The sequence below is a fragment of the Haemaphysalis longicornis genome, unplaced genomic scaffold (assembly GCF_048455015.1).
Source record: "Haemaphysalis longicornis isolate Haplotype H1 unplaced genomic scaffold, Haemaphysalis longicornis Haplotype H1 scaffold_5, whole genome shotgun sequence".
In the NCBI taxonomy this organism is placed as follows: Eukaryota; Metazoa; Arthropoda; class Arachnida; order Ixodida; family Ixodidae; genus Haemaphysalis; species Haemaphysalis longicornis.
Window position 1 is genome coordinate 246192 of NW_027526385.1, and position 144179 is coordinate 390370.

Genomic DNA, 144179 nt, shown 5'->3' on the forward strand with positions numbered 1-144179 from the left:
GTCACCTGTTTTTTGTTATTATTTCTTGGATTTGGTCGTTCTTGTTGATCGCCGAAACTAGTACCAAATACCACGCCGGCCGTGCAAAGTGGCCGTGCCGGCACTCATGTTTAGGTCGGCTGTGCTTTTCATTGTTTACGCGCCGTAAGTGCAGGCTGATAACTCTCCTCCTTGGTACATCGGCTGTCGTTCGGTGTTGTGTTATCTACGGCGCACCTGCGGGCAAGGCAAAACCACTCCGAGTGGATGATTCGGAGGATTGCGTTGCGCGTTTAAGTTCGCCGGCTTTTGTCCGCACTTCTTTCTTTATATTTATTTTGAAAGGTGTGTGCGCGCGCCATTTCACGCCATTAGGCTTGATCTGCTGTGGCTCAATAGGGAAGAATGGGTCTGTGTCCTCAAACGTGGGCACTGGCTGAAGAGGCTGCCGGCAAAGGTCTAAATAGTGTTGCACGAAGGCTGCTTGCGCTCCCATTTAGATCATAGAATCTGTGGCTTTTGTGGGGAGAAGAATAGGCGGAAGGAATACACCTTTAAAGGCCCTCATTTGACAAGAGTTCTCTTGGGCCTAGATTACTGGTGCTCACTGGATCTTCCACTAAATAAGCTTATTTAGTGGCTCTTGTGCACTCTAGTACGCGCCGATGAACACCAGCGTTTTTGTCCTGGCGCAGCAGCCTGAAATGTTTTGCAACCTCACCATATCTTTCTGTGCATAGAAAGACCAGCAGGTGCCTTATTTTGGGGGGTGAAATCAGCACAGCTGGTACAAAAGAGGCCTGAATTAAAGTTTATTGGATGTGACAAAAAGATGTCTGGAGTAAACACTGTTAATGCCTCTTTTCGTCATGCCTACAACTCTGTATATTTGGTCGTGTTGTACCAACTTTTACGAGCTTCCAAAGTTGCAAGGGATACACTGCAGTGCTACAAGTACTGATCATAAAGTGTCAAAAAATTTGGCTTTTGGCTTCCCATTGCCACCCTTGTTAGTGATGGCCTGGGAAGAACCACGCCAAAGCAGGAAGCACCGACCAATCCAGGAGATACACTGCACTTCATTTCACGGCCAACTTCACACACCGTTGTAAAAATTGTGCTCGTAATCAATAAACAGCGCTCTGTACTACACGCATGGTAAGGGCAGCAAATGTAGCGCCAACAATGGTCTTTCACATAAACTGTGCCCACAGCTCCTGTCAACACCAACGTCATGTAAGTGTGTAGCTTCGGGTCATATAGCAGCAGCTGTCCAACAGCCCACCACTGCAAGTGCTGAAGAACCGGCCAACCATGTGACGTTTGTTGCCCAAAAAGAAAGAAGCACTCAGGCCTTCGTTTTCTGACAAGTAGACTGGATGCTCATCACGCTGAAGTTCCCCCGCAGTAAAGCTATGTGTGCGCATCCGTTTACGCGTACGCGTGCTGCCACATGCACATGGCAGCAAGGTTCCATTCTGCCAAGGTGCCTGTTTAGCGCCGTGCATGGTGAGAGGATTTCGCTGCTGCTCTGGCGAAATGAGTTCAAGTCGTACATTATAGTCCATACAGCGGTGGCCCCGCCGACGGCCACGTATATATACGGTCACTTTTCGCGTTTGATGTTACACAAGCTAATTGGTGAAACTTGCACTAAGTGACACAAGGCGAAGCTGGAGGATTTCTTTTTATGTAAGCACTGAATGACACACTAGTTTATTTATGTGTTCCGTCGTCGCTTCTCACTGTGGCAGTAGTAGTCATCGTCATATCCATCTATCTTCCGCATGCATGACTGGCTGACCCGGATCGTTTTGTCCGCAGGCTTTCCCATTCCTCCAAGAGTGGAACGCGTCGGCACGCGCTAGAACCGGCTTCGCGAGCTGGGCGTCTGCGAGCTGTCTTGTGCTCTTCCTTGTGCCGCGGACGCACGTGACTGTTTCCTTGGTATTTTTGCGAGTGCCACGCGCAAGCCAGGACGATGCCGGACGCTCATCGCAAAACGCGTGCGCGGTAAACGGCGCGAGTAACTATGACACGATGTTTTCTGACGCCGCCGCACACATTACGGCGATCATTAAAGTCTCTTTCACTTCACTTCACTCATTACGGCCAGCAACAACAGCTCTGCTGTTGTTGCTGGCCGTCAATCTATGCGCACGGAAGGGCACTCGTAAAAACTTATGCGGAATTTAAGAGCATTAAATGTATTTAATGTCAACACAAACACCAATCCAAAGTAGCAGCCCATGGGCTGAGGTGTTGCACTACTGAACACGAGGCAGCAGGTTTCCCGGGCATACCAGTTTTTGTGAAGGAGGTGGAAAACACAGCTGTCCGTGAGCAAGTGATCTTGTTGTTGATTGAACACTTCCAGGTGGTATAAGTTTATTCATTGCCCTCCACCATGGCATGCCTCATATTCATGGTGCTGCTTCAGAACACTATACTACAAACTTATCTTTTGGGTCTTAACACCAGCAACATTTAAATGAAACACCTTTGACATTGTATAACTGTTCTTGAATAATTATTAATTTTATAATGAGCACAATAGCAGTATTGTCGTAAAAAAAACTGCAGCTAAATTATAAATTGTAATTGTTGTATGCTAGTAACATGTTGCAAGAAAATCGAAAATGTAATAGTTATATCCGTTCGCTCAACAGCTGTACCTGTCCCATGAACCTTCAAATGCTGATTAGTCTCATGGCCAACACATGAGCCATACATGCAATTATGTTCCCAACAGGACTAAGCAAACACACAACATAAAAGAAAACACATCAGGCATTGGGAAGAAACATTTAAAATTGACTCACTTTATTTGATCGACAACCGGTACATTTTGCTTTTATAGCCCACAAAAGACCATTGCCAGCACTGCATTAGGGCTTAAGAACTCTTCTGCAGTTGGCTTTGGCAACAAGCAGAATGCACCATTATGTACTGGAAACACACATGACAAGCCACAGCTTTGACCAGCCCATTGGTTGCACTGGGTGTGAAGGGATAAAAAGGAAGAACCATGCCAAATGCTTTAATGTATGCACGTTGATCAAACATTAATTCAGAGTGTAGAAAAACATCCCTTCCAGCATGTTCAGCTGATCAACCAATTTGTGACAGCCTTATCGAAGTGAAGGCAAGTACGAGTGTGTGGCAAGATTTCAATGTGGGCTTTAAGAACTGTAGGTTGTCTATAGGCTGTCTGCAGTCATAATTACTATTCTGCGCCAAACACCCTAGTACACTGAGCGCAGTGAACTTCAGCAATGAAAGTAGTCATAAGTAATTTTTATCGTATGTTGATCGTTGCGAATCCTAGTAAACCGTTACAAGCACCTGGCATGCTGGCAAGAGAGAGGTAGAGAGAGTAAAAGACTTTTGAAAGGAGAAGAGGCCAGCCTGAGAAACTGAACTTGGGCCTGCTACTTAAATCCCGCTGGGGCAAGGAAGGTACTGAATACTGAGGGTATGAGAAATGACAGTGAAATCAACCAATGAACTTTGTACACTTAAAGCATGTATAACATGCAATGGGGCGCAGAAACAGACTAAATCACTGTATAATTCGCATAACATATTTACCGACCATAAAAAAAAAGTTTCGCAGTTCGTGAAATTTCACCACCTAGACCCAAAAGTCCAGACAGGACAAGCAGCGATTTGACAGCTCGATCTTGCTTCTTCGTGTCAGCCCACATGCCCAAAATCTTTCGTTCAGACAGAGGGTAAGCATTCAAGCGTAGTAAGGCTGCTTCAAGGTCTTTTCACCCACTAGTATACCTTGGTCAAACACTATGCAAATGATCAATTGTCTCTGTACAGCCTTACACAGAAGGCAGTCTGGGCTGTCCTCGCGTCCGATTGTGTGCTGATACTTTCAGGTCAATGCTACTTCAAGCCGCAGCCTGTGTAGCAAGGTTTCATTGACTTCTGTGCAGTTGAGGGGCATGAGCAAGCCAGAACCTTTGCTTGGGATCAGTCCTGGGGAGCTGTTCCTGTCAATTTTGTGGGTCAGACCAATGCAAGGCAGCAGCTTGTGCACGGGCTCTGTAGAGTACTGCGTTGCTATCTTGTCTTACGATGGGTGTAGCCAAAAGAGGGTATATCTTTTAGCAGGCACAAGGCAGCATTTCCTTCCCAGAAAATTAGTTCTATAATTGTAATTACACTAGCTAGTTTCGAATAATTCTTGCCAACAAAGAGCACGACTACCAAGTGTAACAAAGGGAAGAGACAGCAACGACTTCCAACTAGTGCCTTGTTTGAAACCTATGACCCATATAAATACCACATGCGCTTAATAACATCAACATAGCAAAAACAGCACAACACCATGCTGCAACTTTTCTGCTACGACCCACATCAGCACTGCCAGCTTTCAGGTCCGCAACCTCGTTAAACTCAGTTTCCCCTTGAGGACATGATTTTAGCGCTAAAGGCGACAGACACACTTTACTGGTGCTTGCATCTGTCAAACACCAGCAAACATCAGCTAATTTGAAATGATACGGGGAAACTTGGAAGCTGGCACAACTCAGTGAGATGGGAGTGGCAACAAAAAATCTGTGCACAGTACAGCCCCTGTTGCGGCATTTTTCAGCACGGCGACAGTTGTCACACCGCCCTTGTTAACCTATATTCGAATCTCCTGATACTATGGAGAGACTTGTTGCATCGGTGGCACACTGGAATTACCACTGTGTCGAATCATGGAGCCTGCCAGTCGCCATTCGAAGTATGTGAGTCTGCCGATAGAATTTTTTTCTGGCAACTGTTTCCTGCTGCTTCCTGCTGGCACAACCATTCCATACCACGCAGACAAACAAAATGCACGCAGGCCGCATGCAACAGGCATGTGTTTGCGTTGTTGTGTGGGAAGCAGGTTTGCCAACGGGTACCAGTCAGCTGGGCAGTAGCACCCAGTGTATGCTTAGATGCAGATACCTAGCGGGTCCGCCTTGGTTCATTCCACAGAGGCAAAAGCAACGGTTTCTCAGATGGTGCTTTTCAATGGCGTCAACTATGCATTGCACTAAACAAATAGACAGAGAAATATTTTATGGATTTGCGAGCAGAAGGATGCTAGGGCGTCTACCCCGTGAGAGCCGTTCTTAGTCCAACTGCACTGAAACCCACAAGCGCCGTCAAAGTCGCCCACCCCGGACTTCCACTACAGCCTTCACCATGGCTAGAGTTACATCTGGATTTTTGAAATTATTAGTAACGATTAATTATTAACAGTGACTTCACGGCTAGTCAGTGAGTGGAAGTGTTTTGGTTTGTTGGGTAAAAATCAGAACAGACTGCTTTCACCATGTGTTGTGAAGTGGGCGTGACAGTGACCCTGGCTCGTCAGTGAGCAGAAGTGGTTTTGCCGGTTGGGTAAAAATCAAGCATGACTGCGTTGAGGAGCAGATGAAGAGTGGAGCACGTCAGACATACTTTTAGCCTGTGCGATCCGAGTACGTGCTTTGTGCCATTGAGAAATTTAGCAGGTATATCCCCTGTATTACGTTTTTTGCAAGTTTGTCCAACATATCTTTAGACGCAGCGTTAAATCATCAATTCCTTTTAAAAGCAACACGAAGCCAGCAGGTGAGAAAGAAAGAGGTATGTTAGTAATACCAAAGGAAATTCAGGCTATTAGCAATGGTTCAGAACGACATGCAAACAATCTTTGCTAGCATGCACAGTAGTTGACGAAATACTGCAGGGTAACAGCAGCCCATGCACGCGTGATTGCAAAGAGGGTTATGGCATGTACAGGTAATAGTGTAAGGTTGATTTAGTGCTAATATGCTGCATGCACACGTAAATAAAAATACCCTGCAAAAAAGATGAACAAGACAACTGAGGTTAGAGCAAATAGAAACAACAACTACGCAGAGTCACCTAGATGGTATGCTTAGAATGTCGATATAACACTTCAACACAGCACGTAGCACCTGTTATTGCTGAAGCCACTGACGCATCACCTAGCCTGTCATAAATGGGCACGATCACGTACGTTTGGCGACATCGTAAATTTTGGAGCACACGAACACAACACACACGGAAAATGCCACAGTAACTCACGACAGGTATCCGGCGCATTTTTTGGCCACGCTTGTAACGACAGGGATCATGGCAAGTTGAAGCGCACGAACGAAAACTCGCTGTCACTGCGACGCACCATTGCTAACTGATGGGGCTCTAGATTATTCACGTATACACTCCTGCAGCGACACGAATCTGGACACCTGCAAGCCGAGTACGGAGCAGTATCAAAATATTTGCCTCGCGTTGTGATACCGACACAACACCGTGTATAACGATGACTGTGATGATAGCATCGATGACTGCGGCGCCAGCAGCTTCACAGAAACAATAAACATCTGGAAAACTACGACGCACCACACACATCGGTCACGTTTTGAAGGCAACACGGTGCTTCGTACCTTACTGCACATTTTGGGGCAACATTTGGTTCTGATACGTACATATTTGATATGAAAACATTGCGCTCTGAGCAAGCGCTGACCAGCACTTCGCGTTGCTGCCACGAATAGTCATCGGACTTTGAAGACTGTGAATTACTGCAGAAGATACAAGCGCGGAGACACAGGCTTGGAACTGAACACCTCATATGAAACGAAAACACAGCGCAGCACCGCACCACTCGTGAGCGACTCCACACAACGCCGACTCTCGTACATTCTTGCTTGCCTCGGCTGCCTCGGCACCGCGCGAAGCCAGAATATTTGAAACAGGCCAACGGAACAAACTCGGAACAGGCGTACCACGGAACAGACAAGCCCGTACTAGAGTGAACTCTACCCGTACGTACGCCAGTACGAGGCCGAAATTCGCTCTTCGATGGAATTCGGCCTCTTCTCCATGCCGCTCGTCCGTGGGTCATCCGTAAAACCCGTGGTAAATCTATAAAAAGTGCTTCGTTTACACAACTTCTTCTACGCGAGTGTCAAAAACAATAACAAACTCGAGTTTCCCAGAGAAAAATATAATGCAAACATCTACAAAGCATGTCTATAACGTCACGGTAACTAGGTGACGTCATATTAAACAACAATAAACTCAGGCTAAAAATAAATCTTGGTATTGTAATATTAGTGTGTCACTGCCGAAAATATATGCAATACTATTAAAGTAATTGCAGTGTAATGCAATTACGCAATTTTTTTGTTGACGTACGTCACTTCCGTGGGGCGCAGCAGCCAATTCGGGGGGAATCGGCCCGGAAGCCCCGGGTTGCAGCAGACGCAGCCTTCCGGCTTACCGGCACTAGAGTTCCTGTATATAGCTCCCGCAGGGAGCTAAGAGTTGCGCGACCGACCGCCATCTTTGTTATCCGGATTGCTGCGGGAAAGCCGCCCGTCGCGAGTGAAGGAGCCTCGCCGCCACGCTTCCGACGGCGGCCGACGCGCGGTGGGGGCGCTTCGGTCGGCGGCGCCTTACGGCGGCTACGCTGGATTCCTGGGCGGGGCGCGGTGCCGCCCGCGTCGGTGGCTGCGGCGCAGCCGTAGTTGGGGCTTCTCTGCGCGGCATGGATAACCGGAGTGTCGCAATCACGGCGGCGCGTGGAAAAGGGTCGCGCAACTCTTAGCTCCCTGCGGGAGCTATATACAGGAACTCTAACCGGCACTGCCGAGTAGCGACATCTGGCGAATTTGTCGCAAAGCAAATGACACAAACGTTTGTCGCCAAGAACTGTTCGCTTACGCTTGAAATGGCTTGAATCTTAGACGTCTTAGATTGAACTCTCACAATACAATAATTTTTTTTTTTAAAAAAGAGCCGTATACTTCTACTGTAGAGCTTAAAAAATCGAAAACATGACGTTGACGCCGCCATCTAGTGGGAAGAATTAGGACCAAATATTGCATTAACCAGAATTCACGCCACCGCTAAATATTTCGATATAAAATGAGTAAGATATATTGTAATGATTCCGCAGTTACCTATATTACCTTGCCCAAGACGATTTTGAAAGCATAAAATAGCTATGCTAGTTCATAAAGGCATCTGAACCATTGGAAGCGTGGGAAGCTGGAGTAGGGGCGGAAATTTTGCTCGCTCATTCTAAAAAAAATTGTCATTTATCGTGCTCCTGATCATCATTTAGCAAGAATGTATCAACTAAGATTGCTTGCATGAAGCGCAGAGCACAGCGCATTTGCTGTGCCGTAAAGTTTCGGAAGAACGCCCACCCAAATTTAAGCACAGTGATATCAAGTGAAAAATATTAGATGGGCGAAATTTCGGGTCAAGCGCGGAAAGGACAAATAAGTGACCGCATCTACACATGAAGAGATGATTCGGGTTTGTTTTGTTCACTCATCGGCGCTAAAGCAATGGATTTTACGGGGTGGGCGCGCGTCTTTCAGTAAATTGAATATTTCACCCGTAAAAGGGGGTGGGCGATGTTTCGGGGGAGGGCGTTCACTCGGAACTTTCCGGTAATCTAATCAAAACGCGAGCGTACATTTCGCCGGCGCAGGGGGCTCGCTACTACAGTCGGTAGAAATTCTAGCCTCTGTATCGCTATGTAGCGACGGTAAAAATAAGTTACCGTTCACGGAAACTCTCGCGCATGCAAGGTCGACTTCCGCAATCACCAGTATCTCCTGCTCAAAGTCCGTAAAGACTGAAAACGTAGCTTTAAAAAAAAAAAGGACGTCGTCGTCTCATGTGCGACCCACTCGCTGAAGTAACCATGGTAACGACGACGCTCTAAACCAAACCGCCGCCGTCAAAAATCGCGGACATTCCGGCGGCCAACCATGAAATGAGTGCTTCGCCTCGGACGAGGTCGGACTATGTCGTCATCGCAAGCCGCCGAGCCAACAAATAGTTCTGTCTCGTCGGGGTAATAACTTTTGTTAGCGTGAGCGAATATGCTTACTATTTTTGGACTTGTTTCTACAAGAACTATAGAGTAGATTTCTGACACAAACAAAAACACTTTGAAATCCATCTCAGGCCCCCTTTAAGTTGTCACCGAGTGTAGCTGTTCCCCGTCCAGCTCTAGGAGCGACTGGCCCGCTTGCGTGTAGAGAAGGCGGCGATCATGTCCTGCCTTGCGTTCTGCGATGATGTCTCTGAGCGGCGGGATGCGGTGCAACTCCTCGACCCGGGTATGGCGGGGCAGGCTCGTTATCACCCGAAGACATTCCCGGTGCAGTCTTTCCAGCTTGTCGTATTGCGATTTTGTGTGGTCAAAGCACACAGCTCCGTTGCAAGCTTCTTACGATAGTACTGCCATTGTGAGGGTACGAGCTTAGGGTTCCTATTAGGGTTCCTATTGTCACTCCTAGGGTTCCTATTATCTTAGGGTTCCTATTGTCACTCCAAATCTCAAAGGTGCGTCCCTCCAGGAATGATCTGACAATGTTGAGGATGCGGGCCCCTGGCTTCGTTTTCTTCCAATGCGGAGATTACTGCATCCTGCGCGTTACGGCATCGAATGCCTTCCACAGGTCGACGGCTACCAGTATGCCAGGAATCCTTTTAGATGCGAATCATCTCATGCGCAGGGCTGTGCCCCTCCCTCCCTCGTTTACCACCGTCCGCACTCTACTGCGCATGCGCATCTCTTCAGCCCCGTCAGCGTTTGGGCTGACGTCAGCGCAGTCGACTATAAAAAGATAGTTAGGCGGCACCCGATTTCGATCCCACGACTCTCTGGCCGCAACGGGAGGTACGCGGCGCTCTTCCCACTGCGCTACAAACCGAGACGCGAGCATGTGCTACGAACGAGCCTTATGTCCTTCACTCATTCAAACTACGTCAAGAAGCTACTGATACAACGAAGGCACGAGAAGCTGAACGTCAACGGAAACGACAAACTGAAAACTAATGGGAACTTCAGTCGACCCCATGGCTGCTTCGCATACTAGGTACTCAAGGTTCCCCTACGCGAAGATGGTGTAATTTTTTTTTCCTTTCTGCTTTTAAAGACAATGACGGAGCAAAAAAAGGCTGTCCTGTGTGCAGATGAATGTTCAGAATCCTGTATAACCCGGGTCGAAGTAGGGTGCGTTCTGTGCCTCTTCAAGGTAGTAGTTGAGCCGGGTGAGAACCATCCGCTCCAAGAGCTTGCCAAGTGTTGAGGTAAGCGAGATGGGCCTCAAGCTACTGATGCCGATGGCTGGCTTCCCTGGCTTGGGAATGGGGCTCACCACGGAGTGCTTCCATTCAGCAGGAATTTCGCCTGACAGCCACACCTTATTAATTCCTTCAAGTAGCTGCATTTTCCCGTGTTCATTAAGGCTGCGCAGCATCTCCCGGGTGATGCCATCCTTTCCTGGTGTGCTATTGGTGTTGACGGATTCGAGAGCCATCACTAATTCTTGCATTGTGAAAGGAGACTCAATATCTTTTTCAGAAGTGGGTGCTGTGCATTGATAAATTCTGGGATCTGGTGGCACTGCTGGCTGCAGGAAGAGCGTCTCTGCTGCCTTTTTTTCGAAGTCAGATGCCGAATCGCCAGTCGCTAGCCTGACATTTTTGACGGTTTTACCAGTCTTGCGGTTGCCTGACATAGCCTTGTAGGTCTGCCAGAGCTTCCGCCTGCCAGTCTGTTTATTGAACGAGGCACAGTGGTTGTGCCATCGTTCCCGAGAGAGCATTTTGGCGTAACAGCGTGCTTGTGCGGTCTTATTGCACACTTCGACAAGGTCGGCATGCCGTTTCCCCCTGTCAAAGTAAACTGGATGCAGCTGGCTACGGTGTCCCAAAGGTTGAGAAGGTACTTGTCGGGTGTAGGAATATGTTCATCCACCTCAATCTCTCTAGTGGCTTGCCGGGCAGCTCTGCAAAGCCTCTGAAGAAACAGGACGTTTTTGTCGCAAGCGTCAAAGCCAGATCGAAACGTGTCCCAGTTGACAACTGTGGTCATCCGTTTTTTCCGCCCTGTGGCTCGTACTTCAAGGTCAATCCAAATCGGATAATGGTCGCTACCCATTCCGTCGGGACCGCACCTCCAGTCCTTTACAAGCCTGACGTTGTCCAAGTCAGATCTGGTATGGTGTCGTGCTGCCTGGAGTGAAGTGCACGGTGAGTAGGATAGTCTGTGTCATTGGTAAGATACTCAAAAAAAAGCAAGTTTTTGATTACACAAGCATTTGTCAAATGTCAGCACGATGTTGTGCCGAGGCTGTTGGGCTCTGTGCTGAGCCAACCAGGTATGTGCTGCGATGTGGGCTGGCTATGTACAGGGAAGATGTACTGATGAGGGTGCTTTGAGGAGCTGGAAAAGGAAGCTGATGACGATGGTCAGACTCTGCTTGGCTTGCCCGAGCTTCTACACATTCTGTGCTGGGAGTTACCTTTGTAATCCTTGTAAATAGCTTTGCAAATAGAATAAGTTTCTCCATGACAATATACAAAATACTGATAGAAAACGAGCTCCTTCAGGTTCTTGGTACTTCATCCATCCTTTGCACATCCTTTGATGCACATTCGAACATACGTGCAGTGGACCTAACATGGTTTCCAACTTAGGCATTGGACGTACAGCTGTATTCAGACAGCTATGGTTTGTTGCGCAGCTGGTACCACTGCCACCCATATGAATCGGACACAGTTGCAGTAATCACACCTGTACAAAAATCGTGCCTTCCCTTTTCTTTTCATCATAAAGAGTTGATCCTCTCTCTTCTCACTGAGCCTCAAAAAATGACGACTTCCATTTAATGAGCAGTTCCTCTTCAAGCACTCAACTAGGTACAAAATATTCCACCAGCATTTGTGACAACTCGAATGCTTCAGAATTCACATCACCAACTTTTCTGCAAGCTGGATTACACAGCTAAACAAATTCCAAATTGTCAGAACAAGTCACTGGGCAAACGAAAAAACAAATTACTTGAAAAGGCATAAAATGCGATGCACCCAGACTTTCCAACAGCTTGCAGGCACCACCACCCAAAGATTCTCAAAAGTCAGCATAAGCACTCAAGCCTGCTTTCACAAGCTGACGATGATAATAACTTTACTTTGCCCAAAACTGGGTGAAAGGAGGAAAGCTCCCTCTGTTGATAAAATGCAAGCCAGCTACTTTACTGCAGCAATATTCTGCTCCAAGATAAGTATAAGCCCGGCACTTACGGTGAGATGCCGAATGCCGATTAAACGTGCCAATATGCACTCACTGCCTCTTAACCGATCTAAAAGATACCAAACCACTGTTATTTACAGAAAGAATGTGCACAATTGAGCTAAGAGAACATTTTACTGTAAAAAGATCACAGGTCTTGAACCCAGGCCGTTCACATCAAAACTTGCGATTCTGCCCTTAGGCTACCGAGGACAAACAGCAGAGTTTTGTAATTGTAGGTAAAAATAATAAGAGGCGGGTTCCAGCAGACCAACTCGATGGTGCTGGGTGCGTACAAGAAGTGTGGGGCCTGAATCCACAGGGGAACGGAATCTCACTCTACTGTGTAGTGTACAGGTCACAGCTTCATCAGATATTTCCAGTAATTTGACCAACAAGATGCGATTTATGACCTGTTTCTTGCCCTTGCAAAGGTCAGTGCTTCGAAACACGAGTAAAAAGTGGCTGGCATGAAGCCCGGCAACAATGCGTCACCTTGTGTAGTCTGACTCACACGTGTGCAGGATCTAGTTTTTTTTTTTTTTTTTGCACAATTTGTGTATCAGCTATGACTGCAGCAGTTGTTGATCAAAGGGAACAAACAACCAACTCCTGTGACAACTTGTATCAAGGCAAACCTTCTCAAATGCATGAAAACGAATCACCTGAACTCATTTATTTTTTCAAACAGCGGGTTGGCCTCCCATTGAAATTTTTGCAGAGTAATACGGCAGTAGCTCCAAGATGGTGATAGTGGGTCAATTAAAAGACCGGCTTCCTGTAGGGAATATCTAATAATAATAGTAGTAACATTATTCATACTAAAAAGCAACTACACCCACCTTTAATAGATCGGGAGATATGGTACAGTTAAACCTCGTTATAACAAGACGGGGTATGACAAACTATTGAATACATAACAATATCCAAGTGCCAAGAAAATCCCATCGTTATAACCGATAATTGTTATAAGCAGGCGGCGAAATAAAACTACGGAACAGAGCTCAAAAACATTTTATTCGCATGCCAGAAAGGTCGTACTACTACTAATTTGCGGAAAAGAAGCCACAGTCGGTCACCTATGTCTGCCGCGTGTGAAGCTAGCGCAAATCTTTTCCAAGAGCATCTGTAGGTGGGTGCTTGAACTAGCTGCGGTAAATGCCCTTGGCGGAAACAAAGTCCCCGAGGGACTGTGCCACGCATTGGGCTTCCTACGAAGAAACTACCCGAGTAGGCTGTGCAACCGCGTCGTTATAGTCATCACTGTTGCACTTTTGGTGCACAATATAACCGGATTCAATCGTTATATCCGATATCACGGCACTGGAGCATTGTAATAAGCGGTTTATTTTACCATAAAAAGAATACAAAAATTGATGGTGCCATAGCTGTTCATCAATATATCCGATATATTGTTATAAACGGTATCGTTATAAGTGGACTAGAGTGTATAACGAGCAAATCGTACTTCCTCTTGGAAGTCCCCATAAAAACCAAATTATCTAAAACCTCGTTTTAACGAGCTAAACTTTGCCCGTTATGGGATATAACAAACAAATTTCGTTACGAAATAAAATTGAGCCATTTTCACGACTGCCAACACAGATTTGAGGCAGTGCACAATGTGACAACTGCACTCAGAAGTTCGTCCATTGTGCATCCTCAAGCAACGCGCTCAAAGCTGAACTGCGTGCCATGTGCCCGCTGTGCTGCAAGAAACTCTATGGCTCCCATCTCCTCTCGCTGCACACGGCACGCAGCCAGTGCACGCGGCATGCACGGCTGCCAGCTACGTTGCGCCTCGTTGACTGTTGTTACTCGCTGACGTGTCGCAGGAGCCGCGTTGTTAAAGTTGGGTGCGCGTTTTTTTTAACCGCTTCAGTCTTATCTTTTATCGTGCTGCACACGATTTGAGCAACATGACTGTGCCAGGCGGGAGGTGAAAGCGATATAGAGGGGCTATAACACTAGACCAGAATGCAGCTATGATAAAAGCTGCCACGTCAGGCAAGAAGCTGAGTGAGCCATCGTTTACATCTGGAAGATGCATCGATGTCCAATTACGTACTTCTTTGCAGTTAAGACTGTTTGAAATACGAGTTATTTAGATCTGCAATAAAATAGGTGAGTGACTTTTCCTTTTTATCCCCGGAATGTGGCACTTTTGTTGTGTACCACCATGCAGCAACATGCAATTTCGCCCGCTCTTTGTTTAGGGTAAGTGCAGTGCACAGTATTTCCCATAAATGCTGCTATGGCTATAACGCAATATTGGTTACAATGAGCAAATCAAGGCGCTCCTTCAATTTCATTATAACGAGGTTTAACTGTATTTTCACCCCCACAAAGGCCACAAATATAAAGCGAACTTGTGCAAATATTTCAGACCTACATCATTGAAAAGCAAGTCCAAAGTTCCAGTTGGAATTATTCATTCATGAGCGTCACTTATAAGGAGGAGAAAAAGTGTACCATGCCACACTCAACACAATGTCTCTCTTTGGAAAAGGCCACGCACTGTGGGACAGAGCACCAGGCAAAGTTATGGGACACACTACATAAGCCAGAATGACTCACCCCACCAACAGAACAGCGCATTTTAATTTATTTATTTACTTATAATGGTCACCAGCCTTGGAGGCCAACAGACCGAGATGTTTTCCAGCCACAGAGTTGACAGTATGTTCCACAACATTTTATCTTAGCACTGGCCTGCATTGCAACAGAAACAAGCACATGCAAAATTCCTCAGCTTTTTTTAAACTCAAGAACAAAATGTAAAAATAAATTTTCTCTACAGCACTCACTAATGTACACACTATTATTATGCATACAGTAGTACATGGAAAAAAATCGAATGATTCAGTTTTATTCGGGACTTAATATGGGCAAAAAAAAATTACCTAAGCACTTCTGTATAAAATCTATATTAAAACTCTGTAAAAGAAAAAGCCATCATCTTGAAGAAAAAAAATCTTACAAGGATTTCTTAAGGCTGCTGGTGTTATAACAAAGTTCTTCATGCATGACACATAGCCATTCTATTGTAATGTTACAAAGCTGCTGTTTCATAAAGGAATTCTACAGTGCAGTGAAAAAGGATCCCGTGGTAAGACCCATGAGACGGCAATCATGACAGCCAAAAACATGTCTCCAAGCTTTGTTCAGTGACCCCTGCACCCCCAGGTCTTTTCGTTCCTCTCTGAGAAAGGAGGAGCTCTTAAGGGAGACCCAAGCCAGACATTTTCCACTGCACAGACCCTTCCATACACCCAGCAAATAACTCCTCCCATTCATCCCCTTCAAACCATTCTGCACGCACTCACGCACATTCACCATTCCACAGCTTTCTGCAGGCTTACAGCACCTTCCCAAGGGCCCATTCACCCCTCTAGACATTCACCCCTCTAACCACACTCCCTCGAAGCTAGCACACCACAAACATGGCCCCACGCATCTGCAAAGCCCACTGCCACTACTACACACCACTTCAGTTGTTAGTTCCAAGTTTCCGCGCACAAACATGCTAAAATGACGACAGACCTCATACGCACAGCAAGGAGTAACAAAGGGACTCTTCTTCTAGTCATACAACACTGCCTTGGCTCGAAACCTCATCAGATAGAAAGGCAGGTAGTGCATGGCCCAAGTAGTAAGTCTTTTTAAAACTAGGAACGGGTAGTCGCAGTATAGACAAGATTTATGCCGGCACATTCAAGCCAAAAGAAAACAAAAGTGGATCCACTTCACACACACAGCCAAAGCCCTCACAAAAGCAACATTGTATGGACAGAAACAGATAGTCAGTTCACCTCCCACACCTAACTTGGCTAGACTGTGCCATTACGGCCCCGAAAATTAAAACATCTCGTAGCTGGTGTTAGGGGTGGGGTCTGCCGTAACAGGATAAAAAATGCTGGACTCAGAAAGCATAACTAGTGAGAGCCGCAAGTTCACCTCACCCTCTTCCCCCCTCTCAAGGGAGCATCCTCTTAAATTTACCAAACGTTGTCATCAAGCAAACCTTTATGCGCGATGCAAATGCAAATGGTTCCATTTGGCCCAATTGTGTTTTCGCCAGATCCAAATGGCCCTCCAATTGTTTTTTTTGCCTGGGCTACTTGGTAAACTGCAGCACTTGAGAGACAAGAATGGCTGCATGTACATTCAAGGCTGGGCAAGAAACACTCGCACTGATGAATGCGCCCCTCGATGACTGCTTCCTGGCCATACGGGTGCCGTAAAAGCTGATTTAGTGCCAGGTAAGCTTTGCTGTGCACAAATGCTGGCTTCTCAGGGTCTTTCATAGCCTTTTATAGTCATCTGCTATGCTGGGCAAAGGCAAGGCCATCTGCATTACAAACAGTCTCTGCCGTCCAAAGGCTTCTGTGTTTCTCGCAAGCTGTAGTGGCAACTCGGTGACACAGACATCACCAGGCACCTTCACAATTTAGGCCACCAATATAGTTCACAGGTGGTGTAGTTCTTTTGCAACACCAGGTGCAGCCCCTTACACAGCAGGCCATTGAGAAAATGGTCACAAGCACGCCGTAACAAGCTCTCAACACCGTCTAGGGTGTGTGCAAAGCTAGGGTCACCCGCTCTTCCAGCGTAAACAAAAATTTATCTGCAGTAGTTGCAACTTCGACGAGAGGGAGAAACCTCCCCCAAACGCAATTTCTGCCTTCGCTTGCTAGTTCCCATGCCAGACAGGAGGGGACATAAGACCGCAATGCCGGCAGCGCCCGACACGGACCCTTTTCACTGCCGCTCTCTCGCCCTAGCGCGCAACACGAGCGTCCAGGAACAAAGGACCAAAACGGGGGAGAAAAAGAAAGATTGCACAAACAGGGCTAGTTGAAATGCACCACTCCCCCCCCCACCCCCCTGCTTCTCTTGTCTCTGCAGTCAACTCTCCAGTGTAACACTGAGATGGCAGCGCACAGCAGTGCACCCAACAGTTTGCAGGGGCAAATGTCATTAGGATGCGCACTTGTCCACTCTCCTGAAAAAAGTGTCACCCCAGAGGGGGCGAGAATCTGAACGATCTGCGACGCAAACGGACAAATGAACACACCGGACTTAAAAGCACTTTTTCCGATCTCACTTTTCCATGTGCTTGCCCTCCTACAGGAATCTTCCTCTCCCACTGCCTATTTCACGCCCGAAGACGGAGTTTAATTCAATTTCAGCCCCTACGGTTCCTTCGACCCCTATATGTACAATAAATCAGAGGTAACCTAATCCTCACAAGAGGGGGTCGAGAAGGCGCATCCCCGGCCTGCTCCTCGACTTGCCACGCAACTCGGGGAAGCGGGGAAGAAATGCACAAGAATGCTGCCAAGCACAGGGTTGAGGGGGAGGAGGGAGACGCCCGTGTCTTCGCGGAGGGTCTCCGTAGCAGAACGGAGGAGCCCCGCACTGTGGAGGGGGGGCCTCCTCTTCAGAGGAAGGGGTTCTGCTGGGCGACGGCCGCGGTGGGGATGAAGCCGCAGCGCGGAGGGGGAGGGCCCTGGGGCGTCAGGGTGGCCGCCGCCACGGGCGAGACGGGTGGGAAGGCGCTGTTCTGCAGCCGCAGCTCGTTGATGGTGGGCGGCTTGGTCGCCTGGAAGGGGTTGCTGGCGGCGGCACCAGCGGGGCTCGTCATCAGCCCGGGGGGCGAGGGCGCAGTCAGCGGCGACGCAAACGGGTTCGGGGCCGGAGACACGGTCGTGGCTCCTCCCGCCAGGGGGCCTGGGGGTTCCCGTGGGAAGAGCAAGAGGGGGAGAGAAAAAAAAAGAGTTAACAAGTACATCAGAAACTCTCCCTGGTCAAGAACCAGTTTTTGTGTGCAATAATATGACCAGACCTGTTCAACATAAGCGGTCGTGCCCTAAGAACTCAATTAGCAAGCTGAAAAATACGCTACCACCCCTGAAAACTAATTCTTAATAGACGCAATGCAATGTGTGGCTCAGGCTCCCCTGGAAATCAGTGCCAGTGGCCAGTATGAAGCAACCATGCTCTCTTTCCATTGCTGTGGCCTGGTACTGCGCCCAGGTGGCGAGGTTCGGTGACCTATCATTTTCTTAACTTCAAGGAACCTTACTAACGTAATAATTACAAATGAATTAACTATCAGCAGAGATTCAATCACACCACCCACCCTAAATGTACTTAAATCCTATTCAGGGCAGAAATTTGGGCTAGTTGGTGATGGGACTTCGACATGGTAAAAAAGCGCACTAAAACGAGGACACAAGAAAAAGGCGGTGACACGGAACAAGCGCTAGTTTTTTTTTTTTTTTTTTTTTTTTTTTTTTTTTTTTTTTAGCGCTAGACATCAACTAAGGCTTTATTCACAAGAAAGGCTATATATACACACATACAAATGCGCAGAAACGCATAAAGATACACAGGGCGCGGCTTTCACAGAACATGATATTGACGCTGTAGATAGGCTTTCTCTTTTGTGTGCAAGGCCAGCGACGGAGTGCTCACGCAGTCATCTTTTTTTTCCTTGAAAATACAAAACGCCTCAAAGATTTCCCTTTGTAGTTGCGTCCTAAAGCTGCGCAGGACGCGGGTATTATGAAAGTCAGGCGTGCAGGTGCACCGCCGGCAGTGATCTGCGAAATGTCCTCCCCCCACCAATGAGTTTACGGCTGCACGGTGCTCTCTCAGTCTATCATTAATGCAGCGTCCCGTCTGGCCGACGTAGCATCTTCCACAATCTAGTGGGATCCTGTATACCACACCTACTTTACATTCCATAAATAAAGCGTGTGGCGTGCTTAGTTGTGCAGGCAGCCTTCCCAGCTTCATTATTCACGGCTTTGCACATGCGTGCAAGCTTTCCTGGGGCCGAAAAGACAACCTGGGTGCCGCACCTTCCCGCCACTTTTTTGAGCCGGTGGGACAGGTTGTGCACGTACGGCACGATCACGGGCCGCACCTTCAAGCGTTCGTGTTGATTGGCTCTGGGCTGGTTCTCTGAATTTGCTTCTTTTATCAAGCTTCCAGCTATGGAAGCCAGCAATTCTGCTGGAAAACCAGCATTGCTCAAGCGTCGAGCTTGGTGCTGAAGGCGCTCGTCCCGTGTCACCGCCTTTTTCTTGTGTCCTCGTTTTAGTGCGCTTTTTTACCATGTACTTAAATCCCACAGACAGGTTACCGTGCCCAATGTTGTTGAAACAAGGTTAGCCACATCAACTAGAGAGTTCTGTGTGGAGGCAGGTGTAGAAATGATGCCTGGAGAGAGTGCTTTGCTTCAAGAGACTAATTTTGCTGTAACGGACACCTGCCTCCTCAAATGAAGCAAAGATTGCGCATTCATTCAGGGGATCTATTATTGTTACATGTGCACCTGAAACTAATGCCGACCCTCTGAGAACATGCGTCCAAAAATTGCTCAGCGTTAGAATTGGGTACCAACCAAAGCCAGGATAAAAACTGTGCGCACTGACACTGAAGGGAAACCATGGTCACACATTTGTGGGGGAAAAAAAAGTGAGTCCAGCCTAGCACAGGTCCCAAAATGCAAATGCAATTGAATAGAAGGCCATCATTTGTCAATGCAGGTGAAGGCAGCTACTCGACGTGTCAGTGAAGGTGCTTTCCTTTCGAACAGAGTGTGTGTGGTCATACTAGCCAGAGTTACTCAATATACACCAGTGGCAAAACTCCCCAGAGGCTCCCTGTATCAAAAAGCGGTCTGTGGTCAGCTCCCTGCCCCGGGGGCAAACAGGGGCAACCTGATTCGCCTGCCATGTGTCTACAGATAGTTGGAGTACTCAGCTACTTGCAACGCCTGCCATAAGCCATAAAAGATCGCCTGCCATGTGTCTACAGATAGTTGGAGTACTCAGCTACTTGCAACGCCTGCCATACGCCATAAAAGAAAAAGCCACAGAAACTTTAGTAGATCTTGCCAAATAAGGTGTTTCCTAATTTGAAAAGCAGGTTCCCTTACTAAGTTGTGTTACAGAGTAAATGTTTAGGAGAGTCGAGTCTTCATTCCCCCAATGCACCGCCAATAGACTTGGCCTTTATTTACTGCAAAGCAGAGGTGCTCCCATGACCTGTGTTCTGAACCAGTTTAGCAGCTGGCATGTATTGACCTGCACGGGCATGGAGGGGTTGGCCAGAGGGCATGGCCCCTCAGTAACACTGTTCAGTGTGCACCTTTTTCTCAGGTAACCGAACTCCCAGTTCCATGACATTTCCCTGATAAACTCCCTTTAGGAGGAAGGCGGCATACAGTACTCTGTGACAAGAGAATTCCAGCATCTACAAACAGTGAATCCTGGGCTGACCCTTGTACAAATCTGGTTTTCTTGTGTGTGGCTATGAAAACAAAAGTGCAAAAACTCCACCAGAATTGAATAAATACAGGGAAGAGCTTTCTCAGGAGCTATTTCCTATAAGAAAGAACAGCTGTGCTTGTTGTCATTGCCTTATGGACAGAGCAGTCCTTCCATCACCCTCAGTTAAAAACAATTACTTGCCACAGGTTGTTTGCACTCAAAATGCACTTAGACGTGAGCTGGTCTGACGCCTGGTTGTCAAGCCACACTCCTGTTGCACTGCTATTTTACTGCACAGAGCTGAAGTTGGCAACCAGTGCCTGCTTTTCCTTCTGCTTCCCCAGTCCCGTCACACTGTTGTTAGCCTAAACAATATTCCGCACAGCTGTTGTGGGCAGTCCAAAGTGGCCCAAAAAAAGGCATTCTGCATGAGATCTCCTCAACAGTAGCGACGGCAGCAAGCCAGCAAACTACTAGAACTGGCATACGTTGTTAGCCCAGCACAGGCACTACCTCAACAATACCCTACGCGCCTCATCCTCACCATCTCCGGCCATGGTGTGGTTCCCCTCCCTCGTGCCAAACCACATTTGGCCAGGACGCCTGCCTAGGCTGTCGCCCATCCAGCTCACAACTTCAGCACCATGCTTCCTCAATAACAGCAACTTCAAACTCGTCCCCACCGCAGCAAGGGATGGCCCTGGCTACCTCTGGTGATATTCCCTTCCAAGTAGGTACAAGCCCGGCACTTCCAGTGCAATGCAGAACGTTAATAAAGTGTACTGGTATGCCACCCTTCTTTATGAAAAGAATGTGCAGAATCAACCGATGAGAACATTTTACTCTAAAAAAAGAAAAAAGAAATCACACGTCTTGGAAAAAAATACTGGCATTGCTGGGGCCCGAACCCAGGACATGTGCTTCGAAACCCACAATTTCTACCCTAGACTGCCAGGACTGGACAGCTGTTTTAGCAGCTGCTCAAGCAGAACAGGAGGAGCGTTCCAAGCAAAGCAGTAGGTGGCGCTGGGTGCACACGGGGGCACGGAACCCCGCCTCTCGCCCCCTCAAACGGCCGCTACTCACCCGGGGGCGGCCGTGTCGTGACCAGGGCGTCCAAGTTCACCAGGTTCGAATTGGGGCCCAGGAAGCTCTCGGGGGTTTTCCTCTTGCTAAGCTCCTCCTCCTCCCCACCGGGCAACACGTGCCGCAGCCCACCCAGGGCCAACGCATCCCCCACCGCCCCACTTTGCTCTGAAGGCCACCCATTGCACAGGGACACACGACGGACGGGTTCAATCGGGACGCCGCATGTTTGCGCCAAGGAGGAAACGTTGCCCACAATTTCACGTCAACGAAGAAATGCAGAATATTAACCGCGATTTCGAAACAATTAGGAATGGATTGTTACCCGCGATTCAACACCAATGAAGAAATATTGCCCGCAATTTCGCACCAACCAAAAATATCCACAATTTCACATGAATTAATTTTGTAGCAAAAAAGAAATATTGTATCATGTTGACAAAGCAAAAAAATTTTTCGCATTGCACAGTGAGATTTGTTTGAAAATTTTCAGAATCAGATAACATTGCCAAGTATATAGCCAGTCAAAATCATCAATAAATGAAACACATTATCCCAAACACAGCAGTATGATTCATTGGCAGAAGTTCGAGAAAAGCATCATTCAGGACACGTTATTTTAGCAATGACAAATGAAAAATACGGCGCACACAATTGTTACCCCATGCACACAGATTACAATCGACGTGATTTTCAAAAAACGAAAGCACATCACCACATTGTTGCCAGCATTCACCCAAGAACGACACGAGTGAGCGCCGCAGATTGACGACGCGGTGCGATCGCAGTTGCCGCAGCAAAGGCAGGTGTGGCGGCCGTCACAGGTGACCGAAGCCATTCACCGATACGACGTGATCGCAGAGGATGAGGTGTGGTCGGTAGACACAAATGATGGGAGTGGGACATAGGGGGGGGGAGGGAGAGAAAAGAAACAAACACAAAACAAACAGATCAGACGCAGGACACCACACGAGGTGCAACGCTTAGAGTTATTCTTGCAATGAAGCTGCCCTGTTCGCAAGCTGTGGCCGTGCCATCAGTGCGTGCTCCACAAATCACCACGGCTGGTGACTGCAATGTCACTTTGCAAGTAATTTACAGCTCCTTTCATTCATGCTTCTAAACACATTTGACCACAAGAAGGCTGCCACAAAAGTGGTATTAATGTCAGGTATTCATCATTGCATTTAGTGCAGATGACCGTTACAGCAGGAACAATGAAAGGACGTCAAGCAAGACAGAAACAAGGACAAACATTTAGCACTCAGCGACACGTGTTTCAAGGTTATGCCTCACAACAAGCTTTTAGAGAGAACACAAAAGGGAGTTGCACAAACGGTGTAAACTCACATTTGCAACTTCCACTGCACAAAGTAACAAGGGCAGGAAAGGACAGATGAGCCAATCTGTATCGTCCCTTGTCGTTGCTACTTTGCGCAGTAAGCTTTCCAAATGCGACCCTGTCCTAACTCGCTCAGCTGTCCTTGATACCAACGTGTGCAGTGCCTATCGAGTCTGACCCATGCAGACAATGTGCGGTGGTGTTCATGACTACACTTGCTGCAGCTGAGATTTGCACATGGAGGAGGCATGAGTCTGCAGAGCCCACATAAGGGAGAACTTCCCTTTTTGACAAACTTGCAAAACATAAGCCAGGAAATGCCCCTACACTGTCCCGAATTCACCAGCTCAACAACAATAGCCTGGCACCCAAGTTTCAACAAGGAAGGGGGCGAGAGAAGAAAGCATAAGAAAAAAAAGATGTCGACCTAGAGCCTTGGCAAACGCAAACCCTTTCGACACCAGGGGGGGAGGAGAGTGTGGCTGGGGAAAAAATGTGCAACTAACCGGAGATTGGGCTGGTGGCGGCCGACCTCTTGCTGAGCACGTCAAACTCGTCCAGGTCGTTGCCGTTGGTGGTGGCCGAGGATCTCCAGGGGTCCTGGCTGCTGCTGCTGGCCCACGGGTCCCCCCCGTGGTTGGCTGCCAGACACACGGAAAGGAGGGCACCACGGTCACGCCCAGGAGACAAGACCCGTGGCATCCCCCCTCCCTCCACTCAAAGAACATTCTTGAAGAGTGACTTAAGTGCAGAGCACTTTAGGGGCTCGCGTTGTGGTCGTAGGGATCGGGCGGCAAGTGGAGCCCAGCGTACCGTCATAGCGGCGTCCCACAGAGGCTTTGAAAACCAAGCAATTTATACAGTCATAGCTGTTCAAAACTCACGAGCCACTGGCGCTTGTCATACATTTCTCCACTGTTTAGCGCAAAGAAAACTGCAGGTACATTTGAGGCAAAGTATACGTAACTAACCAGCAGGGCCCGTGTTCATTTAGCTAGGAATGCTCGTTGGGCTGGTTTTTACGGTGGTATGTGAAAAAAAAGCGGCAGTGCAAGAAAAAAATGGTGCGTTTGAAACCGCGGAGTAAGGGGCCGGGGCAGCAACAGCACATGCGGGATGAAAAGCAAGCACAAAAAAGAACAGAACTCCCGCTGGCGCAGTTTCAGGCGGAGGGCACGCAAGCACTGTGAAGGCGGGAAATTTGATTTGCATTGGACAAACCTCCATTTCATTCATCCAGTGAGGAGTGAGACAGGGCGGCCAACAAGAGCGTGATGGGTGGTAGCAGTGAGCGGATAACGGTGCTATACTCAGATACAAGTTAAGAACGGCAACGGAAGTTGCCACTGTGCCCTCATACTGTGCCTCATACTCCGCATGGTGCAAGTAGTGCGTTACTGGGAGTATCTTGTACATGATACGGGCAGTTTCAGTGATTTTTCGAATTTAATATGCTTATACATTACTGCAGCGATGACAAACAAACTACGTGAGAAAAGGCAGACAACATCACGCATTCATAGCAGTCTCCTTTCAAAACGCACGCACCCGCTGATATCCGGGTCTTTCACTTAGGCGGAGTGATACCGTACATGAGATATTGCCGTTCTTAAAGGGACACTGAAGTGATTTGTAAACAATGCGGGATTACGAGCGCAAACTGTAGTCCGGAGTCCCTAAGCCCTGTTTCGACCACTCTGTGCGCGTTTACGCGAATTTATTTAGTAGAAAAATCAATTTGAAAATGCTGTCCTCCTCTCTTTACGCTCGCCCATTTTCTGTGGCGTTTTCGTGTGACGTCAGCAGGAGAGGAGTGGACAATTGGCTGCGCTACTGCACGGCTCGCCGACCTTCCGCGACCGAGTCAGTCGGCCGACCGTTTAGTCCGCCGGCCGCCGACGGGTCGTCGCAATTCGCTCGATCAGTTGAAACTAAGCCACAACACATTTGGGAATGGAAGAATGCGCTTTTCTTTACTTCGTTAGTTTGTACTCTGTATCTAGCTCCAAGTCAAGGTCGCTTCACTCAAGCGCTGCACAAGCGCACATGCGACGCTTCGCTGACTGGTACGCCAGTAGGAAAATATAAGGCCTCTTGAAGGGGGAGAAGAGTGAGCGAAGTCAATATAGGTACTAAGGAAATAAAATCAGCTGATATTTTTACCGTACAGCGTAAAACTAGGGCGCGGGAAGCACTTTTTTGCGCTGGGCGAACAAGCAGAGCGGTCAGCAGCACGACTACGCATCTGCGAACGCTTTTCCGTCTACGAAATGCAATTGCTAGACGTGAGCTATTGTGGAAACTCGGGAGACGCTTACTGCACGAGCGCAATACAACAAATAGTCACCTAAGCTGCTTGAAATACTAAAAGGAAATAAAAGTGTAAACTGGTTATACATTATATACCTTATATTTTCCATCGCCGCCAGCGGCCTTCCGTGGCCTAGTCGTCTGGAGCGCTAGGTCTAGGTATGTCAACCCAAGTGTTTTGCCAGTCACAAGTTCGAATCGCCGCGGGTACATGCTTTTTTTTTTTTGTATGAGTTAACTTTTTCGTTTTTCGCCGATGTTTTCTATTCTGAGTTCACCTTTTTTGGGCCGCAACGTTCATTGCTCCACGAACTAGTCCACAGAACTCGCGCAGGCTGGCACTGGCGCGCTAGCGAGTTCTCGTTGGCGTGCTGTTGCCATAAGCACCGACTGCTTGCGGGCAGTGGGCACAGGCCAGAATCAACAGACCCTTGGACTGGTGCGAACACGCTTTTTACGATACAGGCATGAGCGAGGCAAGCTCCAAATATGGGGGAAAAGCGCATGCATTTGAGCGTCTGCGGGGACGCGGAGGGCGTTGATGCACTGCGTAGGCCTCAGATAGTGAATGCTACGATTCCAAGCCGTCCTGGGAGGCTTATCTTATGCATTTTACAGCCGACAACATGGCAGAAGCGCGGTACTACGATAACTGGGATATTAAGAATGCCCATCCAACGACGCCATCGAGTGTCAAACATGATGTTTTACAGACCGAAACCGAAACTTGTTTGATTTCTAACCTCGGGCATCGTCCAATCACGGCGCCCCCTCCTCCCAACGTCACAGCTTAGTTTGTGCGGACGCCGCAAACCGTGCATGGTAGTTTTTCTTCTTTCGCGCTTTGTAAAATAATTACCGATTTGTCAACCGGATAAACGATGAAAAGTGTGCTAATTTGAGCCAGTCTACACAGTGGAAGCAAAAACGGGAGCTTGACAAATTCACTTCAGTGTCCCTTTAACTTGTTCCCGAGTATACAGCCCATTATGGCAAATCACTCCTCTGCCCGTCTGACAGTTTCCACGTTGAGTGGAACGACTTTACTTTTATAGTCTGCGTGGCACCCTTGTGATGCGTGCACTACCATCACGCCATCCTTTGTGCATCCCAGTACTGTGCGGGGACCACCAGTGGGTGCTTCACTGGCACGTCGCAGGTCACAATAAGCAGGGGTGTCCATCTTCACTTATGGCGCAATAATGTGACAAGAGTGCGCTCCAACAGACCTGAACTCTTTCAAGTCACATGTGATTGCTCTGCCTCCCTGTCAGGACTGCCACAAAATTCTGAACCCAACCCTCTAAAGCCACTGCTAATTTCAAATTTCTGCGCCATTTCGCCATCCTGTGCCGTTCCAGGAAAATCTGTTGTTACTGAACAGTGGCATTATCGCGGTAATAATGCTTGAGATTGTGTGCCACATTGCAAGAAGTGCGCAGCTTGAAAGGTGCATCAGAAATGTGCCCGCAACAACACTGTGGTTTGTCCCTGAGTGCAGAACGGGGTGCACGCGTGTACAATCGGGGTTTGTGAAGTGAACTTTTAGACCCATTGCGATATTATAAAATGCTGAGTTTCCCATGCTTTGTTTCCCAGCGAGCTCATAAGCTTCGAGAATGGAACGATCTACTCGCTAGAAGTTGCGGCATGCACTGCATTGCCCCAATGTGTTCGGGGCAGCTGCTGATAGCGGGATCGGTTGCTGTTGCACACGATTAATAGTAAATGGTCTACGTGAGGTGAAAAAACTTTAATGGTAAACGTGAAATGGCTAAACATGGCAACGTTATTTAAATTACGATCGTGGTGAACAAGCATGTTGGGGATCGTAAAGGGGGTGAATGATTCGTCACCACCTACCTTGCTTATAGAAACTTTTGGCATGGATCTATTGATTGATTGTAGGGTTTAACGCGCCGACACAATGCAGGCGATGAGGCACGCCACAGTGGAGGGCTCCAGATTAATTTTGACCACCTGGGGATCTCTAACATGCATCGAAATCTCGCACACACGAGCGCTTTTGCTTTTTGCCTCCATCAGAAAAGTGGCCACCGTGGCCGTAAATTGAACCCGCATCCTCGTGCTCAGCAGCACAATGCCTTAGCCAATGAGCCACCGCGCCATGGATCTAAAACTCGTTCATACAATGGAGTCTGGGATTACAAGATATTTTCAGCCTTCACTGAATTAGCAAAGATGCCCTAAGGTTGCAGTGTTTTACAGTTTGATAATTTTAATGGCACATTATGTTGGCAATGCTGCAAGCATGATTGTTTTGCCTCAAGGAGAAGAGAATGGTATGCTAATGTTAATCAAGTTGTAATTGTGTAAAACAAGTATATATTCTGCTTTCAAATGGCATCTAATGCTTGCGATGTCCTGATATAACCTTTTGATACTGAACAGCCCCATGTACTAAGCTGTAGCTTCAGCAAGGTTGACACCCAGAAATCAGCTGAAAGTCTGTTGGTACACTGACATAAAAAAAAGACCATGCCTTACTCTTCATTTTTAAGGAAGCTATGTACTAGGAAAGCAATGCATTTGGGAGCAGTTTTGGAGCAGCGAAATCTCGAGTTTGGAGCAGAAGAACCTTGACTTGGAGCAGTTAACAACATTTATTATGTCACCTTATGTGCCCAAAAATCAAATTTTTGGCAAATCAGGGGGGGGGGGGGGGGGCACTTTTTAATCAGTTTTGAACGTACATAACACTGAAATAGCCTTTCAATATTGTTTGCTCTACCAAAGTATCACAAGGTACGAACTGCACTTCCTTTTTTACAAACCATTTTTAATCACTTAGGCTCTACGCATAGATAGCGTGGAGCACCGTTGAAAATATCCAATTGAAAAACTAGGCAATCGTAAGGCATTTTTTATTATCATGCCAATGCTTTAATTACCATTTTTGTAATCCCAGACTCGGCTTTAAGCACAAGTGTAGAGCTACGGCAAAAGTTGCGCAAAGCGAGGTGACAGTCGTCGCAACCCAACAGCTTTCCCATTTCAATCCCCAAGATGCACGTTCACTAGGATCGTAATTTGAGTAATGTTGGTATATTTAGCCGCCTCTCTTTTGGCATTAAATTTCACTGCAGATAGATGAACTACTATTACTAGCGTGCAATAATAGCCCGTCCCACTATCGGACACTGCTTGAACACTTTGCGGCGATGTGGCCTGCACCGCCCCTTCTGCTGTGTCGACCGTCCCATTCCCATCGCTCGCAAGCTCATTGTCGAAGGCAGCAATAACTCAGCGACCACAATGAGTCCGAAATTTCACTTCAAGTACGCACCACGCCTCACACTCAAGGCCAACACACGGCAAATTCGCGGGCACCCCGTTGTTTTTGGAAAACTCCTTTCGAGTGGCGCAACTTTCCGTAACAGATCAAACAACTACATGTACCCACCCCCATAGCCAAGAACACGGTAGAAATCTTCGAAGAGTGCTCTGCCTGACCTAGAGTGAACTAGCCTGAACCATGAGCAACTGCTTTGCCCGCCAGCCATGTTTTTCAATCTTCTCCACACCAAGATGGCGGCACCCAGTGATGCCGTTTTGGAGATAAGTCACTCCAAAAATTGCAGTTTTTTATTCAACTTAAACAAGTTTTGTCGCCTCAGTAAACATAAGTATTTTTATACAGGACTTTGCAATGGTTTTCAACGGGAAAACTTTAAAAAGTACAGAATATAACATGTGCAACCCGACATTGTGACTTTCGAAAAAACTGTTTTGGGAACAATTTTATGCGGGTTTTTTAATTGATTGATCAATAAATTAAACTTTTACAAACACCACCACCTCGGGGGTGCTGAAAAATTATGCCATCAGAAAGCATTTTTCCCCACTGAAACTGACGGGAGCGTTCAAATCCTTCACTCTCGGACTATTTTGGAGCAGTTTGGCGCAATTTTTACAATTTTCAAGCTTTGGGAGCAGCCTGGCACAGGAAAACAACTTTGTATCAAAACTGCGCAATATGCGCAGCTGTCTCACCCCTGCATACATCACGTACGTACCCTAGTAGCCCATAGTAGACTTTTTGGTACACTAGGCGTAAAACTCGGGCTTCTGCCAGCAAAAGGCCTTTTTAAACCCTCCAAAAGAGTCAGGAAGGCATCCGAGATGCACCAAATCAAAGGGCAAAGGTCTATGAGGCTGTCCCTAAACAAGGACAGCAAGGACCATGCTACCAGTGCAGTTTCAAAATCATGAAGACTTTGTCAACTTTAAAAGCCGTTTTCTCAAAACAGCATTTTAAGAGCTCTTCGTTGCTCATGGAAAGGGTAGTATGGCAACCACTAGGTGGACTTTCATTGTCTCTTTTATTTCAATCCTTGAAGAGTTCTGCAGGGCATGACATTCTCAGATTTTAATTTTACTTAGGGCCTACTTATTTCTTTATGTGATATTTACGCCTGAGTCAGTTGTGTTATACTGCGTACGGGAGAAAATAATATTCTCTACAAAAGAAATGAAGGGTGTAAAAAAATTCCAAGAATCATATCCTGTAATGTTCTTTTGACTACAACTGAAAAGTATTCAGAACTTCCTAGCATGTGTTATACCTTGCTAGGCTTTCCATGAGCGGGCAACACGTAAACCTGTGCAACGCCATAACTACCGAAGGTATCGTCATGAAATCTTAAATTTCACCATTTGGAGTGTTTTCCAATGTGCCTGCCAAATTTCATTACTCCGTTCCAAAAAACAAAGTTCGCTTCAATCCCCACCTGCCCCCTTTAATGGAGTTACAACACCCAGAGCTGTTCAGAAGGGAAGGGGGACATGACAACAGAATAGCGCACTTACAATTTTGCGTTCTCTGAACCATCACCCTAACTTGCCCATCCACATGAAACAAAACAAGCACTGCTTGTTTTGTTTTTTTACTTTTAAGGTTTTGAAAAACAACCCCTCCAAAAACTATGCAACTGAAACGCGCCAATTTGCGACAAAAATTCTTGCTGCGTGCAACGTCTGCCACACTCATTCTCCTCATGGGGAACGAACCCAGGGTGGTGCCAAGGACACCCCACGTACCAAGCTTGGCCGTGGGCGACTGCCAGGGGTCGTTGTTGGCCTCGCCGGTCGGGTTCGGACGGCTGCTCGTGGGCGAAGACCAGGGGTCAGAGGCCGCAGCCTGGTGGCAGAGAACACACGGGCAGTGCTGTAGTCAATGAACTACTGTGCGTGCATCCAGACAGCAAACAGGCAACCACACTGCACACTGCGATTTGACTGAAAACCCAGCGTTTGAGACAGGAATGTTGGAACACGGAAGAATTGTCAATGTTTTGATACAGCCCATGTTTTAATACAGCAAACCCTGAATTGTTATTTTTTTAACGCATCTCATTGTTTATGTATCTCGTTCTAAACAAGAATCTCACAAATGTCTTTTTCAGACATTTTTCTCAAAGCCCCTTGCAGCTTTCTGATTTTTGTGTTGGCCATTAAAGGGACCCTGCAACACTCTTTGGATGGTGCAAGTAAACCTGCGCGACGTTTAGATTACCTACACTGCCAGGAATACCCGAGCCAAGTATTACACGTGCACGTGAATCGGTGAGCGCGCAAATCGCTGTGACAGACGCGGAAAAACCAACCGCGCTCTCTTCAATTTTCCTCATTATGCACCCCTGGCATGGCCTAAACAACATCATTGTGGCCATGGCTGCCCTATCGGCTGTCGCTGGTCAACTTCACAGTTTATTGCTCGCATTTCCAGACACGATCCGCCGTTGTCAGCTCTGTGTACCAACCTCTTCTATGCCTGAACCTGTACGCACAGTTCTGGCATTTATATTGTGTTTTGAGTGTGCGCGGAGTTTGAGTGACAAACTCAATACTCCCTTTTTCAATGAGACCACTCGACAACAAACGTTTATTGCTTAAAAAACGCCCTACCATCTTAAGAAAGAACTTGTGAGCAGGCAGCCATGCCTGCATTTTTGCGGCACCAGACCGGAAATAGACCCCTCCACGTTGCGGAGAAAACTCCTGAGCCTGTGATATATTGAAGGCCGCTGAAGAGAATGCCGCGAGCTGCACAGCTTTCGTCGCGTTGTCGTTAGTCGAGTTTAGAGGAAACATTTATGCACAACTTCTCATCATCCAGTGCGCACCCTGAGCCTTCCTACGCTCACTACAGGCCTAGAACACGCACGCTAGTTCTTACACTGGCAAACAGCAGGTCCGTCTCCCATTCAGCGAGGAGGCCACCCTAATGACACTGATACGTTGCGACATATGTACCGACAATCTAGCGTGGCGGGAGCTGCAAATGGGGGTATTTCCAAACACGCAGCTGCTGAGCAAATGCCATCCCGAGGGGTATACAGCCCTGGGTGCAAGCGCTGTGACGGGGGACTCAGCACACATGGTGTGCACCTGGCCTGGCTTTGACAAGCCAGACAGGGGGAGTCCTCGCCACTCAACCAGGAAGAAGGTGCTCAATGGGTCGCTGCATTTCAAGGCATCCCGACCGACAGTTAGGGAGGACCATTGGGAGCCCAGGCAGAAGCCCCTAGCCCCATCATCAAACTGACGAGTACGAATAAAGCCCCTTCTCCCTCCCTCTCCCCTTCCAGCCAGGCAAGAGAGACAGACGCCCACCTGTGCCCCATCGTAGACCGGCATGCCCCAGGGGTCCGTGCTGGCGGGTGGGTCGGCTCCGACGGGAACCCCTGCGGCCCCCGCGGCCCCGCCCAGGTTCAGGCCCAGCAGGTCGTCCAGGCCCGAGGCGGTGGCCTGGTGCGAGGGGCCCGCACCACCTGCCCCCGATGACGAGGACGCGCCGTTGTGCAGGGACGACGTGCTGCACACACACGCACACGGGCAGGAAGGGCAGAGGGAACTTCAGTGCGGGGTTCAAGCGCAACCCAGGCTTCACTGCAGCACAGTTTAAGCAAAGGTTGCCTCGGGCTTCCTTGCATGTACCAAAAGACTGCGTGCCTGAGAAAACCTCCATTTAGCCCCTGTCAGGACTTCAGCCAGACTGGTGTCTGCTGAACCTGGAGGAGGAAGGCCGATGGAATGTTCCGGTCCAACAGCCAATGGGACTTAAGTGACACTTTTCACACAGCACATCCTTCCAGGTGCCTCATCCCACAAAGTTCCAAGTAATGCAGTTTGAAGTACTTCGAGTCACAAAAGACACGTTCTACAATGAGCGTCCACTGGAAGGAAGCACCACTCTGTACACTGATGTAACAACAGTGGAGACCGAACTCTACAACGGTCAATCTCCTGGACCCTATCTGCATCCCATCTAGCCTTGTACCGCAACAGTGACACCTGCCCTGGGTCCTTTGATGTGCACAGTTGATCCAACACTATGCCGTGCATTCAGTCAGGAGTAAAACTTCACCCACCACAACAACTAGGTAAATGTTCACAAAATTCTTCACCTCATGGCAGCATAAAATCTTAATAAGCCATTTAGGTGCCCCGTTTTCCTGCATCATCACTAATCACCATTATTTTTAATAAAAGCATAACGATCTCTCCACTGTCCCAGCCTGCTTTAGTTCCACATTTTTCAAGTTCAGTTACGTCACAAATTTTACCCCCTACCGGAGAAACACCTCCTAAGCAGGATAGAATAGCCATGCTGTCTTTTGTACTTTTCATGCAAGAAATGTCCTGCAGATTTTAGAACATGACCACTCCTTTATTTTCAAACAACCGACATTCTCTCAAAGGCCTTCCAGCATAAATGTAAGGGTGACAAGCTTTTGGCAGTTCCGCTGTATAACTCAAACCAGGAAACCTCCTCCAACACATCCGTTGCAGAAAAGGTACGGATGACTCTCCTCATTCAGTGCCTTCCAAGGCAGTGGTCACAGACTACTCCACATGTGACACGCAACTGCTGCGTCACACAAGAGATGCCCACCTTGCAGCAAAGCAATCACAATGGTTAGCAAGCATGTGTACGGCGGATCTGCTGACGGGAAACATACCGTACTTACCCGATTCTAACGCGCACCTTTTTTCCACAAAAATAGGCCAAAAAATCGCATGCGCGTTAGAATCGGATACGAAACCGAAACTGCCGAAACAGCTGAAATTTCGTTCCACCCATCGCCATGTCAAGATGGCGCCAAAGCTTTTAGCAACAATTTTTCGGATCTAGGCGCCTAGGCTTTTATTTCGGCGTTCACACAAATCGTCAAATTATTCCACTTGCGCGCTTGATAGGTAACAGCAATGGCAGCAGCGACAACCAAAGTGCGCTGCTTCCGCGGCTTACAAGCAGCTCCCACGCGTTCACAACGAGCAGTTGGCTGAAGCGTGCCCCTCTGGAGAAGCTCGCGGGATGGGCGTGCGAGGCGTGGGCCACGATCCCATCGAACATGGCTGAATGTTCGTTCAGAAGTGTGGCATCGCAAACACGCTTGACGGCACCGATGACGAGATGTTGCGGCCAGCGGAAGGCGACAAGGAGCTCTCGGAGAGTGACGAGGAATGAGATTACTTCGGGAAATAAATCGCCCGTTTCTCTCGCATTCATTTTCCTTGCTCACAAAGTTCTTTGCGCGTTACAATCGGAGGTGCAAGTTTTTTCGTTTTTTTTGCCTGGAAAATTTGAGGCACAATAGAATCGGGTAATTACGGTACTACCAATGAATTCCGGGTAGCTACAGCATTACACTGCTCCCATTGGCCACAACACAGGCTTGAGCTACCGATGGCGTAGCAACCTCAGCTATGAGCAAGCAGGCTTGAAAGCCCGGGAACACCGCAAGGTCACATTAGCGAGAACAGACAGCTGTATTTCAGCGCATCTGCTGTGAGTGCATTGGCACTGTTTACTGCTGTGAGTGCATTGGCACTGTTTACGTAGGAACCCCCCTGCAGCTTTGGGGCACAATGTTGCCTAGCTTCGTCTACCTTATTCAATCAGACGAATGCCTCTTTTTCTGTGTGTATGTGGTTAGATAACACTAAATGAAGCATTCTTGTTGCAACCACATGTGAAACCAGATCCCCTGACACAACAGCCCATATCACCCCTCTCAGCTTTTGATCAGAGCAAACAATGTGCCACAATAGGATATGTGTCATCACTAGGATCAAATGAACTATGTTGTTGTCTCTAGCTCAGGTGAAAAAAAATAAAGCCCAGTGAGCAGCTACACTTTTTTCTTTTTTGCAGGTAGGAGGCAAGTGTAGCACTTGTGAAACAAGAGGTAGCCTTTGTGGCTAGTTTTGAATGAGTACCATTGAGTATTGGGATCATGGCATACGGAGTGAATTCTCAGTGTGAATACTTAAAATGCATTCTTTTAAGCCTAACTTTATGCTTACCTCTAACCCTGACAGCAGCACTTTTTAAAGAGTGGTGCTATTGGAGAGAAACTGAGTGCTGACCTTGTTACCCATCACCCTACACCCTTTTTGTCTATTTCTATTTTTGTAAGGCATAGCAAATTTTTAAAAGTAAATCGAGCAAGGCCAAACTGCACTCACCACAAGTGGTCATTCAAGCCACAAGTGGTGGTACAATGCACTTTCTTTACGATTAGCAAAAAGAGGCATTTTCTGTATGACATTGCTGGCCCACCTTTTTGCGCTGGAATCAAGTCACAGCTGAGAGGTATGAATAAATTTATGGCCCCACTTTGGCATTTCATCTGCCTTTCCCCCATTTTTTGCTTGCACTTCAATGTTTAGAGAAGTAAAGAAGCAAAGAAACCATCCACAAGCAAACAGAAAGAGCCTGCCCTCTTGTTTTGGGAAGCAAAACAAGGAAGCTTACCTGAGCTGAAACGCAGCGGACACAAGCTCCAGCGCAAGGATTACGTTATGACAAGAGCATGCAAAGGCTGGCAGAGAGAAAAAAGCATGAGCCGTGCTTGCTTCAGAAGGAGCTTGAACAGAGATTTGTGCTTACAGTTCCGGGTGCTGAAGGGAGCATTGCATGCGCATTTCAAGCGAGAAGCTGCAGAATCAAACAAAGCAAGAAATTTCACCACAACATTAGAATGCTGCGGCAGGGCAAGCGGCTCCAATGTTAGACATATTGCACTGCTTCTTCCCAAATCAGCGAGTACGCGATGAGTGATACCCACTCCTAATCTCTCATTATCTTTGCAAGATATTTCCAGCCAATTTCCAACCCTATTTTGGTTGAGATATCCACAAGTGTTATCGGGGAACACCTGCTTGGTATTATACAGTACGGTGCTTTGGAAGAGCCTCAAAACCCAGCAGGCATTCCCAGAAACTGTGGTGAGCCCCCAATTGTACTGCTATTTGTGACCTACTTTCCAGAACACGCTTCTTCAATGGGCGCAGAAATAAATGGCGCCCAGACAACCAATGCACCATACTGCAATGACTAGGGCAGTGCCAAGCATTTGCGGCATCACAAACGGATACAGTGGCCTCCTTCAGGCCGTTCAGAGATGCCGCAAAAGTTTACATGAACGTGAATGCTCGCAACCCCTTCAGGTGTTGGTGCATGATGCAAGATCCCTGCTAGGCAGACTCCCTTGTTCCGTCCCCTGTCGTTTGCTCTTGCCTAGCCCGTGACGCTGAGGGCTGCAAGCCTTTGCGAACCGAAATCAGACCCAAAAAGAGCGATGCCGAAAAAGTGACGTAAACATAAGTGCCCCAACACACGGCATGTGTTGCACACAAAAAAGTGCACTTCCAAAAGCCAAAAAATTAACCCTCTCTTAAGTGCACCTTTAAATTTGGACACTAAAGGCTAAATGACCTATCAACTGAAGTCACAGTATTGATAGCTGTTTCAGCTGCCATTCAATGGCAAACAATGCTTTGTCCAGAAATAAATGGTTGAAGCTGTCACTCCCCCTCTTTCTCTCGCTTCCCTTTTACTTTACGTCATGCCAAAGACCAAGTCACACATCCTGAAGAGGAACTGAAGTCACTAACCACCCCCAGGATAAGCAGGAGAAACTATACTCCCGCAAATTTTCCAGCGTGGCGGCTGACGGCCAGTCACATCCTTTAGCCAAGTGCACCAGTAACAGTGGCGTAGCCAGGGGGGGGGGGGGGTTTGGGGGGTTCAAACCCCCCCTCCCCCTCCTCACTCCGTAGTTTTTAAAGGACCATATTCTGCACACAGTGCCGCGCATAGTGCCTCCTTTTCACCAAAAATTATGAATGATGGCGATTTTTCTTGCGACTTTCAAGATCTCGACCATGGTTTGGGTTCTAGTCACTGTTGTGATCTCTTGGTTTGTCTAGTTTGCCTCCCTCATGCAGGTTCCTCTATTCGTCCATCGCAAGCTCCAGTGGCGTAGCCAGGGGGGGAGGGGCGGGCTGACCAGGGTTTAGCCCCTCCCCTCCCCCGTTCCCCACCCCTCCAGCCGGCCTGTTATGCCTGGTACGTCGCCTATGAACAAAGGCATATATCCTTCGGATGTGCCACTATTAGGCATTCACGACCCAATGCCTGTCCTAACGCATTGGTGCTTACACAAAACAAAGCACCCGGGTCAGGATACCGTATTTACACGATTGTAAGTCGACTTGAATGTAGGTCGACCCCAAACAATTGCATCTCTGAAAGAAAAAAAAAAATGCGGGCGCCGCCTAGAAAATTGTATCACAAAGAGAAGCACTTCCGTCAACCCACACGGTGGCTCTACCATCAACGATCGATGCTCCGACAAGAGGCCATGCACTCGCGGTATGCGCGGTAGATGTTAAAAAAAAAAGCTTTTGTATAAGCACCCGGAATAACCATGCGCTGTGTGTTAAGCAGGAAGAACACATTTGCTGCGAGATGACAACCATCAAAGCAACCAGCAGCGGCCACTGCCACGCGATACCAAAACAAACATGGCGACTGACGGAAGCGGCCGCGCGCGATTTACTTTTGAGCGATTAACCTCCCACCATCGCGTTCGGAAGTGTACTGAACAATGTGATATTGGGCTATGTTAGCGCCGCGCATTGAATCAAGGGATTCGCTAATACTCATTTTACTTGTTAGAGACAAATAAAACGCTTCTTGATGGGTTTTTGCATGCAATTTGTGTGCGTTGGCATTGCACGGGCGACTTTTGCTTCTACTGCTTTTAAGAGGCGTGATAAGCGTGGCAGTGGAGAGAGCCTGACGACTTGCCCCAATGGGGAGACGCGCTCTTCATGGTGGCAGTTTGAAAGCACTCGGGACAGCCGGCTGGCGCCGCCGGAGATGTTTAGGCTTACCACTGTGACGGATATTTGATTGGCGCTTTCCCTGGCGGCACGGATGAAGCTTTATAGTGTCGTCTTCGACCACATTATCACCTCCTTTCCTGCACAAACGTCTTCATTTGTGCCATCAGTGGTATCTTAAAGAGTGGTCAGAAGCAGTCGCTGGAGCTACGCGCACCTCTTCGCGGCTGGTTACGCCGCCATGTTGCCGCCGCCGATCGCGTAGCGCGCAGCAGGCGGGTGGTATTCGCGGCAGTGTCAGTGCGGCGCATTTTCGCGAGCAGAAAACGCCCCATGCGGTTCATACTTCAGACCATAACCATGGAAACGAGGGTGCAAAGCTGTCCCCACCTCGTAGCACCCCCGATTTCTCGTTTCTCTTGCAGTTACTAGCGGTAGACGGTTCGATTTCGATTCTAAGTCAACCCCCCAACATTGGATTGTCAAATTTGAAAAAAAGGGTCGACCTAAAATCGTGTAAATACAGTAATTGCATCGGAGGGGTGCAGCTCCAAAAGCGATGGCACCCTCAGGTAAGCTCAGCCCGCATTGTGCCCCTTTGTGTGTGGCATATCGCCACGCGGAGAATAATTGGCCGGCTGAGTCATTCTCAGCAGAGGAGGTTGACTCGTCACAGTATAACAGGGGAAGCAAGGAGTGGTCCACACTGACTGACGGCGGAAAAAAAAGAGAGACCACCCGCCATTGATGGGTGAAGACTTGTACGATAAAGGGCCGAAATGGAAAAGACGATCTTTGTATGTGTAAGCAGAACCACGTGCAAGCGGCGGTGGCGGACAGTTAACTTAAGAAAGCGATGGGTCTGCGTATCGGGCGAAATGTGAGCTTTAGCTGTATGAATGTCGTGGTTGGGCAGAGGGCCTTTGTGGGTGAGGCGCATAGCAAAGTATGCCCCTCTTTTGGGCGTCACCCCTTCATTCTTTTTCACGTTTCTGTGGAGCCCGAGCGGGTGTTGGCGTGGGATAATTGAATGGGCTCAGCTTGCGCGCACTGCGTGTCCCCTTCAGAAAGCAGTGTTGCAGACAGTCACTTTCTCCTCCGCGATTAGGCAGATTTGTTTGACGGTATTTTTCACTAACCTACGAAACTGGGGAACAGGGAGTTGACAAAAAGGGCACGCTGCGGCTTGCCGAGCGAGTTCCAGACTTTATCCTACACGTGAAGGCTCGACGGTCACCAGCCCTGCCTTAGGCAGATGGCGCTCACGACAGTAACAAATGCCCGATGGCCATCTTCGACCTAGGTCACAACAAAAGCCCCTCCATTGCGTCCATGGCCGCTGTTTGCCGACATGACAGAACGCCGACATGACAGAACAGCGATGACAGAAACGCCAACATGACAGAACAGGTGCAAGGGCCAAAGCGCCCTTGCTTTGCGAAGCTCACACTCGAAGTGCCATGCAACACACAAAAGAGGCCGCAATTGTGAGTCATTTTCTTCCCCTGACCCCTGATTTATCCTTCCGTGATCACTGTGTCTTTTAATATTTAAATAACCGCTTCCTAATATTTACACGATGTCACAGTACCTTTATGTCTGCGAGCCCAAAAATTTATAGTATCTCATTTTATTTCTAATGAAATATTTGCGTTTGAATTGGTTGTTGAAAGGAGCGCCAGCTATGTAACGGGTAGGTAACTTAAAAAGAGGGAAAATGCAAATTCTACTCATATAAACGCCTAAATATCCTAGGATGCATAAAGTTGACGAGGGTTACTCAAAGCGCATCGGGAAAGCGTTAAGTACATGAAGAGTAACCGCTGTACGTGAATTACGTGAACAGTTAAAGTACATGAAGAGTTAAAAAATATATTTGTTCTCGATGCAGTTTTAGCAGTTTGCTTCATCTACAGGCACGCAACTCCAAGTGAGGTAGCGGCTGTCGCATGTGTGCCCGTTATCGTGACCTTTGTGCCCCATTTCACACCACGCGATCGGGCGTAGAATGCTTATCAGCAAAAAAGTTTTTTTCTGCGTTTCGGACAACAGCAACTAAATAAAAAAATCTCATTCCTACGGCCTACGCCATTTTATTGCGGATGTCACACTCATCATACCACACACGTTGAAATAAAGCAAGTAATCACACGAAAGTGTGCTCATTTAATGCAATGCCTGCACAAGGTGCCCGTGCGTACAGTATACGTATCGTATCACGGGCGCAGATTTCCACCACGTGATCGGCAAATTTTTTCCCAGTTTACAACTTCATCTGGCACTAAATACCATCATAATCAACACCAATAGAGACCTTAAGCCCATTTGAAGACAAAATACAACCTTGTTGAATATGAAAGAACTAGCCTTTGGTAGCTCACTCAGCTACATTCCAACCCCAGAAGACGTTTTTCAACCGGAGCAATGCAACAAATATCAAAAATTTTCAAATTTTGCGCTGTAGAGACGTAATATGGGCAGGAGTGATTTAGTACAGGCCAGCACTAAAACGTAGTTAGGAGTGTGTTAGCAGCACGTAACAATTGAAATGATAGCATCAATGGAACTAGATGCTCTCTACCATCGCGCAGCCATGTTCCTTGGCTGTGTCTTAGGTCGTTTGACACCAATCGTAAAAAGATTCTGCGATGTCGTAGAGAAAACACCGGAAAGCGGGTGGGGAGTGTTATTTCATATCTCGACTATTCTTTTTTTAAGTTTGTGATAAGATTGGTATCTTTGTTATTGGGAAAATGCAGCCTGCTTAATGAACCAAACATGTATATTGTCTTCATAGCCCCTAAGGGCGCCTGCAAACTACCTCGCTTTTTCTCTGTCAGGGGGTGGGGGTGGGGGGCTTGAAAACAACTTTAGCCCTCCCTCAAAAAAAAATCCTGGCTACGCGCCTGACCAGTAACCTCAAGAGTTTTGCCATAAGTTGATCATATAGAAACACAGCAGGGTTCGTACAGGCTTGAAAAGCAAAAATTCAAGGGTTTTCAAGGACTTTCAAGGACCAGAAAACACATTTTCAAGGTCCCCATCTAACGTTTTGTATGGGATTATTTATAACTTTTCCAACACAATGCAAAAGTTTTTTATTGCACAATACCTAAGCACATTAGTGCACATTTAGATAGTTGCTAACGGGTTCGTAAATGCTTCCCCAGCTTTATTTTTTATTTCATGGCTGGTATTTAGAGGTTTTTCTTTTTCCTTTGTGTTTGCTGAGGCCGTTTGATTTTAAAACTTAGTTAATGTTGCCTGCATCTCCTCCTCTGTCAGCAAGAGTATCAGCTAAAATTAAATCCGCAAGTGTTGCTGCAAGGCAGGATGAAGAATGTACTTGTCCACCATTTGCACGAAAAAGCAAACGCAGATGGAGCGTATGAGGCACAGGAAACATGCAAGGAGCATGCGTCCACAGACTATATGGAAGATGCAAGATAGAGAACAGAAGCTGGCTTTCACTGGATTGTATCGTGACATGGATTGGATTGACATGTGTCTGCTCCCACCAAACTTGTAATTTCACGCAATACACTGAAACTTGATTGTTACGATGTTTCTTTACATTTGTTAGCACCTAAACTCCACGACAAACACTTTGAATTCTTGTGAAAAGACAGGGCCATTGATTCTATCCGGAAAAATCAAGGGTTTTCAAGGACCATTTAAAAATTCCAGGACTTTCCAGGCCTTGAAATTGACACTTCTAAATTCAAGGGTTTTCAAGGTTTTCAAGGACCTGTGCGAACCCTGCACAGATGGCGAAAAGAAGCATTGACTCTCCTGTTAACTTCTGCAAGTTGCCTGAAAGTAGTTACGAGAATGCGAGACATTGAACCGACACCAAAACTGAAGCAAATCTTACCAGAAGTCGTAGTAGCAGTAAAACAATTTGCTGAACAATTTTTAAGAGTCACAGTTCATGCGTTTTTTAAAACATGTGCTCGGCACAAAAGTTTCTTCAAACGTTTATCTGACGCCTACATGCCCTGCTGCCTCAGCGATTGTTTCATAAAAATGCTCACGCAAGTTACACCAGCCCTTCATTTCACCCTCCAAGATTTTTGACACCACAAATAGTGGTACGGGAAAGTGAATAGAGGGGGGGGGGGGGGGGTCACACGCTTTTAGCATTTTCTGCTGTGGCAAGTGGTACAGTCAAAAGCTTTACGACAGTACACATGGGAGCGAGTGCCACTCAGTACATGCTGAGTGGTCTAGCAATAAATAACATGGCACACTTTTATAGTTCGTACATTTGGCGGATTCTCTCAATGACAGCAGTTGATCGGGCTGTTGTCTGCTGCGGTAGTTGGGTCACACATCTGGAAATGATACCGGAAAGGACCCGTGCCGCATAAGACAGGCTTTTTATCAAGCGGTGAAACACAGCAAACACATTCAAACAATCGTTTTTCGCTGCCCGACCAAGTGATAAAAAGTGCTTTATCCTTACGTCGTCATGTTTCGAGATGCCGTGACGTAACTACTGCAGCAGGCAATTGTGCGACAAAGCGCTTTCAGGGAGTGTGCCCGCTAACCGCCCAAACTGTGAGAGCGCGCCAGCCTGTCACCAGAGTGCTCTGCATGTACTGAGCGACATGCGCTCCTGTGTTTACTCTCGTACAGCTTGTGGCCGCACAATCAAAGAAAGGGAGGGTGCGGCAAGAAGGAGCCTCCTCCTTACGTGTGCTGGGACTCGGTGAGGGCCATCTGCAGGCGGAGGTCGTCGTGCTTGCGCAGGCGCTCCTCCTGCTCGGCCTCCTCCTTGCTCATGGCCAGGGCCAGCTGCAGCTGCAGCTCCTCCTCGCCGGCCGTCTGCGGCCGCGCGCACTCCAGCTCCGACGACAGGCCGCCTCCGCCCGCCGCTCCATCCCCTTCCCCTGCAACCAGGAAGAGCATAGAGAGTGCCCCAAGGTGCTACCTTGGCTCCACTCTTGTTGAAATTCCCGTCACATTGCATGAAAGCGTCAAACAGTCCTTACCCCTAGGCGACGCAGCATCCGAGTTGTATGAATCTCGCCGACTCGAGGTGCCATACTGAAACGGAAGAAGCGGGAGAGAGGGCCATCGGTTCTGCACATCTGTACATCGGTTCTGCACATCAGTTCTGTACACAGAAACAACGGCAAGAGCAACAGTGCCCCCTCTTTCACCTTGGCGGCCTCCGTGCCTCCCCGGGCAGCGGTGGCTTGGGCAAAGCGCTCCTTGGCCTTGAGGGCGCGGAGGCGCTCAGCGCGCAGGCGCTCGTCGTCCTTGAGCAAGGCCACGAGCTGCTTGGACTTCTCGCGCACGTTCACCCCCTGGTCCTTGTTGTCCTCCGTGTGCTGGAAGTCTTTCAGCGTCTGGATGGCAAAGATGTTCTCCCGGCACTGCTGCCCCACCTGCGGCAGCATGGGCGCAACAGTGTCAACGGCCGACCACTGTTTACTCCACAACCTCCGACTATTTACTCCCGACTTTCACCCTTGCACAAGCCCACAAATAAAGACAGCATTACACCCATGCAGCTCAGCTCCAAGCTGTGCAACGCTGTGAGAAATGCTCTAGCACCACCCCCACAGCTGTGACAGGGACAGCAGGCAAAGCGCAGTGATGACACCGCCCCTAATTACAGGGCCACATGATCATCCTCTCAGCAAGGGCACTTGCTAGTATTGTGTATTAACCGCTCCCCCTCAGCACAGCTTGGCATTGTGACAAGCAAACGTTCTGACCATTTCTGCAAAACAAAACACCACTGTTCTGCGAAGTTATACTACAGTGACTACAATCCTGCAATGGTTGTCAGTCAATGAAATGAAGCATCAGACATACAGAAAGCCGCTTTTGTAGTTGTTATGCTAAAAGCATCCCAGCTGATGCTCTATCCGCCATGTTGAGCATGCCTAAGCACACTAAATGAGAAAGCCTGAAGCAAGCATGTCGCCACATCCTCTCGGAATCAAGCAGGGGGAGTTCTGCAGGGAAGTAGTGGGCAAAGTAGCCATGTTAACATAATGTCATTTCAGTAAGATGCGATGGTTCGAGGGGAAGATGTTGACTACAACACAGCCAGGAAAAAAGCACACACACGTGAGCACATCTTTTTTGCACTCTGTTTTAGTAGACGTTCTAAGAGCAATCCCCTCAAATGGCAGTTCACTCACTGGTTGGACACCAAGCTTTACGTGGGAGACGAGTTCATTTGTCCAATTACTGGTCCCTGCTGAAACATGCTAAGCGCTAATACACCAACCCTTTTGAGATTAGGTTGAAAGCAATGCATATAAGCTAGAGCACTGTACGGGCCCGGGCTTTCAGGCCGGCCCGAAACCGACCCGGCCCAGGGGCTGGGCCTGGCCGCCCGAAGCCGATGAACGGCGGGCCCGGGCCGGGCTCGGGCTTGAATTCATAGGCCCAGCCATTATAGCCCCGACATGAAGTGCAGAAAAGAGCATTAAAATGAATATTCCGAGTTTACTTTTTACACGCTTCTTGGTGTTAATTGTATGCACTGTTTTCAAAACTTGTTTTGCTAGGTCTGATAGTCACTATACTGTAATTTTAATGGCATTTCATGACTACATCAAAATTTTATATTTTGGTATATAACATACCAAAGATACGACTACAAGGAATGCCCTAGCGGGGAAGGAATTAATTCAGACAACCTGCAGCTGTGCACCTATGTCTATGTACACGTGTTTTAGTTGTCGCACCAATCGAAATGAGGCTGCCGTGGCCGGGAATCATACTCGCCTGCCAGAGAAGCACCACCGCGTAACAACCACTGCAGGTAAAATATTTCAACGCATGTACATACTCGTGGATTCAAATGCGGAGCGAACAAATTCAGCAATACCAACTTGTGGCCGAGACAAACACGTGAAGTTGCCAAGAGTCTGGTCATCAAAGGTGGTGGTGTCTCTCGTGTAAAAATATGAGCTATTACACCGATGTGACGTGAACTGCAGACGGTATAAGCTCAACTATGCGCACTTTTAAACCCTGATTTTTTTGCGTTTCAGTTCGTGACGTTCTTGAACAGACTAGCTGCTTTGTCTGATTGCCTGCTACGAGGACACTCAACCAAATATAATAAACAAATTTTCTTCAGTGTCTAAGACCGGGTTCGGTCACATACACGCGAGCCCTCCCTATGCTCAAAAATAGATGACCAGGCCCGGGCCGGGCCTGGGCTTGAGACGACGGGCCTGGGCCGGGCTCAGGCCAGGCTCACTTATGAACGCCCGGGCCCGGGCCGAGCCCGAGCTAGGTGTTACGGGCCCGGGTCAGGCTCGGGCTTCACAAAGCGGGCTTGGATTGGGTTCGGGCCATAAAATCAGGCCCGTACAGTGCTCTAATATAAACAGCAACATGAAACATACCTTGCATTTAGCTTTTTAAAAAACATTGCAAGCTAGCTCATCCAGAACTAATATGACAAATAAGTACGCCCCATTAACAGTGCAGCCACCTAAACCAAAAAGCAAAAGAAGTAACATCAAGCTTCCCACGACAAACACTGTCAACAGCGGTGATTGCCGTGTGATGTGCCGCACATTGAGACTGGCCATCAAAATGAGAGAGAGTTCATCGATCTCAACCCCACAGCTAACAAGAAAACAAAGCTTTCTCCAAACCCAACAAGTATATCTTGATCAGAGGAAAAAGCCAGCCATGAAGTTTCTACATGAGCTGTACTAAAAATTATTTAAAAAAAAAAAAAGGCTTCCAATTTTTGGCCTCCTGCATCACACAGTGCAACACGTATAAAGCAAACATTTGAGTGCTTCATATGACAATTTATTACTTAGCTCAATGCACTGCTGAATTTTATAGACCTTTACCTTTTGCTTCGTTTAGTGCACATATTTTAAATGTATGGCTGTCATAATAGGTATACAGTTCTTTGGCCTCCACCAAGCTGTAACACACGGCATATTGCATAGAAATCCACTGGTGCATTAAAATAACGCAGTGTCTAGAGTTACGACCGACAGAACTTTAAGCCAGTTTCTAGAGTTACGTCTGATGGAACTCAGAATTGAAAACTAGAGTTACGTCCGACAAGAGTCCAGGGCCCACTTGCTCGAAGCCAAATAAGACAGTTTTATTTGCAGTCTAATCTTATTGGCAGTCTTATTCGGGGTCTTATGTTCCCTAGGCTATAAGACACTTTCTGGAAACTTATAAGACAGCGAATAAGACTTTAAATAAGAACGCAATAAGACTGTGAATAAGCCTGCACCGAGCAGTCTTATTCACAGTCTTATGCTGACGTGGTCGGTCATTTCATCATAAAGATCGACCTCCATACCGTGAAAAACGAGTGCAGTAGCCGTACAAGTGGCGAACGCTACCGAGCGGCGGCCGTTCGACCGTCTGCTTGGAAGAAATAAATGCCTGTTCCGAGGAGATCGACTCCGTTGGAAACTCCGTCGGGAGAGAGGGTGGAAAGGGACAGAAAACGCGGATGCCGGAAGCCACAAGGCCTACCTACTTTGATGTGGCACCGATGGCTGCAGCCAACCACCGTTTTCAACTTTCGCTGTGGGCTATGGGCGTGTGCTTGTTTTTCCCGGGTAGCGGGGCTTTTTTTCTCCCTCACGTTAAACAAAGATGGTCAGGAATGATAGTCTGCAGCCGGATATAAGTCCCGAGCAGACATCGGGCGGCCAAGCGCGCGGTGTGAATGTGCGATCGTCTGCTGTCACCACAGTAGCTACGAAAAGGCGGCACGAAAGGACGGAACAAATGTATTGTTTTATAAAATCATGCCCATTAACTCAGGAACAACCAATAAGAACAACAATTAACTCAGGAACAACAATAAAACTACAATGTGACAACAAAATTACACACAACAGCAAAACGCTAGCAGCCTGTAGTACTTCTACCCGTGAACGTCAAATAAAATCGTGTTTTCAACGAGAAGCTGCGCAGACTTCGCGTTTTTCAATCCTCTTCGAAAGTGGTGGTAACGAAGCTTGATTGTTTGGGGTTGTACTTTGATTGAGCATTCTGCTTGAGCATTGGGATCCGGAGGCAATACGTAATAACAGCATGCATAATATCAACATTCGGCTATATTCTACAGCGCGATTGTTTACAGCTGCAGCCCTCTCTAGCGTGCTGCCGGCTAGGCAGCAGGTTGTTGCGATCGTGTCGCCGCTCCAGGCGGCGTGAGCCACTGGAGTGCTCGTTGTATCCGAGTCTACGACGATGAACCCAAGCCAATTCGCAACTTTCTAATTCACGGTGAAAAGCACGACTCGTGTTGCGACAACGTGAGACAACGTCGCTGCTTTTTGCGTCAGCCCAGTGGGTTTCTCGGGCGCACGCTTCGAGCAGACGATCTTTGTTTATGACTTCGTTTACACGGCCGGGCGACCAGGGCCCGGCCACGTGAGTTGGCCTACCAAGGATGGCCGATCATTGTAACGCATTTGTGACAAGGCCCAAACACGCCGTCTGATGGTTAGCATTTCTTGAATTTATCCAATCATGGTTCAAAATAAATGCTTGCCCAACGCCGGCGACGGCAACAAGCAGTTTTGCGGTGTATTCCCCGCTTTTCCCTAGGGGCCTCTCTCGTGCTCACCTAGGTACCTGCTGTCCCTATAGTCTTCAATAAGACCGCTCTATAGCCTCGCCCGAGTGCTTTCAAGCAAGCACACTAGTCCGCATCTTATTCGCGGTCTTATTGAAGTTCGTGAATAAGACTAGACTGTGAATAAGACTGCCAATAAGAACGCGTGTTCGTGCAAGCGGGCCCTGGTCGGACGAAACTTAGGCCAATGTTTTTAGTTACGTACGGCGCAACGTAAAGCACAAAAAAATTTTTACAGCTAACGGCACCAAATACCTTGACGCTCTAGTATATGTGCAATCCATACACAACATTGAGGTTTCTCGATTATCAGTGCTGGATTATCCGCGGACTGCCCGCGACGTGATCCGGTGCTCGATTCTCCAATGTATTCCTACAGGACTTCCGGTCCGAACGCAGTCCTCGGACTGCCCACGGACCATCCAGGACTGGTAAATCGATGGGGCAATTATTGAAATGGTCGCTTTTACGATACAAGACGTCAAATTAGAAAACACAAATGTCGCTGCTTTACGGCCAAACCAGTTCGGAATCGGTAAATCATAGGTAATATTTTCGACAGCGCCGGTTCCCCATCAGTCGAGTGGCCAGCAGCGTGATATAAGCTCCCACACATCTACAGCAATCTGGATTCGAATCCCAGCTGGGTTGATGGAGTTTTTTTTTAATTAAAAGATTCAAATTTTTCTGTACTTGTCCACGTGCACTTCTTTCCATATCCAACACACGCAAGCAAGGAAGAAAACGGGAATTAACAAAATAGAACCTCCTTACGTATTTCATTAGTCAGCCAGACCAATTACCGTAATTACCCGATTCTAACGCGCACTTTTTTTCCGGAAAAATAGGTCGAAAAATCGCATGCGCGTTAGAATCGGATACGAAACCGAAACTGCCGAAACAGCGGAAATTTTGTCCCACCCATCGCCATCGCCATATCAAGATGGCGCCAAAGCTTTTTTTAGCAACGATTTTTCGGACGCAGGAAGCTTAGGCGCCTAAGCTTTTCTATCGGCGTTCACACAAATTGTCAAAACGTTCCACTTGCGCGCTTGACTGTAACAGCAATGGCAGAAGCGGCTCTCACGCGTTCAAAACGAGCGGTCGGCTGAAGCGTGCGCCTCTGGAGAAGCTCGCGGGATGGGCGTGCGAGGCGTGGGACACGAACCCATGGACCATGGTTGAACGTTCGTTCAGAAGTCGCGAACGCGCTTGACGGCACCGAGGACAAGATGTTGTGGTCAGCGGAGAGCGACGAGGAGTGAGATGAGTGAGATTACTTCGGAAAATAAATCGCCCGATTCTCTCGCATTCGTTTTTCTTGCTCACAAAGTTCCGTGCGCGTTACAATCGGAGGTGCAAGTTTTTTAGTTTTTTTTGCCAGGAAAATCGGGTGCACGTTAGAATCGGGGGCGCGTTAGAATCGGGTAATTACGGTAACTAAAATTTATCGACGTTTCTTTTTTTCTGTGAAGAAAAAAAGGACTACCAAGACATTCGCTTTATTACCCCTAATCAATCATTCATTAGGGGTAGGTTATTGATCGATTACCCTCCCAATTATTCGATTAATGCTTTAGCCGCGATTAATTGTTTTAACCGGTTGAAGCTGGCGAGCAAACTCAATAATATTTCATCGACAACTCTTACTTTATACACGAAGTCCACTTGTTCGTGTACCTCTGGACTTGTGTATCTTCATTCCACAGGGCAGAATTTTGAATAAAAACTACAAATATACATGGCACAAGAAATGAGTGGGCAATTATATATACTGTTTTTGACATTGTATAACACATTTTTGTAGTAAGCAAAGCGCAATCAATCGGCGCCATCTGCACTCACGGCGGGTGCTGATGTTCCCGATTCTAGAAACGTGTGCGTGACGAGCAAGCTGATGAGCGTCTCGCCCGCATCATGCGCCGTGACAATGACCTACTTACCTCATTTGGAATGCGTGTGATTAAGTGTATGAGCATATTGATCATATTTCTGCTACTACATAATTATTTTTGGTCATTTGTTCTTCCAAACCAACCATAATCGATGCATAAAACCAGCCGATTAATCGGGCTAAAATATTAACTGATGTTGCCTAGCCCTATTAATTACATTTGTTAAAAGACTTGACCCATGTAAATTTGTTCTTGGCACAAACTGCAGACTCTACTAACTGGCACTGCGCCCACTGCACGAGGTTCAATTTTGTTAATTCCCGACTTCCCCTTTGATTACATGTGTTGGATATGGAAAGAAGTGTACGTGGACCAGTACAGAAAAATTTGAATCCTTTAATTAAGAAAAAACTCCATCAACCCAGCTGGGATTCGAACCCAGATTGCTGCAGTAGTATAGGCGCTTATATCATGTTCCTGACCACTCGACCGACGGGGAGCCGGCGCTGTCGAACATGTTACCTATGATTTACTCACTCTGAACCGGTTTGGCCGTAAAGCAGAAGCATCTGTGTTTCCTAATTTCATGTCATTTATCGTACAAGCGACCATTTCGCTAATGTTGTGTAAAGATTACACATATAGAGTGTCACGGTAGCTGGTGTCGTTAGATGTAAATTTTTTTTTTGTGCTTTACGTTACGCCAGACGTAACTCAAAACATTAGACTAAAGTTCCGTCGGGCGTAACTCTAGTTTTCAATTCTGGGTTTCGTCGGACGTAACTCTAGTTTTCAATTTTGGGTTCCGTCGGACGTATCTCTAGACAATGCGTTAAAATAAACAAATTTAACTGAATGGAACCTCTGATTAAGTTTAATATGATATTGAGCTTGTCGTAGTGGTAAGGTCCAGATGAAATCTAAAGTCACTTGAGCTTTCTTGCAGAGCCTCAAATGTCCTAAATTCCCACACCAACATTTTGCACCCATTACAGATGCAGCGGCTTCAACTGCAAACCAAAACTGCCATAAATAGTTCCACAACATCATCTCAGGCAATCTCTCAAGCGTATTCACTGCACACAAAAAGCAGGAAACTGCAGATCGGTTGGAAAAAAGAAAGAGTTTACAGACCAAAGGTGACCAGTGAAATGCGAAAAGGCAACAAAAGGCGGATCAATCACGATTTTAGGCCAAGCCTGTTGCATTAGTTTAAATACAATCTCTCGCAAACAAGGTTTTGCCAAGGCCAGCTGCAGCTGCAGCTCCTCCTCCCCGGCCGTCTGCGGTTCCAGTGTTGAACTGGAACCGAACCAATATTTTTGCTGGAACTGAACCAAAAAATAAATAACGGTTACTGGTTTCTGACAAAACTGTTCGACCAGCCAATGTTGATATAGTGTGGTCAATGTTATTTGGGCATTTTTCTTTTTTACGTACCATTACTATGGTGATCGTCCACGGACTTTTACCCCTTGGACCAATCACACCATCAATGCCCTGCCTATTTCTAAGCGTAGCTCTAGGAAATAAATGCGAGCCAATATTGAAATTGTACGTTGCTGCTGGTCGCCCACAGATTATCTTGCTCTCGGCTGTGTGCAGGCGATATGAAACCTACATTTTGCCGATCCAGGTACAGGTCTTGCTGCGACTATACAAGCATTGTACATCAACACAAAATGAACGATAAAATAACAAAAAGGATTTTTGATAATTATCTTGCGAGGTGTTTTACTTTTATACAAAGCACAAAAAACTAAATTGTAAGGTAGAAGTTTTCTGAACCAGTTATACTTTGTTGGCAGGGCAGTAGTGTCCTGTGTATTAGCCCGTATCATGGATGAATGAGTAGAACTTCAATTTCGTCAAAAAAGGGCAAGGTACGGTGGGTTATTGGTCACGAGGGGTTGCGACAATACCATACCTTCCAACAACCTCCAGCTATTGTCACAGTCCAAACTTGCATCAGCGGGTCGGTGCTGAGCATCGAGCACTCCCACTGCTTTGATTTAGGTAATTGCAGGCGGCTAGGAGGAGGTCCTCGGGGCAGCCATTCAAAATTTGGGCTGCATCTGCTCGTTTGGCCTTACATATGGAGCAGTCGTGTCGGAAAGCTCCTCCATAGATCAATGATTGTTTATAGGAGTTAGAGTTATAGGAGTTATATATAGGAGTTATAGGAGTTACAGCCTGGAGCTGCCTGCACGTGACTTGCTGAAATTTGATGAGTGATCTATCATGTGGAGAATGCAAGTGCCTCAAGGCTACAATTCCTAGGGATGCAGTGGGCCACTCCATGCTTTTATACTGTGGTATAGAACTGCTTTATTATGTTTGGTAAAATATCACCCCACCAATCCACTTCCGCATAGAGGTAAAGCCGACTCAATAGAGTCTCGTTAAACAAGAGAGCGGCTGGAAAGAATGCTTACGCATTAGTGGACAACTGTCAATTTCTGTACCACTTTTTGTACATGGTTAGTGGTATAAAAAGGCAGGTATAATTCTCTTTTGCTGAGCGGGAAAGGCACCTCCATACCGATGTCGCCCAGGTTCGTGTTCGGCGCTATTCCCCTGCTGCGTCTACTTACACGCCCTGCAGGGGAAGCAACCATGAAAGCAAAAGAAACCGTGCCCTCAATTTATCTGAAAGAGATAAACTTTGGTTAACTCAGCCTACATTATTCTGGACCCGCAAGACGTTGTTTTCACCAAGAAAGATAGTAAGTATTGAAAGACCTTTAAGTTTGACCCAAAGTCAGCACTGACAATATGTGGAAAAACTGATTGCTCAGCGCATTTACTGCATGTTAGCAATGAAGAGGTGCAGTGAAACAAAGCTACGGGCATCAATAAATCTCGCAGACCTGAATTTAGCAATGGCTGTGGTCTAACTGTGTCCCTGTGACGTCATAAGGGATGGGCAAAAAAGTGCCTAGTGAACGGCAACAACTTCAGTATAATTCACCAGATTACCTAGCCTAATTGTTTAAAGCTGCCATTAAGATCATCATCATTGCTATTGGGACAAAGCCACCTTTTCAATAAACAAACTTGTATTTTTTGGGTAAGGTCCCTTTGAACTACAAAGTATAATTTTTTTCGCACTTAGTTACAATTATTCTTTCCAAACCGGCTCGCAAAGTGGTTCAGGCTTGCGAGCGGGTTCCCAAAACAGTTCAGTACATGATTTAGTCGAACTGGAACTGAATCGGAACGAAAATATTTCACCCGAACCCGAACAGTAACCAAACCAGTATTTTTTTCAGTCTGACACACTGCTCGCATATAACCGCCGCACTAACATTGTGGCTTGGCGGGCGATTCTGGTGAGTGAAAGACGGCCCCATTCAGCCACTGTAAGTCCCGCCCTTAGCATGTTTACCACAAGTGGCAGCAAGGAAGAAACAAAAGTGCTTACAAAAAGTAAAAGAGGAAACGTCTAGTCTTCATTATAGCTGCATTCAACACAGCAGCCATCATTGGGCCTTGTTCCCGGGTCCCCGGTGCAACAGTTCAAGTCAGCTTCAAATTTGTTTTGTCAAGCTTGCGTTTCTCAACATGACAGGCAGAGTACGGCCATTCGCAACTAACAGCTTCCAAACAGGTCAACTTTAAAAGTGAAGTTGTCAAGGTGGGCCCCTAGGATTTCTCACAACTACCTAGATAAGTGGTAACCATAGCAGATCGACAACCTTTGGAGATGGGGTCTGCCTGATTTTTTTTTGCGATTCCACCATCTGAAAGGTTGGCAAACCTTTCGTTGCCAACAAAGACTACTTTAAACAAGCCACCATCTAAATATGTTTCGGATCTAAATATGTCGGAAGAAAAGGTCACACACAAAGTCTTAATAAATAATGGTTCATTCCCCCGTGCAAATGAAGAGAAAGTGGCTCTTCAGAACAAGTGAGGCTGGCAATGAAAGCGAGAAATGAATGTACACTGACTGTATACGTGTTACTCAAAGACCAGTGCAAGTTTGTCCTTGCTCTTTTTTATTATAACTTTTGGAGTTCGCTGTAATCATGTAGCCACTATTTTTTTTCTGTTTGCTTCATTTTCTGTTACTTGCCCAAGTTTCTGCACTGACTGCTGCCATGTACGACTCCTGGGCGCATGCTTAGTGCCGTTTTTACCCAGGAGACCAGCAAGAGTTGCACTAGTCTGCGTCCGGTAAATAAAACTCGACTCATCTCAAATGGGAAGCACAACTTTGTTCAATTTGTAACAAGTAGTTCTTGGTAGCCCATTCTGCTCTACCCCAGCCATGAAAGAGCGTTTTTACTAAGAAAATGTAAAAAATATCAAACACGTTCGAATTCTCCACAACAGTGACAAGTTAAGAGGACCAGTTACGTAATATGGGCCAGCACAAAAACAGTCATCAGTGTGTTGACGGCACATTAGCATTCAGGGTTGCCAGGTCTGGCAAACTGTTGCCAAACTGGCGGCTTTTCTAGACTCGTGGCGACGAGAATTTCAGTGCGGCGACTAGGCTACTTTCTGGCTCCTTTGAACACTAGGGATTTCATATATCTCCAAGTTGTCTCGTGTACCACTTCATGGTACACTACCAATCGCACAAACAAGACTGCGACGTCAGAGAAATTGCCCACAAGCGGCTGCAGAGTCGCCACTGCTTCGCTTAAATTCCTCAATATATTCATTATTTGTTTGAAGCCTGTGATAAAGCGGGTTTCACCGTTACCAGGACAAAGCAGTCTTTTTAATGAACCAAGCTCATGTTTCGTCTTTATGGCCTCTTAAAGAAAAAAAAAGTCAGTGGCCAAAGGTGTCGACCGACCGGCCCCGTCGCGCTCACCTTCTCGGAGCCGGTCTTGATGAGGTACTCGAGCAGCACCAGGGCCTTGTAGACGTGTCGCCAGTTCTTGCCGTGGTCGTTGAGCCGCTTCCAGATCATCTGCATGATCTCGGTGAAGGCCACCACGTTGTACGACAGGTCGGCAATCTCGCCCATCAGGGTCGAGGGTGGCCCCCAGGGGTCGTTGGAAGTCGCCTCGCGAACCTTCACCTGGGCGTCCGAGTAGTTGCGCACCACATTCTTCACATTGCGCCGGAGACCGTGCACATTCATCTTGAGGGCGAGGGCCGCGCAGCAGAACGTCTGCTGGGGCCAGGAAGTGCACAGCTTCGCTCAGACGGCGGCCACACACAGCAGGACGGACCAGCACACTCGAGCTGGTAGTCTAGAAGACGGCAAGTCCACCAGGGGAAGGACGTACGGAGCACTGCATCCAGTGGCGGGCGGACAGGTACGCCTCTCGGACAGCGGTCACAGTATGGCACACACGAGAGAACCCCGCATGCTTCGTGCGAAGCAAACCGTAGAAAGCAAGCCACACAAACACGCTGTGATAGAATTTGTCAGTGCCGAGCCGCTTTTGAAGCGCGACAGTTCCAGTGATGTGGCTGACTCTCTCCACGATGTTCCTGAGATCGTCGTCTGCCGCGCTATCAGGTGGAAACGGCAGGAGGAATTCCACTGCGCGCACAAGGTGCAAAGGGGAGAGGGTAAGTGGGCTGCTTCTAAATTTTGACCGGCACTAAGGATGGCCACGGAAGAAGGGGGTGAAGGTCGCCGTCAACTGTACGGTTGGGACAACATGTCACACGACGGTGACGACCGGACAGCGGCACGGTGGGGGAAGGCGCAGCGTCAGCGACACACAACACAGTGGAGGCCTGGCAGAAGACAACCTGCAAGGTGGGTGGGTGCCACACCAGGATGGGGGGGGGGGGGAGACAGAAGGCACAGAATGAGAGCACTGCAGACAGAACTGTTCGAAGACGGTAGGCCTCAAGTTTCCAATTACGGGAAAGTCAATAATGACAGACAGGCTCGCACTACTCTGCTTGCATAGTTATAAGAGTTACTGTAATCTACACACCACGTGTTACACATCATCCGTGGAAAATTAACCGCAAATATGGTACTTCAACGTCTGCTGGAGACAAATATGGTGATCCACTTTCCCTATGAACCACCCATGAAGGAATCAGTGTCAACTGTGCTACATTTGTCCAACATTGATATTAATGGGCACAAAGGCTTGCTGATGTTGTTGAACAGCCTATGATGTGACACCGTGAGGAACAAAGCATTCGCTAGGCAATGTGCTAACAAGGTGCGCCGTTGTTTTCAAGAATTCATATTCAGGACTTGACACGTAAAAAGAAAAAAAAATAGAAAACACCTTGGCTATTTAGTTTAGCATACTAGACAGCTCAGCATCAATCTAGTGTGACCTTTTAACTTAAAGGACTGGCACTTGGATGACTTTGCATATTGCTTCCATCAAAACTGCAGTTGTTCTATGAAACTAGCACAAAGGCAGGCTTGATAAGTTAAAAAGGCATGCCCTGTCTCGAAGACAGCTGTAATGCAGTACCAGAAAAGCTTGCAAGAAACAATGGGCTTTATCTCAGAGGCCCGGTCAGCCACTGAGATACCAAGACGCCATTCAGTTTTGCACGCTCCCAGTGGAACGGGAGGCTTCTTTGAAGCAATCTTAGAAATTCCAGCTTTAAACACAGTTCTCAGACAAGGAATCTATAGAGACAAAAGGCATTCTAGCACAATGACAATTCTACCATATGCTATCACTTAACACCATTTTTTCATGTAAATACTGCTAGGTGTACGGGTTCTGTTACAAAAAAAAAAAATCCAATGCATGCGACTAGGCGGAGACACAGGGACGGCAGCTAAGGAAGTCAGCGTCAACCAAGAGACCTCGCAAGCGCAGCCCTCGGCGCCGCAACAGCCTAAAAAGATACTTGCCCGTTCGTTGTTTTCCGCTCATCAAAAGGCACGCGGGGTGTTAAGACCTTCCGAACGGGGGGACTACGTCACTCCCTTTATCGTCTGCTACGAAACAGCGCTCCGCGTACTCCAGCCGCGCGTCGAACCCGCCGACCGCGATATGGTCTGCGCGGCCGTCGCAGGCTTCCTCTGCCGAGTGTGACTAACGTCCCAGCACTTCAGCATGTACGCCGGTGCCTGCTTTGATGTATCGTTTTTACGCGGCGTTCAAACGTGTCCCCTGAAAGCCAGAACCGTCGCTCGCTCCACGATCTCGTCAACACGTTTTAACACTACACGTTGGTTCGCAAAGCGGCGTAAAGTAATAATGCGAAGAAGCGACTCTTTTTATAGGCGAGGGCGAAAACGGAAGAGGGGGAAAACAAAGGTAATCTCATCATCGAACGGGATTCAGAAACGGACAAATAGCGGCGTATGCCGAAAGCTCGCCTGTGAACAGTGGCTCTCAAAATATGAGCGGACCTCGTGCGCTTCACGACGAAACTAACTTGTCAACGTGCACATGCGAAATTTCGAGACGTCCGCGGTACCGAGCGAAAGAGATCGCCGTCAATTTGCCCACACCCGGGACCGGAAGCTGTTTTCGCGATCGCGGAAACAAGGCCTCTTTTTTTAAGCCCCGCAGCTGGTACATTACTTCCTGGAAATACCCGCCCGAGGTGTCATCACTTTTATTCCCTCGATTATGCAGCCTAAGCGGCGACGTCGAACACCTACTACGCGGATCCCCATCGTACGATGGACGTCAGAGACCGCGTAGGTCAAAGATTAATAGCCCCCCGGGGCCTTACAGAAAGAAAGGCCATCTCTCGCCGTTCACGACGACCGTGCCTGCGTTTGAGAGCTAAAACAAGCGGAACGCAGCTCCAAGGAAGGGGAAAGGCGTTGCGGACGAACGGCACGTCACGACAATTGCTGCGGAGACCCCCCGACGGTGCGATCAGTGCGGGTTCAGGAAAAACGGATGAAATGCGGGAAGTTATCGGACATCTACGCCTCCCTAGGGCGCTACGGGGAAAACAAAAAAGAGAAACTACGGGCGCGTAACGAGTTGGCTGCGTCCCACGAATTCGCCGCACGCCTACACTTCCAATTAGCTGCGGCGCGGGGTGGTTGGACCCTGTGGAACGGGCGAGTCAAGCTAGCGCGCAGACGAAACGCGACGGCGGCGGGCTCGTTCCTAGCAAGCTTGTGCAGCCTTTCTTCCGGCAATCACAAGCCGCTGCGTCACTGGGGCCTCGAAGTCACACGGCCTTGCGCAAGACGGCCTCTTGTTGTTGCCCTTTTGCGCCAAAGAACAACAAACAAGCAGCGAAGGAACGAAACGGGACCTCGGCACACACTACACCCGACGAGTACGGGAGGGCCAGTTACGCGGATCTTACTCGATCCCGAGCTCTCCGCGTCGACCCCCACGGTAATCGCGGGGCGGCAACTGCCAGAGCGCGCGCGATCCTCCGACGGGCAGAAAACAGCGGCTGTCAGTCGGGCGAAAGCGTCCAGGAGGCGGGGGCGAGTTATGCGGAGCTCGCAGAGGGGTTTGTTAAAGGGACCCTGCCGCCGATAGGCCTAGCCGAAACAGTAAACGTCACTCGCGCGGACGCCAGCGGCGTCGGCTGACATGCGTCCTGCACGGAGCGTTTACGTTTAAAACCCAGTCTGAATCGCTGAAGCCGTCCTCGATCGAATGCCGGTCGGCGTATTTGCAGAAATTGAGGAGCAAGCGGTACACAAACTTACATTTGATCAGTTGACCCGTCCAACGGAAGTCGGCTGCGGATGGATCTTACGTAGGCAAGGGCAAGGGGCTGAAACGGAAGCCTCGGAGATACCAATGATGATGGTAGTGAACGACAAAAGCCAGGACTGACGGTAGAGCTCGGTAGGGATATTCCGAATGAAAGAAAAATAAAATAAAAAACAAAGAGGTGGCCTCTTCTCAGCCCAGAAAGCCGCGGGCTGTTGCTGCACAAACTGATTCCTGACTGTCCTGACCTTCAGTGCTTCAGTCATGGAGCCTTCACGCCACGAGGTGCTCAGTTTACAACTCTTTTACTGGCGGTGGTAGTGGTTCCAGTGGACATAACTCATACCCAATCAGGGGGATAAGCATTGGAATTGGCTAGGAACAGAAAGCCCAGCGAGGGAAACAACACGGGGGATTAAAGAGGCCATGAAGACGGTATACATTTATTCGAAAGATCTGGATTTTTATGGTTCCCTCAGCGCTTTTCCAGCAGCAAATGATGCCTTATGTACTGACCACAGAGTATACTTACTAAGAAACACTATGCATAGTGACTGCCGCTATCTGCAAAACTGCGTTTTTTTTTCGTCCGCCATCAACAATTCTGCTCAAAGACAGTTGTTCGCACTCTCTTCGTTTCTGATTGGACCCGCACCTGCCTATAGATAGCAATTGTTTTGAGAACCGGTCCCGGTGCGATACCCAGCACATCTGCGCATGCGCACAACAGTCGCCTCTCCGCGCTCTGTTCTGTGCTACAACCCTACCTCAGGGATCCATACTTTCCCCGATACTATTTAATCTCGCCATGGTGAGGGTCGCTCGAAATCTCGAACGTGACTCTGCTGCACGATTCACAATATATGCAGACGATGTAACCATATGGACTGAATCAGCCGACTTTTCATGCTACGAAGACATGCAAACCGAACTCCAAGCCGCCGCAAATAGCCTTGAATGCTCCTTGGCCTCTCTTGGTTTGGAATTAGCCCCCGAAAAAACCGAATTCTTACCTGTATTTGGCCACAAACCCCCTCCACACTATAACCTTCCAACTCTTCTTCTCGCCGGTACTCCTATAACAGCTAGTTTTCAACCCATACGACTACTCGGAATCCCAATCGGACACAAAAACAGCCCGTCAATATGGTTACAGCAGCTGAAAGCTAAATGGAAAACAATTCAACATGCCATACATCGCCTCTCGAACAAATTTGGTGGAGCAAGCCAGAAGGCAACCCAAACTTTAGCCCACACCGTCGCAATTGGTACCATAACTTACGCAGCCCAAACCTACGACCTCAACAAAACGGCCATGAGAACGCTTCAACAGCTGCACCGAGCCACCCTTCGCACCATCAGCGGACTACCAAAACATACTCGTCTGGAGAACTTGCAAGCTGCAGTTGCTCTTCCCCCACTGGAAAATATAATTAAAGAGCAAGTGAATCAATCCCTTCATAAGCGCACATTAACTCATCAAGGTGTCTCTATCATCGCCTGGGATAATCTCAAGCCGCCTGAACCCCCCGACATCCCATCGCCTCTCGCTCCGTGGAGCCGCCCTTCTGTCACGGACTCTACGGCCACCCATCCCGTCCCGCGCAACGCCCGCCCCGTCCGCGCTGCCCGCATCAACGCTCTCCGAAACCGTAAACTCCCCAACGAAATCGACATTTACACCGACGCGAGCATTTCTCCTCCGCTAGTTGGCACCGCATGGGCTTCTCCTGACCTCCCTTCCATCCAAGGCAAACGATCCCTTAATATTCCATGTGCTACCATCCTCGAAGCGGAACTCCATGCTATTGTTCAAGCCATAGACTACCTCATGTTTGACTTTGACTCCTCCGTGCCTTCCCAGATACGCATCCTGACAGACTCTTTCGAAGCCCTACAGACTCTAAAATGTCCTACGTCGACCAATACCATCGCCAACAAAATCATTCATCAGATCTCCATCCTTAAATCTAGCGGCATTCATGTTCGCATCGACTGGTCACCTGGACATGAGGGGTCATCACCGGGGAACCAGGCAGCCCACTCGGCTGCGCGGGAGTGTATAACCTCTAGTCCTCCGCTGCTACCCGACTTGGCTCCTCCACCTACTGAGACATTACCACCAGCGATACAGCTTCTACGTTACAAAAAGGAAAAAAAAGACCGCCTCAAGGCCCTGACTCCAACCGGCTTTTTATCCGCCCTGCCCCCGCTCCCAAGATCAGCCGAAATTTTCATAAACAAATATTTTGCTAATGCTAGCCTTACCCCTGAGACCTTCCGGAAATGGTGCACCCCGTCTCTACCGCCTCGATGTCCCTTCTGCGCCTCCCCCACTCCCGCCAATCTCCAGCACCTAATTTGGCACTGCCCGAAGTTCGTGCGCTACAGAACCTTCAAGCCTCCTCCAAATACAGCCTCTCTTTACATCGACCCTCGTACACTGGAACCCTCCATGCTGGCTTTAATTGCACACTTTTCCCTAAAAAGCGGTCTAGCGCGAGCAGTCTAGAGTCGTGAGCCTGCTCTCCTCACCCCACGCGGCCTCTTCAACATTCTTAAGGAGCCCACCTGTTTTGGGTCGAACTGTACGCATTTAAGATGTGCCAAGTTACAACCCCCCCCATTTCCCCTTCCCCCACTTGACGTAGAGTCTTCCTGCCACAATAAAGGCTACCTCCTCCTCCTCCTCCTCTATTGTGTACACAGACAGGGTCACGTAAGTGGCAGTGCACTTCTGCCAGTTGGCCAGAACGTGTCATGTCAGACAGGCCCAACCAACGTTACTTTTCTAGTAACGTTGGGCCCAACAGCCGACACAGCTTTGGCCAGCATATATGCCATACTCACTGCTTCTATGTCAACAAGTTTGTTTATACCTTCCATTCCACAATTCTTACTGCTATAAAAAAATCTGGCCCACCTATACCTTCCCGCATGTGAGCACCCAAGTAGCGCATTGCACAAACTGCGAAGCATGCTTCTTTTGGCATTCTGTGGCCTTGTTTGATCCTTCGAGGATCTTGGGGCACAAGCTAGCCAACTTCCGAGGGGCAGAAAACAGTTCGCTACATTCTTCATGTTGTGCACCACTCTGTGGACATGTGGTAGGATCACTGGGCTTCTGTGCTTAGGGGCGTCAGCCTCACGAGTTCCACAACCCTTTTGCAACAATGACTCGGCCACCACTCTCAAAACCACCAAGGGGAAGCCAGCCGTCGGCAACCTAGATGAAACACCTGGGCGACGAAACTTCCAGGAACCCTGCGGTGGCAGGACTTCCTAAGCGCTCCTTGAAGACAGGCCATGGCAACCGCCCTGTTGACCGTCTTTGAGTGCGCGGACTCGTTGGGCAACAAACCTTGGCGTACCCTTGGCATGTAAAGCCAACAAACATGGTCTGAATTCTCTAACAGGATGGTGCAGTAAATGGTATATATTCATGTCCATTTATTTAATTAAGCTAGTTGCGAGACTGAGCCCGTCCTGTCCCCTCTGTACTAGTCTCATCTTTGACGCACTGTTTTTTCTACTCTTAAAAAAAATGGTGGTGGATAGGGGCATTCCCACACGAGGTGGTGTGCGAAGACTGACAAGAGGGCCAGTTTGAAGGGGTTTGGAGTCAGCTCCAGAAGTGGGCATTGCGCGTGTCAAGAGACATGTAGCAAGGAGGAATTGGTAGGACATGAGGAAAGGAGAATGGCTGAGTTGTCCACCTTTAATGAAATGTCCAGAAAATGCTGTGGCAGGCAGCTTCGAATATTTGGAGTACCAACTCGCTCGACTGCACTCAATCTTTGCACCAACGTTGCATTTTGTGGTCCATTGTTTTCTGTAATTATACAGGCAACATGTTCCCATGGTTTTCTTTCAACTTAAAAGAAAACTAGATTAAAGGCTTTTTGGCTTAGCTTAGCTCACATGGGTGAAAACTGGGTTTTGTGTAATGTCCTTCTAAAAAACTGAGGCACATCCAATAAACTGAGACCTTAGTGCAAAAGTTTCAGTGCGATGAATCCAGCTTTGCGAAAAAATGTTTTTTTGAAATGCTAATTTTTTTGTTGCAGCACCCATGCTAGATTGTACCTAAAACTAGTAACTTCTTTGCAAAGGTACAACACTGTGCCATAAAGAAAAAAAAACAGCTTTCATACGCCAAACTCAGAGTAATTACAGCTCTATAATAACTACTTGCTACCACAACTGTGGTGCCGACAGCAACGGCTGGGGCAGGTGTTAACAGGTCAACTCTTCCCTCTTCAGCTATCAGCGAATATGTCCTCATATTCACTATTCTTGCTAGCTCATGACCGCTTCCATGGAACCACACCGCATGCAGGGTGAACCAGTTCCAGTTGAACGCCGAGGCATGCCAACAAGCTCAGCTGCTAGCACACCTGGTGCTTTGAAAATACAAAAAATCCATATGCTACGTGCAAAAACACACCCCTACTTCCCACACAATTTGCCGTAGAATGCCAGGCAAATCCTTTCCGAGATGGCATATTCGAAACTGCCAAATCCAGAACTTCGGTACTGCATTTTCAAATCTGAGGCTGCATCCATCTTGTAGTCTCCTTTTCTTATTGCTATTGGATGCTTTGGCAGCACACAGCAGAAGCCTCTTACCTCTATCTAGCTGCACAAAATGGAGCATCCTGCACATGGATCAGGCACATAATGTGTCAACTGGTAAGCGCACATGCACATACTCCCTGCTCATTTTCAGCAATTTTCGGGATATACCTTGTTGCCTGGTGCTTTGTATGCCTAACGTATTCACGTGTGAAGGGGGCCGGGACTCCGTCGCATGATATTTTGCCTTCAGTCTACCTAACATATGTACACTGACTAAAAGAAATACAAAGACTGCCCCAACACCAAGTGGATCCCACACGCCAAGGATTGGTCTGAAAATGTCACGCTAAATGGCCACAAGTGATTATAGCATCTATGACCCATATTTGGCAAGCAACTGCATGCAGTGCTCACGCAGCAAATCAAAGCTTGATCATTGATCCTGCGTGAACAGCATGCAGTGCACAGACAAACAGATGGATATGTGACTTTTACGTTTCTCTTGGGCTGGCCTGCAAAGATTGCGCTCAGAAGTGAACCCCCCACAACTACGTTGTTGAGAAATCTGTTTAGTTTCCATAATGCGGTGCAACATTTTCAGCACTAAGATATTTCTTCGAGACTTCGAAGCACACCTGTACTTGCGCAAATTTGCGGGAGAAGGGTGGAGACACATTCAACTGACAGGTTTGGTTTTATTAACTTGAGATTTCAGCAGGAGTCAACAATACACCACCTGGGAAGACGCTGACATTCAACACAGGAGTGTGCGCACTCCCAAAGGCAATGACGCATGCAACGAGCAGCCACCAAGCAAGCGTTCATGGCCATCAACCAAGGTGCCGCCAAACCAGTTCGATGTAGTGAGCACTCATTACAGCACAGCTATCTTGGGTGCAACCCTTACGGTGAAGGGACATCTCGCATGGCTATTCCATCCTCAGAGTTGAGCCCAACAATACAACACAGCTAGGAACGTAAATGCAAAGGGCGTATCACAGATCAAAAATAGGAATATACAAATGGCAAATAATAACCACAAATGCAGAGGAGTACTAATGCACCTGCATGTCAACATTTTCATCCAGCAACACACGACACAAGGCCGGCTGATAAGAGCCTGTTTGCACAGAGACTAGATAGGCTGAAAACAGGGCGTGGGATACAATTGCTCCCCCTCCCACTGGCCTGTATTGAGGCTGTAAGGTCTACAGTAGAACCCCATTGATACGTTCCCGGTTAATACGATTTCCCCGTTACTAGGCTCTCAATCGTTAACACTGACAATGCCCCATGGTACGTTTCTTCCCAGATAGTATGTTCCTCCCTTGTGTTTTTTTAAAAAGTGTATCAACGAGGTTCTACTGTATTTCCCATACAGCAATGTTGAAAAACAATGTCTTTTGCAATATGTTATGAACCATAAACAGGCTCAACATTCTTGAGAAATCTGCAAGAACTTATGATTTTTGTTAGCAACACACCTGCAATATAAGGCAAGAATATGCTAGTGATCGAGTAATAATAGCATGCTTATTTTGAAATGGGGGCATTCAATTTCCTTATGAAAATAGACAACACAATGGCACAACACCGCAACATGACGTCATCGAGTAATAGGGATTTCTTTACACACATACAATGAGACTCGAAAAGTTGCTTGGCCACTCTGAAGTGACCGCGGAGTTCACACCTACAGAGTGACAAATATGCTCAAAACAATGCTAAGAAGTCACACAAGCCGCGAACATATTCCAATTCTAATTTAAAAAAACACGAAGTACATAGAAAGTGAGAAGTTGTTATCAACTTAATAGGCAGACACCCCCCACAGGTACAGTGCATTGGCAGATAACATGAAGGAAACCAAACACAAGGACACAGTACAACAGTCGGGGAACAAAACTGTCAATGCTTGAAAGCGCATGTATGCAAAGTCGAGGCACAGCTTAATCAACGCACACACTGTGTAGAAAGCGGCAAGCCAAAAAGGTAACTTACGCCACACACAACAAAATGAGCAATTGCCATCGTTCCCTCCACTCCGTAAAGTCTTTCCCTCTTACGGCACTTGCAGCAGAGCAATACCCTTCCCAGTCCCAACATTTCAACGCCTTCAATGGTGGAAGCTGCTTGGACAAGCGCGGAATGGGATAAATAAATCTTGCCCATCGAGACCCCTCTCCCCTTTAAACCTGGTGGACAACAAAATGTGCTTTGCAGTGAATGCTGTCTAGCCACATGGCATACGTTCTATACACGAATCTCAAAAGCTTGCATAGTACGAGACAAACGCATATTTGCAAAACATGCCGAGTAAACTGGGTGGAGCTGCGCTTCAAAGAAACAAGAATTTATTTACCCGTGCTCTGGTACACGGCGTAGGAGGCCAGCTATACCAGACAATACTCTCCGACTAGACTTCTGAGCACTGCGCAAACGCTACTCAGGACACTATGAGCCATGTGCAAAATTAAAAACAAGGCTCTAGCACAAACACTTACAGATACACCAGCTCACGAATACCCTGACCCAGTTACATGCTAGTGGGAAACCCACAAGACATTGCAGGCTTCACCTGTAGGAGAAATGAATGCAAGTCGAAACAGCACATCACAATCCAAAGCCACACTCACTGCAGAGAAGCACTTTCCACAATTTCAGTTGCTACCCACAAAAAAGAAAAAGGACAACCTATGCTGGTAAACATAATACTCGGTGAAACAGACACTCGGTCTTGGAAATGCGTCTTGGCTGGCACAGCGCTTTATGTCGGATATTCCCTCAGGGTTGGCAAGTCCTGGTGAGACCTGCACTTTCATTCCTGTGCACTAATCAAGCATGTGTAATATGCGCACACGTGCAATACGGCATTGCACACGCTGAGCATATAGTTCACCCACAGTAGAAGAGCAAGGCAAGAAAGTCACAACCTCTAAACGTGCACGGGAAGTCTGCGTTGGAGAGAATGCACAACCACACACACGTGACGACAACCTCACCCTTTCGACGGGCTCTCTTGAGGCTTGGAGACACAAAGGAGGAGTGCTGCCTACGAGAACGGTGGTAACCTTACTTCGAGAAAGGCAACTGCCATTAAAGACTCTTTCCCTTCCATTGAGAATAGCAGCACAAATCTCTCGGCCCAACCACAGCTTATTGGAACATAGTGGGCTGTCAAGCACTGAGAAGGCTGCTGACCACAAAGATACCATCACTGAACTACACATGGAGCTTGGTTTTTTTTAATCATAAAATTTTGCACTGACAGCGCACACTTGTGGCAAAAAACTTACACAGGGTGATCAAAAATTATTGGTGGATAAAATTACACAAAAAATCCAAGAACAAGCATCGCACCCAGGAAAACAAGAAAGCACTAATGAGATGTTGGTTATTACCATCTGACAAGTGGTCATTTGTCGTCTGCTAAATGATTAGTTAACACAAGCCTCGTTGGTTGCCAGCTGCACTAATTTGTGTGCCCCATGGTTAGGCATGGTGGAGATGCTGCAACAACGGTGTCACGAACAAAGTGCAGGTGCCCCAGTACATGGGAAAGAGTCCCTCATCTTCAGATGCAGTCTCTAAGGACCAAGACGCATTTCTTGCATCGTGCGTGCATTGTAAATATTGAGGCCACAAAGGCATTTTGATACCCTGCGAGAGAGCAGTGAAAATAGACAGTATGTGAAGCCCTCGGAGATACCTTAGCCACTGATATGCAATGCTGCTTGGGAAGAGATGATATTTTGTTTTTGCATGGCAAACACAAAAACAATTGCATTAGGTGCCTGAACGCTCACTCTAGCATAAGGTGCATTGTAGACAAAATCCTCTCGCACATGCTGCCAACGATAACTGGATCTGCCAGTTTAACCTTGCGTTAGCTAGCAGGGAAAAATAAACCCCAGCTTTGCGCAGCACTAACAAAACGAGACAAAAATCCCCGTGAAATTCACACTTCAGATTAACCTAAACAGTCCAACAATGAATGCAGAAATAAAATGAATTACCACAAACCCACAAAAAGTGCTTGTGTTCACAGCCTTTGCTCAGATACTCCTGAGAAACATCACTAACGTGCAATCGACAGATAACGCCTCTTCAAAAATGCAATTCTGTATTTACTAACCACTCAATTCGTAATGTGATTAACCATCAGATCCCTTTTGGCCTATACATGCGATTTCATGCACAACCTATTAAACTTGAACATTTTCTTCTTCTTTTTCCGTCCGGACACAACTGTCACTGCGTTCAGAACGTTTCTGGCCCGATGCAAACGCCCTGGGAAAAGGAGAGACCTCCCCTCGAACACGCGCACGCCCTCGGCAGGTCATCACCCCGTGGGCAGGCTCCTCGAGTGGTGTGGGGACGGATGAGAGAGCAGTGGTCGGGCGGCCCTTCCACACCCGTGCGTGTGCAGGAAGAGAGGGTGGCGTGGTCGGGCCTCTGCGGGCACTCCCTCAACACCGGGGAGGGGCAACAGGGGCCGGGGTGAGAAGGCGTGTCCACAAAGCCACGGGACGCCTGCCAAGTGGGCAGGCGCAGAGACAGAAACAACCATTCAAGCCGTGATGAGCGAGAGTACAGGAGGGGCCACCACCGTGCTCTGCAACCGGGCGGCAGCAGTGGTGCGGGCACGCTGTTTGGTGGCGGTTACGGGCCATGCACAGAGCCGCCATTCCCAGCTTAAATAAAATACCTCCGGCTTTCCTCATCTCTCCCTGGAAGAATGAGGTGTGAAACAGGCTTCACCAACACGTTTCAGGCACAACAAACATCGAGTGGGCTGGGACAGAGAGGGGCTAAGAGGACACCCCCAACGTTTTTTTTTTTTTTTTCCTCTTCTCAAACCGTGCAGGTCTGAATTTTTACGTGGGTTCATAAAAATCGTGGATTTACAAGCTTGGAAGGATCCCCGGACTGGACTGAGCACTCCAAGGACCCTAAATGCCGAGCTATTGAGCTACAGGTAAACTTTTTTCCCCCTCTAGGCTGTATCGTGTGATGTACGTACGAGATACTTGCACATTTCTCCTGGCAGCATGAAGGGTGTGCATGCAAGGAATAAGAGGAGTTACCCAAAAGTTCTTGCAAATCGGGAACAACAAAGTCCCTTCTATATGGGGAGATAACAGAATACATGGCTTTGCTCCAAACATGTGCAGAAATTACGACCATTTTTTCACTTCAGAAATGCATCCTCTGCGTGCATCTGCAATGTAGCTGTCCAATGATGAGCCTAGAGCTGTTTGCAGTCGTCCACTGTCTTAGCTGGAGCAAAGCTTCACCCACAGATCATATCCTCCTGCTTCGGTTTCAGGTAATTTTGTCCCAACCGCTGCATTTCTTTCAAGTTTAAGGGAGAATTTAAGTCATCCAGATTCGTTGGAACAGCTTTTGATCAGAATTTTTGAGGCATTCCATGCTGAAGTTTAATCTAATGTTCCAGCTAAGCCTGTGGACGGCAGTACATGCAGTGTGCGACTGCCCTGTGCAAGTGGTCGTGCCAACATCCCAGGCAAACTGAGCTTGCCGTGCACCTCGCTGCAAATGCACACTTTGAATGTACACCCGAGGTCACACCTTGGCCACGAGGCTCGCCGCAGTGCAAGGCTAACCTACACTCTCCTGAACATTCAATGGCCGCCTGATGTTGCTGAACCCACTGACCTCCTCATGCCTAGCAGAAGATACCTTGGCTGCTTACTTACTGGTGGCCTTTGAAGGGCTTGGGATCATGTTTTGGATTCGGCTTGCCAAAGCAGTTACCAAGCAACTGAACAGAGCACACGATGCAGCTTCAACACCATTTGTGCCATCAAATTACCTTTTCAAGCTGTCTGTACCGCCTGTTCGTTTTTTTTTTTTTTTTTGGCACAAATTTATGTGAAAACAAAGCTCGCAATAGGGGATGGCCTCAAAAAATAAATCTGACCAGTGCTCATACTGTTGCCAATCTGAAGATCTCAAAGCAAAGCTGCCTGTGTTGGTGCCAGCCCACACAAGGCCCCTTCCGTCCAACTGCTAAGAAAAGGGTTCCCCACTTCGGTCACTCATACAGTGGCCACCATGGCTTTACATGGGTTTTGAGCCGGCCAGGCACACACAACCCCTCCCCTACAGTCTTCATCCCCTGCCCACTCGCAGCTATGCACCCTTCCGGAACCGGCCACAGTCCAGACAAAGCGACAGCCTGCTTCTTCCGATTGCTCGCACTGACATCTCGTGCCTCTCGCTGGCTCACACCAATCAGCATGGTTTTAATTCCATCCTTGGGACTTCACTGCAGGCGCTTAAACGCAGGGACAGCTCACTGGCGATGAAACCATGCGGTGCTGGGAAAAGGCAGTTTAATTAACCTATGTTTGCTTTTGGGTAGCTCCTCATGTACAGCCAAAAAGGCCGACCTCAAACGGGTTTTGCTTTCTGCCACTGCCAAGGCTAGCAATGTGTCAGCAAGCCAAAGCATTTTAAGAAGTGCCTGGCTTCAACATTAAATGCACAGTATTATGGCCACAACAAAGTGAAATACCTACTCACTCGCTAAATTGAAGGCTGCAGTAAACAAGGTGTCTGTACAGTGAACGACCATCATCAACAAGTGAGGCTGTTTTTTTTCCCTTCCCTGGCTGTTCTCCCCCGTCAATGCCAAAATGACTACCTAAGGGATATCTAGCCATACGGTGAAATCTCAAAACAAGTTTTTTTAGTAACGGCACACTGCTCTTGACTTAAGATACAGCAGTCAAGGGCTATACACTTTTTACAGCACTACAACAAGCGACTCCAACTGCTAATACGCGTCAGTACAGAGGACCACTAGTTCGCCATGCAAGAAATGAGCAAGTTGGCAAAATGATGCGAGTAGTACCGACGATCTCCCAGTGATCGCAACACCACCTCGGTAACTGAATAGATGACATTACACTGGGGGAGCATCATGTGTTTTCACGGGCAAAATACGGTTTCAACATGCATGCCCCTTGACTTCGGTTTTTCTGCGAGGTAAAATGCTAGCAGGACTTCCCTACTGAAGCACAGTCTTTGTGCAAACATAGCCTACTCGGCGTAGCTTTCGCAGAGGAAATTCACTCCGATATTTAATACTGGCACTTCGTACAAGTCACCCGCTATTGGTGAATATATGACAATAGCTGGCATTTCTTGGAGAACGTCAACAGCACGCATAATTTTAACAGGTGAAGCAGTGTCACCAGGCTGCAAAGTTGAGGACAAAAGCAAAGTAAAAGGCAACGGTAACGGGCACTTAGATGGCAACAGCTGTCGTACGATGGAGGATGCGTCTGTGACCGGGAAAAACAGCTTGCACTAGAAGCACTCGATAACACCACAGCAGTGCAGGCGGGTTTGGAGCGAACGTAATATCTTCACTGGCTACAGAGGCGAGGCGGAATTTGAGCAGCAGATGGCATATGCACCCCAGTGCCTTTTTGCTTTACGAGTCCGAAATTGTCAACGACTGCAACAAGAATCCCACAGCCTTCCTGCTTGAAAGGTGCCCAGTTTTTCCTTGGTAAATTGCTGTGCTGTGTTTGCTCTGCCAACAGGTCTAATGGTCCCCAGACACATGACACGGCCCGTGCAAGCGTTGGCACACACACACAGCCGTCTGCAGTTTCAGGTGAACACTACACACTCCCAAGCTTTTGTGGGAGCACAAGCCATTCACGTATTTATTACAAACTCCCAATAATCAAAAAATGCCTAAGAAAATGGCTTTTCCAAACTTTCGTGCTAGTCTCCGTGCAATACAAAGCAGCTGTTCTTCCAGGCTGCTTTAAAGGGCCACTGAAGTGATTTGTAAACATTGCGGGATTTCTAGCACAAATAGTAGTCCGGAGTCCATAGGCCATGTTTCGACCACTCCGGGTGCGTTTACGCGAATTCATTTAGTAGAAAAATCAATTGTAAAATGCTGTCCTCCTCTCTGCATCCTCACCCATTTTCTGTGGCGTTTTCAAGAAGAAAAAATGACTTGGCTTGACTGCACTACTGCGCGGCTCGCCTACCTTCCGACAGAGTCAGTCGGCCCAGCGTTTAGTCCACTGACCGCCGACGGGTCGTCGCAATTCGTTCGCTCAGTTTAAACTAAGTCACGACACGTTTGTGAAAGGAAGAACGTGCCTTTTGCTTGTTTGTACACTGTATCAAGCTCCAAGTCCAGGTCGCTCCACATAAGCGCTGCACAAGCGCACATGCGACGCTTCGCTGACTGGTACGCTAGTAGGAAAATCTAAGGGCAATGGAAGGCGGGAGAAGAGTCAGCAAAGTCAATACTAAGGAAATAAAATCAACTGATACACTTTTCTGCGCTGGGTGAACAAGAACAGCGGTCAGCAGCACGGCCAAAGATCTGCGAACGCTTTTCCGTCTATGAAATGCAATTGCTAGATGTGAGATATTGTGGAAATTTGGGAAACTGTGGGATTTGTGGAAACTGCCCAAGTGCTATATGTACAACAAATAGTCATCTAAGCTGCCTGAAATGCTAAAACTAAATAAAAGTGTAAACTGGTTATACATTATTCACCTTATGTTTCCAGCACTGGCAGCACTGGCTTTTGGTCGAGTGGTCTGGAGCGCTAGGAATGTTATTTTGCAAGTCGCAAGTTTGAATCCCCAAGGGTACAGCCTTTTTATTTTTTCTTGTAAGTAGATTTCTTCGTTTTTGACAGTTGTTTTCTATACTGAGTTCACCATTTTTTGGCCGTAACGTTCACTGCCCCACGAGTGAGTTCGCAGAACCCGTGCAGACTGACACTGACGCGCTAGCCAGTTCTCGTTGGCGTACTGTTGCCATAAGCACTGACTGCTTGCGGGCAGTGGGCACAGGCCAGAATCAACAGACCCTTGGCCTGGTGCGAACACACTTTTTACGATGCAGGCATGAGTGAGGCAAGCTACAAATATGGGGGAAAAGCGCATGGCATTTGAGCGTCTGCAGTGACGCGGAGGGCATTCATCCACTGTGTAAGCCTCGGCTAGTGATTGGTACGATTCCAAGCTCACCTGGTAGTCTTATCTGAGGCATTTTACAGTCGACAACATGACAGAAGCGCGGTATGGCGATTATTGAGATATCGAGAATGCCCATCCAATGATAACATCGGATGTCAAGCATGTTGTTTCACAGAGCTGAAACCGAAACTTGTTTGAATGCTAGTCTTGGACATCGTCCAATCACGTAGCACCTTTACCTGACGTCACTACGGTTAGTGGGTGCAGCCGCAGCAAACCGTGCGTGGTAGTTTTTCTTCGTTCAGACTTTGTAAAATAAATTTCCGCTCATCGCCCGGATAAACGATAAGAAGTGTGTTCATTTGAACCAGTCTACGCAGTGCAAGGAAAAATGGAAGCCTGACAAATTCACTTCAGTGTCCCTTTAAGTTAAATGATCAATGGCACATCAATGCTGATGTTGGCCCTAGAGCTTTGTACCGCAATATTGTGTGGCCCTCTCTCTCTCTCTCCCTTTTCTTTTTTTCTTTAAGCGTGTCCATGAAAAATAGCACTACACCTTGCCTCTGCCTTCAAATCCAATGTTCACATCCAGTCTCCGTCAGATTTGCAATGCACACCGAGTGCGAGTACAAAACAGGCAGTAGCAAAGAGCGCTTTGGCATAGCAGAAAATACGCGCTGCCCCAGCAAGCCAGCACTGGCAAGGGAAGCTGGATAAGCGGGGGTTGTGTGACGACAAGTCACGGCTGGTTGTGGTGAGGCAGTAGGAGGGGCAATTTTTGACTTGCGCACACGTTACAAGCATTTACAAATATGTACAGCTGCTGTTTACAATTGAGACAGAGATTGCGTCCCGCCCAAAGCAAGCCTAATGGCTAGAGCATGAGGTTGAGTGAATATGCCGTCAGCGCATGCATCCAGTGACAAGCTTCGAAAAACAAAGCTGGTCAAGCTTGCCTCATCGCTTTCTTTCGAGTAAGATGCGGTTCTCCTAACTGATATGCAGCAATCGCGAATAACTCTGAAGCAGCTTCTCTGCAACGGTGGTGGCGGAAGCAGCAGCGGCAAGATACACTGCCCCATCAGCAACAAACATGGAACATTTACGAACGTGTTAAAATACCCAGTGTGTAGATAAACTTGAGAAATAGATCTTAGTAGAAAAAAATGACAAAAGTCTGATATTTCATGGAAGAAACTTGTGCCACACAACATGATCCTTCTTGTTAAGTTGCAAACATCATCATTTCCTTTTTTCCTCCTTCACTCGAGTGCCCACATAGACATACGCACACATACAGCAGAATCAGTTGGGTCCGCGAGATGTAGGAACGACATGGAAGTTGAGTGTCAGCGTAACAAGGTTAAAAAGAACTTTGCTTCAAGGTGGAGGCAATGTGGTGTCGAGTGCGCGAAAAAGAGTTGAAAAATCCTCGAAAAAGATGCAGGCGAAGGCGGCCCAAACGTCACAGCAGTGGCACCGCCTGGGTGCTGCAGCAAGCTCGTCAGTGAAGTGTAGATCGAAGGGAGAGGACCGCAGGGCCCATCGCGAGCAGAGCAAAGGTCCCTTCGATTCACTGGTGGGGCTTCGCACCGCCTGCAATGCACGCCTCGATTTCTGAGCTCCCCTTCTGCCAGCGAAAGCCTCCTAATTCAGCTCTCCCTTGACCTTCAAGAGCAATGTGTTCAGTGCTTTAGGCAATGCCCCATCCTTCACAACGACGGCATTTCCATAGTTTACTGCAGGCAAGTTAATGCCACTTGCCTTTTGATGAGACCTGCTAGGGTGGCCATGCAATTCTGGGCAACCAGTGCCATAGCGGCAGCATAGAGGTCAAATGTTGTGTTAATCTTAATTTTCCTAGGGCACTTCCCACCAAACAATGTCAAAAAGTAGTCAGCATGTCTGGCATGTCCCGACTACACTTCCAAACCTCATTTTCAGTGGTCACACCATGCTACAGCAAAGCTGTTGGCACATGACAGTAATTTTACAGTACGGGGAGCACAGTAAAACTAGGGCCCAATTCATCGCAGTTTCTTGCATTGTGGTTTCCTTTCTCTGTGAACCAAAATCCGCCAGCCCGATTATTAGGTGATACGTTTTAATTCAAACATGTCATGTTCTAGCCACGATTGCCCAGCAGAGATTTTCCCTCTCTTGTGTGAACTGCTTTCAAATTTCGACTTTTCCAAGGCTGCCACACACAAATGAAAGCCAAGATAAGGAAGGGGTGCACACTGATCAAATGGGGGTCCAGCAAAACTGGACACCATTGTTTCACGGCTGCAGCCGTTTCCCCGTCGTTGGCCAACTCCCTGCTGGCAGCGCACGTGTGCGGAGTGACCGGCAAATGAGTGGCACAAGTGTGGGATCCACACCCACTCCTCAGAAAAGCTTTGGTGGCCATCGTCATCGACAGAAGAGAAGCCCACGCCCGCTCAGTGCACACTCCATTCGTGTCGGCAAGGAGTGGCTCAGTCGACCCTGAACTCATGGCGGGTAAGTGAGAAGGCACACTGCTCCAAGGGACGTCTCCGCTAGTGCGATGGAGGGATGCAGTGAGAACACTACGGGGGCAAGGAGCGGAGCGGATGGAAGCCTATGAGAGAGGCCTTTGTCCTGCAGTGGACATAAGCAGGGCTGATGACGACGATGGTAGGAATCTGTGCAACAACTGTGGAAGGCAGCTCAACTCTTAGAAACCATCAAAATGCGCAAAATGCCAACAAGCTCTTGTGGGACTGATAACCAACCGCATATGACGACAGAAATAACACTCGGATTGGTCCAGAAATGTGCCTCAAACTTCGCAACAAAATCAAAGGCCAGACGATACAAACGGGCAGCAGGAATGGCTATCCCGCTGCTGGAATGAATGCAGTGCTGGAAAACCTCTGGCCCACGGGAGCACCCTCGGACACTCGATCCCCACTGTGGCTCTGGTGGATCATGAGGCCGATTCCCACAGTCCCACCTGCTCAGTGTAACAGTGTCCCTGCTGGTGATATCCATGCTGTCCCCCCTGACGGATACATATTAAAATCCTGGCAGGGCTGCCTAATCGCAATGCTCACCCACAGGGGCAGCACCAACTTGACGGGGAACTGTGCAGTCGAAGCTTCCAATGCACGTCGCTGTAAGTCCTTCCTTTCTGACACTGCAATGATCCCTATTACCACCCTCGTGATGAATTGTGAACGACATAAATGGGCGCTGCACAGTAGCGGGTGGAAAACCGCTGTTTTGTTTCCCTCCCCTAGCCTGCTTACCTGCTTGCTCCAAAGCCGTACCCCAGCATTGCAGGGCAGCAGTGTGTGGACCCCCCCGATTGCACCGGTTTCCATTTCTGGGCGTAGATCGCTCTACCTCTGCCGCTTGTGCAAGGAATCAGCGCTGCCAGCCCTCAGCAATAACCCCAAACAAGTTTCCAGGCTTGCACTGCAGCACACACGCTGCAGTACAAGTGCAGCCTTGGGCACCCCATCGGAATTTGCGAGCCCCCACGCTTGAATTGAAGGGACCTCTCTCCCCGGTCATGGCAGGGACCCCACCCCACCACGCACGAGTGTGCCAGTGAAAGGGGGCTGGGCTTGTCGGGGACCTCCACAGCATTTCACACCAATGCATACTAGAGGGAGACCTGCTGCTGCAATCGCATGCCATCATGGGCGCCACCAAAGCAGCTGGCAGCCATCCTCTCCCGCCTGGCTGGGCTAGTGCACACGTGGCTTCTTTTCGAAAGCCAAAATCAACAAAAAAGGGTTACTACTTTTTTTCCCCCTTTTTCTAGTAGTCATGCATGAAGCTTCCAAGTTATCCATGAGAAATCAACACTCGGGAGCTCCATTACTCTGCCGATAGGACAACCTTAGATAATCTTTCGCAATGACATTGTTGCAGCCCCTGGCAACTGTTCAGCTTGTTGGTGAGCCATGCCAGGTAACGGTGGAACCTTCCCAGGCTCGCTGAAGTCCTGCCCACTGGCGCCAGATTTCCCTCTAGCACGTGCATGTCAGTGTGAAACCGTGTGCAGTGGTCCGAGACACGCTGTCCAGACAACGAAGAACAGGTGCCGCATGACCACAAGAGGCCCCTCGGCGCTAGGCCTTGGCCTTGTCGGCGGCCGTGGCCTCGACGGCGGTGTTGACGCTCATGACGAGCATCTCGACGGTGTGCTGCCCCGGGAGGCCTGAGCCGGCCAGGTTGGGCGAGTCGGCCTCGAAGTTCTCCAGGGGCACCTGGACGCACACCAGGTTCCACTGCTTCAGCAGGCCCTCCATCGAGTGCTCCGCACTGCACCACAGCGGCGGCCACACCCTCACTCACTCGCCTCTCTCCAGTTCGCCGGCAGCACAACCAACAGCGAGGGGGAAGACTCGCCCCTTCAGCCGCACGCACTGCACCGCGAATGGCAGTTGTGCACAGCTTCCGGAGGTTAATAAGCAATTGACAGGGCCTAGCCAGCTCAGGTCGTCAGCCCATCAAAAAATGGGCTGCACTGCTGGAGCACCCCCGTCTTCCCCATTGTGCAACAGATTGCGTTCCACTGTTGCCACCGCTGCTTGGCAATGTCCTCCTGCTGTTGCAGTGCATTCCTGAGCGGGTGTTTCTTTTCCCTTCTCGTTGTTTCCGTACCCCTATCTCACTGCAATGTTTATCATCTTGCACGCCATAATCATAAAATTTAACTCTGCCGGTCAACCGTCTTCTCACCCTCTCAACCTTACCTCCCTATTCTTCCTAGTGGTGCACACAGACTGCCCCCCATAGAGGTACTGGGGAAGTCAGAGTGCAGACCAGCTTCACTTCCTTCTTTATCTCTCATTCCCCCCCTCTCCCCTACCGCCAACACATAAAATGCAACTTTCCACTCGAAATCAGGAATGTTTGGATCCTTCCAGCATAATGGCAGCGCAATTGGGACAAACCACGAGGCAGAATGGCACGGGACAGGCACTGCACTTTCAGCACAGGACTCCTGTGCCACTTAATCTCACGCTCTGTCCTTTGCACTGTCATGAGGCCAAACATAGATTAACTCACCCAACTACCCTCATTACGGCTCCAAACTGCCCAGAGCTGGGTGCCTTTTCATGCAGATCACAGTAGATAGGGCATATCTTGTGTGCCTTATTTATTTTCAGTGGACAGGCGAGTGGATGCATGGGCGGAAAAAAAGAAGCGACCGAATGAGTGAGCCAGACTGAGAGGGCAGCCTCACCTTCGTATCTGGTAGGTGCACCAGAATCGTCCATGCGGGTTCTGGTGCAGAAGGTAGGACACGGTGACAATGATGTTCTCAAAGTCTGCCACAAGAGGAAGAAAAGACTCTCGGTAATTCAGCCTAAGGGGCTTTTTACCTTAATGCCCCCATATCAAAATAAACATCAATCAAAATCGAAATCAAAGAAGAAATGCCAGCACACTGCACATGGGGGAAAATGTGCAGGCACCAATCTTTCAGCCTGTGCCATTCTACAGAGCTTGGCTGTTCAGTAGACATTTCAAACAGAGGAACACAAAAATGTAACCATCGTAGCAGCTCTGGCGCACATTTACAAAACATACCAACTGAAAGACTTCAAACTACTTAGGTACCACACATGGTTCCCTGTTCGATAAAAATGTTAACTTTACTGAAAGGACCATGTTACATCACACCACTTTTTTCACTCACCACCTTGACTGTGGGTGACGCCGGAAGCAGCATAATTGCCCGTGTATTCTCGCAAAATTTACAAAAGCTGTTTCAGGCATTTTTTGTTTTAGGGGCTCAAGCTGTCACCGTCTCCTGTCGTCATCATTGTTTCATGTAGTCACGGTACTAAAACAACGGGACACCGGTTTTGCAACGCCTCGCACCAGAACACATCATGCTTGAAAGACACGAGACTTGTACAGCAAAACTGTACACCTCTACCCCCCAATGGTTTTATCTTCGTGAGCAAAAGCACTAAGGTGCCAAGAATAATACAGGTTTCACGTTACTCTCACGTTTCCCGTTAGTGGAGATGGCCTGGGATTTCTTTCACTTTACCCACAATCACTCATCATCATCAGAGAAAGTTGGCTTTCATGCAGGGCGTTTTTGCATGACAGACGCCCTTAGTGAGAACACTAAAACTTTGCTCTAAAATCACTTTTTTCCTGCAGTTCCTACGTTGCACTAACATTTACTGCTTTCCCAAATCTTTCACCCCTCTTTCCATCCTGGCATGTCTGCCTCCCACTGATCCTCAACGTGAATTTACACAGGTTGTCAATGCACATCCATTGCAGACAAAGCAACGAAGAAAGAGGAAGGAACACACGCAAAAACACCAGCCCCCTCTGACAGGTGGTCCAGGAATGAGCCACCCCTCCATCGAACAGACACCCCTTTTGGGCTGAGCTGTTGGTTAAACCAGAGGCTCTGTTACACCAAGCAGCATGCAAGAGTGCTGCCGACCACGAGGTGACTGTGGTGCTCGTTGTTGTGCAGAGTTTGGCTCTGATAGGCGCCGATTTGTGGCCAATGCCCCCAGACTCACCCTTGGGGTCGTAGAAGCAGTCCGAGCCGAGGATGATGTCGATGGGCCCCAGCTGGAAGAGGGCCGGGTTGAAGAGGCCCCAGGAGATGGCCACCACGGGCACCTCGTTGGCCGTCAGCCCGTTGGCCTCGACGTTGCGCTGGCAGTTCTTGAGCCCCAGCGGGGAGCTGTCCGACAGGGTCACCCGGCCACCCACCAGGGCCGCCAGGATGCCCGGCAGGCCCGTGCCCGCCCCAATCTGCCAGGAGACGGGGAAGGGCACGGGGGCGCATTTTCTTCTTCACCGTCGGTATTAGCGACTTTTAGTAGAGCTGGGCCGGTTGGCTGATTGGGACCACATGTTTGGTGAGGTGAGATCTACCAAGCCTCGGCCAATCTCTTGCCTCCAAGTATGTGCTACTGTATGGGTATGCGCCATGAACTGTTTTTTTTTTTCCCACCACACCCACACAAACCACAGGACACATCGACGGCTCATATATAGATTTCAAATGCAATATAGACCACGAAATGCAACAACTGCAACTTCAGGAACAGCTCATGTGCACTGGGATGGCCCTTACTTTCATCCGAGGTGTAAATATCCGATTGTCTTTTCTGTAACATATTCCGTGCCAAAACAGGCATCAATGAATATAACTATGAAAAGTCACCTAGCTACATGTCATCCCGAAGGGACCATGCTTCGAAAGTACGCGCGCATATGTGCCGAACAAACGCTTTTGAAAACACATTTTTTTCCTCGAACAACGCATGAGTGGAATAGCCGTCCGGGGAAGGTTGTTACCACCCCACTTAGTGTTTTCCACGTTTCTAAAAAGCCATGTCTTGACGTAGTGCATTTTGATGTCCTAGATATTTTTGACAGCTAGCTCTTGGTGTTAAGGGCAATTGTCCTGAATATGTATTTTATACCATTTGCCATGTTCTGTTGAACTGTTCATTTGCAGTGCGTATTGTACTATATGATGTAGCTTTTGTAATTTTGTACAGTAAACCCCCCCTACGAAATGCCCCTAGAGGGCGCTTAGGTGCGTGTATAAATAGTCTTGGCACTGACAGCTGGTGTCGTAAATTGGAAACAATCATTGCCCAGCATGTCACATTTGCAGTTTTGCATGACTGCAGGAGCCACATGACGCGACATCATCCCCATTGGGGCCAAAAGACCTCGGCCCAGTGCCCGCTACAAAGGTACCCTCGAGTGCCTCACCTCAGCTGCCAGACACAACACAAGGCACAAACAGCGCACAATGGTGGGCCACTGCCAATGAAAGACGCGGTTATCGAGAGGCCAACAGAGGGGAGATAACAGCCTGCTCGGTCCCATTCAGAGACGCACAGCAGCGCCTGCAACAAACAATGTCAAGGTTCTGTATGCACCCCACAAGGCCAGCGCATTCCTACGGCAGTTGGGACAGAGATAGCGCATTTGACACGAGGGAGCAGCAGCCCTTTTTGTTTGCGAGGGAGGCACACTTTTTACGACCAATACCCCATTCTAGCTGATACTTCTTAAAAAAAAAACAAGATACAAAAATCACGAGCCCCCTAGATTCGAGGATTTGTCAGAAAAGTGGGATGCACTTAGCGCCGCCTAAAGGCTCCACTAAGGATAAAACGATGTAGCCACTAGCATGCGCCACCGTAGCGCAGACCAAGGCATAAGCGATAGGCTGCCCTTCTGGTCGTGCTCACTCGGTGCTCCGTATCGGCTGGGCAGTGAAAAAAGTTTGCCAGGTTGGCGCCATTACGTCAGCGTCAGTGTCACTATGGTGCCACCACCAGACGGAAAGCTGTGCTGGCACAGAGAACTTGTCAACCGCCACGCCAGGCAGCAGTGTGGCACTGATGCAAGAAACATCTGCAATGGAGGGGGCCTCGAGACAAGCCTAGAATGACATCGCGGAAACTTGGACCTCAAGCTTGTCCCAAAAGCGCAGCATTGCAAATGCACTGTATGACACTGCATATTGCGTGCATCGTAGTACAAGGGTGACCGGTACAAAGGGGACACTATCATCAAAGGCAGCAACAATGATGATGCTGAGAAAGCATGCGCACGTGGCTAATCGATGCCACTTCAGTTCAACAGCTGTTGTCATCCTCGCCTACTTTGTCCGGTATACATTCAGACACCCCTTTTTCTTTTTTTGGCGGCCTCTCGAATATCAGGAGTCTGCTCAGAAGCATGGGCAGCCTACCTAGATTTGAGTATGCAGTTGACTCTCGATAATTGAAAGTCGCTTTTAATTGGACTTTTTACGTAATTTGATGTGACATGCTGGTCATGGCAGTTTTACACACAATCCAGTAGAAAAAATTGCTCAATAATTCAAAGCTGAAACACATTACATATATCGGTTAATTTGAAATTATTTATTAATAAAAAGCATCAAGTGAACCATCAATCCTCAATAAAATTACAAATTTTCCAGCACAAAAAGAGCACCATGTTCTCCACTGGCACCGGCACTGTTGCAACTGAGGCAGCGTCCCAGGTAGCTCTCTGAGGCCCTCACCCTTCTTTCATGCGTACAGCACTGTGTGAGCAGTTTGTGTGGTGGGCACTTCAGGCCCCGATTTTAGCCACAAACCACAAGTGTTGCACGCTCGAGTTGGTGACGAAAGTTGATAGTGTGAACAAAATCATAAAGAGAGGCATGTTGTGGTTGAATAAGGATTCTGTTCCCGTGCTCCTTGCTTAACTGGAAGTTGTTAATTCGAAGTGTTTTGTGGTTCCGTGGACTTTGTATTAACGGGAGTTGACTGTATACGGTATGAACAGAACCAACGCCGCCTGTATAAACATTGCCTAACGCGTGAGCAAAAAATGGCCAAACAGCCACTCTCCTGTTGCTCTCTCCTACCCTTCCCCGCTCCGTAGCCTTCCAGCGTGCTTTCGTGTCCGCCAGCCAGCGCCGCTTCTTGGAAACTATGCAAAATAGTGGAAAGTTTGTTTAGCGTTCCCGAGGTGGCGCTCCTACGCCTTCTTGTTTTTCACCATGCCTGTCTGTCTTGGTCTGTCACTGATAAAACTTCCTTTGTCACGAAGCAAAATCCCTTGCGCTGCCGCAGGCTGATGCCGGCTTTGCGCGCTTATCTACTCGGATCACAGGCCCTGAAATTTTCTGAGTGGGGCATCCCACCTCTATCCCCTCCGCATTTAGGTATTGTTTTGACCCCCCTGTTTGCACTCCACATCGGTACGCACTTCTAAAATTGAGGACTGTACTGTAGAAGCGCCCGGATAGCATGGCGGGATCCCAGCTGCTTATCCTTTTGTTTCCTATAATTTTCTGAAGTTTGCAAGCACGTGATATTATTGGAAAGTAATCGTAGAAGTGAGCGCCTGAACAAAAAACGCGCACGCAATTTTTTATTCTCTAAATACTCCAGAAAGAAAAATATCAGTAAAATAATGGCTGCCCCAGCAGAAAATATCGTTTTTCTGTTAGCTATATGTCTACCCGACAATCAGTATGTTCTTACACTATTTCAGTCCGCCTCCGTCTTTATCTTTGGAAAAATGCAGCAAGTATGAAGCGAGCGACAGGTTGAACGAGATCCCCAGTGCGCCACAGAACTAGCGCCCCGTCGCGGCTAAGATGTAAGCGAAACGGCCCTTGAAGCCCAACAGGCAAGCTGACAGACACACGTCGTAGAAGTGGGTGCAGCGTTCGCGACTTGCGAGCAGTAACGCAAGGCGAGATGTTCGCCGGCATGCGCCACATAGCGGATCAGTGCCTGAACTAAGCGTCCCTACCCTTCCCATTGAAAAGCGCGCGACGCGTCAGGCAATGTTAATACAGGCGGCGTTGACAGAACAGAGCCGGCCACTTCTCTGAGGCTCGGTAAGCCTCCTCGGTGAGGCTCCCCTTTGCAGACGGATCGGCTACGCAGGGCAGTGTCAAAATAGGCGACACGACCTGGACCACCCCCTTTCCCTGCCCAGTGCTTTTCGCTCCTGCGGTGCCCACCCGCCATCGGTCCCCGTGCGAGCAAAAAGCTGGAGCTGCCTTTCCCGTCCCACGACCCCAGCCCTGTGTTTCTGGGGCAGCTGGATGGCATTGGAAGCGCCCTTGCTGGTCAGTCTGGCTCAACTGCACAACCACTCTGTGGGTCCAGCCCATCAGTGCACACTCGCTTCTTGGACAGCATCGCCGTTCCATTCAAGCACGGAAGCCCGGCCTTGCACTGGGCAGACGAGGCACGCTTGCGGAAAGCGGTCTGAAAACACCTCTGCACCAGACACAGGGGCACACCAAGGGTGTACAGCAGAACTGCACCCTTCCCCTCTCTGGCCCCCGAATTATCACTGTCATATTGCACCTGGCCAGGAAATGAACAACTTGCCGCATAAGATTAAGGTGACACCAGCGTCACCAGTTGCAAAACTCCCCAGAGGCCCCCCCCTGTGGGCGAACTGGGCAAGCATGCTGCAGGTCGACTGGCCTTCCATCTGGTGACAGACAGTGTAGTACTCTCTCAAGTTCCGCAAGCCATAAACGACAGACCGTGCGAACACGGGTAAACATCGCCCAGTTTAGTGCACCCTGATTTGAAAAGCATTAAGTTGCGTTATTGAGTAAATGCTTAGCAAAGTGCAGTTTTCGTCACTTAGGTGCCTTAACACTTCCTTTATAAAAGCGCTTTATAACTAAGCAGCGGTGCTCGCATGGCCTGGAGCCCAAAGTGAAATTTTGCAGCTGGTGTATGTGGAAGAACTGTGAGTGATAATATGCCCACTACGCAGTGTTGCATATCGTCCCGAGAAGACGACCACCTACAACAACATTGGAGCACAAAACGTTGCGCGTCACTTGACAGGGTGTGGAGAGGGGGCAGTCGTGCAGCATGTCGTGAGTGTGTCACCTCGAGAATGCGCTTTCCCTTGATGTGCTCCCGGTTGAACCAGAGGTACTGGGCCAAAACGGGACTGCAGGGCCAGACGTACATGCCGTAGCTGGGGTCCAGCATCTGCAAATGGAGCGTCGCACGGGGCACGACTGCGTCTACAGTCCCCACACAGGCAACACCCACCAGCCATCGCTGCCGTTTGAGTACCAATCACTCGGGAGCGCTATGCGAGCTCCGGCACGGAAGAACCTCCGTAGCTGTGCCTTTTACACCTCACATCGCATGTTCGCAGCAACAGTCTGCTATGGAGGGCCACAGGGCTCTGGTATGGACAGCCACACATAAAACAAATTACAGTGTTTCACAAAAGTACTGCACAAAAAAAATTGTGCATACATTTAAATTATCATGGTTGCTATGCAAATCCAAAGACTAGATCATAATTCAGCAAATACCTTCAAGCTGACAAGATCTCCTACATGAAGCTTCTGCCTACCATGTATAAACAGAAGACTCACAATAAAGCTGATGACACATATTACTCTCATCACCAATTCTGTCACATGTAAGGAGGCAGTTAAAAAACAAAAACACATTATGGTAAGCAATCTTACGTTGCAGTCAACTGAAATATAAAACAATATGGGTTCAAAATCATACACTTCAACAGTGGTAAACCCAGGTTTAAAAAATCGTCAAAAAATTTTTCCAGAAAATGTCTACAGTAATGATGCATAGTGAGATGCTTTGAGTGTGCGCATGTCATTACAGTACTTCTATTTTTCTCTGCATCGTAATCCAATGGTGTTACATAATTAGGGTTCTGCATTTTCGGATAAATCTGATAAAATCTGAAAAACACTCGCCGGTAAAAATTTTGCGAATTCGAATTTACCCGGAAAACTCCGAATTCAGGGACCGCCACCTGTGAAAACCACACTACCCTTTATCTTTCCCTGGCATCCTCGAGCAACTTTTCCTATTCTATTTTCTTGTTTCCACTTTTGTTCATTCCACTTACGTTCCCAAGCTTCACAACGGGAGTCGTTTTGGACGCTGATCATGAAAAACACGATCTCTCCCCGCAATAATAGTCGAACCAAGGTCAAACACCTCTCACCTTCCCTGCCACTCCACTTCGAGCCTTTTTCCCGGATATGTTGTTTTCCTAGAATTTCATTCGCCCTTTTCTGACCTCATTTAGCTAACGATTGAACATTTGAGTAAGCGCAAAGGAACAAGGACGTCAACGAAATATTGCGGACGACTTGCAATACACCACCGATTCGTTTTGGAATTGGGTGCAGATAGTCAAGCCGAACGTGAAGGCAGAACTACCTCACATGTTTGAGATGTACAAGCACTTGTTCACACTGGTCGTGCAGTGAGGCTGTGATATTACCCAGCTAGAAAGAGAGTTCCTGGCGTATCAGGCCTACGTTGTGCAGGAAATTGTGGAGCCACAACAGTTTTGCAAATTCATGCATGAGATTGGCCCCCCTTTCACGTTGCGCACTGGATTTGCTGGGTCTTCCCATTTCTAGTGCGAATGTCGAAACAGCATTCTCAATGTTTCACGTGGTCAGTGGGAAGGAGCGTGCTGCGGTGACAGACACTAACATTGGAAAATATGCCTGCATATACTACAACAAGTTGTAAAAGGATGTCACCATGAATGTTGCAAATATTGACTCTGCAATAAAAATGTCTCTGATGTATGATTTCTTTTATTGTTGTACGTGACATTTCTTAAAGATCAATACTCTATGACCCTAATAATATGAAAAACTCTGAATTCTGTGTACTCTGAAAGGACGCTCCGAAAAACTCCGAATTTGCAAAAATAAATAAACACCAAAAAACGCCCTCCGAATTTGCTCAAAAATAAACTCCCAAAACGCAGAACCCTACACATAATGCCCGACAACTGCCCTAACATATTTTGTTGTTTTGACACTAGGCTGAAACCTTTCCGGCCATCTGTGCCTCGGCGTCCCCTTGGTTGAGCCAGAACTGAAATGACATCAAATCCATTTTCTTTGTTCTCAAGTGAGCCTGCAATGGCTGTGATTGAACTTTTTACAATGGCATGCAAGCAGGTTTGCAAGCACGCTCCTTCCCCCCAGTTGTTCTCGCTGACATTGTTGCATGCTTCTTGGTTTTGACACCTTGTGTTTCAGAGGCCCATTTTGTTGTACCCCGGCACAAAATCAAGTGTTTCTCTTCGGCACGCACACAAATACACACCAAAGACACTTTGTGAATCCCACCTGTAATTGTAAGTCAGTGTGACAGCTGAAAGGGGCCACACTGGCCTACTGCAGTAGAGCGGGCCAGTTGGCACGAGTTAAGAGACGAAGCAGCACAGGGGCTAGAAACGTAGGTAGGCACACGCGGCAGCACAGTGTGCCTCCCTGCTTTCCTTGGCCTTGTGCTGCTTTCCCAGTTAAGACAGCTTACCATATTTTCACGCGCATAACTCGCACGAAAAATGCAAAAATTTCAGCGGCAAAACATGGCATATTGAATGGCGAAAGAATTGGCTGAGAAAAAAGAAGAAACCTGGATATGCTACTGCGCACTTTGATAGGGTGAAAGGGAACGAGACTAGGTATCAGATCATTAAAAGGTAGTGCGTGGCGTTCTGCCCAGGGGGAACAGCAGTTGTCCGTAAAGTTTCATCCGGATGAGACAAAAAGTGCAAAGTCCATCCAGGAAGATCGAAAACTGCCGAATGCTGCTGATCAGACAACACTGGCACCATGGTACTCAGTGCAGTGGCTATGCTTTTGCTTCTGGAAGTATGGTCCCAGGATTGAATAACCGCAGGCGTTTCTTTCATCCTTTCTTTTTTCAAGGCCGTGGTTATCATTTTGTTATAGCTATACCTCACGTCCGCTTTACAATTAACGTGATGAGAGCAGTCTGTCTCTCAATTGTTACTCAACCAGCCAGACTGCAACCTCTTCTGAAACCACAGAACACGTGGTCATTGCTAGAGTTACATCCAATAATCTGTAATTACTAATAGTAATAAGTCATAACCAGTGACTCCAGCGTGGTTTGGCCAGTTGGGTTAACATTAAGACAGACTGAGTCTGCTCTCACCACGAGTTGTACAGGGGGCCATAGGTTGGTGTTCCCCTAGACGGAACTTCCGTGACAGCTGCTGTAGGTACATTTAGGATATGTCTGGATGGCCGTGCTTGGCATCTCGTATCGTTCCATCTTTTCTTTTTTTTTCTTTATTAGCATTCTCACTTTCTTACATACAGCAAACTAAAGGAACAGGAACAAAAGGTGCCAAACTGCACCTGTCTGGGTTCCTGACTCCATGCATTCTGCATAACAGGGAAACAGAAACAAGCTCAACTACAATAGAAACACAGAAAAAGTACACACAGCATGAATAGGTACTAGGGATTATATGTAGAAAAAAAAAATGTATATGATATACAAAACTGCGGTTACATTGCAAAACAAAAACGTAAGCAGACAGCATCACACGGAAAATACAAACGAAGTCAATGATTTCTTGAAGCAACTAAGAGATGGGCACTGATCAATTATGTCCATTAAGTCCTTATTTTTATTCAAGAGGCTAGGAATTAGGTGGTGTAAACATTGAAAGCCGTAATTGGTTCGGATCTTCGGCGTTTTGTACTTACAAGTTCTAAATTCGAAAAACTGATTTCTGGTTAGATATGCATGTTCAAACTCCTCCCAACTATCCTTTATGTGTGAATACATGTACATCGCAAGCTTGCGCTTGTGAAGCTGGAACACATCGATCATACCATATTTGGCGCAAACATCTCCAACACTATCCGTATATCTTAAAGGGACACTGAAGTGAATTTGTCAAGCTCCCGTTTTTGCTTGCACTGCGTAGACTGGCTCAAATTAGCACACTTTTCATCGTTTATCCGGTTGACAAATCGGTAATTATTTTACAAAGCGCGAAAGAAGAAAAACTACCATGCGCGGTTTGCGGCGGCCGCACCAACTAAAGCTGTGACGTTAGGAGGAGCGGGCACCGTGATTGGACGATGCCCAAGGTGAGCAACCAAACAAGTTTCGGTTTCGGTTCTGTAAAACACAACCAGTGGCGTTGTTGGATGGGCATTCTCAATACCTCAGTAATCATCGTACCGCGCTTCTGCCATGTTGTCAGCTGTAAAAATGCACAAGATAAGCCTCCCAGGACGGCTTGTAGTCGTAGCATTCACTAGCCGAGACCTACGCAGTGCATGAACGCCCTCCGCGTACCCGCAGACGCCCAAATGTCATGCGCGCTTTTCCCCCATTCTTGGAGCTTGCCTCCCTCATGCCTGTATCGTAAAAAGCGTGTTCGCACCAGGCCACGGGTCTGTTCATTCTGGCCTGTGCCACTGCCTGCAAGAGTCGGTGCTTATGGCAACAGCACGCCAACGAGAACTCGCTAGGGCACCAGTGCCAGCCTGCGCGCGTTTTGTGAACTAGTTCGTGGAGCCATGAACGTTGTGGCCCAAAAAAAAGGTGAACTCAATATAGAAAACATCGGCGGAAAACAAAAAAGTTTACTTAAAAAAAAAAAAAAAATCACGCCATATCCACGGAATGAATGATGATAAGTGGGGCGAAGCTCAAGAGGGGGAGATCATCGGTAACCGTAACTCTCCCGTGAAAGTTCGCCCATTACATCATTAAGAAAGACGTAAGACTGTGTGCGTACATTGTACAAATCAACTTTTATTTTGTTCTTTTATTTTGCTCTTGTTCGTTTGTTGTTGTTGTTGTAGGGTTCGTGAGGCTGCAAGCAAGCGCTCGTATCGGCAGGCAAACCCCGATGCAGTGAGAGCTCGCGAGGCGGCTGCAAAATGCGTCAAGCGAGCTCAGCCCGAAGCTGCCGACGCGCGGTTTAAGCGCGACTTTCTAGACGAGATGCTTCGGCCTCTCTTTCGCGCACGGCGGGATCCTGTCGGCGAGCACGCGCTGCCGCCGCCCTGCGCGCCCTCCGCTCCGCAGCCTTGTCAACAACCACCTCCTCCATCCGGTGACTCGTTGCGAAAGAGGAAGCGCGTCAACAGCGATTGCCTTTTATAGTGTCAGTCACGTGCGAGTGACGTCATCATGACGTCACTCACACCAGCGCCACCTGCGAGTGAGTCATCGAACTAGACGGTCACGTAGCGCCACCTGCGAGTGAGTCATCGAACTAGGCGGTCACGTACCACGAGACACAAGGGATGGACAGACCCACGGGTTTAGGATCTTCGCCCCTAAAAAAAAGCACGTACCCGCAGGGATTCGAACTCGTGGCTTGCAAAATACTTGCGGTGACATACCTTGCGCCCCAGACCACTCGGCCACGGAGCGGGATCCGCAGCCCTTGGTAATATAGGGTATATATTGTACAACAAGTTTACACTTTTATTTAGTTTTGGCATTTCAAGCAGCTTAGGTGATTATTTGTTGTATTGCGCTCGTGCAGTAAGCGTCGCCCGAGTTTCCACAATAGCCCACGTCTAGCAATTGCATTTCGTAGACGGAAAAGCGTTCGCAGATGCGTAGTCGTGCTGCTGGCCGCTGTGCTTGTTCGCCCAGCGCAAAAAAGTGCTTCCCGCACCCTAGTTTTACGCTGTACGGTAAAAATATCAGTTGATTTTATTTCCTTAGTACCTATATTGACTTCGCTGACTCTTCTCCCGCCTTCAAGAGGCCTTATATTTTCCTACTGGCGTACCAGTCAGCGAAGCGCCGCATGTGCGCTTGTGCAGCGCTTGTGTGAAGCGACCTTGACTTGGAGCTAGATACAGTGTACAAACTAACCAAGTAAAGAAAGGCAGATTTTTCCATTCACAAACGTGTCCTGGCTTCGTTTCAACTGAGTGAACGAATTGAAACGACCCGTCGGCGGCCAGCGGACGAAACGATGGGCCGACTGACTCTGTCTGAAGGCCGGGGAGCCGTGCAGTAGAGCAGCCAATTGCGAGCTCGGCTCCTCGCGACGTCACAAGAAAACGCCGTAGAAAATGGGCGAGCGTAAAGAGAGGAGGACAGCATTTTCGAATTAATTTTTCTACTAAATAAAATCGCGTAAACGCGCCCAGGGTGGTCGAAACATGGCCTGGGGACTCCAAACTACAATTTGCGCAAGTAATCCCGCAATGTTTACATATCACTTCAGTGTCCCTTTAAGTTTCCTAATGCTCTAATAGATCTTTTTGAAGTTGAAACAGTGCACGCAAATTGGAATCTGTTGTAGTGCCCCAAATTAGTAGACAATACTGCAAATGTGACTGAATCATGGCAGAATATATACTGGTTCTAAACCTTGCAGGAATTTGGTTCCTTACCTTCCACAATGCGCCTATTCTGCGTGACAATTTTATTTTTATATGATCGATATGTTGATTCCAGGATAAATATTCGTTAAAAAACACTCCTAAAAATTTAATAGTGTTAGTGGATAGAATTACATTATTGCGGAAGCAAAGTTGAAAATTTTCTGTCAGGGGTGTATTTCGGGCTCTGAACATAACGTACTTTGTTTTGTTTATATTTAACTGCAATTCATTAGCGTAAAGCCAATGAGAGTTCCCCTAGCCAACAATTCGCATCTATTTGTAGTTTCATTAGGTCACTTCCAGAAAAGAAAACATTTGTGTCATCTGCGTACAAAACTATTTCTTGCGTGTGAGGAATATTGGGAATATCATTAATATAAAGCAAGAAAAGGAGAGGACCGAGTATTGATCCTTGGGGTACTCCCACTTGTATCGAATGAAAATCGGACGACGTGGCACCAAGCAATACAAACTGCTTACGATCTGTCAAATAGCTTTTGATTAGTTTTTGTGCAACTCCTCTAATGCCGTATGGACCTATCTTGTCCAATAAGATGTGTTTTATGGAGTCGAACACCTTCCGTATATCAAGGAAAAGTCCCACCGTATATAGTTTATTCTCAATGTTTTCTATCAGCTTTTCCTTAACTCCTAATAACACTAACTCAGTCGACTTTTTCTTTCGGAAACCAAATTGTTGAGGAGCTATCACTTGCAAACTTTCTAAGTATTCATTTATTCGGATAAAAATTACTCGTTCTATAATTTTGGAAAAAACGTTAAGAATCGAAATTGGACGATAATTATTTAAATCATCTTTTGGACCACCTTTGTGAAGAACCGTCACACGGGCAACCTTGAGTTCATCTGGAAACACTCCGTCGCGAAGTATACAATTGCATACATGGCTAAATGGTGTTGCAATAAGAGAAGCTACGGCTTTTATTGGTCCAGCCTTGATTTCGTCAGAGCCATCTGAACGAAACACCACGGATAGCCTAATTAAAATAGGCAAAGCAAAATATGTTCAGTGTACCAATAAAATATGGGCCCCAAAGTGAAATATTCAAATACAACAATTCTTGACAGAAAATACAGGCTTGTATTTAAACACGTAAATATAGATGTATATAACGTAAACAAACGGACATTTTGTCGAAGAAAAAGCACATCATTGGAATAACGAGCGCGCGCGATATTCCAGCAAATGTGCTCTGCTTCCATTCCCAGTGAGCGGCCCAGCCTTCATCTCTCTTAGCTGCCAGCAACAGGACATTCCTCAGGTCAATTCCTCAAAATATCTGGGAATTTTATACGAATATACTCTCTATTGGCGTCCACACATGGATTACATTACTACTAAAGGGGCTCGGGCCGTGTCATTCTTGAGAAGGCTAAGTCACAAAAGACTGGGCATGCGCCGTGACACACTACTAATGATTTATGAAATGTACGTCCGGCCAATTCTAGAGTTTGGATGTGTGCTGTTCTCCGGAAGTCCACACTACAAAATTCATACGTTGCTAATGCTCAAAAGACAAGCTCTACGGTTATGTCTTGGTCTTCCCTGTTAGGTACCAATTAAAATTTTATACGTGGAAGCCCGCATTCCTCAATTAGTCTCACGCATGGATGCCCTCGCTGTAGATGCATTGTTACGAGCCATGGAATCGCCCACATCCAGGCCGCAAACAGCCTTCGTTGTTCTTCGGTAGTCCATGGCCACGGTTCAAACAACCACAGGCGGTCTTTGTACAACCTCTACTTGCCCCATTAAAATTGTCCCTCTTGTCGGCTTCCGCACTTGAGAGTGTCGCCCTTAGACATTTCTTTTGATGAAATTTTTCCCTCCAACGCAAAATTACTCCCTCTGAACCTTTTAACAGGCCTCCCGCAGGATCTCCATTATTGCAACCGATGCTTCTGTCCGGAAGCAGAAGGCAGGCGTGGGTATTTTTCCTCCCGGTCTAGACTGGGCCTTTCCCCTCCGGCTGCCCAACTTTACTACGTCTTTCTACCCAGAATTTCTCGCCCTTCGTAAGCTTGGTTCCTCTAAACAACAGGCAATAATTCTCCCAGATTCATTTCCTGTTTGTGCTGCCCTTACTTGCTCAACTTCCTCCCCCCTACGTCAAGCCCTTGCTTCTTTATCATCGCCTTCCTCCCTTCGTGAACTTCTTGTTTGGTCTGGGTACCTGGACATGCAGGTATCTGGCTTAATGAATCGGTGGATGCGCTGGCGGGAATGGCATTGGGCAATCCAGTAGTGGAGGTTCTGATAAAACGGGAATAAAAACACCGACCAAAAATATATTTCGTAAAATAAACGACGTTTCGGCTCCCACACGGGAGCCTTGTTTGTGGATAAAACAACATGACTATGATGTCAGAAAACACCACGTGGCTTCAAACACTCTGGCTGAGAATGCTGACACTTCGGGCCACGAGATAAACTGGGGCGCGGCACGCATTCTTGCAAAAGAGAAGAACCTGACGTCACGACTTTATCTGGAATCATTGATCATACAGACAACGGAGCGAACATTGAATCGAATGCAGGGCAATCTGCCTCCAGTTTACTCCCACTGCCTACGTCACATTCTTAGACATACATAAAACGTGGTGTGACGTACTGACGAATTCATTGCGAACAAGGGTCCCGTGTGGGAGCCGAAATGTCTTTTATTTTACGAAATATATTTTTGGTTGGCGTTTTTATTCCCGTTGTATCACGACCCACCCCGACCAGACAGGATTCCGTTCAACCATAGATTTCATTAGTGGAGGTTCTGCCGCCCATTTCCCTCATAACTTTGGCTCGCTTTCGTAGGCTGTGCTTACGTCAAAGTATGCCTGATTCTGCTTTTCGCTGTCGCGTGCCAAATGTAAATTATTACTTGCACCGCTCTAATCTGGCCCCGTCGCTGCTATGCGCTTTCTGCAAAGTACAAGAAACGATCAACAATTTCTTCTTCTCCAGCCGACGATTCTCCTCTATAAGGCGAAAGCACATGCAGCCGGCTAAACCTCCCGCTGTCTGCTACACTGGTTTTGTCATTCGGGGTGCAGGAACTGGGATTCTGCCACGGGGATCTTTGCCCTGCGTTGCACTCATTCATCCTGGAATCAGGCCGTCTGCCGTGTTAGACATCATTGGGCCCTGCTGGATTCCCCTGTCAAGTATATGCGCGCCTAGCTCACTAATAAAGAGATTTCTCTCTCTCTCTGCTTCGTCTGTACCACATTCTTTCTTCGTGATTCTTAATTCCAACTTTCATTCAATGGTATTCATTTTTACCTATTTTTTTCTCCTTACTTTTATTTCTCTAGTCATCTACTGCTCATCTATTATAATATTTAAAAATTTTTCTTTCCGTACAAAAATTACATAATTTCTCTCGGCGTTTCCTGGCCAGTCCCCCTGAGTGGGTACGAGCCATTTCACTGGTACCACCACCACCACCACCAATTATGCCGCACGTGCACGTGTGCCCAAAGCAACGCTCGGGGATTTTCCAACGAATGGAAGTGCTCGAAAACGCCGCTCCAAATAACGGGAACGTTTCGGCGTCGTTCAAAATAACTGTTCAACAGTGCTCCAGAGCAGCGCAATCAAACATTTGTTTTGGAACTAACGCTGCCTGCGTAAGTGAGACGAGCAACAACGTGACAGGGCCTTTCAAGCTCGCAGCAGTGAGTGAACCACAGTCGTTTCAACCCACTCGTAAGGACGATATTTCTGCCTTGCTTGGCCGCTGACTACGTGGACGGTCGTACTAACAAAATTAGAGCGACGACCGCCTAACAACATGTACGAAACCGAAACTGGATTACAGAGCACTCACTCGATGTCATCTTGATCTGCCAAGAACTGGCCGAAAGCGGCTCCTTCCTCTTTTTTTCTTTTTCTGCTCACAGAATTCCCATTGCGAGAGCAGACCTGGACTGCCCGCGAACTAATTCCAGAACCCTTCCGGACTGGCAAATCAAGGAGACCAATCAACAGTGTCTCTTCTTTTACTTCTTATCCTGCCACCTATCACGGTCACCGCGACAAGACTGCAAAAAGCGCGGGTCGTCGCTGTTGCCCGCGCTTTTACCTCGATGATCTTGACGGTGAGCGACTCCTTGTGCGACTGGAAGACGAACGTCCTCGTCTTGTAACCGGCGTCGCCGTTCTCCATGTAGTCTGGCTGCTTCATCCTCTGTTTTTTGCGACTCAGTGCCATGTTCGGCCAACGCGATCGACGTCAAGGGGACGCCTTCTGTTCTGCCGTGCCCTCCTCGCTCGAGCGACTCTCGCTACCCGCACGCGAGCGCGCTACATGCTAATCTACGCACGACCCAAGACGTCTACCTAGAACAATAACGGCTACGCCCCTGGCGAAAAGAACACATATCGGCGCAAAATAAAGCTACAGAAAAACGGCCTAAGAACACACGACGCGCGGCGCCTTTACCACTCCCCCATCTTTGAATAGCTTCGCCGCACCGACCGCAGCGCTCTGATGGCTCCTGGCGGCAATTTCGAGGAACGCGCGCTGTTTGCGTCGTCTGCTTTGAGCGGCGCGGGCAGCGCGGGCGAGAGAAAAGAGCGCGATCTCAGGCGCGCACGCGATCTTTGACGCTTGCGGTGATGTCTGCGTTGAATTCATAATCCGTGTTAATTTCTCCGTTAAACTGCCTTATTCTTTTCGCATACAGTCACGCGACATAAGCAAGGCAGCGACGTTGCAATGTACAGCTCACATTGAGCAGAAGTGCGAAACAAGGCGGAATTTTGAAATACAAAGTGAATTTTGAAATACAAGTACAAATTTTAAGCGCATGAAGTTGAAGTTTTATGGCTTCCAGTGTCATTTGATAGTCGTCGCATACAGCCTTATCAACGCATGTTCTTTTAGAAGTTTTCAATTAAAGCCTATACCACAGTAGACTTGACATTTTAATACATGTATTTGCAATCTCAAAACCTTGTTGGCATTGCAAAATCTCTGTAGTTGCTGGTGAGGTGCATGGTGTCTTCTAATACGTGCGTAAGTTGCATCGGCCGCATTCGGCCTTCGCTGCTTGTGCTAGCACGCTGCGGCGAAAGAAAGGACTCTTTTCCCCAAAAGAAAAAAGAAGAAAAAGTAAAAGCGCGAACAGCGAGAATATTTTGCTGTTTTTCCGCATTCGAGGAGTGGGCACTGTGTAGCTGGCCGTCCCCCCGTCAAACATTAAGATAAACATGGCGCCTTGTGTACGGGCGGGGAAGGAGCTTGAAGAGATCTCCTATGATGGAGAGCCCAGCTCGCAATAGCTGTCCCCGGCCGTCGTCACTCTCTCCACGGCGGAGTTGTTGTCTTCTTGCGGGCACACGACATGGGCGCATATCGCTTTGTCACCGTCGGAACGAGCGCCCTCGGCAAACCCTTGCGCCGACAGGCCTTCTCCGGCCACGCGCCGCGCTCGTGTTCCGCAAGGCATAAGAAAAGGAACATAAAATGGCGCGTTTGTGATATGTTTGAGAGCACGCGTGCTCTACTTTTGGGAAGTATCTCCGCCGCTGTCTCTGGCAACCTCGTCTCCGGGTAGCGGCTCGAGGTTAAAACTATGGCGTCCGCTACTTCCATTCGTCTGCTTGTATTACTGCCGGGGTTCCATACATTGTGCTTTGATCGGTCACTTTTCCCGCCGAAAACTCATTTTCCGGGATATGTGGAACTGGTTATAAATCGCCTTGTGTCCACAGCGTTGAATCGCGATCTAATCTATGCAGCTTAGTAGGCTCTAGGTTTGGGCAAGTTGGTAATCCATGCTGTACTTCAATTGTGCACAAAAGTAACGAAGACTGGAGAGAGACGACACGAGACAGAGCGCACTACTTTCAACAAACTTTATTAAGAAGAATTCACAACATTATACTGCCCACTCTCTCTCATGCACGCTCATCCAGAAAACAAGGAACAAACACCTCCTCCCCTGTGTGCATTACTTATTTTATTTATTTATTTATTTATTTACTTATTTATTTATTTAAACAATACTGCGGGCCACGAATGGGCCTAAGCAGGAGTGGTGGTGTTAAATTGTGTTAAGACCAGTTACACAATTTCTAGCGGCTAAAAAAAAACGTGTGAACAAGGCAGTACAAACTTATTCGGTACATATGTGAAAATTCTTTTTTTTTTTTAGAAATGAAACATTTTATCAATACATTTCAACATGCTACTGGAAGAAAGAATTTCAGGGGGGAGATTGTTCCAGTCGGTTATAGTCCTGGGAAAAAAGGAATACTTAAATGTGTTAGTGCGCACCGAGATAGGCGTGAACTTATCGGAATGATAGTGCCTCGTGGGACCCGATGATAACGGAGCGAGTAAGACCGATGCATCAAGTCGTGAACTTCCTTGTGCTAAATGAAAAAGAAATTTTAGCCTGGCTATTTTTCTTCGAGATTCCAGTGCTGGGATTTTGTTAATTTTCTTGGATTGGTTGGGGAGTCACGACGGCGTTAACGATTGTATTGTATTGATTGATAACGATTGGTGGACAGCTAATTTTTGAACTTTTTCAACATTATTAATGTCTCTTTTAGTATGCGGGTCCCAAACACGCATGCGTATTCTAAACTTGGTCGTTTTATTGTGTTATAGGCAAGAAGCTTTATGTTGGAAGGTGAGCGTTTCAGTTTATGTCTCAGCAAACCCAGTTTTCTCCGAGCTGACGCGGATATTTTAAGGATGTGTGTAGACCAAGTTAAATTGCTATTTATCGCAACCCCAAGGTATTTGAAACTGTCAGTTTGAGAGATATGAACGCCGTTAATTTTGTACTGATATTCATATGGCTGCTTTTTGTTAGTAATACGCATGAATACGGTTTTGTCAGCGTTTAGTTTCATGTCCCAGCGGTCGCACCATTTATTTATTGCTTCAAGACTGTCATTTAGAACTTGCTGATCATTAAGGGAATCAATAGTGCTGGACAACAAGCAATCGTCCACGAATAATCTGATTGTAAGGCCTTCTTTATCACAGTTTGTTAAATCATTAATATAAATCAAGAAAAGTAGTGGTCCGAGGACACTACCTTACGGTACACCGGAGTTTACAGGAAGACATTGTGAATGGGAACCATTGAAATCGACAAATTTTATGCAGGAGTATAAATAAGATTTTAACCAGTTTACACTGGTGGACGGAAAACCAAGTAAATTAAGCTTAAATATTAACTTTGAGTGAGAAATCCTATCGAAAGCTTTACTGAAATCTATAAAGACTACGTCTGATTGGCTTGATTTGTCAAGAACAGCTGATATTGAATGGAGAAGCAATTAGCTGGGTAGTGGTAGAAAATTCCTTACGGAACCCGTGTTAGAATGGCGACAAGATGTTACCCGCTTCCAAAAAGTTTATCATGTAGTTAGATATGATGTGTTCCATGAGTTTGCAACACGATGATATTAGTGATATGGCACTATAATTTGTTATAATCGCATAACCACCTTTCTTAAACACTGGTATCACTCGGGCGATTCGCCATTCCATCGGTACAATGCCTTGGGAAAGTGATGAACGAAAAATTACAACTAGGAAACGTGCGAGGGACTCGGCGTACCGACGTAGAAAAGCGTTCGGAATGTTGTCTGGACCACAAGATGATTTAGTTTTGATGTTAAGAATGATGATTTGATGATTACCACAATGATTGATGATTACCACAATCTTAGGGCACGTGCCACTGCGATTGTGGTGTCACGGCAAACCGTTGTCTTGCCCAAGGAAGTGCATCTCCTTTTCCGTAAGTGCGAGCACGGGAGTGCTTACACAGCAGTCCCCTGCACGTGCAATTTCATTGGCCTCAATGATCTCGCGGGTCGTTTGGTTCCTGTTCAGCGCTATAATATAACAACTTATCAAACATGAAGGTACATTTGCAATCCCGACAGTGGATTGCCAAATGGCCTGAGTTGGCATTTTTTACATTGTTGGCATGTTCGCGTAGCCGATCATTTACACACCTCCCCGTCTACCCTGCGTAAATCTTTTTGCAGTCTAACGGAATGACATACACTACACACGTAGCGCAGTCAACAAACCTACCCCTGTGCTTGACTTCACAAGGTGTTTTTTTGTCTTTACAGTAGCTCTTTTTGCACAAGTATCCAAGCTTCAGGGGAGCCCGCGGAAAACGCGACATTGACGTTAGTTGTGGCTCCAATCTTTTTTAACTGATGCGATAACCCATATGCTTGTATGGAATGACTGCATATGTTTGTTTTTGCTGTTCGTTTACACAGTCCCGCTCACGCAGACCCTTCTTTGATTCTTTGAGCACATCATGCGCAACAGCCGTCAAAATGTGCTCGGGAAAGCCTGCTCCCCCAAGGCGGTCAACCTGCATGGTTAGGCTTTCGTTCATTTTGTGGACACATGATTTTTCAAGGCTATTAATGAAGCACAGTTTGGCTACGCCCCGCTTCACCACTGTCGAATTCGCCCCCGAAGAATAGGGAAGTAAAGGTTTTCCAGCACGAGATGTGCTGCTAGCACGTACTGCTCGCGAGGAAATGAAGCTTTAAATCTGTTGCCCATAAGTGCGTGTGTGTTTGGCCGACATGAATAGGCGGTTGGAGCCCTTGCAGCAAAGCTTGGATATAGTGAAGATCTTCCGCTATGTCCATGATTATCTTGTTGCCCTGCAGGATGGCAGAGTGCAGTACCTAGCGCGCGCGCCGTACTACCGCGTGCGTACTAAATGCTTTTAACCAAAGTATGGAACCACTTTGTGTGACACACGAACTTATGGACAACAGCACAATTAAGTGCCTAGATTTAAAGCTTCATTTCCTCGCGAGCAGTACCTGCTGGCAGTATGAGCCTCGTGCTGGAAAACCTTTACTTCCCTATTCTTCGGGGGCGAATTCGAAAGTGGTGAAGCGGGGCGTAGCCAAACTGTGCTTCATTAATAGCCTTGAAAAATCATGTGTTCACAAAATGAACGAAAGCCTAACCATGCAGGTTGACCGCCTTGGGGGAGCAGGCTTTCCCGAGCACATTTTGACGGCTGTTTCGCATGATGTGCTCAAAGAATCAAAGAAGGGTCTGCGCGAGCGGGACTGTGTAAACGAACAGCAAAAACAAACGTATGCAGTCATTGCATACAAGCATATGGGTTATCGCATCGGTTAAAAGAGATTAGAGCCACAACTAATGTCAATGTCGTGTTTTCCGCTCCTCTGAAGCTTGGATACTTGTGCAAAAAGAGCTACTGTAAAGACAAAAAACCACCTTGTGAAGTCAAGCACAGGGGTAGGTTTGTCAATTGACTGCGCTACGTGTGTAGTGTATGTTATTCCGTTAGACTGCAAAAAGATTTACGCAGGGTAGACGGGGAGGTGTGTAAATGATCGGCTACGCGAACATGCCAACAATGTAAAAAATGCCAACTCAGGCCATTTGGCAATCCACTGTCGGGATTGCAAATGTACCTTCATGTTTGATAAGTTGTTATATTATAGCGCTGAACAGGAACCAAACGACCCGCGAGATCATTGAGGCCAATGAAATTGCACGTGCAGGGGACTGCTGTGTAAGCACTCCCGTGCTCGCACTTACGGAAAAGGAGATGCACTTCCTTGGGCAAGACAACGGTTTGTCGTGAAACCGTGGCACGTTCCAGAAGTTTGTTCCTTGTTTTTTGTATGAGTGTGTATGAGAGAGATTGCGCACTATAAATTTGTGACTTCTTCTTAATAAAGTTTGTTGAAAGTAGTGCGCTCTGTCTCGTGTCGTCTCTCTCCAGTCTTCGTTACTTTTGTGCGCAATTGAAGTACAGTAAGCTATGCGATGCCAAATCAGTGCGCATGCATGCGTTCTTAGAGACGGCAATGAGGAAAAAAGTGAGTATGGAGAGAAAGTGGCCGTCGCTTAGGCGGAGTGATACCGTACATGAGCTGGTGCCGTTCTGAACTTGTTCCTGAGTATAGTCGCTGACTTCTCCAGGTGGCACCGTTACTGAGTCTCAGCCGAATTCCGTCGTGGTTCTTTCTGACGTTTCTTTTCGAACGATGCGCGAACTGAGTCCCGCCGTCCATTTAAAAGCTTGAGTGGATCCTCGGGCTCCTTGCAGAAACACGAGCTGTTGCTCCACTCCTGACAAGTTTCCGACTTCGCCACGCTGAGGCACCTATCTAGACTTGCCAGTGCTCGTTTAATCTCCTTTTATATGTCTATTTTCGCTTCTCAACTCCCAACAGACTCCGAAGAAAGTCGCGATGGTCGCAGTACGATGGAAAGGGAACTGTTCCATTTCCGGTGTCTCGAACCTGCAGGAAACGCGTGCTTGGTTTGGGTGGGTGATGGTGAAAACATTTATTGAACATTTGTTAGCCGAAGAGCAGTCTCTATGAGTGGGGTCCTCAGTCCAGGACTCCAATGGCAGACGCTATCCGGCGGGCCCGCTCGATCAGCCGTTGCTGGTCTTGCGGGGCAGTGCTGGACAGAGCAGCCTCCCAAGAGGAGATGGTGGGGATGGGTATAGGGGTGAGCCCGCCTGGTGGACGCGGACACTCCCATACAGGGTGGTAGATGGTGGGAGTGGGGCTCTGGCAAGCCAGGAAGTTGCTAGCGTATTGGGTGGGGAAGAAGAGGTGTTTGTGGTGTAAGTTTGGGAACGCGTGTGTCTGGAGCTGCCGCCATGACGCGGCGTCGGGGTGGAGGTAGTGTTTTTCTTTGTGTGCAGTAGTAGGCGAGTGTGAATGTATAGTTGAGAGGTTCGTGGGAGGGAGTAAAGATCGTTTCCCCGATGTCTGGTGTCGATCAGGAACCCAATCGCCCGGGCTCCGGTTGATTTGGCAGGAGGCATATATGGCACGGCGATCGTGCTGAAGTTCTTGGAGATGGCGGTCGAACTGACGAACTCGAGGCGTTGGGGTTGATTAAGTGAAACGGAAGTTTATATACAGCTATTTACAGTAAGATAACTGGGTACATGAGTAACAAAAAGAAAAACTTCAACCTGCAGCTAGCCGCTAGCTCCGAGTGCGCACAAATCACTCGAGCTCCTCAACTTCGTCTAACTCTCCTTTTCTCGGAGCGTACACAAACCGCTCGAGAAACCACGGCCGAGACTCTGTCTCGCCGCAAGATCCGTCTAGTTGCCCGGTACGGCGCTGCACCCTAAACCTCCGACGCGATCTTAACCTCGACTAGGGGGCTCACAAATCCCAACCTAGCTTTAACGGTCGAGACTCCTTGTCAGGGGTTTCCCCAGGCATCGAATCAAGGGGGTGTGTCTCAATGGCTCTGGGGGGGGGGGGGTTCATTAACTAGATAAGCTGTTTTTTTATCCCACTAGTTAAATAATAGACGTCTGTTAACCACACGCTCATCCCCGTGACGCGCGTTTTTCATTTTCTATATATATATATATATTGTAACAGAGATAGTGGCCGTTAGCAGGCGCGCCAGTGTGGCCAAAGGGGTGTGTGCTCAACTGAGACCGAGGCTGACTGTCAGGTGGCGTCAATCCCCCAACTGGGTGTATGTGCAAGGCTCAGTCATCGGAGCAGCCCCATCGAGAACGATCTTGCTGAGAGACCTGCGCGTGGACTCCCGAGCTAGCTTGGCCTCTGGTACAACCAGCCCCCGTTACCACGCTCTAGCCGTCTGCTAATAAACCCCATTATAATATATATATATATATATATATATATATGTATATATATATATATATATATATATATATCTATATATATATATATATATATATATATATATATATATATATATATATATATATATATATATATATATATATATATATATATATATATATATATATATATATATATATATATACATACCTGAGAGGCGGTGCTTTCTATTCAATCTAAAAAAAACAAATTTAGAGAAATTCATTTTTTACTACCATGAAAGGTCCGTATTCAGTTTTTTTTTTAATTTCTCGCCATTTTTCAACGTATAAGGACATTTTCGATTTCGTTACCAAGGCCAGTGACGAAATTTGAGTTCTTGAAACAATGTTGTCGCAAAAAAGGAGCTGTCGAAAAAAAGGAAATAAATACGTGCAACGCTAACAGCAAGCTCGGGGGGCGCACTTTTGTTTATTTTGCCCGAGGCTACTGCCAAGAATAGCAGACGGGCAGCCCGCGCATGCGCAGATCGATACTGAAAAAGGTCCATACAAGGACTGACAAGAGTGAAATTTGGGGATTCAAGGGGGGGTGTCCAGAAAAACTAGGGGGGATCTACACACCCCCTAGGGGGGGTGTAGGGAAATCACTGCTCCTTGTCCCGCCGGGAACTGCCAGCTCAGCGCTCAGACAAGAAGGATTTGAAACGGCCAAGTTCGGCCTTATAAAACCTCGAGATCACCCTCTCTCGGGAACGCCCCTGTAGCGTTCGTACACGCGGAAAGGAGTGCCCAAATTCACGTAGACAGCTGTCACTCAGCACGCCACGAGGCGCCGCCACCTTTGGGTCAGCGGCACGCTCGCAGACGAGCAGGTGCGGGCGACCCCGCGGGGTGAAAGAGAAAGACGGCGACAGTGCGTCATGCTGATCAGGGCGCGTTAACAATTGAGACTCGTGCAGCGCTCGTCCCGACCCCGGTAATCCCACCACCTCCGCGCATCAAGCAGACGATCCCGGAATCCGGCAGCGCTGTCTGCTCTCTCAATGGGGGATTATCCTTGTGGTATGCGGTGGGCCAGACAATCCGTCTCCCGTGCACTCCGTGACGAATTGGCGACGGCTGCAGCGTAGAGTCTATAGTGCTGGGCCACCAGACAGAGCGGCGGGTTCTCACGCGCAGCTCGGGCGCCTGGGCGCTAATCTTATAAGTGGACCTTACAGATGGGATGATGGAAGCTGATGTCTTGGAGCCACCCTGGATCTGTCTGTCCGCTTCCTCTGACGCCCGGTGGGTCATTTTTCGGTCGAGCGCGTGTGCGTGCTCATTTACAGGAAGAGAGGCATGGCCAGGGGTCCAGACGATACGAATGAAGGGAAGCTTGGATGGATCGGAGTGTCGAAGAATGAATTGTTTGCTTGGATGGAGAGGATTCCAAAAGAATATGCCCAGCAGGCGGCTTGCGAGTCTGTTATAATTGCAAAGGTATCGTCGTCGTCAGCTTCCGCGGGTCGGGCGGTGGTGATTCCGTCGGTGGCCACCTTGATGGAATCGGTGCGTACAGAGCAAGTTCTTTGCGCATTGCCAGCAGCTGTAGAGACCACTGCCACTTTAGCGTTGGGGTTGGCTGGGTAACTGGCTGCGTCGGGGTAAATCACATGTGGGTCATGGCCGTACTGGCGGGCTAGCGCTTCGGCTCGGGCGCAGCGTCGGCCGTGGTTGGTTTCCGCGGGCATGTTCTTGGGGAGCGGGGCAACTTGTAAACGTGCACGAAGGACAGGGGCAAGAGCCACAGGGCTTGGTGGGAGAGGTAACGACGGCTCGGGGTATCCCAGGCGGGCGAGCACGTGACGACCGGTGCGGGTGGTGCTAAGGCGGATAAGCTGACCAGCTCGTTGTGCCTCAATAATTTCCTCTATCGTGTTGTGGACACCCAATTGAAGGAGACGTTGTGTAGAATTGTGTAGGGGGGAAGTCCCAAGGCAGCTTTGATTTCCGCCCGTAAGGCAGTGTTGAGGGGACATGGTAGGCAAGGCGGCTGATGAGTAGGGACTGAACTATGCGGAGGGTGTCTGCTTCCTTGAGGCCGGCACGTCTGTTGGAGATGCGACGGATCATTTGCGTGATTTGGGTTTCGAGAAGGTGAACTATATGCGTAGCGTGGCCGTTAGACTGTAGATGGAGGCCTAGGACTCGGACTCGGATGACGCACGGGATCAAATTACTGGTAAGGTAAACGGAGATTTCTGGCTTGGTTACTGGTCGCATGCGGGGAGGCAACACAAGAAGCCCGGACTTCTCTGCTGCGCAAGACCGTCCCCCCGGAGAGGAGGAGGAGGAGGAGGAATAAACGTCCCTATAAAGCAGTTCGCCTTGGGGAAGAGTCCTTATTCCAGGACCCCTTGAGACCGTCCGGCTTCTTGAGCCCTCTTCACCAGCCAAAGCTGGTCATCAGGGTCCGAGCTGGTCAGTGCTCTCTCCCAGTGCTCAGGGGAGGGGAAGGGCAGGGGATGTAGGTTGGGGTTCTTCTCGCAGCCCCACACAATGTGGTAAAGCGTGCCCGGAGCCTCACAGAAGCGGCATTCCGAGGAGTAGAGGGTGGGGGCCAGAATGTGGGCTCTAGTTGGGTGGGGAAAGGTGTTGGTTATAGCCCTAGCAATTGCTCAAACCCCTGCAGAGATCATCATTACAGATTGCCAACAAGCATGCAGAACATTCTCGAGCGGCTTCCTCTCACCCTGCGCCACACAAATTCTACTGCAGCATCCGCCACAACACCGTGTAAGGATTATTTGGGCTCCCGCCCATGCCGACGTCCCCGGCAACGAAGCTGCCCACCAGCATGCCCGAGATTTGACACACCGGGCTAGTCAGGACATCGGCGAGCAGTGGCGTGTCTGTCCCCTTTTGTCATACACAGAAATCACGCAGCACTACCGCCTGCAGCGAACAATGTACCCTCCTCCACACAAAAACCTCACAAAAGAGCAAGAACACCACCTTCGATGCATCCAAACCAACACCTTTCCCCCCGGAGAGGCATAGTTCAGAACTACATCGCAGGCCGATACGATCATGGCGGTGCCCAAAGGTCACCGAATTCTTCATCTGCTCAAAGCGCCTAATCATATATAGCTCCCTCCACCCGCGAGACAATTGCTTCGAGGATGTACAAGTCCACAATCCTAAATGGTTGGGTTTCGTTTCGCGCACTTCAATCCGCGTAAAGCTGTCAGGAAGCGCTGTCCCCTCCTGCGTTTCCAACGGTGCATCCGCCGTCGTACAACTTTCAGCGGAGCCTGGCGTCGCCAAGCCGAAGCGGACGGCGCCAAAACTATGCGTCCAGCTCGCTGAAATGTTTCAAATCCAGTAGGTCGTCGGTAGAAAGTGTAGTGGGAGGGGTTTCGGGAATTAATCAGATTTTCGCTGTTGCGGTAGCCTCTGAGCGGGGCGGTGTTCCCCAACAGCTCTTGCGCCTGCCTCGGATTCGCCTTTCAATGGTTTGCGATTCCGCCGAATTTATTTTCGTGCTTGATGTCCGGCTTTTCAATTTCTTCACACGGAGCCGAAGCGATGAGCGAGGGTGATTGCGCTTCTAGACCTTCAGGCGGATGGAACGGCTCAGACTCCTGGATAGGTGCGACCTTGCCCGCTGCTGCAACGTTTGTTCTGCCCTTCATGAAGTCGGGAACGAAGATGTACTCAAACACAAACGGAAGAGGCTCTATCTTTTCTTTCCAGTACTTGACCTCATGTTTTTTTGTCTTCCATTTGCACGGAAGCCGCCGAGACGTCATTGTCTATGGCTGGCGTAGCCTCTCGTTCTTTACAAATAACTCTCGTTGGGACGCTGGACGTTATCTCGGCTCTAGGTCGACTCATGTGCTTGGGTTTAGCCCCGTCTTCAGCCTTTTGGTATAAAGAATACTGCGCTGAAACGACGGCTTGGTCCTGCACAAAGCCTTGCGGGACGTACGTTACCAGACAAATTTGATCGTCTCATCTTGTTCAGTCCGAGGTAGGCAGCCCTTCTCTGCGTCGCGCGTAGCGTTGGACGGAACGGGTTCTTGCACCGCCATCATAGAGCAGTAGTTCTCGAGAGGAGCTTCTGGCCTCACGCTAGCCTGAGTCGAGGTTGCGGATGTCATGGTGGGCGCAAAGCGGTCGCATCTGTCTTTGTTCCGTTGGCTTCCCTTCATGGGCGTAATCTGTCTCGTGCGCCGGCAAGTAGAGCTCCAAACGGTTCGCAGTGCTCACGTTGACGACATCGGGACGGTTCCGGTGACTGTCGGCCGTCGTCTCCACAGGGACCCCAATCCACGTGGACGCACGTGGCTCACTGTCAAAAGCAGAAACTTGTAGCTTCGGCAAGACAACTGCCGAGGTCGCTGTGCGTGAGCTGCGTTGAGGAGGGTCATCTGGATTTGTGAAAGTGACGTCAATTTTATGTCTCAGGCCGACAGCCTTCGGAGACTTCAAGGTAGAGCGCAGGCGGTTTATGGTATGACGTATCTTTCCTTGGTACGTCAAGGCTTCGAAGTAGTCCCATTCAACTTCATCACTCTCAAGAAGATCGATGATTTTCTGATCAACCTCATGAAACGCGGTGTACTTGCTCTCCAGCTGGTCAATGGCCTCTTGAAATTCATGCAGATGCGGCGAGGCGGCGTCCAGAAGAACCGTCGCTGCCTTGAGCAGTCGGGTACCAGCGCCGCGAAGGGTATACGCTGCTGCCGCCGCAGCTTATCAATCGCACGCATTCGGTCGGTCGTCACTAGGCGGTCAGGGCCAGCCATGCTGCGGCTGAGGGCGGGGCTGAGCAGCGTAAACAGCAGTCAAAGGAGAGGGATTCCGCGAACCTCAAGGAGGAGGGGACGTCGGTGGTCTCCTTCGTAGCGTGCGGTGTTCTCCCGGGTCTTAAGGCACCAAAATGTAGCGGAAGAACGACGCAAGGCAGACCTGGGCCATGGTTGCCCTTAGCGGGGATGGCATATTTAATGACACGGGAAATCTGCATGATGATGACGAGGACTGGTGGATGGCCAGCGGGAGATTTAACAGCTTGTGAGGAAATACCGCCGGCTGCCTCAGATGAATTCTTCCGAGTGCGTTTGGGATTGGGCTCAAATGAAAGTTTCTCTCTCTCCCTCTCTCTCTCAGAGTGCGTTAACTTGCAACTACCGCAGGTCACTTTCGGGTGTAATACCATGCAGTTAGTCTGGCGAATAAAACCACGACAGAGAAAGCTTTTTCCTACGGTAGAAATTTATTCCGAAATTGTGAAAGAGAAACGTTTCCATAGCGTTAGCATAATTTGGGGCTCAAAAAAGCTTGCTATCCGGAAAGCGGATCACGAGGGATGCACCCCACAGAGACTGTCCCTGCAGCTCCTCCAAGGCCCTGGCAGCCGAAGATTTGTCCGTGTAGTTAATGAAAGCGCAGTGCCTATCTTGGAGGATGCGAACACTCTGGATGACTCCGAACGGTGCAAACAAGCGCACCAGCACCTTATTCGTCGCCACCGGTTGAAGGTTCCCCACCCAGTTGGAGCGGAAATCGCACCCGGGTTACTCGGCTCCGTTCTGATATCCAGCTTGCTGGAGAACGGCTCGCAGAGCGCCTTAACAGCTGCTTCAACGTTGTCGCCCTTCTCCAGGGCCCACGCTGCTTGCAGTGACGCCGGAACTATATTTTCAGTGGGGGGGCTGAAGCAATTTTTTTATTTTTTTATGTACTTCGAAATTTTTACGCGATTAAAATCAGAGTTTCGCTAGAAAGAAAAAAAAATCGACTTCTTTTCTATTAACCACGTGCAAAAATCTTTTTTTACCCACTGGTTATTCTTAACTTTAAATTGTGCTTATTATACGTTCATTGAATAAAAAATAAACGGGATGGGGAAGGGGGAAGAAAGAGAATGTGTTGCGAGTGGCCATCTTAGTCAAGATAGGCCGCGTACTATTAAGCAGAAAATAGAGTGAATTTTCAGTGACCACATATTTATTCGCATTTGACATATTATTTAAGCAACAGAATGTTTGGTACGTTTATACAATGGCGCAGAAAACAAGCGTAATACAAATACAAAAATTGCAATACCACAGTACAAACAGCCACGCTATAATACATACATACAATTGGAAATATTGCACACAAGCATCACACTTATCAGTCAGTGGTGTTATTGCTATAGGGGCTTAGGTGGAACCAAAGGTTGCTGCTATCTCCAAAGTTCTTTGATGCCATCCTGTAAAGTTAGGTCTGTTTCTATTTGTATATTGACGCATATAAAAACATGACATAAAAATAATGGAAATGCAACAATACGAACAAGCACGCTATAATACATGTATGTATAGTCACGGACAAATGAAACGCGACCAGGATAATATAAACCAGAACACATAAATAGCGCGATTTCTCTCCATGCAAGTCACATTGATGTGTGGCCTAATAACAATAACAAAGATGGAAAATGTGGCTTTCAAAATATACCAACAGTGCGCCATTTTTGGACCTCCAAGAACAGCATTTTTCAATTTTGCGTGTTCTTGTTCATAATTTTGTGTTCGCACTTCATGTGACCATGACTGTACATGAATGTCAAAAATGCACAAAAGCAGCAGGCATTTCGGACAGCTAGACGGGACCAAAGGTTGCTACTCGCTCCGCTGTTCTGCTCACAAATTCTTTGATGATGTCCTCTAACCTGAGGGCCGCCGTTCTTTCCTTATGAATGTTCAAAATCAGAAGATGCGACAACCTCTTCTGGGTCATTCGGTTGCGCAAATAAGTTTTTACTCGGCGCAGAGCACTAAAAGAGCGCTCCCCAGAAGCGACCGATGCAGGTATGGACAGCAAAAGCTGAACATACCGCACGACCTGGTCCATTAGCTCGCGAATGTTTTCCGGTTTGCTTTGCAGCATCTTCAAAATGCCCAGGGATGGGGTGGAATCGGCATCGTGTAGAAGAGTTGGTAGAAGCAGAAACTGCGCCGAGAGTCTGCACAGGTCAAAATCTACTGCATGCACTCCCAAAGACGCCTTTAGCCCATCAGCTGTGAACTGAGTTCCCCTTGCAGCGCTGGCTAAAATGCCTTCCAGTTTTACGAGCTGTAACATGCCCGGCTGCTCAAAACGCCGTTGCGTTTCATTCATAATCCGATCGGCAGCAGCGAAATACTCCTTGCGCAGTGCTGCTTTAACGTCGAGTGTAACTGGCTGAACAGGCCTGTCAGTCGCCTCGTACCGCCTAGGCGGTTTTGCCGGCCTGGACACTCGAGGCTCTTTCAGGCATAGGCGTGCTGCAGTTGTGCTCGTGTGCTGCCACAGCTCCTCAAACGCGGCATCAGAGCGCAGCCGAGAGATCGCCTCGCGGAGAGCCTCTGCAGCCTCTTTTGCACCCGCCGCTCGACATGTTGAGCTCTGGAAAGCCCTTGCCAATTCTTCACAAGGGCCGAAAAAAGCTATGGAAATGTTGATCCCTAACAACGTTTCAAATTTCTGCAAAAGGGTGTAGTAACCCCTGAAAATGGCCTTGCTGCCATCTGTCACTGAACCTGGTGTCTCCAAAAGCTCCTTGAGCGTCTCCTGTACCCTAGCGTAGTTGTCAAGAAACCTTTGCATGGACTTAACTCTAACGGTCCATCGCGTAGGGCAAAGCGGCAGTAAATTGTTTGGCCTGGAACCGTTCTCCAAATCTACTTCGCCCCCTGTAGAAACTACTATGTTGGCGTAAGCACTTTTGCGCTTTTTGGAGTCGAGGATTACGTTGGAAATATCTTTAACAGTGCTAAGAGCGTCTCCAATTATGTCGCAGCTCCTGCTAGCCTCCTGCAGTACAAGATCTAAACAGTGATTACTGCAGTGGACATACAAAGAACGCGGTTCGCAATCGCTAATTCTTTTTTGTACACCCGAAAAACGACCGGACATATTTGCCGCCCCATCAAAGCAGTGGCCACGGACGCAGTGAAAGTCTAGGCCCAGGCGCAAAAGCATGTCCTTGATGGCAGAGTATAGAGTTTCAGCTCTGCTGTCGGGCGCGTTGTACATGCCAATATACTCTTCCCGAAGCTCAAGGGTCTTGCTCTGCACCCACCGCACGCAAAAGGTGAACTGCTCGTCACCATTCACATCCGTTGTTCCATCAGCGATGATACCGTAGAACGGGCTGGATTTCACGTCCTCCACAATCTCTCGCTGTACGGTATGCGCCATAATTTCTATAAGCTCATTCTGCACGTCCCCGCTCACCCATTTGTCCCTCTTAGCCATCCACGTCTTAAGGACCGGGACATCCTCTGATCTCTCATGAAGCAAATCGAGAAAATTTCCATCCAGTTTACCTTGTCCTCTAAGAGCTTGCCCTGTGCGGCAGAGATAGCGCACATAACTAACTATGACGCGAAGTACTGCCCTGGCATCCTCCTGATGTTTGTTGCATTGCTGCGAAAGGAGACTCAAAACAGGAATGCCTCTCTGGTATGACAAGTTTAGGCTCACGGAGTCAACGTGAAATTGGCTCTTTTCGTGCGATTTGAACCTTTCGATAGCCTTTTTCCAGTTGTTAAAACCAGTCTTAACAAAAGCTCGCTCCACATTTCTAGTGTTGTCCCCTTTTTTCTTGAAATGTCGACGGCACTCTTGACAAAAGACTAAGTCGCTCTTGCTTTGGTAGGACAGCCAAGAAAATCGCTCAAACCAGCCACGTTGACATGATCTACCTCCTTTGTTTTTTGGGAACCTGTAGTTTTTTGCCGGAAGTGACGGATGGTCGTTCAGCGCTGACTCGTCCTCGCTTGAACTCTCTCTCGAATTCTTGAAGGCGAGCGATTGCAGATTGCTCATTTCGTCCGAGCTGGTTGCTTCTTCCGTCCGGCTAGCAGGCCGCGATGTTTGGGCTTGTACAAATGAAATAAAAGGCATTCATTGCTTCTTCTGTTCCTATTCGGTTTTTAAATCAAGTTTACACTATTTTCCCTAGCCTATGTCTAACAAAAAAGTATTATTGGCATAACTGATAGGCATGACCTTAATTTGGATATACTGAAACTACTTACCCGCTGAGCAATCAGTCGACAGTGGTGACAGGTCCGGAGGACGGGCGCTGTCGTCAGGTAATGGTTGTGCAACAACGGCGTTCGTGTTGTCGGTACGGGATGGACCAATTTCTGCAAAATTCGCACCGTCCTTAACTGTCTCAAAATGCCACTTTTAAAATGCAAAAATGTATCAATGAAATATCAATTATTACCATCATGGCCTGTGCCTTGCTCTGCGCGATGACACTGTAGGCCGGGTCTTTCAGAAGAAATATCTGGTAGCGACAGAGAAAAGCGTAGAAGCAAAGAGAATTGTTGAACGGAGGCATTCACACAAACAGAACTCGTGATTATATACAAAAATCTGTGCATTATTATACCTTGACAATCTCTGCTTCCAAGGCATGCACGCTTTGGAGCTGGTAGAAAGAAACCACTGATCTTTCTTTGGGAGCCGGGCATTGCGTGAGGGCTGGGATCAAATAAAAGAGCCGTTAGTTGACGCTGCCCACACCTAACACACGTCGGCATGATCAATGCCCCAGTTCGTTTGGTTTTGTTGCACTAACAGTGCAACATGGATCGAGCTGAACAAAACTCAGCGTTGATAGACCTCTGTCCTGTTTCTTTTTCTGTTTTGAACAGTTTGTGACCAGTACGAAAGAAAATATAGAGGCCAAATATTTTATTGTATAGAAAAGCGGTGATCCGTAATCCGAGGGCTATATCAATTTGAATAATGGGAACTTAAATTGCATTTGTATTAGGAAATGTCGAGCAGCATGTGGCTGTTATAATATGAGAGCTAGGAAGTATTTTTAATTCGGTAATTCGGGTTCGGGATATTTTATGGCCTATTTAAAAAAATCTGAAAGACAGCCCAAAGGCCCCGAGACCCCCCAAGTGGTGGCTGTCATAGACGTCGACATAGAAACGTTATTTAATGTTTGCAAATAGAAACATTCGTAGCTTGACATTGCTCCCCTCCCCCCGCCCGATTACGAGGTCAGCAGCTACATAGTTGTAATACCACATGAGAAAACGTATTAAAAACATTAACATAAAAACACATATGTGAGAAAATCACGGGATGCTTCGGTGACAAACCAAACTGTTAAAGTTCTCCCACTCGGAGAAAAGAAAATGGCGTACAACAGTGAAATCATAAATAATTCAAGCAAAGCTATTCACATCAGAGAAAAACCAAAATTTGCATGCTACAAACACCTATACAACACTTGCATGGGAGATGTACAACTCGCAAACAATGGAAACGGAAAAAAATAAGAAAGGTGGTAAAGTTAAAAACAAACGCTACATTAGCGACAATGGCGCTCAAACACTACGCTATACATACAAATCAAGCCCATCTTTGAATGTAAGTCGATTTCCACTGCTCATCCAAAGTTTCGGGACAATGTTTTGCATCAAGTGGTCGTCATAATTTGTTCTAGTGGGACGGAGAGTCTAATAATCAGGTCGTCTCGTGTTGTAGGAATGCTCTTTAACGGTTAGGTTGGACATAGTACAAATAGAAAACGTTTCCCTTATTCTTTCAGCAACCCACGCCTTCCATAAACGGTAATTATAGTAATTGTTCGTGTTGACTAAACCAAACTATTTGAACAAAGATCTAGTTGGCTTGTCTGCTGCAACGTTGGGTATAAATCGAACAGCTTTATTTTGCACCTAGATATTGTAGGAATATTTGTAACCGTTGTTGGGCCCCAAACAAGAAAACAACAGTTTAAGTACGACAGGAACAGCCAATAATAAATGAGTAGCTTTGTATTCGTCCGCAATAGGTCACTATTTTTGTAAAGCAATCTCGTTACTCTCGACAGTTTGTTGACAACTTGGTCAACGTGCAATTCCCAAAGCATGTGTTCCCAAACTACTCCTAAGATTTTTAAAGCTGGCTACAATCTCTACAGGACACGCATTTAAAACTAAATATTGGTTTTTATTGACATATTCACCTTTTGCACCAAAAATAACTGCCTTAGATTTTTCAGTGTTATTCTTGAACCCACTGCAACAAGCCCATACGGCTAATTTTTCAACGACCTCATTACCTCGTTGGAGTAATCTCTCGCTAGCCTCTTCTGCGATAAACAAACTCGTGTCGTCGGCGTAAATTACGAACTTCACTGACGGGTCTATCTGCACAATGTCATTAATATAAATATGAAATAAGAGCAGTCCTAGAATACTGCCCTGGGGAACACCAGAACATGTTTCCTGAATATCCGACTTGCAATTGTATTATTGTCACAAACTGGGAACGATGACTAAATTATAATGTAATAAGGCTGAAAGCCATACCTCGAATAGCATAGAATTCCAGTTCATGTGCAAGAAGATTACGATCAAGATTTACGATCAAAAGGAAACAGTCTTCTTTTTCTACATCAAGCGTAAATATCAAATCGTCAAAAGAAATAAAAACAAACATCAAGTAAAATTCATGACCTAGCTAAATAACGTTCGACTTTCTTACCGGGTACCAGCAATGCTCTTTAATGAGAACTTTATATCATAACTTCTTTTCGTTCTCCGTTCACGTCCATCAAGGTATTAGCGCGGATGCATCTTGCTTCTAAAAGCCTACAGTATCTCACCGATCTTTATGTAGTAAACTCGGTCTAAAAGTACTGCCAAAGCCGTTACATGCTGATTGGAGGAAGTAGAACATAAGATCAGAACAGGCTGTCGCGTCTCAAGAATTAAGGGCAACATGTGGATAAATTCATAAGAACGTCCTTTCCAACGCCTAAATGGAAAATGACGACTATTTTGCTCACAAACTGCGCCAACGGGCCTAGTGAATTTGTAGCGTAGCGTGTATAAGTGACTGATGGTCTATGTCCAAAAAAGGAAGACTAAACAGGCCTACCGAACTGATAATAATTGTAAAGGACGGTACATACCGTAGCGAGCGCAGTCTGCCGGTCCGGTAGTAGGGCCGGTCGCCGTCGTGCCTCCTGTGCGAAGGACTAGTGCAGCTTCGCACAAGCTGAACTTGCTTATTTAAACACCTTGTGACCCGCCGCAGGGCCTTTTAATCTGCCCATCGTTTCGTGGTTTCCAACGTCAGAAAGTCTCCGCAAACAATGCTGTCCCATCGGAAAAGTGACAGGTCCCCTCTCTGCTGCACCACCCTCAAAAGAGGGACACGCCTTGGGCGCACTGCAAGACTGCATACCCACAACAAACTTACGCTCAATGCCCTTGCCGGTTAGAAAAAAACGCAGGAAATAGGTGAGGAAGGGGGGGACACACTGCAGCACCTTACAGGATGTTCAACGCCGCCGCGGCATCGTTCGCGCTATTTTCGCGCTATTCTTTAAAGCTAAAGGACCTGGCCCACGTGCGAGCCCTTCCGCCGCCACAATACGCATGCCGCTGGATGCGTTGAGCTAAAGTGCCGCCATACGCGTTTTACATAGAAACACTCTGTTCCTCCCCATTTCAGAGAGCTAACACGCCGTGCACGAACGTGAGGACTGCACACCTATAATGTACACAGAACGCTCCTGCGGTTTCGACAAAGACGTGGAATAGAGGGGAGAAACGGGTGGCACAGAACAACTGTTGTTGGCGCTTCTGCATGGCGGCGCGGCATCGTTTGGCGGCTTATCTTGCCGCCAAACCACCACACATGCCGGTGGGTGCGTTAACCTAAGGTCTTCCACGTGGCTTTTACGATGACGCGCCGAATTCTCCGTACTTTCGAGAGCTATGGTCATCCATCGCAAGAATGGTCGTCTGTCTGCCGCCTCGGCTTCTGGTGCATGGTAACATTGTCCGCTCCGTCGCCCCTTCCGGTGCAACACAAATACGAAATCCTGCTCGCCGGTTTCTCTTCAGTTTCACCCATCAAAAGCTGGTGTACCTCGCTTGCCGCCGTCACTTACTGACAAGCATTACTGATAAGACAGAAAAAGCTCGGCGTCGCCTTTCAGCCTCGGTAGCACTCCTCAAGGATCAATAGCAGTCGTTTCTAGTTTGTCTCCTCCACTCACTCTCAAGCCTTGCTTCCCCCGCCACGGCGTGACGAGTCAATCCCCTTTTCCGACCAGACTGACTTGGAGCTGCGCGCCCCTCTGCCGCTTTCTCGCGCGGGGAGAATGACCCCACCAGGCAATTATCGTCTCTTTGCTGCCGCCTCCTGTGTCTGCGCTACCGTAACCTCGCCACTGGCAGTTAAAGTAAGACACCATTAGCTATTGTACTTCATGTTTTCCCTCGACACGCCGTTGGGGAACGGGAGGGCGCTTGTTCGTGGAAAAATACGGAGAAAGAGCGTGGATGGATTTGAATACCGGATTAAAACAGAAAAGCCGCCAGAAGAAGGGGTCAGTTCGCATAGTTATAACCCGACCCGAAGGTTCAATGCACTCGTCTCTTTGCTGCCGCCGCCTCCCTACAAGCAGGTAATGTAAAGCACCATTAGCAGTGGCGCAGCGCACCTACGGGGGGGGGGTTCTTATCCACAAGAAGGGAGATCAGCCTCCTCTTGGTGGTGTGTTGGTTGTTTACCAAGGTAATAGTTAACCGCATAAGCGACAGCCTAGATTTCCAACAACCGAGGGAACAAGCCGGCTTTAGAAAAGGACGACAGATCACATCCATGTCATCAATGAAGCAATTGAAAAATCAGCGGAGTATAATAAACCCCTTCACATGGCATTCATAGACTATGAAAAAGCGTTCGATTCGCTAGACACCGCAGCAGTGCTGGAAGCATTAAAAGACCAGGGAATCGAGGAGACTTACATAAGACTCCTAGACGACATATATAAGGGGTGTACGGGCAGGAAAATCCTCCACACGAAAAGCGAAAAGTTTACGATCAGAAAGGGAGCACCAAAATTGTTCACAGCATGTCTGGAAAATATATTTAGGAAGCTTAACTGGGAAGAGGTGGGATTACGGGCAAACGGAGAATTCTTGAGCCATTTGAGGTTTGCGGACGACATAGTCTTGTTCAGTGAGACTGCAGAACACCTGTAAAAAATGCTTCAAGACCTAGTCAGAAAGCTGGGCCATCGGATTAAAGATAAACATGAATACGTCTAAAGTAATGCTAAATAAACATGCTGGAAGCACTCTCTTCCGCCTAGGTACCGAAATACTAGAAGAAGTAGAAGATTATATCCATCTTGGACAGGTTGTCAGTGCTGACCCTAACCACGAGAAAGAAATCTGGCCCAGATAGGAATGGGACGGGGTGCATTCGGCAAGCACCCCCAAATATTCAAAATTAAGCTACCTCTATCACTAAAAAGAATAGTATACAACCAATGCGTACTACCGGTGTTGACATATGGGGCAGAAACTTGGCGCCTTACTAAACAATTGGAAAGAAAACTTAGGTCGGCTCAACGAGCCATGGAACGAATAATGATAGGAGTAACACTTAGGGACAGGAAACGAAGCCTCCTGGATCAGGGAACACGCTCGAGTAGAAGATATCATAATTCAAAATAAGAAGAAATGGACTTGGGCAGGCCATGTAATGAGACGAAATGACAACCGGTGGACCACCAGGGTAACTGAGTGGCTACCGAGAGACGGGACCAGAAGGAGGGGAAGGCCGGTAACTCGATGGAGGGACGAAATACGAAAGTTCGGAAGCAAAAAATGGACTCGAACAGCGCAGGACAGGAGCGGATGGAAGTCAATGGGAGAAGCCTTCGTCCTGCAGTGGACTTAAATAGGCCGATGATGATGATGATGATGTTGTTGGTAGTGGTGGTGGTGGCAATTATTCCACGTCGCGATGCTGAGTCAGTACAATACCTATTGTAACCCCGCACAAGAAACGTCTGAGACTGCAGGCCTAGGGAGACGAGAAAACAGCTCCCGCTTTTTTTTTACCTCAGCGCAAGTTGCAGCCACGCAGACCAGTGTCAGCGTGTCGGTTCGGTAATCCGTGGCTGCAGCTGTCACGTTTTGCGAGTATTATCAACGCAAAATTGGCTACTCTCACGTCAGTGATGGAGCCAAATTTATAGAAACTTGGAGACCGTAAGTTGCGCAAAAAAATGTCAATGAGGCAGGAAGTAGGGGGGGCCGAGCCCTGACATAAAAATGCTTGGGGGGGCTCTGGCCCCCCTTGCCCCCCCGGTTCCGGCGTCCCTGGCTGCTTGGTCCCATGGGTGAATCCCATATCCGCCATTTCGCGGACGCGAGCCTCCTTCAGGTGCCGCCGCGCCTTCTCGTCACACGGGTCCAACTGGACAGCTCTCTCCAACGCTTCCTAGGCCTCGAAGTAGCGCTCCATATGCTCAACAAGGCCACTCCGCGGCACGAGTGGCACTGGCCTGCAGCGGGTCCATGGGCGACGGCGGTGTTCGCGCTCGTGCTTGCCGAGAAGGCTGCACGCGTAGGAGCGGTTGGCGAAGTAGCAGTGGTCGCTCGAGTTTAGGGAGATGGCTCGTGTGAAGAACTTTATGCCGTCCCTGTGGCAGCCGTCGTAGCACAGCTGGTATCCTTGGTGGGCGAGGGCTTCGCTCTTCGCGGCAGCATCGAGGCGTCCCGACGCGAAGGGCGGGGTCTTCGGGATGGCTCCCCGGTTGGCAGGAGGCTTTCCACTCCCTTCGGCCATGCTTCGATGAGCTTCTCGGCGATCTTGATCGAACGACGGTGATGGCGGCAAAGAACGCGTTTCGAAGCCTCGTTGTTGTTGTTGTTGTTGTTGTTCCTTTTTGTTTGTGGCGCATACCCACTTGGGGGATTGGCCAGGATCGGGAGATATATTGGGGCTAATGTGCCCGATTTAGGAGACTAAATTTTGGAGAAAAAAAAATTGTTGATCAGAATAATTGCACAACAAATACAGGAATTTGTAGAATGAAAGAGTGCACTATGCAGGAATTTGCAAGAAAAGGCTTTGCGGGATTTTGCAATAGGCTCTTATTTCGTCTGTGTACAAGAAGAACGGCTAACAGGGTAGGCGCCTAGTCTCTGAGACGTAGGTGTGGACGGCCGTAACCAAATTCCTGTGGGGAAACCCAAGCGAAATGGCACTGAACGACAGTAAGACCGGCATTGAAAGGGTAAGTCCAAGGTGGTGAATTGGCTCCACGGTATTTTCCTCTCATTGAAGAGAAGCCGCGGCAATGTAAGAAAAAATGCTCTAGGGTTTCGGGTTCATCACAAAGAGCACAATGACGAGAGGAGGTGAGCCCAGCGCGGTGCATGTAGAAGTTGAGCTGCGGAACTCTACAACGTATAAGCTAGTTAAAGTAACCTCGCATTGGCGAGATTCGCAACATCGGGAGTCCCACGCATATGCCAAATGGGCGTAATCATCGAGGGAGGTGATGGCATCCTCCTGCCTCCTCGCCAGATGTTGATGCCGTCGGATCCGTGCTCCGGCCAGTATGGAGGGAAATGGACAGACGTCGATCGGAGGGCCGTCTAGTGCTGACTTCGCTAAAGAGTCTGCTTCTTCATTCAGATATAAACCCTTAGGCCCAGGCACCCATATCAAGCGGATTTCTCTTACGTGGGAAGGAACTAAAAAACCAAATGTGCGAAGAAGAGCAGAATTTTGGGGGGATATCAAAGCGGAGCAAACAGCTAATGAATCAGACACAATTACGACATTTAATATCTGGGGAGGTAAGTTTTTTAATGCTATGACAATTGCCATAAACTCAGCATAGAATATTGGGGTGAAGTCCGGTAGGCGAATCGAAAGCGACCAGTTGAGTTGTGGACTGAAAATTCCCACACCCGCCGCTCTCTCCTCAAGTTAAGACGCATCAGTCGCTACAACCACGTATGTATCCAAGCTAGACAGATAGTCGTTCAACAAACCGGTTAGTAGACGTGTAGGTAGCCGTTTCGCATTGTTAGGAAAAATGTTATTAAAGGTTAGGGGAACAGGGAGAGCTTCCCAGGACATCTGCATAACGGACGGAATGTTAATATTAAGAGGTGAAAGTAATGTCTGGGCATACACACATTTAGGGCGGTATTGGTGGGGCCAACACGAGTTAAAAAATAAAGCCGGTGAAGCCACCATCAGCGACAAATCTCTGCTGAGAGGCGATTCGAAAATCCTAAGCATCGTCAGGGCAGTTAAAAGCTTAAACCGAGACTCTATAGTGCAGGCAGCCGGGACTCTAAGTACAGGATGTTATTAGCTGTGTATTTCGGAAGGCCGAGACACAATCTCAGGGCACGTCGCTCTAGCAGTACAAGCGGATTGAGTTTGTACATTGGAGATCCTGAAAAGAGAGCACAGCCAAATTCTAAGATAGGGCGCACGTACCCGCGGTAAATCAATATTAAGGTGTCTCTTCTCATCCCAAAATTCCGGTTGCTAATTCTTCGCAACAGGCCAAGTGCCCGTTCCCCCTTCGTCGTAATGTGCTTTATATGATGTCGCCAATCAAGCTTACTCTTATAAATAATACCCAAGTATTTTAGAGTTGTCACTTGCGGAATAAAATCCTCCCGGTATCTAAGGCAGAGGGTAACAGGCACTGATACGGAGAATACCAGGACCGCGCACTTGGCAACGTTCATCGACAAATTCAGATTCGACAGCCACCTTTCGAGAGAATCCAAATAATTTTGTGACGCCTGATAAAGCTCATGTATGTCCCGTGCTGCTGCGAAAAAGGCTATATCGTCCGCATAAACGTAACCGCAGACTTCATTGCTGGTAGGAATGGATCTCATCAGTATGTTAAACAGAACCGGAGAAAGCACTGACCCTTGTGGAACGCCCCTTGTCTGATGTAGTGTGGAAGTCTTAAAACCATTTTTCGAGCAAAGAACTTGAGGCCAGATAGAAACTGCTGAATCCATGAAATGATGTAACTGGGTATCCCGCATTCTTTAAGTTTAGCTATAAGGACACTGTATTCTACACTGTCGTATGCTTTCGCAATGTCCAGTGTGACAAGCGTGCAGATTAGTTTGTTTCTACGGGCAAACTGGATACGGCTCTCCAGGTCCACATGGGCGGACCAAATGGAGCAGCCTGGACGGAAGCCAATCTGATGTGCACTCAGTAAATTTTCCCTAGATAGGAATCGAAGTAAACGGCCGTATACAATTCTTTCGATCAATTTGACTAATTGTTACTGGTCAAAGCAATTGGGCGAATGTTGTCCGGGAGAAGGCCAAGACTGGGATTTTTTAGTAGGGGTACAATTTTTGCAATTTTCCAATCTTCGGGCACCCATGCTTTCTCCAATGACGTGTTGATAATGTTTAATAGATCGTGAGGAGATTCCTCAAAGAGAAGCTTTATCGCTGTAGTCGAGATGCCATCGGGTCCCGGGGAAGCTGGCGGGAGGCGCATAACTATATCCGCCATTTCCTCCATCGTGACAGGGGTAAAGTAAAAAACTGGGGTATTTTCAGATATAATGGGTCGGAGAGTAGCCGTAAACCTTGTTTGCAAGGCCCGGGCGACTTTTTCGAGCGACTGTGAGCTTTCTTCCGGCGTTTCCACAATGGATACACCATTGCTTCGGAAGTCAGTGATCTTGCGGTTACGCAAAAAAGCAAAAAGAATACGCCGGTTTTTCGTTTTGGAAAGCGCGGAGAACCGTTGCGAATAATAGTCTTGCTTAGCCGTTGAGATGGTTCGGCGAAAGATTGCGGAATAATACTTGAAATAGGTCCAATTATTGGGGCTCTGATTATGGATAAATTTTTTCCACGGTGCTTTCCTGCGCCGATAATCTCTCGTGGAATCATTATTCCACCACGGGCTTATACCGTCTCTCTTGGTTGACGAAACAACAAACTCTGAATTTTTTAGTGTACTTTTCATTAATGCTGTGACGTTTAGGGCCCTAAGCTCCATAGAATCACTGGGCAGAGATGCAAGGGACGAACTCAACTCCTTTTTCATGAGTTCATAGTTAACCAAGGTCCGCACCACACGGTTAGGTGTGCTTGGGGAGACCGCAATATCAAAAATTATCGGAACGTGGTCGCTACTTGTAGGACCATCTACTGTACACCAACTAGAATTTTTAAGGTTGCCACCTTTCCCCGAGAAAAAAACCGGCCCTTCGGGGAGGGGGAGGGGCGTGGTATATAGAATATTTAATTTGTGTTTAAAAAAGACGCCATGTATTTGACATGCGGCGCCATTCATTGTCGCGTTTTCAAAGAGAGAAATCAACATTAATTTGTACTGAAAGTGATTGAGAGCTTGGTTATTGCTCTGTATCTGCTTTACTGAAAAGTAACCGCAATTTCTGATCGCGGCGGCAGCATTTCGTCGTTTTGTTCCTATCTTAAGTCCCCCTTCATCTCAGGCAGCGCGCTCGCCCGCGTATTTTCTCTGCTCGCGCGTCTTTGCGCAGCTTGTCGACACATATTTATCGTCTTAGTTGTTGAATTGATGCTTATAAAACACCAAAACGGACATAATCACAGCACGAGGGCCAAAAAACCGGCCAATGACGGCCGGTTTTAAGTATGGGCCAGCAACCGGCCCGCTGTTTAAAAAACCGGTCGGGCCGGTCCAAAACCGGGCAGGTGGCAACCCGAACTAGAAACCAACCCACCCTTTACGAATGTGAAGTCTAAGACTGAGCGCGTTTGATTCCGAAAAAAAGTCGCACTACCCGAGTTAAAACATACTAAATTATTTTCCTCTGTCCAGTCTAATAAACGCCAACCAGAAGCCTCTTTTGGGCGTGCGTGGTGATGATGATAATGACTACACCACTGCCTTGGCTCTTTGTTCAGGCCAAATAAAGTCGGAAGCTGAGGAATGCAGTGTTGCTTTTCATTTCAGAAAATATTCCCAAACAAATTAAATAAAAAATGTGTTTGGTCCCTTTTTGATAGGGATCGGCAAAAGACAAAAGCGAAATGTGCCTTCACAGGAGCATTTGAATGTTTACTGTGCATCGATATGAACTTGCACATCGCTATTTATATTTCGTCGGTGTGGCACCACTAGACGCATCAACATTAGACACTACATTACACACGCCGGAGCATTGCATAAATCTGAGACCCCAGGCGTTTGCAAACCGTGCGAATGAAACCGAACGGGTTGTCAGCGAACCGTTTGGTGAAGTCGCGGTCCGCTACAGAGAAAGCAGCATGATTTGCTGGTCGGCAGCAGACTTGTGGGTGTTCTTGGCGAGCGACGTCCTGCTGGCGGGTCGCTTCGGCAAAGGTGCGACCACTTCGGTCTTGCTCTGTGGCGTGTACGGCAGACACCTGCGTTGCAACGAGCTCAGCTTGTGGGACGCGAGAGGCAGAGTTCGCAGCTTGTACCGTGAATGCGTGAACGCGTTCCGCTTCCCACTTACGTGTCTCGCCGCACCAAAGCAGTCAGGAGAGCGACATTCGCCAGTAGGCGTCGTTGCCTTTCTGCTGTAATGCAAAAGCTTTCTTACACAGGGCCACGGTGGAGGAATTATTCCCCACCGTGCGCGCGCCACCACACCCGCAGCATAAAAAATGGCTGCTATACGCTGCCCTGATGAAATCAAGAAGTTTTGGGGGATAAATAGGGCGCAGTTAGCACAGGACCGGGATAATTGGAGCCCTATGAGAGAGGCCTTTGCCCTGCAGTAGGCATAGATAGGCTGATGATGATGATGATGATACGCTTCCCTATCGAGGTGCCAACTATCGGAGCTCATTAGCGTCATGGCGCACTACTTCGTTTCACCTCTCCTAGACGGGTATAAGGCGCGTTCGTAGACCTTCACAGGCTGGAGTTCATAGACCAGTGGGCAGAGCATCTCACACCATGCTGTTGCGGCCAGAGTGGCCGTGGGCTCGAATCCTGTCGCCGCCGCGTCGACAGAACTTTTTGTGGAGATGTCATTTCCGTGGCGGATATGACGTCGGTGAAGTCTAGCTGTCCCCCGCCATAAAACACTCCGTGTTAAAAAAATTACACCATCTTCCCGTGGGGAACCACAAGGAGGATGCGAAGCATCATGGGGGTTCCGTGTAGGTTCCATTGTGTTGCCGTTATGTTGTTTCATTTATCGGAGCTGTACGAGATTTCGGCGCACGTTAAAGATCCCGAGGTGGTCAAAATTAATCCGGAGCCCTCCACTATATATATATGTATACGGCGCGCCTCATCGCCTGCGCTGCATCGGCGCGTTAAAGCCTACAATCAATCAATCATTTATCGGAGCACGAATGGGAACGTAGTGTGAACCCCCATGTAGAGACAGAGAAATGTAGAGAAGTGTAGAGACAGCGAAGAGACCGACACCCGTGTTACCTGATCGAACACCTCCTGGTTCTCGTCTTTCTTGATTGCGTGCTCACGCTCCTACCCCGCTGCCCGCCCTCTTTGTCCTCTTCTCTGGTTGAGCTGCAAGGCGCGTGGCGCTTCCCGATACAGCTTTCCCGCGGGAAATTCAACATCCACCTCTAAAGTTTTCAGTTCGTCGTTTCCGTTGACGTTCGTAGCTTCTTGACGTAGTTTGAATGAGTGAAGGACACAAGGTGCGTTCGTAGCACAGGCTGCCGTCTCGGTTTGTAGCGCAGTGGGAAGTGCGCCACGTACCTCCCGTTGCGGCCGGAGAGTCGTGGATTCGAAACCGGGCGCCGCCTAACTATTTATTTTATTTATAGTGGACTGCGCTGCCGTCAGGCCAAACGCTGACGGGGCTGAACAGACTCGCATGCGCAGTAGAGTGCGGACGGCGGATAACAATGACAACAAGGGAGGGAGGGACACAGCCCCGAGCATGAGATGCTTCGCATCTGAAAGAACTCCAGCGTTCGCTGTAATCGTAGCAACACTTGCTCGGAACGAGAAAGGCACGTCATAGCGTACGCCCCTCGTTCGCTCGTCCTCGTGTCGTCGTGCGCATGCGCCCGGTACCGTAGAAGAGCCCTCGCGCGCGGCAGCATGCAAAAGAAAAAGATACTTAGAAAACAGCTTTAGCCAATTGGCCCTCTTACTGTCTGTTCCTCTAATCTTATCGTTCGGGCGAAGGCACTGGGTTTTAGCCGCGCAGATCTTTGCTCCGCCGTGCACTTACTCATCTCGGAATCTGGCCGTCTCCCGTGCTAGCCCCAGGCCATGCCGGGCTTCCCTCAAAAAGAGCCCAGCGTGTATGATCACTCCTATCAGTTCCTTCCCGCCCACTGCCTCTACTCCACCAACTTTCCTTCTCGTTTTATTCCCTTTGATTTTTTTTTTTTAATTTCATGTCGGTTTCAACCATTCCTGATGCCACGTCTCATGTTTGGGCAGTTTTTTTTCTGTTTATATTTCCCTCTAAACGCCTATTTTATTTCATTACTTTATAATTTCTCTCTGTGAGCGCCCCTTTCCTGGCCAATCCCCCTGAGTGGGTATGAGCCACATCCTTTGGCACCACCACCATCACACTCTGCTTGGGAGAGAATAATTGTAGGCATGGCTACGAGTGTGCCACTCCTGCCCGAGACGACTTGCAGATCCCGCCACAGCTGCCGCGAGTCGATGACGAAGAGCTGGTGGAAGACTGCAATGCTGAGAACGACTTCGCATCAACCACTCGCCGCCAAGAAGACGGCGATCACTAGAACCGCAGCTATGCAAATAAACATTGATAACGAAACTTAATTTAGTGCCCGGCAATTCATGCTCACCCACAACAGTTTCCCCGTTAAAGTCCTGCTCGTGAGTGCAAGCTTCCCTGAATTTTTCGGGACTGTTCTGTTTGTTATGTATTTTATATGCACTAGAGCCGATATTTAGTTTTTTATCGATACACGAAAAGAACCGAAACGGGCAGCATATACTTCTTCAGGTTGCCGGTAAAGGCTTAGGGAGAGGAACAATCTCAGCCAGCCCCCACTGAGGTGGATCCACGAATAATATGCGGCGCACTGTAAAATCTATTTACACACTTAAGAGGAACTTCCACTGTCGATAACTACCGCACTTACACGCTAACAAAAACTCAAGAAATAGGACAATTACAACACCGTTTGAAAGAGCGTCTTCTTGTGTTCTTGCTATAGGGTGTAAGGGTGTTAGTTATATACAGCTGTGATGCAGGTTGTTTTTTCAGACGGGAGGTGTCAATCTGACCAGGCAGAGAAGGACGAGGCTGTTGGCTGCGGACAAGGACAACGTGTATTTACGGGACAAATAACTGACAAAATAGATAAATCAACATTAACCTAATCAAGACAAGACAGTGAATGTCCTACGCAACAAAGTTCGCGCCCCAAAATAGTTCGCGCTCACGTGTTGGTCTCTGTGCGTGAGCTGGCCCGGTGCGCAGGGCTCGGTGCGCTGCTACGGTGTTCTTGTTGAGGTCGGTGCTCCGGCCGATAGAAGACACGTCGGCTTCGGTTGAAAGTTGTCTGGTCGTCAACGGGGAAAGTGCGGCTCGAAGCGGAGTTCCCCCGAACGTTAGCGTCCGGCAGGTCGCTCCCCGAACCTCATTCTTCCTGCTCGTTCGTACCACCACCGTCTTCTTCTTCACTCCCAAATGATGACACGGCGCTGCCCGTGCGCTCGCAGTTACCGGAAGAAGGCTGTTGTGAGGCCACCACAGAGAGAGAGAGAGAGAAAATTTTATTTGCCCTTTTGGCTAAGGCCTCCTCATTCCAGGGGGCCGCTGGAATTCCTCGTTAGTTGGTCTTCCAGGGGTCTAGCCGGGAAGGCGGGGTGCCTATGGTCTTTTGGACAAAGCTTGCCAACGATAGCGTGGCCGGTTGAGTCAGCCACTCCCTGCGGATACTGCTTCTATCTACCTTGGGGCATAGCCATAACATGTGCTCTTGATTGATCGGTACGTGGCATTCATCACACTCTGGCGGGGAAGTGTTCATACAGCCTTTGTAGATGTAAACTTTGTCGGGTGTGAGTAGCGTTTGCGTTTGCGTCAGCCTTATAGTGGTTTGCTGTTGCCTGGATAATTTCTTGTGCGGAGGAGTGAATTTGCGTTTGCTGTCTGCGTATTCTTTTAGCTGCAGTTTTGGCGGTGTCACGGGCTTTTGGGTTTGACCACAGTTGGCAGGTGCCCGGAGAAGCGCTTCGCGGGCGAGCAGGTTTGCTCTTTCGTTTCCTGCCAAACCTGTGTGTCCCGGTACCCAGTGTACCCTTATCGTGCCTTTAAGGTGCTTAAAGGAGCCATGAAGAGAAAACAAAAGTTTGTTTTATTCGAAAGATTAGGTGTTTCATAGTACCCCAAGCGCTTTCCCGGAAGCAAATGATGCTTTATTCACTGAGAAATAAGGCAATTTAAGCCAAAATTTTAAATCTCCCGCTAAAATTGCACATTTGGTGACGTGAGCAATGGTGTCACACGGGCCGGTCCATGAAACAGATACTTAGTATGTCGACTCCATATAGCACCCACACGCGGGAGTCGACCGAGACGGCGGCCATTTTAAAAATGCTAGTAAAACCTAGTGCACCCGCAGCCCTAGTCATGGAATCGCCTGATCCGGAGAACAAAACTCTCGCCGAGGAGCTCGGGCTTGCATTTAACAACCTCACACCACTTGAACGCTCAACGCTTCTAAGTGCACGAGCGGCAAGAGTTGTGGGATACGCGGTGGACGGGAAAGCGACCATTCCGCGATAGCCACAACAGACGAACGCCCTGCCGTCGGCACCGCTGCCTCGTCAGCGCCGTCGCCACGGACGAATACAGACTGGTACGTATGAGCCGTATTTTTATTACGGTTAATAATAGTTCAACTTCAGTAGCAGTATCGCTTATGCCAGTTGGCCGGTGTCGTGTATGGAAAGCCGTTCGCGCGAGCTCTCTGCTTCGACCAGAAAGATACGAGCGTCAATGCGCGGTGTTTACGGCATTTTTCCTCCAAGGTCAGAGCGCCTCGAACCCGAAAATTCGTCTGCGCGACGGCGAGATGTCGAGCTCGGCCAGGCGGTTGTTTCGTACGCATTGGCGCACACGCTTGCGTGTTCGTTCGGAACTTCAACCGTTTACTCCACCGTTCTTTGTCATAAAAAGAATGTGCAGTATGTTTCACGGGCATTTAGCTCGTTATGCAAACTGTAAGCCCTGCCTAACATGCGTTTGCTTTTGCCGGCCTCCGCCAATCGCAGAGCTTAGCCCATGTGACGGCATAGGTTCTGTTGCGGGAAATGAGCTGGTGGGTCGCATGACCATTCCCGTTTTTCCTAATTATGTAGCTTATTTGAGCGAAGTTTGCGTTATAAGTGGTGTCGTTATGGTTCTAACGAGGCAATCTTTCGAATGAACCAAACTTGTGTTTTCTCTTCATGGCTCCTTTAAGCTCTTCCAAAGCCGGTTTGGGAATGAAGCCTTGTGTTAAAAGGGTGCAGACTTTCTTGCAGTCAGTGTATATGTTGGTGAGAGTGTGCTGTGTCGCAGTGCAGGCGGCTGCCCAAGCTATTGCAGTGGCCTCGGCTTCTTCGACGGAATAGCCATTGCCTTGGTTTGTCCCTTCCTGGCCCGAACTGCTCGTGAATGCAATGCCATAGCTATATCCTTGCACTGCCGCGTCGGTGTAAACATGGATCTGATGGGCGTCTCTGGTGGCTTTCTTTGCGTAAAATTTGGCCCGGATGAGTCGTCTTGCTGGGTTGCGTTCCTTGTCCATATTTCTCGGGATGGGTGCTGTCTGAATGAGGTTCGACAGCTCTGGTGGCAGTATAGCCAATTCTCCGGTAGGGGTTCGCAATGGGTTGTAGCCCGCAGCGCGGAGAATGTCCTGGCCTTGCGGGGATTTTCGCAGTCGATCCAGTTGGTTATGTCTGTGGACTGCCAATACTTCTTGGAGTGTATTAATGGTACCTGTGTCGAGTAGCAGCTTGGTACTGGCGCACAAAGGTACGCCGAGGGCGATTTTTGTGGCCTTCCGCAAAAGCGTGTTAAGTTTGTTCTCTTGAGTCCTATTGAGATTGACGTACGGTATTTGATATATGATTTTGGACGTGATGAGAGCATCTCTCAGACGAAGGAGGTCGTCTTCTAGGAGTCCTCTGTTTTTGTTAGAGATTCTCCGAAACATGTGCAGAATCTGTTCTCCCTGTCTGATAATGTTATTCACCGCCATGTGTCCTCCTCCGTCACTCTGTAGTGGCAGTCCTAGTACCTTGATGTGCTTTCCCGGGACGACGGTGTGCCCGTTCAATAACAAGCGAAGTTCTGGAGGTTTCCATCGATGACTATGGACTGCCAGAAGCTCTGTTTTTTCCACGGAGCAGTTTAGTCCTATCCTTACGGCGGCAGCTTCTGTGGCGTCGAGAGCTTGTTGTAGCAGGTCTTGTATGTGCCCAGGACTACCTGTGTTGACCCATACGGTAACGTCATCCGCGTACAGGGTGTGACGGATGTCTGGTACCGATTCCAAGGCCCTATGAACCTTCAGCATAGCCGCGTACAGGGTGTGACGGATGTCTGGTACCGATTCCAAGGCCCTGTGAACCTTCAGCATAGCCAGGTTAAATAAAGTCGGAGATAGTACAGAACCTTGTGGGATTCCTCGCTGCGGGTGTGGAAATTCTTCTGAAGTGTGCTCGCCAATTCCAACCGTGAGTACCCTGTCTCGTAAAAAGTCTCTGACATAATTATAGAGATGTGCCCCACAGTCAGTCTTAGCGAGCTCCTCTAACATTGAATCATGATCCACATTGTCAAAAGCTTTCTTTAGATCTATTGCTAGTATTGCTTTGAGCTGTGAATTGCTGGGTTCCTTAGTGATGTCTTCGTAGATCTGAAGTAGTGCATCCTGTGTGGAAACGTTTGCTCGGTACCCCACCATGTTGTATGGCAGAGCTCCTTTCTTTTCAAGGTGATCTTGAAGGCGGTATAAGGCCATACGTTCCATGATTTTGCCGGCGTTTGAGGTTAATGTAATCGGTCGTAGGTTTGCAAGTCGGATTGGCTTCCCTGGCTTGGGTATAAAAATCATGTTCCCAAACTTCCATTGCTTCGCAAGGGGTTGTTGCCCCAGCCACATACTGTTAATTTCTCTCAGAAGTGCCGACAAGTCTTCTTCCGCTAGGTTCCTTAGATGCACCGAGGTTATGGCATCTGGACCCGGTGCCTTGTTTCCTTTGCAGTGGCTGAGAGCGCGTTTCAGTTCTGTCATGTCGAATTTTTCATCGATGTCTTTATTTGGGGCGCCCGTATACTCAGCGTATTGTGGTTGTCTAGGTGCTGGGATGTATGTGTCTTTGATGGATTTGATGAGCTTGTCCGGATCGTTTTCGTGTTCTTTCATGAGTGCCTGTAGCTTGTGCTGCGTCATGGTTTTCGCCGCGTCCGGGTTGATGAGCGCTCTGAGTATCCTCCACGTTTTCCCAGTGCTAAGCGTGCCTTGTAGCTGTTCACACGTTTCCATCCACTGCTCATGGCGTAGTTGCGCTGAATAGGTTTGTATGTGCTTGTTCAGCTGATTTATCCGCTTCCTAAGTTTACGGTTGGTCTTATTCTTTTTCCAGCGTTTGACCAGCGCCGTTCTTGCTTCCCAGCAATGCGAGATGTGTTTATCCGCTGCTGGTTGGTCCTCCGTTTGAGAGTATGCTTTAGTGTGCTTATTCTTTGCTTGCTTGATTTCTTCAGTCCAGGCGTCTATAGTAGGTGGGTCGCAGCCTTGTCTGTCTAGTCTGTATTTGTACCAATCTGTGATGTGCTGTTTCTTCCACTTTAGACGCTTCGCCGTAGCATGAATGATCACTTGTATGACAGCATGGTCGCTGCCAAAGTATTCTTGAGTGTGTGACCATTGGATGTTAAGCTGTCTTGTGGAGACAGTGAGGTCCGGGTTGGTGTCTCTCTCGACAGAATTTCCCAATCTCGTATATTCACTGAAGTCGTTATGTACCGTGTATTCGGCTTCGTGTAGCAGACGAAGTAATCTGCTGCCCTTGGTAGTGTTTCTGTGGTAGCCCCAAGCTGTATGCGGAGCGTTGAAGTCGCCTGCCAAGAGGTGTTCATATCCTGCACGTGAGTCGTTGGGTTTGAGGAGTTCTTTTATTTCCTGTAGCTTGTCTTTCGGCGGACTGTAAACATTGGTAACGTGAAGAGGGCCTTGCTGTGTAGACACAGATATTGTGAGGCTTGCATCCGTGTCATGTTCAATGTTGGCGGGTATACGTTTGCTGACCAGAGTGGCGATATTGTGGCGTCTTTGATACGTCATGTAGCCTGGAATTTTCGGGTTTTTGCCTGCTTCTTGTAAAAGGATGATGTCCGGAGAGTGGGATACGGATGTGATCCAGTAGAAGAATGCTGCCTGTTTTCCTCTGAAACCACGGCAGTTCCACTGTAGGATCCTAATATCGTTATTGCTGTGTGTTTTCATCGTAGCTGGGCATGGGGGGAGCTGAAGGTGGCATACTATTTGTTCTACCCTGGTAAAGAGAGGGCTTATCGCCTTCAGAACACGTGCCTCAAATGTTTGTTCTTGCTGAGTAATTAGGTTGGTTAGTGTAGCAATTGACTGTGCTTGAGCTTCGAAATTTCGCTGCAAAGTCAAGCAGGCGGCTTGTAAGGCGTTGGCCTGTTCGCACATTTTTGTGTTGTTCTCTAGCAGGAGCTCCACTTGTTTTTCATTTTCGGCGATTTGCTTTTCGAGAGCCTCCATCCTCTTGCTGAGTTCGTGTGATCGGGTGGACGATGGCCTGCTTGGGGTTTGGGATCTGCTTCTCTTGGCGAGAGGCGCTTGTTCAGTGTCGTGCGCATTGTTCTCACTCTCCGCGTCCATGTTGGCAGATTCTGAGGTCGGGTCTTCCTGAGTAGCTTCCTCGAGATTCATTGGGATGTGTTCTGGCGTGTTGTTTGGTGTGGTGTCCTGAGTGTGCTTGCCTGTTAGTGCATGTGCAAACGATGCGTACCTGGCGTTAGTTTCTCTGCGATTTTTTACAGCAGGGAGTGGCTGACTCACCTGACCAGTTCGGTGCTCCTGAGGGGGCTTCGACACTTGCATGAGCCCCGTGCTCGTGGACGCTCGATGGTGGTGCGACGCCCGCTCTGTTGATGCTTTGGCATTCTTGAGTGGGGGTTCTTGTGACGCCTGCTCTGTTGATGCCTTGTCATTCTTGGTCGGTGGTTCCCGTTGGGACATGGATCCTTTCGGTGATTCCGTCGCCTTCCGAATGGCAAGCCTCTTTTGGTAGGCTTGAAGCCTTGTGACGGCGTCTGCTTCACGTCGGACCTTGCATTCTTTGTCTTCGGATGGGTGCGGGCCGCCACAAAGGGCGCACTTGGTGATGCATTCATGTTCTTCATCTTTCTTTGCTGATCCGCATTTAGGGCAAAGAGGGTGAGATACTTGCGTGCAGACGTCAGCTCGATGCCCGAGCTTAAGGCACTTAGTGCAGTATTGGGCGCGTGGTTTGTGTGGCGTACACCTATGTAGGCCGCCGTCGTAGTCTACTTCCACAGGCACGTATGTACCGGAGAACGTGATGATCGCAGTTTGGGTAGAGCCCATCATGCGGGCGGCGAGGATTTCGTATCCAACAGCTTTAAGGTGTTTAAGCAGAAATTCCGGAGACGTGTTTGCGGCCACACCGTGGATCACTCCTTTGCATGATTCCCGGTTGGCGGCTTCATAGACACTGATGCGTGGTTGTTTTCCGTTGAGCGTGACGAAGGAACAGTTTTTAAGTTTGAAGATGGCGGATGGCTCTTGAGCAAGCAAGACGGCAATGTTTTTGCCGGGTAAGAGGCTTACTTTGAGCTCGGCAGCTTCGTTCGCGGTGAGTTGGGCTTGAAGACATAGTTCGTGACGAAGGTCTCTGGGTAAGAAGGACTGAATCGGGAAACCGTCCTGGGAGCGAAGTATCAGTTTACGAAATGTAGGATCGCTCACCCTCGTTTTGGAAGTTTTGCGGAACCAGCCGTCTTGTTCAGGAGTGAATCCCTTCATCGTGCCAGGTTGTGAGGCTCTCGTTGCGGTGTTGATCGGCGAAGCCGTCCTGGTGCAGACGAGGTGGTCGCTAGGCCTAACGGTCTAGGCCTACTCCCAACGTGGTCCACACAAAGAACGCCGTAACTTCACCAATGTTCGCAGGAGAGTCCCAAAAATTGCTGAGGAGGTCCCGGTAATGTTCCGAAACACGTCCTGGTAATGATATGCACCAACACAAAAGGAAAACCGCACTGAAACGCAATACATGCGGAGCTCGGAGCGCACATGGGCGTCTGGGCTAGACCAGTGGCGCCCTCAGGCCACCACAGAGACGGCGTTGCCAGTTCACAAGGCCAGGAGGGAAATGTGGCTCGGCTCTGAGTCTCCTGGGCGTTCGCGTCCAGCAGAGAACTCGCCGAGAGCCGCGTTCCTCCTGCCTTCAACTTGGTTGGTTGGTTGGTTGGTTGGTTGGTTCCTTATGTCATGGCGCGCACCCACGCGGGGGATTGGCCAAGAAGCTGCCTGTAATAATTAGGCTGTGACCCGGTTTATTTTAGAGAGAAAGAAAAAAAAGAAGTACGAGAAAAAATATTGTGAGTAGAAAAAGAAATCTTTGGAAAGAACAGGATTGTCAGGAAAAAGAACTTGCGAATGAAGGCATAGCTATCTAGCAGGGCATCCGGCCTGTCGCCGCAACAAAGGAATGAAAGGCGATCACGACATCTCTGTGGCAATATCCTATGACGGAAGCACACAGGGAAAGAATAACGGTTAAAGATAAAGGGAGATTCAGCCGATTAAACGTGTATTCAAGGTGCGTGCGTCGCATCGGGGAAAAGCTGCGGTAATTTAAAAGAAAGTGTTCTATTGTTTCAGGGGCCTTGCAGAAAGGGGATTGAGGAGATAACGCCTGACCAGCTTTGTGTAGATAAAAATTTAAAGGGGGATTCTGCAACGAAATTTTGTGATTGCGACCTCACATTTACGAGATTCGCAGAATTTAGGCTTCCATAAGTGAGACAGGTGAATATAGTCGGAGCATGAACGAAGGGCATCTTGCCGATTAATTTGTAAAACTTGAAGGCTCCTGAACCTCGCCCCCAAAAGAAAACTGTCAATTGGGCAATTCACGACGGCAGGATCCCCAAGAGCCAAATTGGCTAATTGGTCTGCCATTTCATTGAAGATTATCCCTGCGTGACCGGGGACCCACACTAACCGGATCTCGCGAAGCTGGTAAGGAATGAATGAACGGAATGACCTGAGAATGGAAGAATCTTTATCATTTGTTAGAGCAGTGCACACGGAGAGAGAATCCGAAAGGATAACCACCCCCGCAAATCTGTGCTGTAGTTTATTAAGGGCTAAGATTATCGCCAATAATTCTGCCTGAAAGATCGGGGTATAGTCTGGCAGCCTGATTGAGAAGGACCAATCTAGAGACTGAGCATATATCCCTACCCCAGCCTTCTCATCACTTTGCGAGGCATCTGTGGCAATGACGACATCAGTATGAAGAGTAGCCAAGTGATCTTCAAGTAAATGATTGAGTAATCGGGCCGGCAATAATTTCGCATGCGAAGGAAAAATGTTGTCCAAGCTTATGTCGACAGGCGACAAATTATCAGAATAGGGCTGGAGTAAAAAAAGATCTGCACGAAGAGGCTGCAGCCATGCCTGAACGCAATCCAATTGAGGACGTTGATTGGTTGGATCCGGAACGAGAATGGCGCGTACCCACTCTGGGGGATTGGCCAAGTCTTATTGTGATTTCACTGCTGAAGAAGCTTAGTAATTAGTTTCAAACGAAGGTAAAATAGGGTACAGTGATGCTAACAATTTTGGAACCAAAAGAAATTCAATACTACGGTACCAACAGGTATTTCAATAAACGATTAAAAATGGGTTGAAGCTATTGATTAACAAGGCAAGCGACCTGTTTCGGCAATAAATGAGTGAAGAGCGCGAAAAACATCCCCGTTGCACCGACCAAGCCCGACTGCCCCAAATGACAATAAATTAGACACCGACAAGGCGAGACCCAGGCGCCGGAAGGGAGCCTCCAGGTAACGATTTCGGAGGGAAGAGAACCGCCGGCAAGACAACAGGAAGTGGTCAAGTGTTTCCTCCTCTTGACAGAAGCTGCAGATGGCCGATGGCGCTATGCGTGCACGGTGCAGATAAAAATTCAAATTAGGTGTTCGACATCGAAAGCAAGTCAGTGTGACCTTACACAGCCGAGACTACGCAAAGTGAACTGTACCTTCGAAACCTAGTTCCAACAACATAGGCTATCGGGGGCACAGTATCAACGAGAGGACCATTCAGTGCTACTCCTTCCAGGTAATCAGCGGTTTCGTTAAGTTCAACTCCTCTGTGCCCTGGGACCCACACCAGCCGGATTTCCCTGACATGTGCCGGTATAAGCATCGACAGCGATCGGTAAAGTGGAGAAACGGTTGGTGAAGGAGCAAACCGAAAAAGAATCCGTCACAATGATCACCTGGGAATGCTCTTCGCTGAGCTTTCGAAGAGCGAGCGCGATTCTCAAAAATTCTGCCAAATATATTGACGTGAAATTTGGAAGACGAAGAGGAAATGCCCAGTCAAGCGCAGGTGAAAAGATACCTACACCAGCTTTTTTGTCTCGAACAGAGGCATCTGTGGCTATAACCACATGTGTCGGGAACTCTTCTAGGTAGTTTTCTAGAAGGCCAGATATCGTTCTCTCCGGCAAGCATTTGGCATTGGAGGGAAAAATGTTGACGAAGTCAATGTCCACCATCGCAGTGCGATAGTCAAACGTAGGTACAGATAATATGTTGATATTTAAAGGGGCGAGCAAGGACTGGACGAACACTACCTGTGGACGCTTGTACATGGGCCACGGCTGGGCAAAAAAGGACGCTGGGGAGTGTACAAAAACCATTTGTGATCGTGATATAGGGAATTCCATTGCACGAAGGTATGCTTCTACTGTCAACACCTTGAAACGAGATATCAGAGGAATGATTCGAGCCTCCCAGTACAATACCCGAATGGGGACGTACCTTGGCAATCCCAAACACAATCGCAAAGCTTGCCTTTCTAATGTAATCAATGGTCGGAGCTTGTAGAACGGATAAGTAGAAAAAAGGATACAGCCGAATTCCAGAATAGGGCGCACGTACATGCGATAGAGCAAGGAGGACGTCTCTGCGCATACCCGATTTCTTATTACAATATCTCTTCAACACGGAAACCGCTCTCCCCCCTTTCACCGCAATAAAGTCAATGTGAGGACGCCAATTCAGAGTGCTCTCATACAACACTCCTGGATATTTCAGAGAGGTAACCTGCGGTATTGATTTCTGTCTGTATGTCAGATCAATCGAAACTGGGTCTTTCACTGGGAATGACAACAGTGCACACTTGTCGACATTTAAGGATGCTACCTCCGTTGTTGTTGTTGTTGTTGTTGTTCCTTGATATTGGCGCATACCCAATCAGGGGATCGGCCAAACATCAGTCGTTAATTCGAATGAGATTACTGCCTAGGTGGATGATTCAAAGAAAATTAGAAAAATTTGGAAGCTTTTTTTTCCTTGTGTTGGAGTAATTGAGTTTGGAATTTGGTGAATATTGAAAAAAAAGGAAATAAATAAATAAATAACTAAATAAAGAAAAAAAAGAAGAACAAGGAGAAGAAGAAGAAGAAGAAGAAGAAGAAAGGGAGAGGAGGAGGAGAATAATAATAAATAAATAAAAGAAATCAGAAATGGATGCTTTTGGAGGGCTCAGTTGAGGTGCCGGACTAAGATGCGAATTAGGTTGTAAATCTTTTGGAATTTTCTATGAAGCGCAGAAGAGCAGAACAAACATCCCGGCGGCAATAACCCGTTTCTGAAGCCCCAAATGATAAAAGAGCCGGCACTGATAATACCAACCCCAGGTGATGAAGCGGCACTTCAAGGAGCTGACGTCTGAGGCTTGAAAATCGCCGACATGACAAAAGGAAATGGTCGACAGACTCTTCTTCATGACTGCACATGGCAGTCTGCGCCAGACGAGACCTGTGGAGGTATCTGTTCAACTGGGGCACACGACATCGAAGGCTCGTTACAATCGCCTCCAGGTCGCGTGAGGGGCACCAATTCGGATTCCAGGAGAATTTTAGATGAGAAAAATCTCGCATTGACAATAATACCCCTGTCAAACGTGCCTATTTAAGTGCACTTCCGCCGAGTGCACTCGGGCTTCCCAAGTGACACTGAGGCTGCGCGCTGCTAAACGACCAAATAAAGTGCCCTTGGCCGTGATGTCAGTGACGATAGCCGGCGTGCAAAATTACTTGAAATTCCTCCTTTTTATCACGTGAGGAATAATGCAAACATTTCGTTGTGTTTGCATTGTTTAAAATCGCAATCGGCGCCTCGCACAGGACCGCAAAAAACAGAGTCGGGACGGCGACTGAACACCGGCGCTGATATCTTCACTTTTATTCACTGCGCAGTGAATGACATCAGCATTGTTGTTTGGAGGAAATTATCTGAAAGCGTTGAATACAACAGAAATAGGCTGAAGCAGGAACACAATCACAGGGCCACAAGAAACCACCTACGAGAAGTACGAGAACGTCGCAGAGAACGGCTGCCATGGAGCAAAACACCCACCAGGCGGCGCTGGCACGTTGTTGAGACAGATGTTATTTCCTTATTTTTCGTCGCTGCTTCCATTTTTGTAAAAGTTAATAAACAATATATCTATAATTAACTTTTAACGTTACTTATTATCATCTAAACGCTCGCGGTTTTATGTTAATTTTTCCGATTTTCGGACTTCTGTCAACGAGATTACTCACTCGGCGAGCTGGCCCCGGTAAAGTGTGTTTGGCGTTTGCCGTTTAGCTGCTCCCGAATGACATTTTAGCCGAGTGCACTCTGTGTAAGTGCACTTAAATAGGCACGTTTGACAGGGGTATAAGACTGATTCGTGCTGCCCTTGCAGCTTCAACAATCTGCGGAATCTTACGGCGGCTAATAAAGCCGTTGTCTCAATGACATCGACAACAGGCCCGGAGAGTGCTTGCCAGTGAATCTGCGGTCTCATTAAAGGTGATTCCCGCATGCCCAGGGACCCAAAGAAGGTCAACTTCAGTAATATGAGGTGGCAGAAGGGATCGAAATGACCGTAGAAGAGGTGAGTCTTTCGGAGAAGAAAGGGCTAAGCCTACGGATAGGGAATCTGTAATTATAAGTGGAGACGACACCGATATGTCAAGCTTACGTAGTGCCAAGACAATTGCCAAGAATTCCGCATAGAATATAGGGATATAATCCACCAGACGAACCGAAAAGTACCAATTTAGGGATGGGGAAAATATACCTATTCCGGGTTTTTAATCTCGTTGAGAAGCATCTGTATATGAATTGAGGCCAAATGATCTTATGGGATACTATTGAGCAATCGGGCAGGTAGCATTTTAGCATTTTGAGGAAAGATGTTCCGGAAGTTGACCGTTATCGTATGACCCCTATCAATAGATGGAAGTATGTTATTGAGCGCAACCCCTAATGGAGACACCAAGCTTCGTGCTAGAGTAACTTGCGGTCGATAGGACCTGGGCCACTGGGCCGCCAAAAACACAGCTGGCTCAGCTACAAAGATAAATTGTGCCCTGTTCACCCCCGCGCCATAGGCTCTCAGGAAAGTATCCACAGTGAGTATTCGAAATCGGTGTATCAGAGGGGGAACTCGGGCTTCCAAATAAAGTAACGCATTAGATGCGTTTTTAGGCAGCCCTAAACAGCAGCGAAGAGCCTGGCGTTCCAGAAGAACTAGGCGATGGATCTTATACGTAGCAGCACCCGAGAATAGAACACACCCGAACTCTAAAATAGGCCGCACGTACATACGGTATATCATCAGAAGAGATTCACGGCGCATTCCCCTCTTTCTATGGCTGAGGCGCCTCAACATGCCCACAGCACGTGCTCCTTTAGTAGCTATACGCTCTATATGTGGACTCCAGTCAAGCTGGCTGGTGTATACTAGCGTCACTAAATAAGCTACGCTTAAGAGTACCGCCACTTCGCGCACCCGGAGGCGTCCGGGGGCCATTTTGTTTCTGGCTTGCAGTGTTGCCATCTCTCCGAACGAAACCGCCGCCGGTTGTGACGGGCAGAGTGGGACGGGCCGCTCAGCGCCCTCGCAGCCGAGAGAGAGAGACGAGAGGCGCCCAAAAACAAAATGGCTGCGCCCATATGTAAACAAACATCACGTGGTGCCGACCGACCAATGGAAATCCCGGCGGCACATAACAATGAAAGAAAAGAGTGCCGATACTCTAAAAGACTTTATTTAGTGACGCTAGTGTATACTACCCAAAGGTATTTTAAAGAATCAACCTGGGGTATGATGTGGAAAAGGTGGGCTGAAAAGCTAGCATAGAGCATTTCCTGGCATTTATAGTGAGAGAGATGCTGTCTAGCCAGAAATCTAAAGTATTCAGATACGACTGCATTAATACATACAGTTCGTGTATGTCAGAAGCAGACGCGAAAAACGCGATATCGTCGGCGTAAACATAAGTCTTGACACCCGAAACCAAAGGGACCGAGCTTAACAGGATATTAAAAAGAACCGGCGAAAGGACAGCTCCCTGTGGTACACCTCTTTTCTGCCAGTGCCGAGAAGAACTAATGTTACCCCTCACACACCAGAACTGCCTGTCCTTTAGGAATTCACACAGCCATGCTATAATGTATCTAGGGAAATTTAATTTCTCTAAGCGAGCCAATAACACCGGGTGCTCCACGCTGTCGTATGCTTTTTCTATATCCAAGGTCACTAGAGCCGCAACCTGTTTATATCGACGGACAAGTTTTATACGACTTTCAAGGTCGATGTGGGCACTCCAAATAGAACAACCTGGGCGAAATCCAATTTGACTTGGGCTGAGGATATTATACTCAGACAAAAATTCCATAATTTGGTGAAGCAAAATCCGCTCAATTAGTTTTACTACGTTAAAAGTCAGAGAGATAGGCCTGATATTATCAACAGCGAGGCCCTGACCAACATTCTTCGGTATAGGAAGTATTTTAGCTAACCGCCACCCATCGGGAATCCATGCATTCCTGAGAGAATAATTAATCATACTCAGCAAGTCATCCGGTGCCTGATAGTATAGTAGTCTTAACATTTCAGTAGTAATATGATCCGGACCAGGGGCCGCAGCTGGCATTTTCGACATAGCATCAAAAAGCTCCGCATGCGTAATTTCTGCGAAGTCCTCTACCACTATAAATGGAGGAGACGAGGTAGCTAGCGTTCCGCCTCCTCTTCCTCTTCTTTCCCCTCCTTCCCGGCGTGCTCTTTTTTCTTTCCGCCCCCAGCACGAGCGCTTCGGTGTCTTCACTCTCTTAAACACGCCTCCTCACAACAGCGTTAGTTATGAAAATGTAGCGGAACTCACACTGCCTTTCCGATATCGGCCGGAAAGGCAGACAGGTGTGCGTTCGTGTATGCCCTGGCCCGAAAGGAAGCGCATCTGTGGCCCTGCAGCTGATATGCAGACAGGGTCCGTTGACACGCTTTTCCCGAGCGCCCGCCGTGCTGCTGCAATCTCTCTAGGACACAGTGTAGCGAGAGGAGTGAAGCAGCTGCGGGCGATAAGCGAGGCAAAAATAGCGGCTGATGGCAGCGTGATATAGCTCCGACCCTATCAGACATCCCCACATCTCAAGGGGAAAGAAGCTCAAGGTTTCGAGCTGCCTCCAACGCGGCTGAACTCGCGACCTCGTGGCGTATTGTGCGCGCAGAGAGCGGAACCGGGTGCGGCGTTTTCTCCACGGTGCTGGCAACGCCCCTTCCCGCGGGAGTTCGCTGCAGCCTGTGGTGTTGTATACACTGCCGGGGGCTCCCCCGGGGGCTGCTCAGGCCTTGTTGCATGCCTGGTTGCTTCACGGGGTGAAAGAGGTGCGGGTCGAAAGGGGGGCATGGGAGCGCACGGGCACGCACTCATACATAGTCTGTGGAAGAATCGACAACTGTGCTAGTCGTCATACCAGTTCTCGTCAGGCGCAGTGCGTGAGCCTGTAACGTTGATAGCTGTGGTCGCCCCCGCTGAAAGTGATGGTATGCGAGCCAATGCCCGACGACTGCCACTACCACGGGGAAGCGCATGTGTGGTCTAGCTTCCTGGCGGAGCAATCGAGGCCGACGCTGCATGTAGAAGGACGCAGCGAATGACGTCGAGGTCCAGCCCACACTGCGCGATATCCTCGGCCTCCGGTTATCTCTCAGCGTCGCGCCCCCGAAGCGGGCACGCAGTGCATATGCATGGTGGCGTTGCCCACGCTTGGCGTCGGGCGGCGCAAGCAGTGCTCTGCAGGTTCCAGCGAAGATAAGGACGTCAACAGCAGGCGCAGTGCATAGCGTGCTTGTACATCATTTAGAGGGGAGGAAATGGCCCGTCCGCTCTACTACACTCCTTCTTGAGGCTTCCTGAACGTAAACCATCCCTAGTCTGTCTGTCCGATAGGCGAAGCCGTTCCGAGCTACTGAAACTGCTGCCGTATCTCAAACACGCCCACATTATTCAGCGCCAAGGAAACGTCGGACATGCGCACCGAGCCCCTTACTCAGTTATTTACTGGGAAGACATTTTTTATTTGCAAATCTGAAGCCTAACTTTTAAATACCTCCATAAAACCCAAGGTATGATGTATCCCAGTGAAGTGCTGAACAAGGAGCCCCTTCAAATTAGGCTTCGCTACCACTGGCAGCCGTGAATGAAAATATGGTTTTTATTACCGTCTTCTTTTGCGGCGGAACGTGACAGACGGGCCTTGAGACAGCGTAGAGATGATTAAACGTTTCCACTTTTAATCATTTAAATCAGTTAAGCGCTTTATCATTTCCATACAGCAGGTGGCGTCATGCAGCGTTCAAGCAGTTCAAGCGCGTAGCCAGTGCACTAGAGATCAGTGAGCCAGTGACGCGCTAACAAATAATGGATAGCTCTAGCATAGCGGGTACCGTCCGCTAACGCTACGGCAACAGGTAGCGGGGCCCGACCGTGGCCTCCACGATTTGCTGCCGGCGGCGCGCCGTTGTGCGCGCCGTTGCCGCCGGTAGCTGATCGCGGAGGCCACGGCCCGACTGGGCAGGTTCAAATTCGTTCCGGTAGGGTGGATTAGTTCCGCGGACCGGCCTTCGCCATGCCCGCGCAATCGCTTCGCTCACTCTAGCCACGGCCGCTGGATGAAAGGCGCACTGACCTTGCGTGCGCTCTCATCAGGTCAGTGCGCCTTTCATCCAGCGGCCGTGGTCCAGCTGAGGTTCATCGCCCTCCCCGCGCGCGCCTGCGCAGTCGGGTCCTGCTAACCCGCCGCGTAGCGTAAGCCGCGCGTGCGGAGGCTCACGCGTGGTTCAGACCGCGGGCACCGCCGCGGAACTTACCCACCCTACCGCAACGAATTATATAGGACATCTTACCTATTCGGGCCCCGCTACCCGCCGCCGTAGCGTTAGCGGACGCTACCCGCTATGCTAAAACTCTCTAATAGCATCTTCAATAAACCGCACCGGAGTACACCGGGGCGCACAAGTCCGCCTTTTCATCCTCGATAAACGGCACCGGTGCGCACCACCTGTCCTCGATAAACCGGGGCGCACCATCGCGGGGCGATTTTCGGTTGCTCCGTCGTTCGTCGAGAGTCAGCAAGCGGGGAACCGGTCCCGGTACGAAACCGGTACGGTACCCGGTGCACCTGCGCATGCTCACAACCAGTTTTTACACGTCTGCGCGCGCGCAGAAGCGCCGGTCGCCTACCGGGTACCGTACCGGGACCGGTTCTCCGACCGAGCGCCTCCGCCCTCTGCCCAGCGACTCCCGTCTTGCGTATCCATCAGACCAGTGATGTTCCGTGAAGGGAATTTTCCCTTTTTGGGGGGAATTTTCTGGTGTAATTTTGGCCAAAAGGGAAAAGGGGAATCTTTAATAGATTCCGTGAGTTTTAGGAATTTTGGAGAAAAAAAGGAAAAATAATGTCCGGGAACCGACCTCGCATCGTTTATTACTTAAGTGGCTCGGGTTAATGCGTTGTGCTGCTGAGCTGCCTGAGCACGAGGACGCGGGTACGATTTCCGGTCGCGGCGGCCGCTTTTCTGATGGAGGCGAAAAGCAAAAACGTCCGTGTGTATACATTTCGGCGCACGTTAAAGATCCCCAGGAGGTCAAAATTAATCCGGAGCCCTCCACTACGGCGCGCCTCATCGCCTGCGTTGCGTCGGCGTGTTAAACCATACGATCAATCTTTTAAAATGCTCTCTCACAGTTCGTCTGATTTATCTTCAAATATCCACAGTCGTGCTAGCGCAAGCCACAAGCATCCCTGAATACTTTCAGTACAGCTCATAAAACAGGAGGGATCATAGACGAAATGATAGATATCTAGTAAAGAACGAAGCGGCGGGGGCTGAAGGGCTGAAGCCTGTTCGCGTGTTTTTTTGAGGAATATGCAAAAAAATTATTTCGGGGGCGCCTTAGTCCGCGTGCTGTCAACCATAGATGGCGGCCGCAGTTCCGGCGCTGAGCTGAAATTACCTCATGCAGTTACCCCACAATGTCTCGTTCTTTTTCACACGGGCAGTTTTAACTTGGAGCTTTATCATGCGAAATAAGCTTGCTGCTTGGCACACAATGTGAAATGTATAGTCGAATGCTGCTGAGCAGCAGATATAGTGAAATTTAGTTCACGCTGGAACCCGGATTTTCTGAATGGCGTGTGCGTGCGGAAGGCTACGTAAAGTAGGTGGCACTGGCTAACGGCCAAAAATGAACAGGAATCCGCATAAAGGTCTACCGCCGCTGCAAAGCGAGAATGTAGGGAAATTTTCAGAGAATTCTTGAGAAACTTGCAGGGAAAAATGCTACAAAAAAGGGAATTTACGAACTTAGACATGGCTTCCCACTACGGAACATCACAGTGCATCAGACAACGATGCGACGGTGTCAGGCCGGGCGCTAATAACGGCCATAGAATGCATGCGAATGCGCCAGCATCATGTGCCACGTAGGAATTTCGCTTACCGCAAAGAAGTATGCATGCGCCAGCCAGCAGAAGCAAATACTGGAGCTTTGCATTCGTTTCGTTCGAATGAGGCATCACGCACAGTCGCTATAGAGTGCCTTTATACACCGTGCACAGGGCCTGCACATTTTGCCGCAGTTCGACGGACAGGCCGTGACTGCTGCCCCCCAGATATAGCGAGAAGCAGCTTGTAGGTGGCTGTTTATTATGGGTACGTTGTCGCGAATGTGTGAGGGATATATATGTTCTGCGGTGTGTCTCAATAAATATCAGTTTGCAACGGTTTCGGTAAGAAGCGAATGGGAGAAAGGTCAGTGGGAAACTTCGGAATAGGCAATCGCAACAGTCGAGGAGGTGCACTGATGGGGTTCGCAGAGAGAAATAAATAGAGGATGATGAACACATTTTTTTACAAACGAAAGAACAGGAAATGGACATGGAAAAGTCCCGTTGGTACAACCAAAAAAACAGCCACGGTGGCGGGCGGCGAGGAATGGGGAATGCACCGGGACTCCGGGTTTCCCACACAGTCCACAATGATATGGCATACAGCGTAGCTAATTGATCACAGAATTTGCGTTCAGCTGCGTAAGCAGCGCAGGACAGGGGCGGTTGGAAGTCAATTCGAGAGGCCTTCCTGCTGCAGTGGACCTGAGTAGGCTGATGGTGATTATGATGATGATGAGTCAACGGTTTCGCGAGTTTCTCGCATAGTTCACGAGACGGCGCTAGTGTAGAACCACTCATTACGGTATCCTTACATGAAAAGCGTTGACACACAGTGGAAGAAAAGAACCAAAAGGCTCAGGACAAAGCATATGAAGCCTGGAAGCGCTCGGGAAACGGCCAAGGCTATAAAAAATGAAGTGAAAGAATCAGAGACAACGACCTGAAAAAAGAGGATGGACGCAAAGAAGTCCTAAGATATCTTCAGCATAGGGAAGCGGGATATCACGAGGGAAAAGTTCTTCGATAATACCAAAGGGAGTGCATTGCTTTTTGAAGCCTGGGTGTGTTGCTTGCCGACAAAAACGCTTATCCGCGAGCCGGTACAGGAAGAACTGTGCGCATGTTGCGGCAGGGAGCCAGAAACCATGCAACATATTGTAACGGAGTGCACAAGTATCTGTATAAGAGGGTGTAAGAGGGTTAGCATGTTGGTGGGAAAAGAGGGCGACTAGCGCAAAAATTCCACAAAGGTTCTTTTTTCTCTCTTTCTTTTTTGGCGAGGTGATTACGACTAAGCTCGCGCTGTGCAACGCTACCCCGTTGCAAAGGAGAAGCCGCTAAGCATCATCATCAGTGTGTCCTCGATCAGCGCCCCGTGCCGCTAGTGCCGGTGCGCACCGTCGCGGGGCACTGTGTAGTAGTCGTAGTACGAAACTTTAATGAGCGCCTTGTAAAGTAGGAGTGGTTCCGGGAATCCAAGTGATGACCGGCCGGCCGATGCCCCCTAGATGTCAGGAGTTGCTGGACGTCCAGGTGGTCGCTGGTAATCAGGTTCTCCCACAGCTCACGGAGGGCGAGGTGGAAAGGCGCCGGTTTTGCGTTCAACCCCGGTGCGCGCCACGGGCACGGTTTTTCGCGGCAGACGGACGCGAGCAGGGGAGAGAACGGAGCCACCTGGGAGGAAGAAAAATAAATTAAAGATGGAAGACCAGCAAAGCTGCACCGGGGGATAACTACATTCAGTTATGTGGTGACTTACCGCATTGATAGAAAAAGGATGCATAGCTTCCTTAGAGTTAATTCTACGTTAAGTCTAGTATAAATGGTTGCGGAATAGTTTCCATAAAACAACAGCAGCCGTTTTATAAACCACAGTCCCTCCATAGACGGCCATGCATACAAGCAGCAGACGGGAATTCTGAAAAGTTTGCAACTCCACTGTGAACTCTGTAATCATGGCAAGTAAACGAAACTCAGAGTAACGGTAGAGTCGTTATAGCGGCCAATTTCAGTATGATTTTGAGAGGTACCTATAACATATTAGATCGAGGGCCTCAGAACGTTTTACGCGAGCTGTGGAGCACGCGCGTGCGAATTCTTTGCCGACGCGACCCGACAGACGCATGCAGAACCTATAGAGCGAGACAGCTTAGCTGTAAAAAACGTCCCCCATGCCGTCCCACTCATATATTCCCTATGGAAGCTCTGCGGAAGTGATGCCGTACGCGCAAAAATATCGGTCTGGGCGTTTTGTCTCGGCTTTCTGTTTCCTATACGCTGAAGCGCAGTCTTGTTTTGGGGGCCCTGAAGTTATCGATTTTTCGGCCGCGCGCTGCATGCTGCGCCCGAGACGTGCGAGAGGCGGCCCTTGTTCGCCTAATCTGCAAATAGCACCTTCCCCCGGAGCTGCTGGGTCGATATGGTGTGCTTGTGCACTAACTACATCAGACGTGTTGCGTGCTGGAGCGTCGCCTATGGAGTCGCTCGCTCGCCTGTTACGCGTCCTTTGTCGGGTAGGCAGAAGCGAAGAAACCAAAGTCACCCAATAGCATGGGGTACGAAACCAAAGTCACCCAAAATGAAAGCTAAGGCTGGCATGTCCGATCGACAGTTCTGATTTCGACAAAAAAATTTATGTATAGGTCATTGTGCATTGGGAGTTATTTCGCGGGAAACGATATTCCCTGCCTAAAAATATCGGAGCCCTTCCACTCTGCGGAGACGGAACTCGAGCGAAGCTGGCGCTCCGGTGATGATTAACTGTATCGGGTATTTGCGATGTCGAATTATAAAGATAGTGGCGCAATGTCTAGACACAACGACGTCTCTCGGGAGAAATAAAGTTGTTCACTCGCCCTAGTGCGCTGCACAGGTAGCCGCCAAAGAGCGCGCGGCGTTGCGCAATGTCGGCCACGCGTGCCGAGAAGCGGCTGGGGGAATAGGCGGTGTTACGAATCGGCCAACGCCGCCGTATTTTTCCGCATCAGC

At 48.3% G+C, this 144179-nt stretch overlaps 3 protein-coding genes and 1 long non-coding RNA gene across 6 annotated transcripts; all 4 read right to left on the reverse strand.

Annotated features, from left to right (window-relative positions):
• Positions 1-17007: 17007 nt before the first annotated feature.
• Positions 17008-57495, reverse strand: LOC144137751 (epsin-2-like). 2 transcript variants are annotated; one of them, XM_077669692.1, is made up of 10 exons: positions 57357-57495; positions 53595-54490; positions 42433-42660; positions 42262-42316; positions 41964-42159; positions 31745-31946; positions 30170-30269; positions 23305-23439; positions 21457-21624; positions 17008-17818 (listed from the first exon to the last, which is right to left on the reverse strand). In XM_077669692.1, exons 2-10 carry the CDS (start codon positions 53865-53867, stop codon positions 17529-17531), a joined length of 1647 nt encoding a protein of 548 aa, XP_077525818.1. In that variant the 5' UTR covers positions 53868-54490; positions 57357-57495; the 3' UTR covers positions 17008-17528. The 2 variants fall into 2 exon arrangements, with proteins under 2 accessions (XP_077525818.1, XP_077525819.1); XM_077669693.1 differs by lacking the exon at positions 21457-21624 and having other exon boundaries at positions 17009-17818.
• A 5121-nt stretch (positions 57496-62616) lies between these two features.
• Positions 62617-93134, reverse strand: LOC144137752 (histone-arginine methyltransferase METTL23-like). The gene is made up of 5 exons (XM_077669694.1): positions 92755-93134; positions 82341-82445; positions 77466-77703; positions 76157-76241; positions 62617-75228 (listed from the first exon to the last, which is right to left on the reverse strand). The coding sequence occupies exons 1-5, from the start codon at positions 92881-92883 to the stop codon at positions 75036-75038; spliced, it is 750 nt and encodes a 249-aa protein (XP_077525820.1). The 5' UTR covers positions 92884-93134; the 3' UTR covers positions 62617-75035.
• A 13138-nt stretch (positions 93135-106272) lies between these two features.
• Positions 106273-108679, reverse strand: LOC144137753 (zinc finger MYM-type protein 1-like). Its single transcript, XM_077669695.1, has one exon. It carries the CDS (start codon positions 108569-108571, stop codon positions 106934-106936), a length of 1638 nt encoding a protein of 545 aa, XP_077525821.1. The 5' UTR covers positions 108572-108679; the 3' UTR covers positions 106273-106933.
• Positions 108680-108698: 19 nt separating this feature from the next.
• On the reverse strand, positions 108699-113811 carry LOC144137754 (uncharacterized). Of its 2 annotated transcripts, XR_013315728.1 has the most exons (5): positions 112269-113811; positions 109719-109810; positions 109551-109613; positions 109357-109467; positions 108699-109197 (listed from the first exon to the last, which is right to left on the reverse strand). It is a non-coding gene; the product is annotated as an uncharacterized LOC144137754 (long non-coding RNA). The 2 variants fall into 2 exon arrangements; XR_013315727.1 differs by lacking the exon at positions 112269-113811 and having other exon boundaries at positions 109719-112189.
• Positions 113812-144179: the final 30368 nt, after the last annotated feature.

Coding starts and splice junctions, on each gene's coding strand:
- LOC144137751 (XM_077669692.1), bottom strand. CDS start 53,867: ATGAATGTGCACGGTCTCCGGCGCAATGTGAAGAATGTGGTGCGCAAC. Junction 42,160..42,261: donor GGATGCTGCGTCGCCTAGGG/GTAAGGACTGTT, acceptor TCCTGGTTGCAG/GGGAAGGGGATGGAGCGGCG. Junction 31,947..41,963: donor CTCACCGAGTCCCAGCACAC/GTAAGGAGGAGG, acceptor GTGTGTGTGCAG/CACGTCGTCCCTGCACAACG.
- LOC144137753 (XM_077669695.1), bottom strand. CDS start 108,571: ATGGCTAAGAGGGACAAATGGGTGAGCGGGGACGTGCAGAATGAGCTT.
- LOC144137752 (XM_077669694.1), bottom strand. CDS start 92,883: ATGGCACTGAGTCGCAAAAAACAGAGGATGAAGCAGCCAGACTACATG. Junction 77,704..82,340: donor AGGGAAAGCGCATTCTCGAG/GTGACACACTCA, acceptor GTCTCCTGGCAG/ATTGGGGCGGGCACGGGCCT. Junction 75,229..76,156: donor TGCACCTACCAGATACGAAG/GTGAGGCTGCCC, acceptor GCTGTGGTGCAG/TGCGGAGCACTCGATGGAGG.